We start from the raw sequence: 136,126 nt of genomic DNA on the forward strand, positions 1-136,126 counted from the left end.
TCCATTTGCTAGCAGCATCCAGTATCCACTCTTCTTCACTAATACCGATGGCTGTAACTTGCAGTCTTAATGCATTTTAGATGGTACTTACTGTTTGAGGGGCCTCCCTGCCTTCCTCCAGTCCTTTAGACAGGAAGGAAAAGGTTCATCCCTTCCATCTGGGACTCTTGGTTGGGCCTGTCACTGTCCAAGCTCTGCCCTGTGGCAGAGTACCGATCCTCTCAAAAGTTCCTAAGTCAGCCATCATGTACAGCACCGTGGGGTATACAAAAGGAAAAGACAGGGTCTACCTCCATCAATAGTCTAGCTGCAGAAGACTTAGAAATGAGATTTGAACATAAAGGTGATTTGGTTAATTGCCAAATGTATGGTACTCTAGATTCTGTGCTTTGCCATATGCTCATAGAAGGGGGAGATTATCCAGAACTTGATTATTTGACTGAGAGGATCACTTCGGGGTGGGCCTTTTAAAAAAGAAGAATTTGAATAATGAGAGAATAGGGAGCAATGTTTGGAATCTAGGAAAAGAGCAGACCCGAGGCCTACAAAGATGAAAAAACTATTTTGGGAGTTAATGAGAAAGCATGGCTTGTGTGGCCATTTTTCTTACTAGAGTTATATTGGGGAGGTAGATTTGGGAAGTAAACCAGTGGCGAGTGGTTGGTGGTTCAGGTGGTGGTATGACTGTAGAAGCATGTGGAGTGGAGCCCATAACTTGTTGCAAGTGCAGTAACTAAGTGCTTAAGTAGGGTATGGGAGGGATGGGTTGGGAAGGAAAAGACAGGAAGAGGTGTGGGAGTTGGGGAGAATTCTAGAAGAGAATGATCTGATGTGTTCAGTTCCAGAGGGAACATGAGGAGCTGTTTGGTTAAGACTTACTGAGTGTGGACACCTATTTTTGGGAAACTTTTTTTTTTTTTTTTTTTTTAAGATTTATTTATTTGACAGATCACAAGCAGGCAGAGAGGCAGGCAGAGAGAGGGGGGTAGGGAGGCAGGCTCCCTGCTGAGCAGAGAGCCCGATGTGGGGCTCGATCCCAGGACCCTGAGACCATGACCCGAGCTGAAAGCAGAGGCTTTAACCCACGAGCCACCCAGGTGCCCCAGGAAACTATTTTTTGATCAAGTGAATAAATAACAGTTGGTCTGAAGTACAGATTTTATACTGGAGGTACAGGTTTGGTGTGGAGGTAGTGTTGTTAGGAAACATCTCAAATTAGGAAACCATCCCCCATATGGAATTTGAAGGGAAAAAGATCAGGGTCTTGAACCAAGCCCCTGAGTAAGATGTTTCGTGTAAAGTAATTTCCACAATTCCGTGAAGTAAATATGTCACAGAAAGTGGGAGTGAGGGTTCAAACTAATGGCATGATGTTGGGACAGGATATTTCACCTCTTGGTACCTGTTTCCTCATCTGTAAAATGAAGATGATAAAAAATATCTACCTCATAGGTTGTGAAGGGAGTAGATATGTAATTATTTTGTAAAGTGCTTTAAATTTTTGCTTTTGTTACATGTGTTTCATGCTACACTCTACCTTAATATTTTCAGTTCAGTAGTCTGGATGGTATGTAAAATACGTGGCAATGTTATTTATAAAGTGAATGCCAAAATTTTGCATTTCATTTTTTTTTAAGATTTTATTTATTTATTTGACAGAGATCACAAGTAGGCAGAGATGCAGGCAGAGAGAGGAAAGCAGGCTCCCTGCTGAGCAGACAGCCCGATGCAGGGCTCGATCCCAGGACCCCAAAATCATGACCTGAGCCAAAGGCTGAGGCTTAACCCACTGAGCCACCCAGGCGCCCCTCAAGTTTTTTATCTAATTTCACTGCAAGCACTTCACATGCTCCAAAACAGCTTCTGTCCGTGGACACAAATAGCACCTTTTCCTTCAATATACATACTTAATGGAATTATTAATAATGCACTTAAATATGGGTAAAAGGTTGCCCCTTCTCCAAAAGAAAAACAGCATAGAAATTAAATGCAAAAAGAAGGGGTGCCTGGGTGGCTCAGTTGTTAAGCGGCTGCCTTTGGCTCAAGTCATGATCCCAGGGTCTTGTGATCAAGCCTGCATTAGGCTCCCTGTTTGGCGGAAAGCCTGCTTCTCCCTCTCCCACCCCCCTGCTTGTGTTCCCTCTCTTGCTGTGTGTATCTCTCTCAAATAAATAAATAAATGCAAAAAGAACAAAAAAGGGGTGCCTAGATGGCTTAATCAGTTGAATGTCCAGCTCTTGATTTTATTTTTTTTTAATTTTAATGTTTTTAAAGATTTTATTTATTTATTTGACAGAGAGAGATCACAAGTAGAGAGGCAGGCAGAGAGAGAGAGGGAAGCAGGCTCCCTGCTGAGCAGAGAGCCCAATGCAGGACTCTATCCCAGGACCCTGAGATCATGACCTGAGCCAAAGGCAGCGGCTTAACCCACTGAGCCACCCAGGCGCCCCAGCTCTTGATTTTAGCTCAGGTTGTGATCTTAGGGTTGTGAGATTGAGCCCAGCGTTGGGCTCCTTGCTCAGCACAGTCAGCTTAGGATTCTTTCTTTCCCTCTGCCCATCCTCCTGCTTGTGTGTGCACACAAGAGTGCACTCTCTCACTCTGTCTTTCTCAAATCTTTTAAAAACACACAGTTTGGGGCGCCTGGGTGGCTCAGTGGGTTAAAGCCTCTGCCTTCGGCTCAGGTCATGATCTCAGGGTCTTGGGATCGAGTCCCGCATCGGGCTCTCTGCTCAGCGGGGAGCCTGCTTCCCTCTCTCTCTCTGCCTGCCTCTGCCTTCTTGTGATCTCTGTCAAATAAATAAATAAAATCTTTAAAAATACAAAATAAAAAATAAAAACACACAGTTTACATGGTACAGTATATATGGGTAACCCAAAGCCTGGAAAATGGAATTTCATTAACAGAATTAAATTTTTTATTCTTAAGTTTTGCTATCTTTAAATCATGGACTAAGGTACATAATAACCATAGAAATGTTTTTGAGGGGCGCCTGGGTGGCTCAGTGGGTTAAAGCCTCTGCCTTCAGCTCTGGTCATGATCTCAGGGTCCTGGGATCGAGCCCCGCATCAGGCTCTCTGCTCAGCGGGGATCCTGCTTTCCCCTCTTCTCTCTGCCTGCCTCTCTGCCTACTTGTGATCTCTGTCTGTCAAACAAATTAAAAAAAAAAAAAAGTTTTTGAAAAGCAGAGATTCTCCTGCACACCTTCCTAATGAAGACTCAGGACAGTGACCTGCCCACAGTGACCCACCCTCAACAGAGAGGGTGTTGCTGATATGATGGCCCTTGTTTTGTTTTGTTTTTATGATGGTCCTTGTTTATCTGACTCCAGTATCCTGGACCTTTTCCCTTTGTGTAAAATGTGGAGAGGGTGACCAAAGCATGAGTCCTAGAGGGGCTTGAGAGCCAGAATAGCACTGTGTTTTAGGAACACACAGGGTTCTAGGAAATAGTACTACAACTGGAAAAGTGAAAACTAGTGGAGAGTCCTGTAGCCATACAGCACTCAAAGGAGGCCTGGGAGTGTCTGAAATTGCCATTGTGCGGCCAGTACTAAATGCAACAACAGAGACGCTTGAACTAGCTGTTCTAGGATAGTGGCTTTCAAAGTGTCCCAGGCTAGCAGCAGGAGCATCACCTGGGAGTCTGTTAGTGCAGATAGGAACTATGGTGCCTTTAGAGCATGCCAAAGGAAACATGGCACTAGGAAAGTAGGGGGTCATCTTTAAATCACGTGAATAAGGAAGATGTCTCAGGGAGTAACACTAAAGCCAAGCCTTGAAGGTGGTGAAGGAACTGAGTGGGGAAAGAAGAGCCCTAGGGAAGAAACCATAGTGTGCAGAGCCTCTGAACCTGGGAAGAGCTTGACATAGCCAAGATATGTGGCTCGAACTTAAGTAGGGGTCAGGGCACTCTGGGCCTCTAAGCCTTGATGGGGAGGGGATACAGTTTGAAGAGCAATGGGAGGCCATTTCTCACAGTGGTGAGAATTGATCTGTTTTCATTTTTACAGAGTTGTTCTGGTTGCTGGGTGGAGGACACAGGAGATGAGAGAAGGGTTGGGCCTTGGAAAAGGGCTACTCTTCTCTAAGAAAGATAATGTAGACTCAGGTATTTTCAGGTGAAGGGGAAGTGGTGCTTACATTGATGGGGCTCACTCAGGAGTTTTGGTGCCAGTCAAGATTTAGGAATTGCCAAGCAGCAGTAAGTGTTGAGTTGGTACTAGCAATTTGTACTGAGCCAAGATGGTAGGATTTCATATTTTTGCAACATTAGGTTTACTGCCCAAGAGTAGGAATGTGAAAACTAGAACAATGGTGATCCAGAATTGGAGATGGAACTGGTGTGTCTGGGGAGGGATTGACAGAATGTTTACAGCAGAAAGGGTATTTGGGGGGCAAGGAGGATGGGAGCAGAACAGACCAGCTGAAATGGAGAGAAATGCCTATGGGAACTTGGTGAAGGTGTGGAAATGGGTCAGTGGCTGAAACGTAGGATGATCAGCCTTGTCCAAAAAAAAAAAAAAAAAAAGAAAGAAAAGTCTCTAACAGGTTACTTTGGATTTTCATGGAGAATTTGAAAGAAAAATGGCTGAACTCATTTTTAAATTAAAATAGAAAAAACTTTGAGTTGTCTTTAAAGCTTCTTGTGGCCTGATGCCATAGATAGAAACACAAGTCAGAAAATGACCCACTAGGTCGTGACATGTTTGTTCATTTTTTCTCCTTGAACTGGGTACTACCTATTTTTAAAAAACTTTTCTTAAACTTTAAGTAATCTCTACCCCTATTGTGGGGCTCCAGCTCACAACCCCAAGCTCCAGAGTCACACCTTCCACTGACAGAGCCAGCCACTACTTCATTCATACTTTACCTCTTAGTTTGGCCCATATGTTAGGGGCTCTTCTCAGGTCCTAAGTGCACAGAGCGCTGCTATAGGCAGACTGAGCATAGTCTGGGTGGGCTGGGCAAAGGGAAAATAAAAATAGCTCCGTTGGCCTTGCTAAATGTAAATGAGGCCTGTGAAATTTAGGAGGTTATGGCCCTCCTGTGGCCACTCCTGGAAAGAGCAGCCAAGAAACTTGGGTTCTAGGGCAATGTGTTTTGAGTGTTTTCCAGATCAGCAGCAGCAACACGTGGGAACTTCTTAGAAATGCAGAATCTCAGGATCCATCCCACCTACTGAATCAGAAAATTTGCTGGACGCCATTCCTCATGTCTTTTAAGAAGCCCCTCAGATGATTCTGATGTTAGGTTGAAAACTGTTCTTTTTTTAAATTTTTTTAAAGATTTTGGGACGCCTGGGTGGCTCAGTTGGTTAAGCGGCTGCCTTCAGCTCAGGTCATGATCCCAGCGTCCTGGGATCGAGTCCCGCATCGGGCTCCTTGCTCAGCAGGGAACCTGCTTCTCCCTCTGCCTCTGCCTGCCTCTCGGCCTACTTGTGATCTCTCTCTCTCTCTCTGACAAATAAATAAATAAAATCTTTAAAAAAAATTTTTTTTAAGATTTTATTTATTTGGGAGAGTGTGAAAAAGCATGAGAAGGGAGGTCAGAAGGGAGAAGCAGGCTCCCTGTGGAGCTGGGAGCCCAATGCAGGACTCAATCCCAGGACTCCAGGATCATGATCTGAGCCAAAGACAGTTGCTTAACCAACTGAGCCACCCAGGCACCCTAAATGTTTTTAAGTAGGCCCAACATAGGGCTCCAACTCATGACCCTGAGATCAGGAGTCTCACATGCTCTACCAAACCTGCCAGGTGCCCCAAAATGAGCTGTTTGTAGTTTTTTTTTCCTAATCTCTACACCCAACATGGGGCTCAAAACTCTGAGCTAGCCTGAAGCCCACTCTTCTTAAACCATGCCCCTAGAGCCCCATCTTCCCAAAAATGCACTATCTTAATTTCTATTTTCAAGAATAGCAGAAATTCCTATTTGAAGTTAATCCTATCCCTCTATGTTCTGATCTCCAAAACCTGTCTCCAAGACCTTACTCCATCAACGAAACCCTCAATACCTGTCCTTAAGAATTCAACATCACCAGGGGCGCCTGGGTGGCTCAGTGGGTTAATCCTCTGCCTTCGGCTCAGGTCATGATCCCAGTGTCCTGGAATCGAGCCCCGCATCGGGCTCTCTGCTCAGCGGGGAGCTTGCTTCCTCCTCTCTCTCTACCCTCTCTGCCTACTTGTGATCTCTGTCAAATAAATAAATAAAATCCTAAAAAAAAAAAAAATTCAACATCACCAGGTGGTAGGCCTACTGACATCTGCTTTGCAGAGCCACTTTTTGGGGGAAGAGCAGCTGTTTTGCTGCTTTAACCACTGAAACTGCTCTTAAAAGGAGCCACCAGTTTTTCCTTCTCCCAGAAACTGCTCTTGTGGGTTTTCCTCCTTCCACTCTCCCTGCTGCTTCCACCCACCCACACTTTACTTCTTCCCTAGGCAAATCCATAGGGATGGTAGGTTCAACTAGAAGTGAAGTGAACGTCCACACATACTGCCAGCAGCTCCAGCAATGTGAAAAGCTGTTTGCCTAGGTCCCAAGGCTTGCTCAAAGAATGTTAACCCATGGGATTTACTTTGTACCTGTGGTCTTTTATGTTCAAAATATTCTTTCAGGGGCACCTGGGTGGCTCAGTGGGTTAAAGCCTCTGCCGTCAGCTCACGTCATAATCTCAGGGTCCTGGGACCGAGCCCTGCATCGGCCTCTCTGCTCAGCGGGGAGCCTGCTTCTTCCTCTCTCCCTCTTTGCCTCTCTGCCTCCTTGTGATCTCTTATCAAATAAAATCTTAAAAAATTCTTTCACCAGTATTTCACTCAATACCCACACTGACCTCAGAGCAGAACCAATTTTAGCTCCTCAAAGGGACTGAATCCACAGAGGTTTGTACTAATGTACTTAAGACAGCAGACAGTGTTTTTTTTTTTTTTAAACAAAGAGCCCAAACACACTAGGGGTTAAATAAGCTGCTTCTCTTTCCACTGTTTATTATTAATGTACAAAATATACAAAACCAAAAGAAAAAAAATACTCATCCCTCAAATCCATCGTGGCTCTAACCCAAGACCCTGCACAGAAGCCAACCAATCCACTGTTTTCATAGAAAACAACTGATGCCGAGACCTGGGAAGGAGAGGGCTGGGGAAAGTTGCGTCAGCTTTACGGCACCCACCCAGGAAGGCACCTGGTGGGACTCAGAGGTGGCTGACAGGGCAAGGGAGCCAGAGGCTTCACACCGACAAAGTTCCAGGTGGGGGCATTGTACGCCAACTCCTGAAGGCAGTGCATGTAGTGTGACTGTCAGGCCCAGAGTGCCCGGCAAGTTGATGAAAAGCTGGTCTCACTGAAGTGTTAGTTTCCAGAATAGCTACAGGCAAGGGTGGGCCAACACCACCAGCCTGGCCTATGCCAGCTACAACTTCCACTGGATGCAGACGTGAATTGACCATCAATGAACCTAGCAGACCCATGATGCAGACTTGGGTGTTCATAGAAGGTTGCAAAGTCTTACTTGAGAAAGGACTCAATGGAAAGCCTGTGTCAAGGTGGAAGTGGGGATGATGTATTCCAGAACTCAAATCCAGCCTGATTGAGCCCTCTCAGTGCAGTGGGGTATATAATACCCCTTTTACCATCTCCCCACCCCATGAGAAGAATGAACTTGGCTGGGATGATTTCATAAGTGCAGCTGATCCCGTGTCAGTTCTGTGTGCATGTGGAGGACCCACAATAGGAGAGTAGAGGTGTTCTCCAGGATAACCAGCTTTAGGTTCTCAGGCATAAAGGGTAATACTGGAAAGGGGATTGGGGTTATAGGGCAAATCTCCTCAAAAAGTGAAGCCAACTGGGTCTTCTCTTCAGCAGTCCAGGGTACAGAATGTATCCAGTCTCTCTCCTCCCCAGACTGGAGGAAAATATGTACATCAATGCGCACCAGTGATCAGAAAACCCCCAGAAACCCAAGCAGGTGGGAACTGAGGGGGCCGGCTCCTCATCAGCTGGGGACAGGGGAATGTGGGCCTCACAGAAGCCATAAGAGGGTGGAAGGAGCAAGGCTGCAGTCCACAGGGGTGTGTGTGGGTGGGGCAGAGGAGGTGGTCCCTAGGGCAGGGGGGGCCCATTGACACCCGGGTGGTAGAAGGCACAGTTGTTCTCATAGCGGCAGTTGCCCTTCATCATGAAATGTCGGCAAACAGGGCGGTTGGACATGTCTGTGGGAATGATGGTGGAATCGTTAGAACATGGCTAAGAGGTCAAAGCCACCCTTGCAGCCCCATCCCCACCCTGTCCATAGCATCCCGAAAACGATCTTTCAGGGAGACATGGAATCTTATGGATTTGAGGGAAGGCCAAAAGGTAACAACTACCAGACATACAGAAAATAGGGTGATTTCATGTCTGGCCTAGCATACCCAGCGTAGTGATGCTCCCCCAAAACTTGCACGGGACATCAAAAGCCACGTAGTGAGCAGGAACCATACTCACCTCCTCCATGGCTGTGGCCTCCATCGTGCCCTCGGTGGCCCCCTCCTCCATGGCCAGGGCCATCATGGCTACGGTGCTCATGAGGTGGTGGCCCTCGATGGTCATGGCCTCGGTGACCAGGGACATCATGAGGCCGGTGGCCATGGGGTCCACCATGTCCAGGACCTTCATGGGGGCGATGTCCACTTCCAGCACCCATTCCTCCACCAGGGCCTTCATGGGGGCGATGTCCACTGCCTCCACCCATGCCACTGCCAGGGCCTTCATGAGGACGATGGCCGGTGCCACTGCCCATGCCACCACCAGGACCTTCATGGGGACGATGCCCCCCACCTCCACCCATACTACCGCCAGGGCCTTCGTGGGGGCGGTGCCCACCACCCATGCCACTGCCAGGGCCTTCATGGGGACGATGTCCACTGCTGCTGCTCATGCCCCCACCAGGGCCCCCTCGTCCATTTGGGGGTCCTCCTCCAGAGCGACCTCCTCTGGCCCCCCGGAAGGGAGGAGGAGGAGGAGGGTCATTTCCTCCTCGGCCACCGCGGCCTCTATGGTATGGTCCAGGACCTGGTCCCGGGCCCCCCCCGCATTGGGCCCCCCCGCATGGGGTCACCTGGGCCATCCCAGAAGGGATCACCCCCTCGTGGAGGGGGTGGGGGACCCAAGAGACGTGGGCCCACTGGCCCACCAGGGCCTCCATGAGGACCTGTTAAGGAAAAAAAAAGACAGTATCAGCTATGTGTTACACTCAGGGAGGTCCTCTCCCACCCTAAACCGCCTCCCACCTTTGGGTCAAACCTACATTATTACCAGGCCAAAATTAAGCAAGTAAACCCATTCCAACTTCTCACTATCACCTACCTGGCATAGGTCCCCCAGGCCCAGGGGGGAAGTGCTGCATGGCCTTGGGGCCCCCAGGGCCTCCTGGTGGAAAACCATTGGCTATTGGACCAGGGCCTAATAGTCCATGTGGCACTATTAAAAAAGAAAAAAAGTAGAACAAGAGGATGCTAGAAGAGTGGCATGACTTCCTAATTAGGTGTGCCTTTCTGGCCCTCTCAGACCAACTTGGCAAAGCAATGCTCTGTCCATTCTTGCCCTCCCCACCAGCAGTAATACCCCTGCTCACCACTGGCTGTAAACCCTGCTCCCTCCTCGCCCTCAACTCTGCAGTAGGCTTCCTCCCCCAGGCTCCAGGACTGGCCCTGGTGATTACCGAGCATCTGCTTGATCTTGTCTGAATAGTCTGGTTGCTTCAGCAGTTCCTCTGAGGGATGACTATTTGGGCTACCCTGTAAGGTAAGATGAATAAAGAACAAGGTCAACAGAGTGCAAGGGTAACAACTGCAGAGAAAAGAGCCAGATGAGGAACCAAGTGAGAAGATGAGTACTGGGGTAAAAAGAGAGATTCCAGAGAAACTGGAAAAGAGGAAGGTGGGCTCATACCATGATGGAGGTGAGGATCTCTTGGACATTGATGCCTCCTCCTCCAGGACCCTGGGGGCTCTTCCCAGCACCCATGCTTCCCATGAGATTGGCCAGGACAGGGGGCAACTTGGAGCCACCTGCCCCATCAGGTGAGCCACCAGCTCCCCCAGGCTCGAGAGTCTCAATATATGAGGTCTCATCCATGGAACATTCCTGCAAGACAGGAGAATAATCAGGACTAACTATGAAAGAATGAAGACACATTCCATTTGAAATGGAAATGAATTGTCAAAAGACACATTAAAATTGATCACACCCTCCATCACCACACAGCATGTGCTCACCTCATCTAGGGGGATGAGCTTCGGGGGTACAGGTTCATAGGGCTCAGGATCAGGTTCATGAGGACTATTAGGAACACCAAAGGTGACGGGGAAAAAAAGTGACAAATTATTTATTCAACCCTTCACATTTCCTCCTAGCCCCCACCCACCTCTGAATTAGTCCAGGGAATGTTCCCCTCAGGAGTCCAAGTATTTAACAAGACCATGGTTCATGCCCACATTCTTTTGCTCACCTTTCCTTGTTCAAGAAGAGCTCCTGAAGGATTCCTTTCTCCCGCTCAGCCTGGATGTATCGCTCCTGGCTGTTGCTTCCAGGGGTGACAAGTGGTGAGGGAAGAACCAGGGGCCGCGGGCACACCCACGGCACCTTCTCCTCCATGTTGTCATGGCTCAGACGCCGGGCTGTCTCAAATGCGTGTCGGTCTGACAGTATCTCTCGCTTAGCAGCCTCACCAAAGTCCTTGATCTTATTCACATTTACTATCGGCAAGGAGGAAAAAAAAAGTAAACATAACCCAATCCTTTTTAAACTCCCTATGCCCACTTACTACACAAAAATCTTGACCGCTCACCTCGTTCAGTTTCATCCAGTTCAAAATAGAAATATTCTCTCAGTTTGCCCTCCTCAGGCCACGTCACAGTTTTCCTCTTCCTGCCTTTCCGGGTCAGCTGGCTAGGATCTCCAGGACTCTCCACTGGCTTTGCATCCAGTGCTCCTGGCTCCAAAGAGGCTGTAAGCAGGAGAGGTTTCAGACCAAGGTCCGTCCTTTTAGAAAACCCCCAGACCTGAACCAATTTCTAGACTCACCTGTATCCATGAGCTCTGGGACTTCAACAGCAGGAACTGGGGTGCCTGGGCGGTCTGTGTCCATAGCCTCACAAGGAGGTGCTGGTTCTGGGGAAGAAGGTTTGGCTGTGCTTGGTTCTGTGCTCATTTTCCCTTCAAATGGGCTTGGCTATTGTGAAAGAAAAAGAAGTTCATGAGCTGATGTGAAACAAGGTTAAGGTAAGGCAATTAGTCCAGGGTCTTAGGATCCCCCATGAGTTCCTATAAAGGAAGATTCTGTCATACTACTGACCCTGCACCACCTCCACCACAGTCCACATCTTGTTGTCCTCCCCAACCACTGCCAGGTGCTGAGCCCTTCCTTCTACTTTACTTTTGATACCCTGTCACTCACACCTACGGCCTAGGGCTCATACCTTGGCAGCTGTAGGTGACAGCACCTTCTTCTTCTTCTTAATTTTGATGCCTGGAACAGGGGCTGAATTGAGTGCATCCAGAAAGCCCAGGCCCTCCATGGCTACAAAAGGAAAAAGCATAAAATGGAATCATCAGATCTCTTTCACAATCCTATTCCTATAGACAAAGTCTGGGCAGGAAATGGGCCAATGGAGACCCTGCCACGACTGAGGACATAGTAAGTTCAAGGTAACCAGGAAGTATATGCTGGATTCATATAAGAAATTCTTGTTATTCTATTTTTTATTTTGTTTTTAAGTAATCTCTACAACCAGCGTGGGTCTTGACCTCCCAACCTGGGGATAAAGAGTTGCATGCTCCTCCACTTGCGCCAGCCAGGCGCCCTTTCTTTTAAAAATTCTAAAGGCAAGCAACCGACCCTTTGAGTATGAATTAGAGTTCAGGTAACTGAAGAAGGCAGCCCACATGGACAAGACAGAATATCCCAAAGCTGGGGGTATCCCTAATCAGTCACTGAATAGCACACCTCTAAGACTCATCTCTAAAATTACTTTTAAGTAATCCTATGAAAGGGGACCTCCAGAGGTGCAAAAATTAAGTCACCAAGAAATCCATCCCCCACCCACCCCTCAACATTCATTCTCATTAAGAGTTTGCTCCCAAAGTGCATTCTTCTTCTTTAGACTCACGCTGTGGTGGGATGATCTTCACTTTGATCTCTTTGGTGGCATTCGGTGTGGTGTTCAGTGGCTTATATTTCTTCTCTGCAGGGGGTGCAGCATCTCCTGGAGCAACTGTGGTGCTGTCAGAAGAGGAACTGTCAACAACATCTCTGACTCACTCTGACTTGCCCCTTCTTCTCCCTCATATCCACAGACCTAACCCATGCAGAAACTCAGGATGTGGTCCATACCTCTGACGCTTGAGGGGAATGGGTTTAAGGTTGTACTTGTCAGAAACCACCACTGCACTGGCGTTCTTCTTCACAGGCACCAAAGATGGAGTCTCCAGCTCTAGCCCTGTGGGAAGAAACATGCTGTTGGGGTTGAACTCCCTCCCACTCTCTTAACTCTTCCTCCCTGGTCCAACCCTAAATCTTCATCCAACCCAAGCCTCACCCACTAATGCTCCTTCTTCCATATGTGTGCCCTATCATAAATCCGCTAATCCACTACAAAGTCCTAGGTGTACATCTGCCCACAGACCTTCCCAAGACCAGCCAACAGCCCTACCAGTGGAACGGAATTTGGCGTGACTTGGTGCCGTGGTTCGGAGAGACTTGGGCTTCTCTTTCTTTTTCTCCGGGGCCTCTTCGGCCCGGGTCTCAGCCTTCACCTCAGTCAAGGGTCGCTCAGGAGGGGTGGTTCGACTCTTCCCCTCTTCTTTACGTTTCTTCTTATCTTTCTCTGTTATGAAAATACAAAGCATTAAAGGATTTTACTTGAAGAGAAACACTATTAAGAGGTGAAGCAGGCTAAAGGCACTGAAGGCCAGGTCCCAGTGGGAAAGAAAGAAATACGAGGGATAAAAGACTAAGGAGCTTACCAGCAGGCTGGGTACTACTCTGGGAGCGGATGACAGCCATCCAGTCACTGACAAGGACTGAAGCCAATTTCCGGAGCTCTGCAGGTGAGAGTATAAGGGGAAATGCCTAAGTAGCTAAAAATATTTTCTTCCAATAACAGAAAACAGGGATGTTTAAAGATATACTATGAAAATCTGTATAACAGAAAAAGTAACATAGAATTTTAACAACATGAGATAGGCTCAAAAACCAAACTCTCAAAAATGGAACAATGAGGGGCGCCTGGGTGGCTCAGTGGGTTAAAGCCTCTGCCTTCAGCTCAGGTCCTGATCCTAGGTTCTGGGATCGAGCCCTGCATCGGGCTCTCTGCTCAGCAGGGAGCCTGCTTCCCCCTCTCTGACCACTTGTGATCTCTCTGTCAAATAAATAAATAAAATCTTAAAAAAAAAAAAAATGGAACAATGAATCACATGGTAGTCTTCTATTCCAATCCAGTGGGGGGGTTGGAGGGGAAGATGACACATTAATTACATACAAGGTACATTAAAAAAAACTACATCAGTTGTTTTACATGTATCTCACGTGGCTGTTATAACTTGAAGATTTTTATTCCTCTTTCACAGACACACAGCAGCATAAACATCAGAGTCAGAAAGCTAGAAAGCACCAGAATGAAGCCAGTGCCGATGCTCTTCTGCTAACCATTTAAAAGAACAGAAACTAAAATCAAGCAACAGGCAGGGTTCAAGTATCTGAAAAGCTAAGAACAGTATTACTCTACGTTGTCCTACCTAAAGGCAAACAAAGTTTCAAGGAACAGATTTAGATCCATCTTATAAAAGATTTCCTAAGCCACCTTTTTTCCTAGAATGCTACTAGTGATTAATGGCTTTAAAAAAATGAATTAAATGTAGCAAAGGCGAAGAGCTTAAAACAGACCACTTTAGAGACGGGGAAGGTATTGTTTATTTAGAGAAAAAAGATGGACAGAAAATTTAGAGGACAAAAATGTGTTTCCAAATATACAGGAAAAAAACACAAAAACCCCTACAGCTCTTGCCTTTTGTACTTGGCAAAGAAGAGCTCTTACCTACAGCACCAGCCTCTTGCCAACATTTCCACATATAGACTTATTTGATAATGAGATTGTTGAAAACATTAAACCCTAATTTTCTTTTCTTTTTTTTTTAAAGATTTTATTTATTTGTTTGACAGACAGAGGTTACAAGTGGGCAAGAGAGGCAGGCAGGGAGAGAGCGGAGGAAGCAGGCTCTCTGCGGAGCAGAGAGCCCGGTGTGGGGCTCGATCCCAGGACCCTGGGATCATGACCTGAGCCGAAAGCAGAGGCTTTAACCCACTGAGACACCCAGGGGCCCCATAAACCCTAACTTTTCAAATATACAACTAGCAATTTCTATATTTAAGGCAACATGAACTCCAGTGCATCCCCAATACAGGGATAGCCTAAACCTTTTTGGACCAACTGATACTATGGTCTAGTGAGACTTTAAAAAGGTCCATAAGAAATGTACAAATTTCAGTATTCAAAGAAAGTAACAGAACAATTAAAGCTGTATTCAAAGGTGGCAACAAAACTGAGACAACGGGAAAACAAGGAACACTATACCTGAAAATGAAAAAATAAGAGATGAGCAATGATTTAAAAGGAAATTCTACAGTATGTGTTACATTATGAATTATTATTCAATATACTCTGTTATGTCACAAAAACAGAAGTGGTCAGTATTTAAAAAAACCTAAAACCAAGAATAAAAAAGAATGGAAAGCTAGAGAACATTTTTCACTTAAACACTGTTAAACCCCTTATCTTGGTAAACGTTCCCAGTGTTTTCTTCTATAGCTAAAGAACTTCAGATAGGCTTCCCCAGGCCTACATGCTCCTTTTTTTTTTTTTTTTAAAGATTTTATTTATTTATTTGACAGAGAGAGAGAGATCACAAGTAGGCAGAGAGGCAGGCAGAGAGAGGGAAACAGGCACCCCGCTGAGCAGAGAGCCCGATGCGGGACTCGATTCCAGGACCCCGAGATCAGGACCTGAGCCGAAGGCAGCGGCTTAACCCACTGAGCCACCCAGGCACCCTACATGCTCCTTCTATACCAAACTGCCAAAGCCTCTTTCCAAAAGGCCCTGGCACACCATTCCCTTTAGACAAAAGAATAAGCCTATATTCTGATCAGGGATTAGCTCTGCTAGAATACTGTTCACTTGTGTGATACTACTGTTTTGTGCTAGTGGTTTGTACACTGGGTATAAACCCTTTTCTTCACTAAAGAAAAGGCCGTGAAGCCTTTTCTGGAGCCAGGCCCTGTCTTTATGCCAGAACCGTATGATCCTTGCCAAGGGCTCCAATACCCTTTGTCTTAAGAAAAAGAAAGACTCTGTTGCTAACAAAGCTATGATCTACTCCAGCAGTCAGGATTCTTTCTGCCCATGTCCTAAAGGAAGGTGTTTATCGGTAGTACTATATGTCTATTACACACTGAAGGTCCCAGAATATGCTATATTTATTTAGGAAAATAAAAGGAAATGATGACAACACTCTCTAGGATGACACTATCTTCTCCAAAGAAGTTTAAGTATATACCTTTTACACCAAGAGATAGTAAGCATCAGTTTTTAAGTATGGGGGTCTCGTCTTACATTCAGTAGTAGAGAAATGGACAAATCCCATTCGGAATTCAGAACAGGAAAGGGAGAAAGGTTAGAGAGTCTCAATTTTTAAAAGAAAGAGAAAAGTATAGTGAGGTAGCAAGGAGTGACAGGACAGTTCAAGGATAGGAGTAAGACACAACAGTAACAAAGAGTGGCGCGCCTGGGTGGCTCAGTGGGTTAAGCCTCTGCCTTCAGCTCGGGTCATGATCTCAGGGTCCTGGGATGGAGCCCCGCATCGGGCTCTCTGCTCGGTGGGGAGTCTGCTTCCCCCTCTTTCTCTGCCTGCCTCTCTGCCTACTTGTGATCTCGCTCTATGTCAAATAAATAAATAAAATCTTAAAAAAGAGAAAAGAAAAGAAAAGAAAATAACAAAGAGGCAGTCATGACGAAGGGCTGGCCCCTACCTTCATCCTCACTTGACTTGCTCAGCTGTTTCACCAGTTTGGCTGTGTTGTTCTGTGAGAGATGGGGACAAAGTTAAATACAAGGAGGAAAATGAGTCCTCTTGGAGCGAAGAACTGCACAAACTCACGCACAATTTCTTTTTTGTGAGATTTTATTTTTAAACTCATCTCTACACCCAAGCAGGAGCTCAAACCCACAACCCCAACACCAACTGAGCCAGTTGGGCGCCCTACCCACAATTTCTTAACAGTCCCTAACTGTGACCACCACTACTCTTGTACTTTACCATTTATAAAACCTTTGTAGGCATACAAACCTAATTCTTAAAAAAACCAATGTAGGTAGGGGCATTCATTCCCAATGAAAGACAAGAAAACTGAGGCTCAAATACCTGAACTACCCCAACCACAAACCTATTAATGGACATAAACCAAATCTTCTGATCCTAAACTCCTATTTTTTCTACCACTCTCCTGCACAGGCCCAAGACTGCCACATCAGACTCCATGTATTTTATCTACCAGGCTAAAGCAAAAAGGAAGCACTAGTGTTGTAGAGACTTAAGGTACCTGCTTGAGATGGTCCACAGTGAGCGGGAGGTGCTGCAGGGTCAGTAGAATTTGCTGTAAGAGGGGAATGTTGTTCGTTGTCTTTGAATAGGTCAGCCAATTGTTAAGAAGTTTGTAGCCACCAACATCAATAAACCTGCAGGCAGGTAGGAGAATCTGTAATGCCCTTTCCAGGTTTTGGAGTGCCACATCCCACACTCCTACTCCCCCATCAATGACCTAGGAACCCCCTGCACCCTCTCCCACCTTCTATGTACATCTTCCCAGCCCAGACACCCAGATCCCCACTTACTTGACCAATATTTCTGGTGACTGGGTCTGCAGGAGAATGTTCAAGTAAGTGCATCGACTCACCATCTTTCGTGCTTCCTTCATCAGGCTGTAGGAGAGATATTAAGGTTAGAAATGGAGCAAGAGCCTCTTCTTTCAACAGAAGCATCTCTGATCTGTGGGAGTGCCTAAAAATCCCTATGACTGGGACTTTGCCACAGAGCAGGAAAGTCACACAAGCCTCTGAGGGATGGGATGGAAGACAACTGAAGGGACACCGAGGTCTCTGATCTGGGGAGGTGAGCATCACTGCTTTCGTAACCCACAGGACACACTTGATTCTGCTTCCCAGTTAAGAATGCTAGCACTAACAGCCATCCATTCATAGTCTGTTCAGGACTGGCTTGGTCTTTTGCCTTCCCCTGGGAAACTGGAGAATCCCTGAAGGAAAATGGCAGTCTGGGTATATGGAATGTGACCCAGAACAGAACCAAAAATTCTGTCACCTGGCTCTTCTGCTCCCTTCCTTCCAAAGCATGACTTCGAGACTGTGGACATCCAAACCCAGATTCCATTATGGTGAGGAACCAAGGGATCACCTTTTTCTATCACGTAGTCTAAAATTATTGGATACCGATCTTATTTCACGGACTCACTCTCTTCCCCTCCAAAAACGGTCATTCCTATTTACAGTCGTATTTCAACATAAAATATCCTCTACTCACAATGACTCCAAAAACAGGCAGACTCACCTGAAGATCTTGGAAATCCCATCCACACTCTTAACTTCCCCATCTCGGTTAAGGAAGCTATCCAGGCCCTTGAGCAGCTCTTTGGGATCTATGGGACCCGAACCCATGATCGAGGTTTCTAAGACAAGGACAAAATAAACCCACAGAATAAATGGGTGGCAAGGACAGTCCCACTATACCCTCTAATAAATTCCATTTGTAGAGTAGGTAAAAATTTGTGACTAATTATTCAATCTATATTCAACTACACTCACCATTTTCCAGGTAAGAGAAAATCAAAACATCATTACCACAGAGAAAAAAAGCCCTGGTAAGTTAAGCATGGAGAGGACTGAATGGGAAGACAATTAAGACTGGAGGACTGGGCAGCACACCTTTCTCCCTCCTGGTTACATCCTTCCTAGATAGCTGAACTTCACTAAATTGTACTAGGACTGAGTCAAGTTTCCGTAACAAAACACTCAACATTCCAAGGTATTCTTGCTTATTGTTAGGTCTTATTTCTTAGCTGCTGATAAATCTGGCTTGGGGTGGGGGGGAGTATAGCTTGTTAAGAACTGGTACAATTTCAGACACTTGGGCTAAATATCTTCTAAGATTAGTCAGTTCCTTTTTACCTATTAAGAATCACAATGACCTCCAGCAGTAGAGTATGCTCTGCTTGCACCAGGAGACAATCAGTTGAAGTGACGATCAGTTGATGAGTGATAAAAACTTGAAACATAATCTTTCCCTCAAGAGTGTTGTGGGTAGCTCCCAGAAATGGAGACAAATGGATATAAAGGAAATCAAGCAGGCACTCCTAAGCCTTGAACAGAACTGTCACTCATTAACCAAATACTGCACAAATTTTATTGTTTTAAAGTTAAGACTGGTTTGTGATTTCAAAAGCAAAGATGCAAATCTGATTACTCCCCTTCAAAATCACACCACCATCCAAGATCCCCAAAAGAAAGGCCTGAAATTAGAAACCAGAGAGCCAAAAAGAATGGAATAAAACTAGAAGCTGGGAAAATGCCATTAAATTTTAAATAGCTACTTTAGACCAGATTAGAAAAAGAGCTCATTAAAAGCTAAACTGCTGTTATAGGATAAAGTGTGAAGCAATTTCTAGGCCAAAACCCAAGGTAATTTAGAATCAATGCAGCTCTGTGATTTTTATGCCTCTAAACATGGGATTCTCAGAACCGAAAAAGAAAGCCACCTCGGTACTATCTGCGTTTCGAATGTAAGGTTAAGGCTGGATAGAAAGGAATCAAGAAGAAAACAATTTCTTGCCTCCTACTTATAGTACAGGTAACAGACATAATCCCAGCAGAAAGGTGGGAATATCCATGTTTTACAAACTGTGTTTTGTGCAGATTTTTGTGCAGAAAAGAGAACAAATTTCTTATAACAAAAATTTGTTCTAAAAAGAAAAACAAGCATAACAATCTCAACCTTTTAGTCCTCCCAACAAAAAGGCCAATAAATTTCTAAACAGACAGGTCCTAACAACCTAGCGAAGCAGCAGCAGAAGCAGGGAAGAGGCTGGTTCTTGAGACCATAACCTGTGGGCTGAATACAGACAGAAAGATGAGGTTAAAAAAAAAAAAAAAAAAAAAAATGCTGAGGTGAGCAAATCTGGATTAAGTGTGCTGTTGTTGCTGCTCTGGAACCTCCACAAGGACAGGTAGAACCTGAGGTCAGAAGAAAAACACTGAAGTAGAATACTGGGTAAGATTAGAAGCCCATGGGCCAAATCCACTGAAATGTGGTGATTCTTACAGACACAGACACAGGGAGAAAGGCATTCTTCCATGTAGTAAGACACCATAGAGTGGTATATGGACACTATAGCAAGAGATACATACATAGGTACAACAAAAGGATAAAACAGATTTCCCATCTATTGGAAACTGGAAAAGCAGTGAGTGAATCCAAAGTAATACATAACAGCAACCACAATATACACAATTTGACAAAAAGACTTCAATTAAATTAACATCAATTCAAACCAGCACCCCCCCACACCAGGACAAATACTGCTGACCCAACTGATTCAAACCCAATATACATCACCTTGGAGAACTACTTTTGCACATCCAAGTACAAGCTGAGCCAACAAAAGTATTACCCCTACTTCCTTCAGAAACTCAAAAGGTGTCACCTGAACTCAAATGTTCCTCTTCACATAAGAGGGTGGGAGAGAAGAAAGAATAACGATACCCAGAAAGAGACCAACAGGTACAAAGCTAAATTCTGCCCAGTGCCTTCTGCTGGGAATGGGACCCAGGGACAACTTTTTCCCCATTCACAACAAGCAAGAATAGTCATGGTAAGCTAGAAGACAAAGCAGAAATGTTAAATATTCATTTCCCCCTAGTATTTTTCTATTATTTGTATTCTGGAAATACAATTAACAGAACTAAGTTTCGTCTCACAAGTACCAATCGTGACAAAATGTAAATGGGTTTTCTCATGGCTTTCCTACAGGCAAATTAGTTTTAACTCATTTTAAACTAAGGACTATACCAAGTGTATTACAACCAAATTTCCTTACTTCAAAGTCAGTATATTTTGAAAGAAGCTACAAGGCACTCAACTGGAAAGGAATGAAGAGCCTAAATTCCTGGCACAGGCCTACAGCGGAAAACGCAGAGCTGACCAGGGAAGGAGGGACAGTAACCAAGTGTCATTTCCTAGTCCTTTCTGGAACCTGGAATGAATGCTAAAGGAAGCTTTCTGGAAACAAAAATAATCTAGGGCATATGTTTGTTTTTAATTTCCTTGAAGATAGAACATACAAAAGGGGCAGGGAGAGGGGAAGAACCCCAGCCTTATCTCCACCTTGTCCTAAGCTGTGCATTCCTTCTTATGGATTTTGCAGGCAGAGATGAGCACGACTGACTGACAACACAAGGCTCTGGGGAATTTTCTACCTTTCTTATCAGAGAGAAACGTAGAAATTCTTAAGTGACACCAACTCCTGCCTCCAAAATGACTTTTACTTGAGAGTTATTCAATTAACAGGGTGAAAAATACCTAACTTGGCTAAAGTTATCCCACAGCCATCACAAAAAAAAAAAAAAAAAAAAAAAATTGGTTCAGCACAAAATCCCTATGCAAATCAGAGCCCTTTTAAAACAATCATAACCCTCTTATAACAAGAGGAAGGAGTCTGAATTTACCTTAACTTAGAAGTCTTAGCACTTCAGGAAATGAAAATGCTTTGTATCTGAACCCTGAAATTCCCCTTTTCTTGGTGTTTTGAGGTTATGTCCTAATAGACTCAGTGGACTGAAATTAGGTCTCTCAAGTAATGCACAAGGTCTTACCTCTCCTAAGTAGTAAGCCCTATCCCTCAAACTTATATTGAAAACCTGGTACAGTGATCTCCTCAAAATCTTATTTGCTTTTCAGTGAGGATGTAAAATCACCCAACCCCAGCAAAGGCTTCCAGAATATAACTGGCCACAAACTACAAGGATCAGGTTCTCCGAGGTTCTCTGGATGGATGTGGTTTCCCTAGAAGAACTTGTTGCCCCATCTCCCATGTTAAGGAAGATCTTCTTTAAAAATCCCCTGTTCACTACAGATCAGGAACCCCAATGGGTGGAATATTCAGCTCCCAAGGAAGGTATGCTGCAGAGGCACATGGCAAACTGCTTAAAAGATAAAAAAAAAAACTTGTGGTCAATAGACATGTGGAAGAGTCCCTCCCACCCAACCCAGAAGTTCTAAGTACTAATTTGAGAATCTGTACCCAGCAGAAAATTAGCCCTGAGAGTCTAACCAAGTTACCACAGGACAGCTGTACAAAATGGCTTTCCAATTCTGCCTAGAACCTCCACGCTTCAAATCAGGAATTTAAAAAATGAGAAGTATATGGAGAATTTGACAAAGATTGGACTTTGAAAAAGTTAGAGGAAGATAGAGAAGGGACAGGACACCCAATACCACCCTCAGATAGGGCATGGCTGTGAACATGCACCCACTGCGAAAGCACTGTCAAGTTGAAAAATGAAGAAGACGTTTTTCTGCCATTAATGGTTTTTAAGGAATTTCTTTCTAAAGGGAAGAAAAAAGAAATTCAAAAAAGGTGGCTCTTTGGAAAAAAGAAATGAAGGTTGTGAAATGTAATACCAGAAAGATTTTGCTTACCAGACACCGTAGCTCGCATCCCCCTGCCTTGAGTTTACAACTGCCGCCTCCTTTCCTATTCACTTCTCATCCTAGTACCAAAGTACAGGAGCTACGCAACTGGAGAACGTGATACAGCACTGAACACAAAGAGTTTATCCCCAAACCCAGAGGTGGGAATAAGGGTGATTTAAAAGAAGTCTTGAAGTACCCACCCTCCCCCAGTCTCATTATACAAAGCGACCAAATGCAGGCCCAAGGACTGGTTCCTGAGCAGAAATGGCACAATTCAGTGTCATTAGGCCCCATTTGTCTATTCAAGTAACTTTCACAAGTCCTCCTTTCCCCACTATCTCCCACCACACAAGATCTACATACACACAGCTCTCACACACACCACCAGAAGGCTCCCAGTCTTAAAGTATTGTTGGTTTGACTGGTTTTCCACCCCTGGCAACTGAAGCGGGGTTAAACTTCCAAGCAGTTGTGATGAGTGAAGGAAGGTGAAAATAAAAGCAACAGGCTCTGATCGTTAAATATAAAAACTAGAGCTGCCCAGGAGATGGACAACTTCAAGACCTAATTCTTACAAGCTTTTTCAAGATTATAAAAGATATTGTAAAGTAAATGTCTTTTCCTGTCTAGCAGCAGCGTGCACAGGGAGTCCAGAAAGCATCTGCTCAGGGGTGGAGTTTCAAGAGGGTGGAGAGAAGAAAGCTGATTACATCACCTTTCCGTGCTGCTCCTCCCCCTTGACCAAGTTTCTAGGGCGGCCCTAAGCTCTGGGTGGCAAAAGGGGGAGAAAAAACAACAAAGAAGCAGGGACGACGCCATTTTGTAATGGAGAAGAGGAAAACTTAAAAAAGCTATCCCGGCGCTGCCGGCAGCTAGTTACACCAGAAAACACCCCTTTTCAGTAAAATACCCCAAACCAGCACCCATCCTGAGTGGTCTTTGACCTAATTTGGTTAAGAAAGTTGTGAAAATAAAACCAATTAAAATATTTACAAGAACAATTTTCTGTGGGGAAGAACTGAATTTCCAATTGAGATTCAACCTGCTACCGTCGACCACCCCCATCCTCCCTATAAAGGGAAAGGGGGGAGGACTTGGACCCCTCTCAACAAATAGGGTTGAGGTGGGAGGACAGGAGAAAAATGGGCCAAGACACAACCTGCAACGCCGCTTGGAAGACAAAAGGACAAGGAAAAGTCGCCATATTGAAGCAGGGAAGAAAAAATTCCTTTTAACGACACAAATCTTTTAGAAAGCTAGCATTCAATTGCACTAAATGGCTTTTAAAAATTATACTCCTGAATTGCACATTTCCCAACCTTTACACCCCCTATTAGACTGTATTCCCACCCACCAAAACGTTATCAAGTTAAAATGTTAATCATTTTTGCTTTTAAATAACCTATGCAACCTGCAACAATTACAAAACATTCTTTACCTCCCCATTATCTTGTATGTACTGGCACTAAGATTATATTTTGTACTGAATTAAGTGTCTTGCAATCTTTATTCCTAGATTGCCACCTATTTTAACCACACAAATATACCCCAAGCAAATTACATTAAAATTGAGAGGATTTAACAATTTAAAAAGTCACAGCCAGCTATTACTTCTCTGCCCATCTCCTTACCCTGCAATCTTTATGTACAGATTGCTTATTAATCTGGCAAATTGAAAGGCGCCCTGCTTGTCTCACACACAAAGAAGTGGGACTTCTGGGCCACAAGATCCACCATCTTTTGTATGTGAGCTCATTAACCCTTTTGAAGACTGCTAACAAGAGGAAGTTAACCATTCCTCCTTATAAAAAGCAACACTTATGGCTTTGGCAGTCTGGAAATTGGCTGGATTACCAAGGGTTAACCATCAAATTCCTCACTTGCTGGCCCTCCCTCCACCCTTTCCTTTCCTGCAGCAGGGCAGGAAGGTAGGTGGTAGGGGAGAGAGAACAAGACTGTTTAGACCAAAGGCCCTTTTTTAATGGAGATTAAGTGACCGGCTTGGTCCTTCTCCAGTTCTCTACTTTGTTCTATTGGCTCATTTCTTCCTCTCATTATTTTTGGTTTCACAACGGGAAACGTTGATTTCTTGTTGCAAGGCTGGTTTTGGAAAATTCGACACTTACTATCCAATTTTTTTGCGACGTCAGCACCTCGGGCTCAGGGGGGAGGGGGTTAAAATTTTGGAGAAAAAAAATAAAACCAACCAACCAGGACCCAAAACTCGATTATTTGGGGGGCCTCATTGGATCAAAAAGTCTCTTAAAAAAATGAAGGCCAACTCAGTATTCATTTTCCCCCCACCCAACTCCATTTAGGGAGGGGGGGTCGTAGAAAAAAAGTTCTGAGTGGATTCAAAAAAGTAAACGCTGGATGAGTGGATTTGGGTGGGTTTGGGAAGGGTGGGTGGTTGATTATTTTTGAAGTTATGTGGTGACGGTCCTTCGGCCACAGATTTCAAGTCCCATGCAGCGTGGGCTGGTGGGGTGGGCAAGATAGGTGGGAAGGGGTAGAAGACACAAGTGGTTGGGCTGGTGGCTGCTGTTTTCCCTTTCCCCCCTCTCTCAGGATCCTTTCAAGGGCTTAGGTGGTGCTGCGGCTTGTTTCTTTTTTTCCTCGTGGCCGGCCTGTCTTTCTCCGAGAAAATTCAAACCTGGGATAGAAGGAACACAAGGGAGAAAGATATAATCAATACGGGTTGCTTCAAACACCCAAGTACCGTATCTGTTGTCTCCAAACACCCCGATTTCCTATCCCGGACACAGCCGCCTTCTATAAACCACGGTCCTTATCAGAACTCAAACCTAACTCCCTCCCCAATCCAACGATCTCAACAAAACTTTACCCACCGACCGACAAAACACCCAAACTTACCTCTAAACGAACCCCAGAATGGCGGCTGCCTGCTCGGGCGGAGTCTTTTATACCCGGACACCGCCCAACGCGCCCAAACATGCTAGTGAAACGCCCTTGTCGCGAGACATTGTGCGCGAGGCGTGAACTCATTGGCCAACCCGAAAGACAACTCGCTAGCTGATTGGCTATCCTTCCTTCACCTTCGCTCAGCCCCTTCCCCGCCCGTTCCTTCTTCCGCCTCCTTCCTGGCCCCCCTCGCTTACGAGCGCGTGACTGGAGTCTAGCACCTCCCTTTCCTCTACTTCCACCACTTCCGTCTTCAAGAACACGTCTCGCCCTGGTTGGTAGAACCGGGCCGGCGCATGCGCATTGAGAAGATGTCGGTCGAAATCCCCTTCAAAATTGCTTAAAATGCAAGCTCTAAGTATAAGATCTAGAAGTTGTAGTGATTGGGTCGGGGAAAACGCAATTTTGAAGCCAAATTCGATTGTGACGCAGTTGAAATTGGCTTCTCTCCACAGTCCCCCGTTTACGCTTCCGTTCTGACGCAAGTGCGCGGCCGCCTCCCGCACTGCGGGCTCGCCCTTGGCCCTACCCTAGTCAGGTTCTTGGAGCATGCGCAGTTGCCTTTCCGGCTCTTCCTGCCTTTGGCGTACGTCAACATGGCGGCCTCCGTTTTGTGTTCGTGGCGGAGGCTCCTTCCTACCCTTTCGCCCTTCAGAGGTGCCTACGGAGTTCAGGTAGCTCCTTGGAGCACATTTTGTACAACCGCGACTTACTTATACTTTCTGTAGGTCGTCGCTCCATTGCTGGGAATTCAGGAGCGGAGACTCTCCCGAGTCCTTATTATGCCTTGGCTGTTTAGGCAGCATTGCTTTCACCACTCTTCGCCTTCCCCTCACCCTTCTCAGTACTTCCCGGGTTTTTAATCCCCAGCCAAGGGAAAAGAGTTAGATATTCTTTTCCAAGGCACCAACTAGGCTAAAGAATTAGGTGAAAGATTGGGCCTCTTGGTCGTACACAACCAGCTCTTAAGCAAACATATAATGTTTAAATCTCTCGTGCCCTGGAGTGTCTTTGAGTTGAGGGACACTAACTTCTACCTGCTGAGCTATCTCCCAGTAAAGCTAGGATACGTTCTCACGACCTGAGGACCAGTTCCTTAGCTCTCTTTCTCTAGCTAAATTAAGTTTTTGTTTTGTTTTTTTTAACCAGAGCATACAAGATATTAGTCTTCTACATTGAGGTTTCCCTCCAGCCTCATGTACTCACCACACTGGAGGTTCTTGGTAGGGCAGTGTAGGTTCTTGGTGGGGCAGGGTGGGATAGGAAAGGTTGCACAGCTGCCACTCCCTAAGAGTGGTGACAGGGGTCACCACGGAGTTAATAACAGCTCTGGTAGCTTTAAAGCTAGCGTTAGGACTCAAGTTTGTTCTGACCTGTGGAATGTTGACCTTCAACTTTTGTAAGGCTGGGAAATTCAATGATTGAGGTTGGATTTGGTTGGAGACTCACCTATAATGCATCCTCTCCCCCCTAGGGACCTTCCTTCCAAGAATCTAGACATTCTCCCTTTTCCTTTCTTTTCCCTTTCCTCAGTACATCTTTGAAAGCACGAACACATCATGTGTGTCTTCTCAAATAAGACTGCTTCCTAGTTACCTATCCTAGTTACCCTCTCACATTATCTTCAGGATCCAGTCAGAGACAGAAAATGGTTGTTGATGACTTCAGTTTTACCCCAGCAAAAATGCTATTTTCTAAATATATTTTTGCTTTATTCCATTAGTACGATGGGCATGTTTTTCTTGTCCCTAATGTGGGCAGTGAAACTATCAGTTCCTTTCCTCGAACTCATTTTCTCATTTATTGCCTTATTTATAGGTTCCTCTTCAGACTCTTTGCACCAGAGGCCCCTCTGAGGAAGATTCTTTGTCCCCAATTCCGATAACACCTTATAAGAATGAACCCTGGAAATATCTGGACTCAGAAGGTACCTCTGAATGGGAAAGGGGAGGATCATGTGGGGTCTGCAATAAATGGACAGAGACACTTCTGCTATCCCCACCAGGAATAACTTGTATGAGTTTTCATTTCAGAATACCAGAACCGCTATGGCTCTCGCCCCGTCTGGGCTGACTACCGTAGAAACCACAAAGGTGGAATACCCCCACAACGGACTAGAAAGACATGTATTGTGAGTTTCTGAAGGTGGTATGTGGATGGGATGTGGAATGAGGGTGAATGCCATAGTGACGGTGACAGTAGCACATTTTCTCACAGGACTTTGAACATTCTTCAACTACTAGTTTCTTTTCTCCACAGCGTAGAGATAAAGTTGCTGGGAATCCCTGTCCCATCTGCCGGGATCACAAGCTGCATGTCGACTTTAGGGTAAGGGCAGTCTTTTCTCTAGAATAAGGATTTGGAGCCTCTTTGTAGTGCTAAAGAGATTACCATGGGTGCCCCACTCTTCTTCATAACCTAGCACCTCTACAGTCTATTTTGCATTGATTTTCTAGTAGTATAAAAACATTCCTTTTTCCAGCTTTTTGTCCTCTACTGTGGCTTATACTAAAAATCTTCATCTCTTACCTATGAATTCACAGTCTAAATTGCAGGTCAGAAAAATGTCTTTTTTTTTTTAAGATTTTATTTATTTATTTGATAGAGAGATCACCAGTGGGCAGAGAGGCAGGCAGAGAGGGGCGGAAGCAGGCTCCCCGCCAAGCAGAGAGCCGGATGCGGGGCTCGATCCCAGGACCCTGAGATCATGACCTGAGTCGAAGGCAGAGGCTTAACCTCTGAGCCACCCAGGCACCCCAAAGTGTCTATTTCTAATGGCTAAAGGCTCATTTATATCCATTGCAATTATTAGCAAGTAGATTGGGTTAGTTGTTTTGTTGTTTTTTAGAGAGAGAGTGAGGGAGAAAGAGCACAAGCAGGAGAGGAGCAGGGGGAGTGGGAGCAGACTCCCCACCAAGCAGGGGACCCAACATGGGGCTTGATCCCAGGACCCCAGGATCATGACCCGAACTGAAGGCGGACACTTAACAGACTGAGCCACCCAGAGGCCCCTGAGGTTGTGTGGGATTTTTTTTTGTTTTTTGTTTGTTTTATAGTTTTTTTGTCATGTTGATGTTTGGTAACAAGCCCATACTTAAGGCTGGAGAGCAAATGCATGAAGCAATATACAGAGTTCAATTATTTTTCAAAAAAAATTTATTGCAAGGATAGGACTTGCTCCTTAAAAGAGTTCAAAAAGCATATAAAAATAATAATGGGGGACACCTGGGTGGCTCAGTGGGTTAAGCCTCTGCCTTCGACTCAGGTCATGATCTCAGGGTCCTGGGATGGAGCCCCGCGTGGGGCTCTCTGCTCAGCAGGGAGCCTGCTTCCCTTCCTCTCTCTCTGCCTGCCTCTCTGCCTGCTTGTGATCTCTATCCATCAAATAAATAAATTCTTAAAATAATAATAATAACGGGCAGGGGTGCCTGGGTGGCTCAGTGGGTTAAAGCCTCTGCCTTCGGCTCAGGTCATGGTCCCAGGGTCCTGGGATTGAGCCCCACATCGGGCTCTCTGCTTGGCGGGGAGCCTGCTTCCTCCTCTCTCTGCCTACTTGTGATCTCTGTCTGTCAAATAAATAAATAAAATCTTTAAAAAAAATAAATAATGGGTAAAATGCTCTTCTGAACTTTGGTAAAGGTATTGGAGCAGAAGCTGAATGATTGGTCATTAGGGGAGTTCGAAGGAATTCATATATCAGTCAGCAGATTGGAGTATCTGACTGCTCTCAGTCCCCTCCTGACACCACTGTAGATAACTTCTCAATCTCTTTTTTTTTTTTTTTTTTAAGATTTTATTTATTTATTTGACAGACAGGGATCACAAGTAGGCAGAGAGGCAGGCAGAGAGAGAAGGGGAGGCAGGCTCCCCACTGAGCAGAGAGCCCGATGCAGGACTCGATCCCAGGTCCCTGGGATCATGACTTGTGCCGAAGACAGAGGCTTTAACCCACTGAGCCACCCAGGCGCCCCGGTAATTTCTCAATTTCAACCGTGTACGATTGGTTTAAAAGTAGAACGGCAACACCTGGGTGGCTCAATTGGTTGAGTATCTGACTCTTGATTTTTTCTCAGGTCATGATCTCAGGGTTGTGAGATTGAGCCCCTCATCAGGCTCCATGCTCAGCCAGAAGTCTGCCTGAGATTCTCTCCCTCTCCCTCTGCCTCTCCACTCATTCACACACATACACTCACTCTCTGAAATAAATAAATCTTGAAAAAAACTAGAATACGACCAGTTGTATACAGTTTAGAATCAATTACATAACCAAGGAAGAAAGATTACAAATTGAATAGTGCAGATGATTCTGCTTGCTCTTCCACTCCACAAGCATATCTCCTTTTTTCCATGGGTGTTATCTTTTGTGATTAACCTGCTGGTTGGCAGTCATTCTACATAATTAGACCTATAAAATGGATGTTAATAATACATATGTTACATACAGCATGCTATCGTAAACGTTCATATTTATACATGCACATTATAACACATAACATTTTCTTTTTAAAGATTTTATTTATTTATTTGACAGAGATCGCAAGCAGGCAAAGAGGCAGGCGGAAAGAGAGGAAGGGAAGCAGGCTCCCCGCTGAGCAGAGAGCCAGATGCAGGACTCGATCCCAGGACCCTGGGATCATGACCTGAGCCAGAGGCAGAGGCTTCAACCCACTGAGCCACCCAGGCGCCCCAACACATAACATTTTTAAGTGATTTCAGGGATTGCCAACTGACTGTCCCCAATTTTTTGTGTGAGGGGCTGATTTTAGAACCTAACCCCTGTAGAAGATGGTTCTATGTGAGTCTCAGTGACAGAATGTAGCGTGTGCATGAAATGGTTGCAAGGCCAAGAAATGGGAAATGTTTGCCGGAGTCTTTAAGAATGTATTCAGCAAGGGGCGCCTGGGTGGCTCAGTGGGTTAAAGCCTCCGCCTTCGGCTAAGGTCATGATCCCAGTGTCCTGGGATTGAGCCCCGAGTGGGGCTCTCTGCTCAGCAGGGAGCCTGCTTCCCTTCCTCTCTCTCTGCCTGCCTCTCTGCCTACTTGTGATCTCTGTCTGTCAAAAAAAAAAAAAATGTATTCAGCAAATTGATGGGGCTAAAACTGGGACATGAAGGAGGGTAGCATCTAGAGAGAGATAGGAGTTAAGGGTGTCTATGCACATGTGTAGGGATTGTGCACTTCCAGTTTCTCAAAGTCTTGCTGTTCTCCCTGCTCTTTTATGTTTCCCTACCACTTTCCTCCACAGAACGTGAAGCTCTTGGAACAGTTTGTCTGCGCCCACACAGGTGTCATCTTCCATGCTCCATACACAGGTTAGCTTATCATCCTTGTCACCACCAAAATAGCTTTTTCTTAGAGCACTCCTCATTTATTCAGTCATACAACAGGTAACTTGATGGCCCTTACATAAGGCATAAAAAGCATGAATGAACTTTTTTTTTTTTTAAGATTTTATGTATTTATTTGACAGAGATCACAGGTAGGCAGTGAGAGAGGAAGCAAGCTCCCCGCTGAGCAGAGAGCCCAATGTGGGGCTCGATCCCAGGATGCTGGGATCATGACCTGAGCTGAAGGCAGAGGCTTTTACCCACTGAGCCACCCAGGCGCCCCATGAATGAACTTTCGTTGGAAATCTTGCCTTAATGGGTATATTCACATGTGGACAAAAGGTATAAACAAGTACCAATGTAAGTAAGTTATCTAAATGTAACTCTTAGAAGTGGTAATTACTTCCTTTCTATAGGATCTCTTTGCTTTTACAAAAGGTTTTCTAGCAAATGACTGTCCTATAAATTCTTTTTGCTGCCAACAATCCAATTAGATCTTCCAAGTCTGGAGTTATAATCCTAAAAATTAAAGATTACATCTATTCTGGGGCGCCTGGGTGGCTCAGTGGGTTAAGCCTCTGCCTTTGGCTCAGGTCATGATTTCAGGGTCCTGGGATTGAGCCCCACATGGGGCTCTGCTCAGCAGGTGGCCTGCCCCCTCCACTTGCCTGTCTGTCTACTTGTGATCGCTCTCTCTGTCAAATAAATAAATCTTAAAAAAAAAAAATTATGTCTATTCCTTAATGAAGGCCACAGGCCAAATCTGGCACACTGCCATATCTGTTTATTTTCATACTGTTTATAACTGCTTCCAGGCTACAGTGACAGAGTTGAGTAGCTGAGACAGAAACTGTGGGACTTGCAGATCCTAAAATTTATGTGGCCTGACACAGAAAAAATTTTTAACCATGCTCTAAAGCAAGATAAATTTGCAAAGAATAATCTGAATCCTCCATTTTAGGAATGGCAACATGATCAGTGGAGTTTGGTCTGTCAGGGAGTTTTGCTTCTTATTTATTTATTTATTTATTTATAGTTTTTATTTATTTATTTATTTGTTTAGTCAGGGAGTTTTAAAGACGAGCTTTATGGCCAGGATGCTTGGATGGCTCAGGTCATGATCTCAGGGTCCTGGCCCCATGTCAGGCTTCCTGCTCAATGGGGAGGCAGCTCCCCCTGCTTGTACACTTTGTCTCTGACAAATAAAATAAAAACAAAAACAACTTTGCAGTGAAGCTATAAAAAGCTGAAGGAACTATGTTGCTACTCTCTCAGATCACCTTCTCTAGATCAGGAGCCCCTTCTTCCTTTACTGAATCTTTCTCAATGGATTGTCCAACCCAAACCTTTAATTAACCAAACTTGCCCTTTGAATTATTTTTTGCTCTTGGAGGTTTTATAGTTAAATAGCTTTTCTATAGTGGCTAGACCCCACTAAAGTGTTACTCTCAGCTCTCAGAGAGGGAGGATTCTTCCCATTGCCTAGGTGGGGAAACTGAGGCCAATCAGAGGGGTCAGGGAAGTAGGGTTATTAGGTAGAGCAAGTTATCCAAACCCAGCTCTTTATAACCATATAGAAGCAGTTGTATTCTCTATTTACTCTGCTTTCTAGAATGAGCACTGTTTTCCTTTTCTTCGTTCAGGGGTCTGTATGAAGCAACACAAGAAGTTGACCCAGGCCATCCAGAAAGCCAGAGATCATGGTGAGCATGAGAAGGGGCCCACTGCATTTTTCTTAGCCATAAAGAAGGTGATTTAGGGCTGGAGGGTGGATATAAATACTCCTACCTGTCGGAGGAGGTGGCACCCAACATGTTCTTCCCAAGAATCTCTTTTCAGCACTCCATTGTCCCTTTTTCTCTCTCCTGAGTCTCTTACGTTGTCATTGCCCCGTTGTCTTAATCCTCTTTCCTTTTTCTTCCCTTAAATTCCTCCCTCCCATTATATGTCATTTTACATGTTGTTTTAACCCCAACTACCCTTCCTTATTTCTCTTCCTTTTTTTCTTTAATCCCCTAGGTCTCCTCAGTTGCCACATTCCTCAGGTTGAACCTCGGGACCTTGACTTCAGTACCTCTCATGGAGCTGTGAGTGCTACTCTGCCAGCGCCCTCCCTGGTTTCAGGTGATCCCTGGTATCCATGGTACAGCTGGAAACAGCCACCAGAGAGAGAGTTGTCCCGCCTTCGACGGCTCTATCAGGGCCATCTCCAAGAAGAGAGTGGTCCCCCACCTGAATCAATGCCTGAGGTGCCCCTCACAACCCCAGCTGAAGCCTCCTCCACTGAGCAGAAGAGCCCCCAGAGTGCTCTGTAGGAGCTGTAGACTGGGAAGGAGTTAAGAGATAGTGCCTAGGAATTACATGATGGGATTTCACTCTGGGGAATTTTGTCTCTATGGCCAATGGCAGGCTCAGGGCCAGAGAGAAGAAATGATTGCTGTTGAATGGAATAAATGCTTCCAGGCTTAGGGGAGGGCAGGACAGATGTGTATGGGAAACCCCATACTCTATATATTGTAAGTAATAGGCTAAACGTTGTTACTTGCTTCAGATTTCTGTTAACGTGGCTTTTTCACAATAAAGCTGTATCTCCTGTTTCTTGGCTGAGTTTCAGATTAATGCCATTTGTGCTGGGGGTGGGGGGTGGGTTGCCGGTGAATGGGTGCTGGCTGTGGGGAGAGGAGGGATCAGGCTTGAGCCAGACCAGCCAGTGATTCTTGGGACCAGAAATCACCATAAGTGAACAGTTGGGCTATTATGTCATGGTCGCCTTTCTGGCCTCCTGTGTCCTACGCAGTGGCAGTGTTCCCACGATACCTAGCAGTTTTCTCGGTGTTTGTTGGGGCATGGGGGGTGGGGCTGTTGAAGGGGTTGGAGAATGGGACACTAGGCTAGGAAAAATGCATCGCTGTGACAGCCGTGGGGATGGGGAGTAGCGTTAAGGGACTGGCCCGCTGGGAGTTGCTGGAAGGCTTGGGGCGGTATATGAAAGGGGATGGGCGGAGGATGGGGCGGGTCCTGAGCCCCTCCATAGCTGCTGGGAATTAAAGGCTTCCAGAAGTGCTTCCTCTCCCCCACCTCCTCCCTTCAGGGAGGGGCGGAAGTGACGTGGTATGGGGCGGGGTCTGGCCACGCACAATGGGCCATGGAGTTCTCGTTCGATGTGGATGCGCTGCTCCCGGAGCGGATCACGGTGCTGGACCAGCACCTGCGACCCCCAGCCCGCCGACCCGGAACCACAACGCCGGCCCGGTGACATCTCAAACCCGCCCCAAAGCCCTTCTCTCCTTGTTCTTCTGAAAAACCTGGTCCAGGCACCACGCCCCCTTCTCGCTGACTAGTGACCTCTCCTTTTGTTGCCCTGGCTCGCCCATATGGTGACTTTTGACCTTAGACTTAGTGGAATTGATGGGCACTTGCATCTGTGACCTTTCACTCCTTGGCCTGATTTGTTCTAACCAAAGGATGTGGTTGACCCGCCCTTCCTGCTTCCCAGCAGTAACCTCAGGGAGGAGGGAGTGTACTGTATTGAAAAGAGGTGTGGCAAAAGTTTGGGTTCCAGAAAGGTGGGGTAGAAAATCAGATTGGAGGTCTCCAAGGTAAAGTCAGAGAGTCTTAAGTGCTGAACCTGGGTTGAGGTTATGGCCAAGGTTCCCAGGATCCTCTAATTCAGTGAGTATCTGACTCTTGTTTCCCTGTTTGTTTTGTTTTTTTTCTGTAGTGTTGATCTGCAACAGCAAATTATGACCATTGTAGATGAACTGGGCAAGGCTTCTGCCAAGGTACTGGGGAGTCTTTAGATGGAGAAAAGGGGAGGGCCTTTCTGGGGCCTGTAGATAAGGAAAGCACAGGTCCTTTGAAATGGACTTACAGAAAGTCTGTCTTTATCTTCCTGGCAGGCCCAGCATCTTCCTGCTCCCATCACCAGTGCATCAAGGATGCAGAGTAACCGTCATGTTATGTATGTGCTCAAAGACACTTCAGCGCGACCGTGAGTGCCAAATGCTCTTCCATCCCATACTTGATTCCTTCCTCCCCCAATCCCTCTTCCTCTTGACTCTCCCTTACAAATAGCTGCTACTAGCTTGTTTCATTATTTTCCCCATCCTACAGGGCTGGAAAAGGAGCCATTATCGGCTTCCTTAAAGTTGGATACAAGAAACTCTTTGTACTGGTGAGTATTACTACAAGCTGAGAGTTCACATCCCTTGGCTTCTGAGAATAAAAGGTCTGGACGTTGGGAGGCAGCAACGATGTCTGGGTCCTAAAAGGTACTTGTTTTTCTTTCCCTCTTAGGATGATCGTGAGGCTCACAATGAGGTAGAACCGCTTTGCATTCTGGACTTTTACATCCATGAGTCTCTTCAACGCCATGGCCATGGGCGAGAACTCTTCCACTATATGTTGCAGGTGTCACTTATTTCACCAGTCTATCCAAGACAGAGATCAAAGTCTCCTTTGCACTAACCCCTTCCAGAGGCCCTGCCTTGTACCCTCCTGCCTGCCATGTTCCCGTATCCTCCTATTCCCTTCCCAGGCTCCTGGGTTCCTATTGGCATGCTCTCCTCCAACCTTCTCCTACCCTAAGTCTCCTGTTCCCTGCAGAAGGAGCGAGTTGAACCACACCAACTGGCCATTGACCGACCCTCACAGAAGCTGCTTAAGTTCCTGAATAAACATTACAACCTGGAGACCACAGTCCCACAGGTTAGAGGTTTCAGAGGGTAGATCCTGACTGAGCATTTGCATTGAATCTGTTTATTTGGGGCAAAGAAGTGGAATCTTCCAAGTGTTTCTTATTCCCCATTGTATAGGATTCATTTTATACAGCTACGCTCTTCCTTCCCCTCACCTTTTTTTTGAGGGGGTAACATCTCTCATTGTGCAGCTCTTTGCTGTCATCTATTTTCATTTTTCACTGTTCTGTGTACCCAATAGTATGTTTGTGCTCCAGATGTAGCCAGCTCATTTGCACCTCAGTGTTTATTAAGGCTCAGAAAAATATATTTTCCTTATCCTTTGGGAGTTTTGGTCTAATGTGGAGAATGTGGTTTGTGTATAAGTAAATACAGAATAATGTTACTAATGCTGTCCATTCATTTAGCAAATATTTATTGAGCACTTGACACTGTTCTAGACACTAGGAATACTTACTCAACAAAACAGATAAAAGTCTCTGCCCTTGTAGAGCTTATATTCTAGTTGGTTAGACAAATATAGCTATGAGTGTGTAGCATGGTTGATGATAAGTGTTCTGGAAAGATGAGAGCCACTAAGAAGGCTTGCGAGTACCACTGTGGGGATGGGTGTGCATGGGGTAGCAAGTTTAAGTGGGATAGTCAGGGAAGACCTCACTGAGAAAGTGCCATTTGAGCAATAATTTAAAGGAAGCAATAATACGAGCCAGGTAATGGAGAGTATAGAGAGGGCATCCCAGGCAAAGGGAATGTCTAGTACAAACTCCATGAGTTAGGAATGTGCCTGAGCAAGTGAATTGGCTGGCGTGGCTAGAGCAGCAGGAGTGAAGGGGAGTGTATAGATTAGAGCAGGCAGCAGTGGGGGAGGAATATTATTTCCAACCTTATAGGTTATTGTAAAGGCTTTAGTTTATGCTCTAAGTGGAAAGAGGAGAGTCATGGTAGGAGTTTGAGCAGGGGTATGATAATCTGATTTACTTTTAACCAGACTACTTTGGCTGTTAAGAATAGCAGTAGGCAAGGGGCGCCTGGGTGGCTCAGTGGGTTAAAGCCTCTGCCTTCGGCTCAGGTCGTGATCTCTCAGGGTCCTGGGATCGAGCCCCGCATCAGGCTCTCTGCTTAGCAGGGAGCCTGTTTCCTCCTCTCTCTCTCTCTGCCTGCCTCTCTGCCTACTTGTGATGTCTGTCAAATAAATGAATAAATCTTTAAAAAAAAAAAAAGAATAGCAGTAGGCGGGTGCCTGGGTGGCTCAGATGGTTGAACGTGTGCCTTTGGCTCAGGTCATGTTCCTGGGGTCCTGGGATCAAGTCCCATATTGGGCTCCCTGCTCCTTGGGCAGCCTGCTTCTCCTTCTGCCTCTACCTCTCATGAATAAAGAAATAAAATTAAAAAAAAAAATAGCAGTAGTGGAGGGACGATTGGGTGGCTCACTCGGTTAAGTATCTGCCTTCAGCTCAGGTCGTGATCCTGGGATCCTGGGATTGAGTCCTGCATCAGGCTCCTTGCATGGCACGGAGCCTGTTTGTCCCTCTGCCTGCCCCCCCACTCTCTGACAAATAAATAAAATCTTTAAAAAAAAAAAAAAAAGAATAGCAGTAGGGGAGCAAAGATAGAAGCAAGTAGACCAGTTAGGAAACAAGAATCCTGGGGTGCCTGGGTGGCTTAGTCATTGGGCATCTATCTTTGGCTCAGGTCATGATCCCAGGATCCTGGGATTGAGCCCCACATCTGGCTCCCTGCTCAATGGGGAGCCTGCTTCTCCCTCTCCCTATATATCCACCCCCTTATGTTCTCGCTACCTCTCTCAAATAAATAAAATCTTCTTTTTAAAAAATTTTATTTATCAATTTGATAGAGAGAGGGACAGCGAGAGAGGGAACACAGCAGGGGGAGTGGGAGTTTAGTTACCTGGGGCCACTGGTGATCCTAATCAGCCTTTTCCGTGCAGTGGTGGGTGGAAGACTGAATGGAGTGGGCTTTAGGAGATTGAGAAGCTAGGAAGTGAAGACAAGAATAGGCCACTCTTGGGACGCCTGGGTGGCTCAGTTGGTTAAGCTGCTGCCTTCAGCTCAGGTCATGATCCCCAGGGTCCTGGGATGGAGTCCCGCATCAGGCTCCTTGCTCAGCAGGGAGCCTGCTTCTCTCTCTGCCTGCTGCTCTACCTGCTTTTGTGTTCTCCCTCCCTCTCTCTCTCTCTCTGACAAATAAATAAATAAAATCTTTAAAAAAAAAAAAAAAGAATAGGCCACTCTTAAATGCTGCTTTAAGTGGGGGCATCTGGGTGGCTCAACTGGTTAAGTGTCTGACTCTTGATTTCGGCTCAGGTCATGATCCCCAGGGTCCTGGGATTGAGCCCTGCTGTTTGTCTGGCTCCAGGCTCAACAGGATTGAGGATTTCTCTCCCTTTTCCCCACCCTCCTCCCACTTGGCCTGCAAGCTCTTTATCTCTCAAATAAGTAAATTTTTTTTAAAAAAGTATTTATTTATTTGAGAGAGAGAGAGAGAAAGCACATGCAAGCACACGAGCAGGGTAACGGGCAAGGGGAGAAGCCAACTGCCTGCTGAGTGGGGAGCCCGATGCAGGACTCAATCCCAGAACTCTGGGATCATGACCTGAGCCGAAGGCAGGTGTTTAACTGGCTGAGCTACCCAGGCATCCCTCAAATAAGTAAATCTTTAAAAAAAAAAAAAAAAAATGCTGCTTTAAGGGGAACAAAGAAAGAGCAAGAGCTAGAGGGGAAAGTGGATTAAGAGAGGGTTGATTGGGGCACCTGGGTGGCTCAGTGGTTTAAGCCTCTGCCTTCGGCTCAGGTCATGATCTCAGGGTCCTGGGATCAAGCCCTGCATCAGGCTCTCTGATCGGGGAGCCTGCTTCCCCCTCTTTCTCTGCAGACTTGTGCTCTCCGTCAAATAAATAAGTAAAATCTTAAAAAAAAAAAAAAGTTGACTTTTCAGTTGGAAGAACCAACAACATAAGAACGACTCAGTAGAGAGAAAATGTGATGATGTCAGAGAACATGGAGAGAATTGCTGAAACAATGTCATGGGCAGGAGGGGTTGAGATTGGGTTGACAAGTTAGCCTTGGATTTGGAGCATGGACACTTACTCCACTGTAATATGATTTGATTGTGCTTACAGAGGCATAAAGACATGGTGGTGAATGCTACCTTGGGGTGGGGATTGGGTAAAGGAAGGCTTGACACAAATTTAATCTTGAAAGGTGAATGTCATGGGGACAGTGGACAAGTAGGCAGGCTAAAGTGCATTTCATATATAGGAACCAGCATGAGCAGAAGCGGATAGGTATTCAATTATGTATGGCAGGCAGTTTGGTGTGGCAGTAATGCTGGGCATGTGCTTGTTTCTGGAGGAGGGTGGGTGGGTAGACAGGGTCAAGGCAGGAAACAGGCAGGGTCTGTTTATATTTAGAATGTCTTCCCCTTGTACAGGGGAGGGCAGTGGAGAGCAGTGAAAGGAGCACAGTATCAGGCATACCCAAGTAACTATGAGACCAAAACATTATAGAGTATAAATAATCATGTAAACAATGATTCATGAGCTCTGTGCTATCTACATGGATCGTCTCAGTGGACCCTTGTACATCTCTTTGAGATGGGTACTTCTGTTGGCTGCATTTGAGATTTATACAGTTTAGTGCCTTGACCAAGTTCCCATAGCTAATAAGTAGCAGAGCAAGAATTTGAACCCATTGCCACTCTTTATTTTTTTTTAATGTTAAGCACTTTGGTTTTTTTGTTTTTTGTTTTACTGTTTTTTAAATTTAAATTCAATTAATTAACCCATTGTCCATTCTTTTTTTTTCTTTTAAGGTTTTATTTATTTCACAGACAGAGATCACAAGTAGGCAGAGAGGCAGGCAGAGAGAGAGGGGGAAGCAGGCTCCCCGCCGAGCAGAGGTCCCAGGACCCTGGGACCATGCTTTGAGCCGAAGGCAGAGGCTTTAACCCACTGAGCCACCCAGGTGCCCCCCCATTGCCCATTCTTGATGGGCAGTGTATTCCTGGCTGAAGTGCTACAGCTAGAATTAGGAGTCTGGGGCTTGAGGCCCAGCTCTGTCACTTGTTAGCTACTTGGCTTGAGCAGGCCATGTCTCCAAGTCTTTACTCTTTAACATAGTGACTCCAAGGATTGTTGTGAAGGCCAAATTGAATATGATACTATAATGAAATGACTCTAAGATAGTCAATTACTAGTTATCAAAGTGGCACCCTGTCCTCCAACATGTCTTCCCTTGACAATTCCATTCATTTGAATGCTACTTAAAGCTTAGTTTTTCTCAGTATTTGTATACTTAAGCCATTTGGCCTGGTGTGTGTATGTACGTGTATATGTTTAAGCCTCTGTTTTGAAAGTTTTGGATGCCTCTTCTTCCCTGGTGTTTTGTGCAGTGTGTCTCCATTACCCTGGGTCCTGGGAGAACTAAAAAGTAGGGTACAGGTTTTTGGGTTTTGAGATAAAATGCACTCTTAACTATGGAAAATACACAGTTCAGTGGTTTTTAGTATATTCACAGTGTTGCCTGATTATTCCTGGTCTCTAATTCTAAAACCTTTCCATCACACAAAGAGAAAACCAGAATCATTAAGCAGTCACTTCCTGTATACACCTTTTCCCAGCCTTTGTCAGCCAGTAATCTGCTCTGTCAATTTGCTTATTCTGCACATTTTATATAAATAGAATCATACGATATGTGGCCTTTGTGTTTGCCTTTCACTTACCATAATGTTTTCAGAGGGTTCATTCATGTTGCAACCTGTATCAGTACCACGTGCCTTTTTATGGGTGAATAATATTCATCATATGCAAATACCACATTTTGTTTATCCATTTATCAGCTGATTCAGAATTGGTTGTTTCCATGTTTTGGCTCTTATAAGTAATACTGCTATGAACATTTGTGTGCAAGATTTTGTTTGCACATATCTTTTTAGTTTTCTTTTCTTTTTTTTTTTTAAGATTTTATTTATTTATTTGGCAGAAAGAGAGAGATCACAAGTAGGCAGAGAGGCAGGCAGAGAGAGAGGGAGAAGCGGCTTCCCACTGAGCAGAGAGCCCGATGTGGGGCTTGATCCCAGGACCCTGAGATCACGACCTGAGCAGAACGCAGAGGCTTAACCCACTGAGCCACCCAGGCGTCCCTAGTTTTCTTGGGTATATACCTAAGAGTGGAATTGCTGGTTCATGTGGTAATCTTTAACTTTTTGAGGAACTGACGGAGTGTTTTTCCACAATGACCAACATTTTTTTTAATTTTTTTTTTAAAGATTTTATTTATTTGATAGATGGAGATCACAAGTAGGCAGAGAAGCAGGCAGAGAGTGAGGAGAAAGCAGGCTCCCCGCTGAGCAGAGAGCCCGATGCGGGGCTCGATCCCAGGACCCTGGGATCATGACCTGAGCCGAAGGCAGAAGCTTTAACCCACTGAGCCACCCAGGCGCCCCTATGACCAACATTTTACATCCTCTACCAGCAATGTATGAGTATTCCACACTTGATCTTAGCAAAAAGGCCCAGAAGCGATTGTACGAGTATTCCAATTTCTCGACATCCTCACCAACATTTGTCATTTTCTTTTTTTTTTTTTTTAAGATTTTAATTCATTGATTAGACAGAAAGCACAAGCAGGCAGAGGGAGAGGGAGAAGCAGGCTCCATCCCAGTACCTGGGATCACAATCTGAGCTGAAGTTACAGGCTTAATCGTCTGAGCCACCCAGGTGCTCCACCTTTTTTTTTTTTTTGATTAGCTATGTTAGTGGGTATATCACTGGGATCTCTTTGTAGTTTCAATTTGCATCTCCTTGTTGACTAATGATGTTCAGCATCTTTTCAAGTGCTGATTAGCCATTTGCATATCTTCCTAAGAGAAATGTTTATTCAAGTACTATGCCCACTTTTTTTTTTTTTTAAAGTAAATTCCACACCCAGCCTGGAGCCCAACATGGGGCTTGAACTCATGACCCTGATGAGATCAGGACCTGAAATGAGAGCAAGAGCCAGATACTTAACCAACTGAGCTACCCAGGCACCCTCCTTATGCTTATTTTTAAAGTGTGTTCTCTATTCTTGACTTGTAATTTGTTCTTTATATATTCTAGATATAATGCCCTTATCAGGTGTATGATTTGCAATTATTTTTTCCTATTCTGTGGGTTTTTTTCATTTTTCTAAATAATTTTGTGTATTTCTTTTTTTTTTAAAAGCTTTTACTTATTTATTTGAAAGAGAGAAAGACAGCAAGAGAGGGAACACAAGGAGGGGGAGTGGGAGAGGGAGGAGCAGGCTTCCTGCTGAGCTGGGAGCCCCAGGCAGGACTCAGTCCCAGAACCCTGGAATCTTGACCTGAGCTGAAGGCGGGGGGCCAATGACTGAGCCACCTAGGGGCCCCAGTTTTTTCATTTTCTTTTCAAAAGATTTTATTTATTATTTGACAGAGACACAGCGAGATAGGGAACACAAACAGGGGGAGTGGGAGAGGGAGAAGCAGGCCTCCCGTGGAACAGAGAGCCTGATGTGGGGGTTGATCCCAGGACTCTGGGATCATGACCTGAGCCGAAGGCAGACGCTTAATGACTGAGCCACTCAGGCGCCCCGTTTTTTCATTTTCTTGATTGTGTCTTTGGAAGTACAAAAGTTTTGCTTTCGGTGAAGTCCAGTTTGTTTTTTTTCTTTTGTTACTTGTGCTTTGGTGTCACATTTAAGAAACAATTGCCTAATCCAGGTCATGAAGATTTCCCTGTTTCTTTCTTTCTTTCTTTCTTTTTTTTTTAGAGAGAGTGCACAAGCATGGTGGGTGCGCAGAGGGAGAGAATCTTAAGCAGACTCCTTAGCTGAGCACGGAGCCTGAGTTCATGACCTGAGCTGAAACCAAGAGTTAGATGCTCAGCCAACTGAGCCACTGAGACAATCCCCTTCCATGTTTCCTTCTTAGAGTTTCATAGTTTTAGCTCTTGACACTTAGATCTTTGGGGTGCCTGGCTGGCTTAGTCGGAAGAGCCTGTGACTCTTGATCCTCTAAGTTGTGAGTTTGAGCCCCACATTGAATGCAGAGATTACTTAAATAAACAAAAAAAATTTTAAACCCAAAACATTTAGGGTCTTTGACCCGGTTGAAATTGTTTTTTTCTGATGTGAGTTAGAGGTCCATGTTCATTATCTTACATGTGAATATTCAGTTGTCCAAGCACCATTTGTTAAAGGAAGCTGTTTTTCCCCCATCGAATCATATTGGCACATCCCTTGAAAATTGACTGTAGACACATGGGGTTTTTGCTGGACTCTATTCATGCTGTTGGTCTGTATGTCTCTCTTTTGGCCTCTTCAATACCATTTCGATAACCATACCTTGTAGTAAGTTTTGAGATCAGGAAGTATGAATCCCCCAAGATTGTTTTGGCTATTTGAGGTCCTTTGTAATTCTGTATCAACTTTTGGGATCAGTTTATCCGGGTCTGAGCTTTTAACTGAGTCTGTTAATAAGGACAGGAAGGCTGGCTTTTGTTCTTCCCACTGTGGTTTTTCTGGGACAAGGTTCTGTCCCTATGTAGTTGTGAATGGCTGAATGAACAACTATATTTTACTTGTTTCATCTTATAGGTCAACAACTTTGTGATCTTCGAAGGCTTCTTTGCCCATCAACATCGTAAGTTATGTCACCTTGTATATGTTGGCCAAGTAGTTGGGGTAAGGGGAAGGAAAGAGGTGGATTCTTGATCCCACTGGCCCCCTTACTAAGGGGCACCACCGCTTCCTTCCTCACAGGGCCCCCTGCTCCCTCCCTGAGGGCATCTCGACACTCTCGCGCTGCTGCGATTGATTCTACACCCGCTGGTAAAGCTGCAGTGAATGGGTGGAACTGTAGGCCATGGTGGCTAGCTCCTCTAGAAGCCACAGGGAGCACAGTGCGATTATGGGCAATTTGGGAAAATTCTAAAGCAGCCCAAGTCCCAGCAGTTGTTACCCATCTGCTTTTGCCCTCATGAGCTTAGTACTTCTGAGGCTTGTCAGAACTTTTAACTGAGTGAGCTCATCGGGAGCCTGTTTGATGACTGATATTTATGGCATCTCTTGCTGCTTCAGGTCCATCAAAGTAGGCCAGGGTCACATTCCTTTGCAGACCCCTCAGGTTTCTGTCATTTGAGGGATAGACAAGTGCGGCCACCCCTTCCATTTCCAGTTACAGAATAGTGAGATGAATGGTCCAAAGTTTAAATAATAGTTTTAGAAAATAACGCTCAGAATTTATGATATTTCCAACAAAATAATGAAATTGATCGGGAGAAACCAAATCTAGGAGGTATTGAAATGCTCCCCAGGCTCCCCATTCCATCCTCATACACACACACTCCCTGCCAATCTGAGCCCCACTCCTCCTTCCTCACTGCCTCCCAAGGGTAGAGATGCACAGCTTGCACAGACATGTTCCCTTGCTGAGCTAGCCTTGTGGCTAGCTCTTATCTCCTCCATGGCCAGGAAAGGGAGTAACCACCACTCAAAGAACAATCTGTTACCATTTAATAGCTTTGATCAGTGTCAGGGAGGCAATTCATATCCATGACTCACTTTGCTTGCCAAGGCTTCCCCCATCCAGCTCCTGCTGACTACAGGCTATGAGAGGGAGTGAGAGCCAACAAGGACAGTGAGGACCCAAGTCCACAGGGGGAGGGACCATGGATAAAGCCTAAGTGGATTTGCTGAGCAGTCTCTCATTTGCCACACACAATAGAGAACCTCTTGAGAGGGAAAGGGAGGGAGCAAATAGAAAAGTGAGGGGACGGGAAGCAGAGCTTTGCATAATATGTTAGCCTCCCATTTACTGTGCTAACTCCAAATGTCTTTGTTTTCTCCTCAAACTTTTTTTTTCCTAATAAAGCTTAAATCTTGTCCTGGAAGGAGAGGTTCTGCCCTACCCCAGCCTCCCCTGATCTCTCCAAAGCAATTCCTAATTAACCAAGGACTTTGTCCATCTCATCTAGAGGGACCTGGGGTCCTCGTTGGCCCGGCTGGGACCATTCCACTGCCCCAGAATCCCAGGGGGGCGTGACAGCACCCACTGACAGTAAGAGCTTGCCTCCCTTAGCCAACTTTCTCCTGCATCTCCCAAGTCCCAGAGTCTCCCCCTGGAACTTTCCCCCCAATTCTGCATTTGGCCTACTCCTTCTGGCTCCCCTCAAAAGTGCTCCAGCATTTCCCCTGAATTCCCTCTTGGTGTGAAGGCATTGCAACAGGGCTTCTGCAGTGGAGCTGAACTGAATTCTCTCCTTCCCCAGGAGGAAATGTGGTGTCAGGGAGCAGAGTTTCGGGGTCAAGGGGGTAGTGGCTGGGAGGAGGGGTGCACAGTATGTCTTCTAATGCTTACCTTGTCTGTGTGCTCTCCACTGCCAGCTCCAGCAAGAAAGCTGCCACCCAAGAGAGCAGAGGGAGACATTAAGCCATATTCCTCTAGTGACCGAGAATGTAAGACTGGGGTAGGGTGGCTGGGCTTGGGGGCTTTAACCCAGAAGGATTAGTTCTCTCTAAAGGCTCTGATTTCTCTTTTTTCTATCCAAATCTTTACTGTCATCACTCTCTTCTCCTTTTTCTTCTTTCTCCATCTTGCTCTGTATTTTCCCTCTTGCCAGTTCTGAAGGTAGCTGTGGAGCCTCCTTGGCCCCTAAACAGGGCCCCTCGCCGTGCCACGCCTCCAGCCCACCCACCCCCCCGCTCCAGCAGCCTGGGAAACTCACCAGAACGGGGTCCCCTCCGCCCCTTTGTGCCAGAGCAGGAGTTGCTGCGTTCCCTGCGCCTCTGCCCCCCACACCCTACCGCCCGCCTTCTGCTTGCTACCGACCCTGGGGGCAGCCCAGCCCAACGTCGGCGCACCAGGTAATAGGAGTTGGAGGGTTAGGGAGCCTCAGAACTGTCAAAGAGGGTGTTAGCAATGGCAAAGGGGAGTTTGAATCTGCCAGAGATGTGAAGCAATAGGACAGGTGGATTGGAGAGTCCTGAAACCTTTTGAGAAGAATGTATTGGACCAGATTTATGGGAGCAGTCTGGAAGTAAGTTACATGAAGGAGTAGAATAGTACTTTATATGGACTCTAGGGACTCTAGTTTTTATTTTGTTTTGTTTTAAGGTTTTATTTATTTACTTGACAGAGATCACAAGTAGGCAGAGAGGCAGGCAGAGGGGGAGGGGGAGGCAGGGTCCCTGCTGAGCAGAGAGCCAGACTTGGGGCTCAATCCCAAGACCCTGAGATCATGACCTGAACAGGGCAGAGGCTTAACCCACTGAGCCACCCAGGCTAGTTTAAAAACTAGGGACTCTAGTTTTTTTTTTTTTTTTTTTCAAAGATTTTATTTATTTATTTGACAGACAGAGATCACAAGTAGGCAGAGAGGCAGGCAGAGAGAGAGGAAGGGAAGCAGGCTCCCTGCTGAGCAGAGAGCCCGATGCGGGACTCGATCTCAGGACCCTGGGATCATGACCTGAGCTGAAGGCAGCGGCTTAACCCACTGAGCCACCCAGGCGCCCAGGACTCTAGTTTTTAAAGTGAGAGATGGGAGGAAGGATAGTAAGAACATATCCATTGGGTGGGGGTGGGGGGGACTGAGTCTCTCAGATTGGGGAAATCTTGGTTTCATGCTTACTGGGAAGATGCAATGTTTCTGACAGTTTGGGGAGCCACTGGCCTCATGTTACTGCTTTGTATAGCAGGAACCCATGCCAGCAAATGGAGAGGGTATCTCCTTGATTTCTCTCCCTAGCTTTCTCTTCACTTCTGATTTCTCTGTTTTTCTCTCTCCCCCATTTTCCCTTTCCCTTTCTCCTGTCCATAACACCCTTCCACAGTTCCCTTCCCCGCTCTGATGAGAGTCGATACTGACAGATAGTTACCCCCTTCCCTCCCTGGGAGACCTGGAGTAGGCAGAGCCCCCTTTCCCTGAGAACCCCACATCCACTCTTCCATTGTAGTCCCCAGGTTCCAGTGGAAACTGACAGAGCTTGTAGGATTCCCTCTTCCTCTTTCTTGGGCAAAGATGTTGTTAGGGTCCCAGATGGGCTAATACTTTGTAGCTTTTCTTATGTAGAAAGCACGCCTTCTTTCCTAAGTGGGCTCTGAACACTCCCACAGATAACCTGATTCACCGCCAGATCCTGTGGTTGGGTGGCTCATACTCATTACCCAGAGAAGCACATTCTTGCTTGCTGTTAGACTATGGAACACCTTGGAAGGTCTAAGGGTCTCCTCTGCCAGGGAAACATTTTAAGGAGTCTTGTCCATGGAATAAATCCCACAGTCCTTCTACAGCATTACTGGTGACTCTAATACTGTTTTGTGCTGCCTACCACACTTAACTTCTCAGCCTGCTGAAGCCAACCGATGAGCTCTGCTTCAGAGCAGTTCAGTGATAAAGGACAGGGTCTTAAGACGACCAGGTCCCCAAAGGGATCCACTCAACATTGCCAAACTCTTAATCTCCCCACATTTTGTATATGTGTCCAGGAACCCCCAAACCGATGTCTGCTTTGAGGCTCTAAAGACTTCCTACACTTCTAAAGATACTACCACTTTCCCTAGATCCAGATTCTGTGAGGGAATTATTTCTTGGCAGTAGATCCCATTTAGTATCCTGGAGTCACTCTTAGCCATGTTTCAGAACAAGCCTTGAGTCTCAAGTATCTGTTAGCTTCTGGGATCCCCTCTTGCATACACCCTGCCCCAGTAGCTAGATGATGATATATTCCAGTCTTGTGAGATTTTCTTGAGGTGGTATGGGAACTCTCCCCCTGGCCTGCCTTCTTTTCCTCCATAACAAGAACCTTCCCTGCTCCATACCCAGGGTATGGAACGTCTTCACCCTCCCTACTCTCTGAATGTGTGGTAGATCAGATACTCCTACTGTGTTCCCACATCCCAGTACTTGGGAGCAGGATCTCCCTCTCTCCCAACTCCTTTTCCTTCTCCTTTTCAGTGTTGTCTGAATAAAGTGTGCATTCTTTTGTGTTTTTTAAATGGACATTTTCAATGAAAAAAAAAAATCAAAAAAAACCCCCAAACTTCAGGTCTCAGTCTCATTTGTGTGTCACCTGATTTTTTTCCTGGGATCCCTGGCCCTCTGATTCTCCTTACCTTTGTGATCTGCTGGATCTTATGCAGATTCTGTCTCCTGTAATGTAGTTGCTGGATCCCTCTGTATAGGCTGCTAGATGTACTCCCCCATTGCCTCCAGAAATCTCCAGCTTTCCGCAGTGATGTCTACCCTTTAGCCTAGACCACCCATTGCTGAAATGTCAATATTAACCAACATCTCTGGGATCCACTCATTGCCTCCTGACTATTCCCTGGATTCCGCTTCCCATTCTGATTTCCTGCCCCCACCACCACCCTTGGACCTCTCTCAAGACAATTCCTTTTCCCCCTGAATTCAGCCTTGTCAATCCCTATTTCCCTCTGGTCTGACGTATCCTGTAATTTAAAGTAACCATGTTTTCTAAACCAAACACCAGGGCACCTGGTCCAACAAACTTTTTTGCCTGAGTCTGGTTTTCTGGCATAATTTCGATAACATTTACCCTTACTTTTAACACATTAGAACTAATATCAACAAACCAGGACTACTCCAGAGAAATCTTGGGGTATGAAATGGGCTCCCTCCCCTTTTCTGAGGCACAGCTTAGTTTAAAACCCCATAGGAAAGGTGGTTACCCTTCTCTTTCTCCTGTATTATTCCTTTCATTCCTCTCCTCTGATTCCTTCATCCCCACTCATCTTTCTTCCTATAGCCTCTTCCCCATCATCTCCCATTTCTTCTACAGGGGGGCTCCCCCAGGGCTGGTAGCCCAAAGCTGCTGCTACAGCCGCCATGGGGGGCTGAATTCCTCATCCCCCAATACAGGTAAGTATTCATCCCTCCTTGCCCTCAAATCAGGCTATATTGACTATCTACTCCAGTCTTCCCATACACATGCCTGGTGTTTTCATAGGCAACCAAGAATCAAAGCAGGGGGAACAGGACACAGAGAATAGGTGAGGTCTGAACCCCTCCCCTACCAGCCTCCCACCACCTCTGACTCCTTTTCCTAACATCACTCTCAGCTCCTTTCTCCTCTGAACACCAGCTCCTCTCACAGATTGTTCTACCTAACATCCTAATCTGAAACGCTCTTTTCCCATAGGTTCAACTGGTGCTTACCTTTGGTACTCTCTGAGGGGTTTCAAATTTGGACGTAGCCCTAATGGTTTCAGCCTCATACTCCCATCATATGCCCTATTCTACATCAGGGCTAGACCTTGAAGAGTCTGATCTTAATTGCCACTTTAGTATCCCTATAACCCATTCTCCATCTCCCTCCCACCTACCAGGTCTGCCAGCGAGGAGCAGGTCTTGTCACAGGCTGGGTCTGGGGAAGAACACATGCACACAGTTTCTCCACAGGCCCAGGCCCTACCAGCCCAGGCCTGGACAATGGGTGGGAACATATTCAACGCCAGGTTCATTCGAAACTTGCAGGATCTTCGCAGCACCAGGCCTTGGTGACCGCAACCCCCTCTTACACCTTCAAAGTCAGTATTCTCACTATGGGAGGTAGCCAAAGCCCGCCCTCATAATGGATGTATTCATTCGTTCATTCATTCACTCAGCAGGCTTTATCAATGCCAAGTCATTTGTATTTTATTTTTAACCAGAGTAATAAAAGTATTTATTTTTATCGCGAGAGCTGCTGGAAGTTGTCATTATTTTCAATCCCACCCCTCGCTCTTCGTGTACCTGGTTCAGGCCCATTATTCCCCCAGCTTTTTGCTCAAGCGCTACAGGTAAAACATCCCTGTTTGCCGGGACCTAATTTACTGCGCAAGCGCGCTTAGACGGCCTCGCGAGCCGGCAAGCGCAAGCGCACTCACTGCAGACGAATGCCTCATCGCCTCCTTGGAACCCGCTGCAGTGCGCAAGCGCGCAACATCTCCGTTTCCCTCTCTCCAGCCCCTTCACACACACCATCCCCCCCCTTTCCCCTTCAAGAAGCCGGCTCCGGGGCGCGCTCACCCCTGTGAGGAGGCCAGAGGCCGGACACTGGAGGCGCTGTCTCCGCTCCCGTTAGATCATGTACCAGCCCAGCCGGGGGGCGGCCCGGCATCTCGGCCCCTGCCTCCGCACTTACCAGGCTCGCCCCCAGGTGAGAGCAGAGGGGAAACAGGAGGGGAGGAGAGGGGGCGGGGAGAGACCCTCTCAGAGTCGGCGTGTGGGGCGGAGCGCGCGCCCTGTCCGCGCAGGCGCAATGCCGTCCTACCGTCCTCCTCACCTGTGCAGGGCGGCGCGTGGAGGGGCGAGGGGTCGCGGGGACCCGGAGGAGCGTACAGCCGGGCGTGGCGTGCACGCGATGTTGGTTCTCCCGGGTCTCGGGTGTGCAGGCGGCATTGAAGCAGGGACGGCGGGGCGCGGCCGCATTTCTCCGGCGTTTCCGCGGTTACCTGTGCATGGAGGTGATTTGAAGGACAAGGGGCGGAGAGGTTCGCAGCCTGGCCGCGGAGCCGCCCCGGAATTCCCAGATCCCTAACAGACAGACCTGCGGGCCGCCCTGTGCAGCCCGCGTATCTTACACCGGGATAGCGGTCAGGGCGGAAAGGCCGGCCTGGGTGGATCCGGTTCTAGCCCCTGCGCCCGGCAGAGCAAAATGGCCACGCCCCCAGCGGAGACGGCGCCTTGGGGCCGGTGGTACCCCCCGCACCGCCCGCGAGCCTTCCCGGAAGTGAGACAGCCCCGCAGGGGTTCCTTGAGAGCGAAGGACTCGGGCGAGGCCTTACTTTGGGTGACCTCCCGCCCGTCGCACTTTCAACTTCGGTAAACCAGGCGACTTGAAGCCCAGCCTTTAACGGTCTCCTCGGCTTGTTTGTGTCATTAGCGGAGCCCGAAAAGATAGTAACTCACATTTACATACTACTTTATAGATGACGAAGTTATATTTACATTTATTATGTCCGATAGCCCTCATAACAGTTAAGTGTGCTTCATCGTCCTTGTGTATAAAAAGACATTTATAAGAAATAGGCATAGGGAATGAGAGTGCCCAAGGTAATCAGAGCTCAGAGAAATGTCCCCTGCTTACAGCTGGATGTTTTTTTCTATCACACACTTCATGGTGGAGTTGTGTTACCGGCCACGTCATTTCATCCACATTTACACTAAAATCTGTTGCTCCATTCCTTTGTTCATTTTTCAAAATATTAGGATTTTTTCTGTAAGAGATGTGTAACTGCCCCCAAACAGTGTTGTGATCTTAAACTAATGTTTTGGGGAAGTATTTGTACCTGTGTCACAGGAAACTTTCTGTTTTCAGTAGAGATAAAGTTGAATTCATCCCATTTTTCTCCTGTCAGGAGGAGCAGGTGGGATTGGAAGCATATTAATGAACAGAGTTTAGATGAGGGGGCATCAGTTAGCTAGATTCTTATCTTTTTCCTTTTATTATTCCTCCTTAGGACCAGCTTTCTCCACGGACTCTACCTTTCCCGCCCCTGTGGCCCCCCTCCACAACAGCCACTTCTCCATCTTCTCTTCTCTGGTCTCCCCCCCCCCCACACCCTCCGATCTGGCTGCTTCCCCGGGCTCTCCCGCCACATCTCCCTCAGATCCAGGCCCTCAGCTCACCATGGGTGGTTCTCCCTCCTAGAAAGGGAGAGGAGGCACCAGGACCTGAGATGCATAGTGGCTGCCTGGATGGGCTTAGGAGCCTATTTGAGGGACCTCCCTGCCCCTGTCCTGGGGCTTTGATACCTTTCCAAGCCCCAGGAACCTCTCACCCTTCCCCTGCCACTCCATCAGGAGATCCAAGTATGGAGGAGCACCTGGCTGTCATGTATGAGAGACTGAGACAAGAGGTAAGTCAGCTTGAAAGTGGCCTCCATCTGCAGTGAGAAGGGATGTAGATAGACCTGGAAATAGAGGGCTAGTCGACTGGATTTCTTGGAATTATGAGACAGGCATATAAACATTTCCCAAGAAAAATATATTTTTCAGTTTGGATTTAAGGGAAGTTAAATATGGGATGAGATGACTTTTTACTCAGAGGGGAGTAAAGAAGCATCAAAGAGAAAACTGAGAAGTAGGATCATCTTTTCTTTCCTACTGGGCTGATGCCTTCTTCTTCCACCCAGCTTCCCAATCTCTTCCTTCACTCCCACGACTATACTCTCTACTCATCGGATGTGGAATTCATCAATGAGATCCTGAACATCCGTACCAAGTGAGAATCCAGGCACGGGTAGGGCCTTGGGGAGGAAAAGCACCATGTGCTTTCTACTTGATTTTTCATTTACCAGAGAATGTCCTGCCACCTCTCACAACTGTTTCCCGTTCCCCAGACAGAGGCCAGTTTGGTTTTCTGATTATGCCATCATGAGCGATCTTTCCCATCCCTTCTTCCCAGGGGCCGGACATGGTACATTCTGTCACTGACCCTCTGCCGCTTCCTGGCCTGGAACTATTTTGCACAGCTTCGGTTGGAGGTTCTACAGCTGACCCGCCACCCAGAGAATTGGACCCTGCAAGCCCGCTGGCGGCTTGTGGGGCTGCCCATCCACATGCTCTTTCTGCGTTTCTACAAGCGAGACAAGGAAGAGCTTTATCGGTAAGATAAGTGAGAAAAGATCTAATCGGTTTCTTAATCCTGCCTTTAGGACTCTGATCTAGTCTTCCAGACCATCCTTGATATACTGTGACTTGACTGCAGCCTCCTTGAGAGCAGGGATTTTGTTTTCTCTACCAGGAATCAGGGACATTGAGTGTGTTAAGAAACCTCTAGACTCTGTTTTTTGGTGTACATTATGTGGCACATCATAGTCATTCAAGTATTTATTGAACAAATGAAAATTCCTAATAAGTTGAGCTTCATAATCTTAGGTAGAGTATTTAGTAAATTTCTGGCATAGAACAGAATCCCAGGAAATTGTTAGGTTTGGCCCAAACCAGTGATTCTCAAAAATCATCTAAGGATCTTTAAAGTTTAAATACCGGTGCCAGACATTCAGATTTAAGTGGGACAGGGTACAACCTGAGCATCAGTTATTTTTGAGTTCTCCTCATCTACATCTACAGTGTAGCAAAATTTAGGAACTACTGGTTTAAACAAATGCTTGAATTAAACTTTGGGACTAGTCACCTCCCTCGGTAAGCCTCTCTTTTCCCCTTCACCAGGACCTATGATGCCTATTCCACCTTCTACCTGAATTCCAGTGGCCTCATTTGTCGCCATCGCCTAGACAAAGTAAGTCCTTAGGCTGGATGGGGATGGGTGAAGGTGTAGAACATCCCACCAACTGGCCTTAACCTCTGTCCCTGCAGCTGATGCCTTCACACTCAGCCCCAACGCCTGTGAAAAAGCTGCTAGTGGGAGCCCTGGTGACTCTGGGACTGTCAGAGCCAGAACCCAACTTACACCTGTGTTCTAAGACCTGATCCAGGAACTGGGGTAAAGGCAGCACTGAAGACTTTGCTATATACGCACAAGAGGAAGTGGTGGAGGGGGCCTAGAATCTCAGGAGCCAGCTTCCTCCCCTCTTTACTCTCCTTTTTTGCCATCTCATGCTGTGTAAAGCTGCTATGTAATTTAACTTGTAAATAATAAAGTCTAAGTGAATATATGAGAATTTCCATGTTACTTTCTCTGCATCTCAAAAGTTCCCATAAGCTTGGGACACCTGGCTGGCTCAGTCGGTAGAGCATAGGACTCTTGATCCTTGGGGTTGTGAGTTCAAGCCCCATGCTGAGCATGGAGGCTACTTAAAATAATAATTCTTTCTCTTTCAAGTCTTTTTTTAAAAATAAAATATAAATCAATTAAAATTTAAAGTTCCTACAAGCTTTATTCCAAAAATGTATATTAAATAATGTTACAGAAGGAAAAAGAGGGGTGTTGGGTTCTGTTTGTGTCCCCTCCTCTTTACCCTAGCTCTTCTCGTGTCTTGCCTATTTTTTTTGGCATTTTCTTAGAATGGGGATCTTCTAGTTCCTTGGCCTTATAATAGTGAGGAGCCACCTCCAGAAGCCAACTGCTCTCAATTTCCAATACCTACAAGAGGAGAGAAAAAGTCAGTAGGGTTCCCCTTTTTCCAACCTACACTCTAGTGTATGTGTAATCAAAAAAGTTTCTTTCTTCCACCTTTGACTACAGGGCTAGGGGCAAGGTGCCAGGCTCTAATACTATATACCCCAAGGGCAGACATAACCTTTACATGTCATTCAGGATCCCCAGTAAACTATCCCTAAAAAACCTAGTCATAAAGACTGTAAAGTACACTCAGGACAGAGACCACATCTGCTTTGTTCACCATTCTTACCCCAGCATCTGAAACACCAAGATACTAGGCATTCAAATATGCACTGAATGAGTATGCAGTTCTTAGATCTTAGTAGATGCTGACATAGCTGTTGAGAGAAGGCCTTTCTATTTTATCCTGCCTTAAAGCAAAGTGTTTTCCTATTTCTCTGCTGGTCTCAGCAACCTGAACCTGGGTTTTTAGCTTGTTAGGATCCTACCTCCCCCCACATCTGCACCATCCTGGGCAAGGGAAGGTCCCCTCACCTGTCTCATGAACTCCTTGGTGGTCAAGACAAGTTCATGGTAGAGCAGCCAACGTGGCTGTTCATCAAACAGGGAGGAGTTGGGGTGAATGAACACTGTCTGCTGCTGTTTGACTGTGCGATAGCCACTACGAGTCAACCGGGCCGTGTGGTAAAAGTAACCAGCTGTGATGGCCTGAGGGGAAGACAGGAAAGAAAGTCAACCAGAAAGCCACACATCCAGGGAACCTAAGCACTCACAACCTTTTTAGTTCAGGCTTCTGGAGAACTCAAAAGGTAAGGAATGTGTGAAGAATCCCCTGGGAATGACCCTTCAGAGGTCTGGGGAAGAAAGCACAGAAAAGCACGCCTTCCCCAGGGGAAGAGGGCACATCCTCAGGCTGGAGGGACTGCTACAGGCCCCCAGAGCAGCTCACTCTGTAGATGGAGAGAGTGTGGGGAACAGGGAGACTGAAAAAAAGCTGACCTTGCGTACACGGATATAGTCCCCCTGGCAAGAGCTGAGACCAACTTCCACGCGTTCCAAGAGCCCCTCCAGCTGTTCCCTCACATCCCGGGCTCGGCGCATTGATCTGAACTGCACAAAGTTCTCATAGCACCACTGGGAAGAGTAACCACTCTCAGCCCACTGTGAAGATGGTTAAAAAAAAGTGGGACTTAAGTATATAGCAGAACCAGAGTCCCCCGTGTCTCCCTCAATCCCATCAGCCAAGCCCAGTGACCTGCGTATAAACATTCAGCAGAACCAGGTGGTCTCCACCAGGGAGGAAAAAGTTGACACGGGCATTGTCGGCATGCACAACCTTGTCTTTGGGTCGGTAGAAGATGGAGTTGTTGACAGACAGCATGGCAGCCACCGTCAGGATCTCTTCTGAACAGCTGTACCTGGGCAGGAACGACAAAGCATGAGGGTTCAAAGGAAGGCACACAGGAACAGATACACGCACAGTAAGGGGAGAAGTGATCACTGTGTGCGGATGTGTCCTCACATGGAGACTGCCATTAACGGCTACAATTCAGGGCGGACAGATTTTGGTGGTGGTGGGCTGTAGGTGAAACAATCGCGGGGAGGCTATCCATGGCGAGGGCAGGAAAGCGCTGAGGACTTCTGAGGGTAGGAAGGACTTCTGCAGGAGGAAGGGGTGTATTATGTGCATCAGGAAAGACAGCACTTCAAGTTCACGTAATGACCTCTGACCTCTACTATGGCAGAGGAATGGCATTTAAAGGTGGTCCCTCCACAACTACATCTAAGTGTTACAGTCCAAAACCTCAGGAATGAGAAAGTCCCCAAACCAGTCCACACACAGCACTCCTCACAGGTGCTAAGTCTTCCACATCCATTCATGCCCCTCAATTTTCTGTTTGTCAATCTTAGTCATTTGATTAGTATCTTACTGCCCCTTGTGAGCCTCAAAAGGGGCAGTAAGAGTTCTCTAATAACTTATTAAAGAATAATACAGCAAGGAGAAAAAGAGGAAAAAGACCAAGGTAACAAAGAAGGCCCCAAGAGAGAAGGAAGCAAAGCCAGTTTGTGTGCTGGGGGCCTGGCCAGAGTGGCAGGGGTGGGAGTGGGGTGTGGCACTTACTTCTCAGAGGCCAGGATCATTTTAGATAGCATGGGGTCCACCGGTAGCTCTGCCATCTTCCGACCAGACTAAGGAGAGGAAAAAGAGTTGAGGCCAGTCCTCCCTCAGGGGTCCCTCCACCACTCAAGAAGTCACCCCAACCCCCTCATCCTGCTCCTGCCCATGCTGCCCTCCCACCTTACCGTGGTGAGCTCCCCGAGGTGGTTGAGGGCTCCCAGAGCATACAGCTGCTCCAAAGCCAGCAGGAGGGTCTCATATGGTGGAGGGTCCAGGAAATCAAAGTGCATTAGGTCATGGATCCCTGAAGAAAGATGTGAGGGTGTAGAACAGCTTCTCTGCAGGGATCAGTGACTCCAGCCCCTCCTCCCTCCTCTCTCAGGAGGACTGGGGGACCCCAAATAACCTAAGCTCTTGAGCAGCAACACGACATTGCCCAGGCTGGTCCTCTGGATCTCCGGCACTGTGGTTTCCTCCAGCTCATGCTGATAGGCCCAGGCAGTATACAGGCGGAAGCACTTCCCAGCAGCCACCCGACCTGCCCGACCAGCCCGTTGATTGGCTGAGGCCTACAAAGAAAGGAGAGGCAGGCATGGCTGACAACTGGAGAGGGAAAAGAGAAGAAGCAATACTTATGCAAGAAATCTGAGAGGATGTAGGCTGCTTTTTCCCTGTCCTCTAAGAAGCTCCCACAGGCTTCAGAATTGAACCCTTCCCATGGAGACATTGTTGGAGGCCAAGCAGGCTGACCTTGCTGCAGGGTGTGACAGTGAGGGATTCCATGCCTGTGCGAGGGTTGTAGCTCTTCTGCTTACAGAACCCTGGATCCAGCACGTAAATGATGCCTTCAATGGTGAGTGATGTCTCAGCGATGTTTGTTGCCACAACCACCTGAGTGACAGGATGTATAGTCACCTGGAGACCCCACCCACCAAATTACCTAGAAAAAGTATTCCTGGAAGATTCCAGTAGAGAAGCAGGTGCAGATAAGGGACAGGAGCTGAAGGGATTAGGGTCTAAAGTCAGGAGAGGGGGACAAGCCAGGCAGGAGCAAGCGAGAGTAGGGATGAACAGGGACATAATGTGGAAAGGACGTGGGAGCAGGGTTAGAACTGTTTTCAGAGATGGGAGAGGGGGTCCAGGTCCCTGGCTCCCATCTTTCCCACCAGCACTTTCACATTCATCCTCATCCAGGACTTCCTGCAACAGGCTTCTCATGTGTCTCCCTGCCTCTACTCCTGGCCCTGCTTACCACTCATCATTCTGGCATCTGGATGGCCCTTCAAAAACATCAACCTGTCACATCATTAACCCCAGCTGTCAATGGCTTCCCGTCCTACTTGAGAACCATATTCAAACCCCTTGAAGCCCTGACTCCTCTAGCCCTGGCTACCTTTCTGACCTCCCCTCCGAGTACTATGGGCTCCCTCGCCTCTACTCCTCCTCCACTCCTGCTGCTCCTTGGCTGGTTTGAGCACACTCCTCCCTCGGGTCCTTCCCACGAGTTGTTCCCTCCACTGGACACACTTTACCTCCAGGTATCAGCAAGACTCCCTCCCTCACTGGGTTCCCTTTCACCTTACTGGAGAAGGAGAGATCTTCCTTACACCCTGAGGAAAACACCTTCTGCCATTCCTCACTCCCACTCCTCTGGAGTCAGTCTCCATCTCCCCATTTTGCATGGTATCTCTCCATAGCACTGGTCACGAATCAGCATTGTGTATTTACATATCCACTGTCTCCTAACTTACGTTAGACTATAATCTCTGAGAGCCTAGGGACATTGTTCTGTTCTTCATTGTATCTTCATTCCCTAGAACAGTACCTGGTATGTGGGAGGAGCGCATTAAATATTTGTTGAATGGAAGTTACATCTTTGCTCAAAACCCTTTGATTGCCATCCAATCGTCTAAAGTTCAAATGCTTCCAACTGCTCTCAAAGGCCCTCCCTAATCTCAGTCCAGAGTTGTTTTCACCATGTGAACCTTCCCCTTAATCTTCTAGATTACACTCTGACCTCAAACATACCTTAGGCTTTGCTTTGGAATTCCCTACCTTTTTTCTTAAAGATACAGATAAAATCCCACCTTTCAGCACACCAAGGACTTCCCCTCTCCTCTGCACCTCCAGAGTACTGACTTATCAGGTCACGTTATTTGGGTGTGTCTCAGTTCATGCTGAATTCATCCTCTCTCCAGCTCTGGAAGCGGGGGACCACTACTGAGCCTTGTGGCTGCAGCAGGCCCAGGAAAGATCCTGCACAGGGCAGGCACATACTCTCTTTTTCACTACTAGCTGTGTGAACTATAGGGGTGAAAAATGTGGGTTTCTCCAACTGACCTTTCGTGCCCCAGGGGGTGTGGGCTGGAAGATACGAGCCTGTATGTCAGAAGGCAGGTTGGCATAAATGGGTAACACCAAGAGCTCCCGGATTTTGGAGCCCAGGCGGCGGCAGCGATCCTGGAGCATCTCACAGGCAGCCTCAATCTCCTCCTGGATTTGGGATGGAGACAGCAGTACAGGTCCCAAAGTGACACAAGGCCGATCTGGCAGCTCTGTCCTCCCCTGGGATACATCACCACCACCACCCCCAACCCCACCGTCTCACACCTGTCCTGTCAGGAACACCAGGATATCCCCAGGGGGCTGGGTCACATGGATCTGCAGCACAGACACTACACAAGCTTCCAGGTAGTCAGCCTCTGGAGCCTAGGCAGAAGCAGGAGAGGGGTCACAGGAAGGCCATCTCTTTGGGAAACCTCTTCTCTCAACTCAATAACCAGTTTATCCTAGTGCCCTTTTGGACTCTCCATTTTCCCCTTCCCTCCCTGGGACAACCTTCTCCAAAGGCCCACGGTTTGCTGCCTAGCACTTAAACCCACCCTCCCTGAGGGGAGCACCTTGGTATAGAAGATGTCAACTGGAAACCTGCGTCCAGGGATTCGGAAGACAGGGGCATCATCAAAGAAGGTGGAAAAACGGGCAGTGTCCAGCGTGGCTGAAGCCACCAAGACCTTCAGCTCAGGCCGGAAGCGAGCAACATCTTTGATTAACCCAAAGAGAATGTCTGTGTGTAGGGTCCGTTCATGAGCCTCATCTACCATCACCACACTAGGGAAAGAATAGGGGAGCAGTGAGCCTGGAAAGCTGGCCAGGAGAAGACAAGAGGGTCCCCTGGATGAGGGCACAGAGGGAAGCAAAGAGCCCAAAGGTGAATGTGGGAATGTGGGAGGACAGATCCAAAGAGAAGCCAATCACCCCAGCTAAGGAAGACCAACAGAAAGTTAAAGAAGGCCAAGACCCCACAGTCTGCAGCTTATCCCAGCCTGGGAAGACAACAACAGCCAAGATTTGGAGGCTGGAAGCCAAGGCCAAGACAAGTCAGACATCCTTTCTGGGTTAGAGTCATGGGTCTGTTAGAGTCAGCAAAAGTAAGAGTATCTGTTTTAAAGCGGAAAAAAGTGAGAGCTCTTTTATTCAAAAGAGGCCCTGCTGGGAAGGTCCCCTGGGCCACCATAATTCGAACGCCCTGTGAGCTGTTGGCATCTCTGTTGGCCCTGCTGCCTCCTTCTGGGGAGAGGGCCCGGGTCAGCCTTTCTACCCCAACCTGAGAGAGCTCTCCAGAATTTTTGGTCTTCTCCTTAATTATCCAGGTGCTGCATCTTCTTTATCCTCATTCAAATCTCTGGATTTCCAAGTGACAGGCAAGCCTGCATCAGCTGACTCCTGACTATGCTGGTGAAGTCCCTATCTGTTCCACAAAGCAGGCTGGCTTGATGGGAAAACCCTATACCCAAACACTCTTGCACTGGCTAGCCTTCCTCGGATTCTGAAATATTTGCAAGGGATGTGAAGACTCAAATCGTATTTGTCCTATTGCTCCATTTGTGATCTCCTAAGACCAGAACTTCACAGCCTCCTGAGAGTTGAGAAAGCACATAGTGCTTGGCTGGCCTGACCCCACCACCAGCCATGCACCATCCCTTCTCCTCTTAAACACATGTTCGTTCATCCAAGCCCTGCCTGGCCAACACCAGCACTGAGAACTCACTATTCACAGACCAAGCCACTCCAAGACCTGGGCCAGAGGCCCAAGAGTGAGGGCCCAGCACACCGACAGCCCCTCCAATCTCCACCACTCTGACTTCTTAGTATTGCCCTGAAATCTGTCTCCCTGTAACCTCTCCCATGGTTGTTAGTTGCACTCTCTAGCATCATGTGAAACAAGTCTGACTTCTTTGTCCATGTAACAGCCCTTCCTTTAGAGACAACCAGGATGTCTCCCTGAGTTTCTCCACTCTAAGCTGAACATTCTAAGAATCTTCAAAGAGTCTTCATATGGCTTTTTAAGTCTCCACAGCACCACTCTACCATCCTGGTGTTTTCTAAATTCTGGAAGCAACAGGCAGAGGACTTCTCTGCCTCTCTTCTATCCCATCTCCATGATACCTGCAGGTCAGTCCTAGGACTATCCACACCATAAAAGATTCAAGAACTGGTGGGCCAGTCAGAAGACAAAGGCCAAACTAGCTGGATGAGAAGAAAGAAGAGAAAGGCCAGAGAATGAAGGAGCAGCACCTGTAGGAAGGTGTTGAAGGGGAGGAAGGCAGTAGACTGGGTGGAAGAGAGGGCAGTGGCTCTCTTGTGGGAGACAGGGACCCTTTGTGTACCTGTAACTTGCAAGGTCAGGTTCAGAGAGGAACTCCCTGAGGAGCATCCCATCTGTCATGTAGCGGAGGACAGTTCGCTCTGATGTGCAGTCCTCAAAGCGGATGCTGTAGCCAACCTGTCAAAAGGGCCATTAAGATTGGACTGACACTACCTGAAGGGAGTGCAGGTCTAGGGGAGGAGGGATCAGTGCCTGGACCTGTGGTGTGAAGCCCTGCACAGTGTGGGCTACGTCCCAGACCCTAGAAGCTCCCCTCCCCTTTCAGTCCCCGCAGATCTCACCTCATTCCCAAGCTTCACACCCATCTCCCGGGCCACCCGGGCAGCCACACTCATGGCTGCCACTCTCCGGGGCTGGGTGCAGGCAATCTTCATTCCCTTCCTTGTATAACCCTGAATGACAAGAGAAGAGATTTTTCCTTGGCTAAATATGCTTCCGGGGTTGGGGGAATGGGAAGGTGCACCTGGGTGACTCAGTCAGTTAAGCGTCTGCCTTTGGCTCAGGTCATGAACCCGGAGTCCTGGGATGAGCCCCACATGGGGCTCCCCTTGCTTCTCTCTCTCCCTCTGTTCCCCCCACCCCTGCTCATGCTCTCTCAAATAAATAAAACCTTTAATAAATAAATATGCTCCTGGGGCCCAGGATAATTTAGAGAAAGAAGGTATAAATGTACAACAGGGCAGGAGGAAAGGAGGGAACAGACAGAAAGTGAAAACCAGACGACCAGGGCAAACATATAGGAGGGCAGACCTTAGGGCCCTCAAGGGCGTCCTCACCCAGCCCCGAGAGTTCCAGCCTTTTGAGTGATCACAATCAGGCTCAGCTACACTTGAACTGGAAAAAGACCAGCTGGGGCAGACCCAGAAACAAAGGGGAACAAAAGAAGGTGAAAAAGCAGGAAACCAAGTCCTCTGACTCCTTGTTCTTGGCCCTTGCGGAGAAGTGATGGCTGAGCTGGTTGGTGTGGTGGTGTGGTGTGGTGTGGTGTGGTGTGGGAAGGTCCCCAGGCCACCATCTACCCCGTCTACAGGTCTTTCCAACAGGAACGTTGGAACTAGGCACAGACACGGTGACAGAAGTGAGAAAACAAACATGAAAAGGGTTTGTCCTTATTCTTAAGAAACTCACAATTTAGCAGAAAAGACTAAAGACGGAGAAGGTAGTAAGTACCCACTCAAAATAACATGTAAAAGGAGGACTGACAGGACTGTGCTTGTCAAGGGTCAAGGCTTAGCAACTTGGAGGGCATGGATGACTGTACCTCCTCAAAGAGATACTGTGGAATCTGGGTGGTCTTCCCGGAGCCCGTCTCACCCTCGATGATGAGGACCTGATGATTAGCAATAGCAGCCAGGAGCTCCTCGCGGAAAGGGAACACTGGCAGGCTGCGGCGGACAGCCTGGATGGATTCCTTCTGCTGGGCCTGGGTTGGGGGCGGTGGGCCCGATGGCTCCTGAGGAGAAAGAGGGGTGTGAGCTTCAGGGCCGGCTTCCCAACCTCCTTAGAATGTCCCAGAGTTCTCCTGCTCACCTCGTCGCCCTGGAGCTGAGTGGCCCGGACAAACTCGATGGTCTCCTCTTCCTCCAGCACCAGCTGATACTTGGGCTCCTGGGAGGCAGCATCTCGGGCCCCAAACTTCAGGGATGCTGCCCCCAGCCGGGCCTCCTCCCAGCGTCGCTGCTCCTCTCCAGGGGCGCCTGATTCCTCCTCCACTAGATCCACAGCTCGTGCTGGCTGTGGAAAGAAGGACATGTGAAGACAGAGGATGCCTTCTTCCCAAGCCTCACCTTCCCAGTCACTACCCCCACATGCAAGCAAAGGGAAGACAAGGAAGGGGCCAGCCAAGGCACTGACCAATGCTCTGAAGACTTCCCTCCCCTTGGCTTGGGGAGCAGGGCTGAAGTGGACTCTGCTTTGCCTCACCTGGCCTCGGGTCTCCTCTGGCATGTGGTAACGATTGGTGGCCTCCAGCTTCTCCTGCTCCCCAGCCGCCCGGTACTCCCGGGCCAGATCCCGAACTCGCCGCTTGTATTTGAGCTCCCGCTGTTCATGTCGGCTCAGCTCCACATCCCCAAAAAGGAACTCCTCATCAGCCAGCTCAGCCTCCAGGTCCTCAAGCTTCTCTCGCTCCCGCTTAGCCAAGTACTCTCGGCGGGATTTCTTCCGCAGCTCAGGGACCTGGGTTAGGACAGGGCAGCCAAATCTTCACCTCGAAACCCCTTTCCTTACCTATCCATAAGAGTGACAAGTTCCCTGATAGGTCAGCAGTGTCCTTTGGTAATTTCCAACCTGACTAATGGTGTGCCCCAAGCTGAGCCTGTCTGAAAGCCATACACTGACACCACACACTATCTTCTAGCAGCACGATCCAGCTGGAAGGTCCTTCTGGACAGCCTCACCATCTTTGTCAACATAGATACACTAGAGCAATTATCTGAATATTTTAGATTGTATTTTTACTATTTTATTCGACTTGAAAGAAGGAAAACAAAAGGGCTTAATACCAGCATTTAGAAGCACAGGTCTCAAACTGAAAACAAGTGAGACTATTAGAAACCACTGGGTGTGCCAACAGGTCATCTTCAGTCTCAGTTAGATGTTCTCTGGTCTGAAACCAAATGACTACAGTTTGGAAAAAGGGGGAAAATACACTATATACAAAAATCTGGAAGTATAGCATCAGAGCGTGTTTCTGTAAGGCAGGATGTAATCAGAAATGCTTAGCCTCTGGGACTAACTTCTCCCTGCCTCATACAATGTATCATCTGGCTTCTACATGTTTCCTTTGACAGGAGCTTTTCAGGACACATTATGGATGGCAGTAAAAGACTGGCCACAACCTTAAGGCCTTTCTCAGCTCTCACCATGAGCCCTCCCACTGTGGCAACACTGTCTTCCCTGTGATCAAAACAACCTCCTCTACTGTAGTGGCAAAATTTCACCAGGCCCTCTCCTTTGGCGCCTCAATTCTGTTTAATTGCTTGGCTTCTGTTTATTCTATGAAGACTTTTTTTTTCTTTTTTTTTTTAAGATTTTATTTATATATTTAACAGAGAGAGATAACAAGTAGGCAGAGAGGCAGGCAGAGACAGAGAGAGGGGGAAGCAGACTCCCCGCCAAGCAGAGAGCCTGATTTGGGGCTCAATCCCAGGACCCTGGGATCATGACCTGAGCCGAAGGCAGAGGCTTTAACCCAGTGAGCCACCCAGGCGCCCCTGAAGACTTTTTTTTTTAAAGGATTTTATTTGACAGAGAGACACAGCAAAAGAGAGAACACAAGCAGGGGGAGTGGGAGAGGGAGAAGCAGGCCTCCCGCTAAGTGGGGAGGCCGATGTGGGACCCGATCCCAGGACCCCAGGACCCCAGGATCATGACCTGAGCCAAAGGCAGACACTTAACGACTGAGCCACCCAGGCGCCCCTGTTCTACGAAGACTTAAAAGGAGTTTAAGTTCATGATCTAATCTAAGTACCACAATCAAATACTTTTTCAACTTGATGGAGGAAGGAGATGGATGTTCTTTTAAAATACAGGCAAAAAAACCCCACCAAAACCAAAAACGGGCAATTTGAGGGACACCTGGCTGACTCAAAACAGCATACAACTCCTGATCTCAGGGTCTTGAGTTTGAGCACCGCATTGGGTATAGAGATTACTAAAAAATAAAACAACAACAACAACAACAAAACCCAACTCAGGCAATTCGAGTACAAAAAGAAAAATGATATGCAACTATAAAATACTGAGAAATAAAAATGCATGAGTCCAATGTGACAAACAAACACACACACACACACAAAATGGGAAAAAAAGGTTTTGCTACCAGTGAGGTGACTGTTACATCAAACTCCTTTCTCTCAAAATTAGTAAATAACATTTGCCCTGCCTTCTTTTTTTAAAGATTTTTAAAAATTATTACTTATTGGGGCGCCTGGGTGGCTCAGTGGGTTAAAGCCTCTGCCTTCGGCTCAGGTCATGATCCCAGAGTCCTGGGATCGAGCCCCGCATCGGGCTCTCTGCTCGGCGGGGAGCCTGCTTCCTCCTCTCTCTCTCTGCCTGCCTCTCTGCCTACTTGTGATTTCTGTCTGTCAAATAAATAAATAAAATCTTTAAAAAAAAAAAAATTATTACTTATTATTTTTAGAGAGAAAGACAGCATGAGTGGGCAGGGACAGAGGGAGAGAGAGAATACCAAGCAGACTCTGCGCTGAGCTTAGAGCCCAACACAGGATTCAATCTGCCAACCCGGAGATCATGACATGAGCTGAAATCAAGTCAGATGCTTAACTGACTAAGCCACCCAGGTGCCCCATTTGTGCTGCCTTTTAAGAAGGAATTATAGCTTATTCCTAGTTATTGTTTTTTTAAGACTTGTTTATTGGGGTGCCTGGGGGCTCAGATGGTTAAGCATCTGCCTTCTGCTCAGGTCATCATCTCAGGTCCTGGGATCGAGCCCCACATCTGGCTCCCTGCTCTGTGGGAAGTCTGCTTCTCCCTCTCCCTGCCTCTCCCTCTGGTTGTGTTCTCTCGCTCTCTCAAATGAATAAATAAAATCTTGAAAAAAAAAATATTTATTTGAGAGAGAGAGCAACACAAGCAGGGGGAGGGAAGAAGACAAGGGAGAAGAAGAGAAGCGGACTTCTCCCTGAGGGCAGAGCCCCATGTGGAGCTGAATCTCACCACCCTGAGATCATGACCTGAGCCAAAGGCAGAGGCTTAACCCACTGAGCCACCCAGGTGCCCTGGGAAAAGCTCTTCTTTACATAAAAAGATCAGCCAATAAATGTAGAAGGAGTGTCAGACTCCAAAAATCATCTTTTTGCAATCTCAAAAAGTGAAACAGCAGACTTTGGAAAGGATTAGTAGTGGTTATACTAAAACCATTAGATGAAAGGCTGTTGGCAGGAACACTACCTGCACCAACAGGTACACAGTCAGTGTGTTCCCCCGATGCGGTATAATGTGAAGGGCACATCGCCACCCAAGAAGTGCTCCTGTCACAACTTTTTAATCTGAGTTGAAGCAAGATTTAGACCCAACTTCCACTTTAAAGAAAGCACAGGGCATAGAAGAACTCAACACAAGATAAGAGTCAGAAAAATCCAGAATGTGGGGCACGGTACAAGACGATAGAGAGAGAGAGAATAGGAAACAAATAAACATAAGAAACTGAACCACCAGATACAATGCATGAAACTTGACTTCCAGTTTGGAAAGAGCAGTTACTAAAAACATTTTGGGGAAATTTTATTGTGGACAGGTTCCTCACTGGTACATGAGAATGACTGTCCATCTTTTGGGGCATGACAATGGCACTGTGGTCTTAGAGGACAATGTCTTCATTCTTAGGAGATACATGCTGATGGGATAAAATGCCATGATGTCTAAACTCTTTTAAAAAGCTCAGAAAGAAAAAAAAAGTTTAGAAAGAAAAAGAAAGCCCACACTTATAGAGCTATTGCAAATACTATACATAATATTAGCCATTTCTAAATCTGAATAGTTGATATGGGTGTTTATTATACTCGTCTCTTAACTTCCCTGTTTGTTTGGAAGTTTTCATGATTGAAAAGGAAAGAATAAATTCTGGCAAATAAAAACATTACACCCATACTGACAGATAGCTCAGAAGTCTCTGACCACAGCCATTTTGTGGGGTGGGTCATGAGATGGCTCAGTCAGGAGAGACCTGACTTCCACTAGGCCATTTTTAGGACACCAGGAGTCTCAAAATTCTTTTGAGAATCCGAAGTATAACCTTACGTGGAAAGACCAGGCCTTTGGAAAACTGTCTACCCTACCAGAACTCACACCATGACAAGTTCAGTTTAGGAATTACAAGGGCTATATCCCCATTCAGAGAGAAGAAACTCAGGAAACCAGAGGAAGATTATAAGACCATGTTTGGGATGGAGGGATTAGGTGGTAGGAAGGTTTTTGGAATTGGGTGTGGCCAAGCTGACTGGACAGCACACACCTCAGCAGTGGGACAGCTGCCCTGCCCCTGTCCTCCAGCCATCCTCTTAGATGTTCCAGCTGACTTCTGATTACATCGCCTTAAGTCTCAGGGAAAGCCCACATCTCCCTCATGAACATAGTGTGATTCAGATCCTAGGGAGTAAGAAGGTTTGTGGGCAGCTTCTTTTCCTCTACAACTTAAGTTTGTCCTTGGCAGGCTCATGTCAACACAGACCTGACAAGCCATCAGCATCCCAACTATACTTCCTTTGTGTCCTTTTTCCCTCACCCCAGGCCTTCTGATAGTTGGTTTCCTGGGCACTAGGACTCACCATGGCTTTCCGGTCTTCCTCAGCCATCTTGAGGCGCTTCTGAGCCTCTTCATATGCCTAGGAGAAGAAACCAAGGGTGGAGGGCTGTGAGGTCAAAATCTCTCACAGCCATTCCTCCTCTAGAATCACAAGGCTCATTCGGATATACCACTGTATAAAGAAATGGCCCTTTTCAGTGAGGAATCTCTAGGGCTACAGGTTCGGCAAAAGGTTGCCATAGCCAGAGGACCCAGAAGGGTCCTCATACTATAGAGATGGACACCACCAGAGGCCATCCTGGTCTTCCCAGAGATCACTATCTCTCCAATCACACCAAACCTCAGATTTGACCAAGGGGGTCTTCCCAGGGATTCATACAACATGCTGCTCCTATGCACCTTCTTGTCTGACCGCTCCAGGACATTGCGAGTTCGATCCTTGTCCCGCTGCCGAACCCGCTCGGCGAAGGCATCACGTTCCTCCAGGTCCTGAAGGCGCTCTCGCTCAGTCCGCTCCCACTCATCCTCCGACTCTGGCTTCTCAGTCTGCTGTTTACTCCCCCTGCAGTCCAGCCCAAAGGATTACATAAGGCCTCCTAGGAAGCTTATCAAGCCCCCTCATCCTCTGTTCCATCCTTTCTCATCCTGCTTCTGACTTACCCTGCCTTTCGCTTCCCTTTCTCAGAAATCTTTTCCTCATCTTCTTCTTCCTCCTCATGACATTTCTTCCTGAGGTGTTTTCGTTTTTTACGCTTCTTCTGGAGACTGCTCCCGGCTCTACCTACAGTCTCCTCACTGCTCTCCTCACTGTCTTCCAGCAATTTATAGGATCGGTTCTTCTCCAGCAGGGCTCGGGCCTCTCGCTCAGCCACCCGAGCAGGCTTCTCTACCACTGCCTTCCGTGGTACCTATCAGAAGGGAAGACAATGGGATATGAGCAACTCCTGATCTCTGCCAACCCACTCTGCCCCATTCCGAATTTAAGGAATGACCTGATCTTGGGGCGCTTGGGTGGCTCAGTAGGTTAAGCCTCTGCCTTCGGCTCAGGTCATGGTTCTAGGGTCCTGGGATCAAGCCCCGCATCGGGCTTTCTGCTCAGCAGAGAGCCTGCTTCCCCTCCTTTCTCTCTGCCTGCCTCACTGCCTACTTGTGATCTCTCGCTGTCAGTTAATAAATTTAAAATATAATCTTTAAAAAAAAAAAGGAATGACCTGATCTTAAACCAGCCTTCACTGTCTCTTTTCCCCATGGCTTCACACCATGTTCATCAACCTGAATTGGGCCTCTCAGCTTTGAACCTCCTTGCAGTCATTCACTTAGCAAACATTTACTGAATGACACCTTTAAAGCCAGTAATGCCTGATCAAGTCCTTCTCCTGCTGCACTGCTCTGACACTGACTCTCCTGCCCACTTTCACTCATAAGAACCCACCAAATAACTCAGGATAATCTCCCTATCTCAAGATCCTTAACTTAATCACATCTGCAATTTTTTTTTTTTTTTTTTTTTTTTTGGTCACGTAAAAAAACTGTCTGATGCATCAGGTACCTACCTCCTAGGGACCAAGGACACAGAAATAAACAAAAGACAACAATCCCTGCCTTCATGGAGTTTATTTTACATTCTCAAAACCAATTCTCAATTGTTCAGCCTCTGTGCTTCCCCATAACTAAGCTATCCCTATGCAAGAACTGATATGCTATAAGGATTGGTTTGCAGAAGCCTGGCACTGTACCAGATTCCAGGATACATGCTAAACAGATTTACATAAAGTCTTATCCTCATACCACTTAGGTTCTAAACTCATCTCCCACCAGGCACCATTTGTGACATATGTGACAATTAAAGCAGGCTATATGCCATTCTGTGAACATGCTGGACACTTTCACTCTTCCATATGCTTAAATAAGCACCTGTTCTGTAAGGTGCTGTCAGGTGGGAGAAATACAAAGACAAGAAATACAGAGTCCTGTCCTCCAGGAGCTCATCTTTACAGCTTTATTCCTAACCCCTTCTCTACCAGACAGATTTTGGGGAATCTTTGGGCTTCCTTCCCCTGAGCGCTACCCCTACCTTCTCTGCCCTTCCACAGCACTTCTCACACATCTTTTCTACTGCCTCATTATTCAAAGCGTAGCCTGTAGACCATCGGAATCACCTGGAAACTAGTTAGAAATGCAAAAGCTAAGATCCCATCCCAAAACTACCTAATCGGAATCTACATTTTAATAAGGGTCCTGGATGAGTCGCATGCATATTAAAGTTCGAGAAACACTGCTCTATAACACTTAACCCTCCTTGAACTTCTCCCCAGAACTGGACGTCCAGCACCTAGCACAGTACCCAGGCGACAGTGGACAAAAGTTAGGTGCTTGGGTACTGAGATTACTTAATTCTCGGAAGGACAGTTAGCCCAACCTCACCTGGACAAATAACCTGAGGCCCCTGCCCTGCTCCACCTCCTCCCCCGCCGCTCCCACTCTTGGCCCCGCCCCACCCCGCCCCTCTCGACACCTTGTTCCAGAGCCTCAGGGCGAAGTCCCGGGCTGGTCCGCTGAGGTCCAGGGTATCGGTGTCTCGCAGACGCTGCACAAACTCCTCGGCCGAGGCGCAGCGCTGCGCGGTACCAATTAGGAACTGCGCTACATGCCGCTCGCTCAGCCCCAGCACCGAGTGCAGCTCGTCCTGCACCCAGCGTTCCAGCCCAGCCGGCGTCGCCATGGTGACCCACGCTGCCGGGTTCCTGGCCCTGAACTGTTTCCAGTAGTCACGCTGGCGGCTGGGGCCGTCGGAGGCCTGGAAGCCTGGAGCCCTGGGATGGAGTCTGAGTTCCGCGAAGGACCTGCCTTAGAACCTTGGGGTTCGGTTTCCAACAGCCCGAAAACGTCTTCCAGAACCGCGAAGACCGGAAACGGCCTGCCATTTCCGTCTTAAGCACTATGGTGGCCGAGCGAGTTCAAACTTCACGGAACCTCACGTGAAGCTCGGGGCAAAACGTTTCATTTCCGCTTCCACTAAGTCTCTCTGTCGCCCTCTGATGGCTAGTCTGGATCCCTCGCTTATTCATTCATTCAACAAATGCTGTGTGCTAAGTACAATTTTAGTCGCTGGGGATATGGCAAAGAACTAATCAGACAAAAACCCCTTACTGAAGCGGGTGGGGAGACAAGATACATAATAAATAAAACCTGTAAGTCCTATGGAGCCAAATATAATGCAAGGTTTGTGTGTGTTGTGGGAGATAATATCTCAAGTTGGAAGGTTAGGTCCGTGCTGATGAAGGATTGGCCCATGCTGTTTGGGAGTACCGGCACCTGCGGCAGGAATGAATACAAGTTAGACGTAACCAAGGACCTCCAAGCAGGAAGAAACAGGATCTGGGGGGAAAAAACAAAAGTGCCCTCTTTTCTTGGTGCTCTCAGAAAGTTATCTTTTAAAAAAGATTGTATTCATTTATTAGAGAGAGTGAGCACCAGTGGGGTACAGGGCAGAGGGAGAAGCAGACTCCCCACCGAGCAGGGAGCAGGGAGCCGGATGACCTGAGCCGACTGAAGCACCCAGGCGCCCCAGAAAGTTATTTTTAAAAACCTCCAAACTGGGGCGTCTGGGCGGCTCAGTCGTTAAGCGTCTGCCTTCTGCTTGGGTCATGATCTCGGGGTCCTGGGATTGAGCCCCGCTTCAGGCTCCCTGCTCAGCGGGAAGCCTGCCTCTCCCACTCCCCCTACTTGTGTTCCCTCTCTCGCTGTGTCTCTGTCAAATAAATAAATAAAATCTGTAAAGAAGAATAAGAAAAACCCCTCCAAACTAAGGAATATGTAAACTATGTTCTGTGTTTTTGCTAACAGCTTGATTAATTCACTGGTGATGCTTATTTAAAAATAAGCAGAGCTTATTACCTTACTCTCTGCTTATCTGATGTTGGTTTGACCCTGCTTCATACTTCTATGAGTAATTGGACTTACCAGACACTTACTGTTGGGAAATAAATATTGCTATTCCAACAACCATAGCATTGACTCCTTAGCATTTACTTCTTAGATGCATTGTTTTCTGTTTCTGAGATGGACTGTGGGCAGCCCTGGCATCTCAGAGCTTTCTGCCTCTCTGGTTTCCTGGGTGGTAACTGATTAGGATCTTTACCTAATTAGCTACTAATGTAAGCATTGTTTCCTTCCATACTAATACCCTCTCTAAACTGGCTCATTGTTTAACACCTTCATTGTTCCTTTGCTAGTAAATTAAAGACTTCGGTATATGTTTAAGATCAATTTGTCTTACTTATTTTATATTTAGTAAAAGGGAGTCTCTTCTGACTAAGCTGAGAAAGTTCCTGTAGTGGTAGGATTATAACTACTCAAACATGTCTTTACTACCCTAGCAAACTGGGAAAAAACAAAACAAACAAACAAACAAAACAAACCCTGATAAGTGAACTATAGATCTGCCACATTTGTAGAAGAAAGAAATTCTTTGAAATGGGAAAATCTCCCAGTGAACTATAGTTGGGCAACAAAGCCGTAAATTATCAATGGTTCTTAATTAAACCTTGAGAAATATAAAACCCATGGTCTCTCAGAGACTGTTTTTCAGGAAACTGCCCTTCTCTACATACACTATATTTTGCAGCAGTTTTAGACTTATTATTTATGGTCCTGAGTCTTGGAGTAAATTCCCCTAGATTAGCGATTCTTATACACTAGTTAGTGTAAGCTGGCTGCTTCTAGCAGGCTTCTAAATAGTAGAATCCTTCAATTCAGCGTGTCCTCTGCTTCTAGTATTTTAGCTTTTTTCATCTATTCATATATTTGTTCAGTCATTCATTCTGGTAATAACTCTGCAAGTGCACTAGGAGTAATTTTGCAAGGCATGGGGATGCCTCATTAAACCCCGCTGAAATAGTCTGCTCTTGTGGCACTTCCAGCTTAGTGGGTTCCTCCTACCCTTCCTCAAACCAGTCCTTTTCCTGCCAGTCCTTTGAGAAACAGGTATGGGGCTCTCCCGAGCCCTTTCTTTATGTCAATGCTGAGTAGCTGTTTCATCCCCATTTTTCCCTCCCGCAGCCATGGCCACTACCTCTTCATGGCCAGTGGGAAGACGGGAGAGGAACAGACAGCCTCCCCCACCCACACTTTTTTTCTAAAGAAAGAAAAGCAGCAGGAGAGTTGGAGAGAACTCCATTTTATTAAGGAAAACTTAAAAAACAAACAAACAAAACAGGCAGTTGATAAGGAAGGAGAAATGGGGAAGAGGTGCCTTATTAGTCATCCCTCACCCTTGCAATTCAATTCAGTTGTGGACCACTGGAAGGAACAGAATTAAATAATTAGATGGGGGGTACAGGGCTAAGATCCCCAGCCTTCCTTCTTGGGGAAAACTGAGGTACAGTAATACTGAGCAAAAGTGGAGGAAGCCACACCCCCAATGAGGCAAGCGCCAGGGACAAGGGAGAGGGTTCCACATGGACTCAATAAGTAGGTGTGGTTGTAAACCTGGGACTTTGACAGGTGGGGCAGGCAGCTAATGGGGTTTGTAAACCAGGCTGGTGGTCAAGAGAGGAGGCAGGAGGTATAAACAAAGGGGCAGTGGCCTACAGAATAGGAAGGAGAGGGGCTTGTAAATGGAGTGGAGGCAGGCTGCCCAGGATGAGTGCTTAAATCCTATGAGCCCCCAGGGTATGGTTGGGAGTCAAGGAAGCTGAAGGGAGAGGATAACCCACCCATGGAGGTGGAGGAGGTACTCCACCTCCAGCCCCAGTGAGTGCTATGATCCTCCTCAGGACTTGATGCTCACGTTTGAATCATCTAGGATGCCATCAGCACATCTGACACACTCAAACCAGGGACCTTTGGTGAGGGTGGAAACTGGGAGACTAGCTCTGCCCCCAAAAACAGGATGAGGAAAGCAAGTTGGAAGATGTCAGTTGCCCTTCCCTGCCAAGCTCATTTTCAGGGTCTCTCTATTCTCAGTCTTCTGGGCTCCAGGATCTTCAGTTCCTTCCAGTTGAAAGAAGGTCACCTCCGACAGGACTCATCTGTGGGAGAGGAAGCAATAATGGTAGGGAACGAGTGAGGGCCTCCTACCTTCCCCACTTACCCTCCACACTGAACGTAAGGCTTACAATATCCTCCACGCCAAGTGCTTGCTACTACAGTAACAGCGGCCATCACTCATGTGGCTTGCATTCTGTGTCAGGCATTCTTACAACTCTTTTAATCACACAATAACCCCAGATAGAGCGAAGTAATTTGATGTCCAGCCAGAGTTCCAAGATGCTTCATAAAAATTAAAGAACCCTCTCTGGAAACCCCAGGAGGTGGTTATTATCAAACGCATTTCAGAATTAATAAACGGAGGCCAGAGGTCAGGTGATTTCCTGGAGGTTACATACACCACAGGTAAGAGACAAGATGGAATTCAAATGCAGGCCTGTTTGATCCACACCCTGTGTTTTTAACCACACTACTGCGCTCAGAAAGATTCTTAGTTTTGAAATCTGGAGAGCCCCTGTGCATCTCACTTCCCGAGACCTCGATTTCCCCATTTGTAAAGGAGTGGGTGGGGCTAGAGGTCCCGTCAAGCCTCTTCGAAGCGCCAACATTAATTCCTCCCTTTCCCTCCCGGACCGCAGTGCCCATTCTGAGCACCAGGGGGTGCCCTCGGACAGGCGGAGCCTCAGCTCACCCACGATCAGGGCCTTGGTGCGCAGCCCGCCCTGGAGCTCCCGCTGGAGCAGCAGCAGCTCCTCCTCATCCTCCTCGTCGTCGGGTTGTGCCGCTGGGGGGCTGGAAGCACTGGGAGTCTCAGGCTCCGGGCCCAGCTCCTCCAGCACCGAACTCTCGGAGGGGTATTGGTACGTGGTCTCCAATGCTGTCTCGCTGAAGGAGATCTTGAGCTGAGAGTGGGAGAGAACGGGGTGCGGTTGGGGGGAGGCCCAGAGTTTAGTACAGAGAGGCGCCCAGGGGAGCAAATGCAGGGGAGGGGGCTGGATTTGGGCACCCTATTGACTTTGCCCGAGGTTCCAGGGGTCCAGTTTTCCTTTTGATACAGGCTCTCTAATCCCATAATTTCCTTCTTCTATCTTATTTCCAAAACATCAGACTTTGGCTTGAGCTTGGGCAGAGGTGGCAGAAGTGATTAATACTGGACTTGGGTCCCAACTCTTTAGACTGCGGGTGGTGGAAGGATAAAAAGAATTGAAAATATATGGAGATAACTCCTGTAATCAGAACTGACTCTTTGGGCATCGTGAGGGGAACCAGGAAGGCTTCCTGGAGGAGGAGGAAAGTTTGACCTGGCAGGAAGTAGCTGGCTGGAGGCAGTCCCAGGCAAAAGCCAAGCCAAGCCATTAGTTTCCACACCCTCAGCCCCTTGAAGTTCCTGAGGAAACTCCGGACTCTGATACTGGGGCCCTCCTGCTCCCCTCACTCTTTTCCTATAGCTGGAGTGGACCAACAACAAAGTGGGGCTGGGGCCTGGGAGGGAAGAAGAGATCTACCAAAAGGCCCAGAGGAAACCAGACTCTCCCCTAACACACAGGGGAGATGGGCCCTTGAGTCCCTGAAAGGTACAGCTAGGCGAGGTGACAAGGGCAGAGAGGAAAGTCCATGCAAACACAGATTGCAGTGGAGAATGCACCAGGAAAGGCAAGCAGAGACAGAGGCAAAAGGCCAGAGGGGACCTGGAGAGGGCAGAAAATCCATAAACACACTGTCCCAAGAGCAGGCGAGGCCCAGCTGTTCTCAGTGCCTTTCTACCCTTCCCCTTTGCCCTTTTAAGAAGCTCAGGGGGCAGGAGCAGAGTGGGATTACCTCTGAGAGCCAAGGCGATTAAGGAGACAAACAGGAGGATTCCCTGTGAACTACTTGGAAAGGTCCAGATGATCTACTCAGGCCTTCCCAGGCACCTGTTTGGGAAACTCAGGCCTTGGGCCCTGCATCCTTGTCTCCACATGGGCTGGGATGTGAGAAGAGAGCAACTGGGGTGGGGGGGTGGGGGCTGGACAGGTGGATGCTAAAGCTGTAAGGAATGTGAAACCTGGGTCCCCAAGGGAAGCTGGAACTCAGAGACTCCTTGGCTCCAAACCATGCACTGGCTCATCTCACTGGGAGGAAAAGCTAGAGCCTAAGGCCCACAGGGTATTTCCACTGTGACACATCCCACCTCACCTCTCAGGCATCTGCTCCCACTCTGGCCACCCTCGTCAAGCCCACCAAGGACACTCCCGTCCTGGGGCCTTTGCATTGGCTATTCCTTCTACCAGGAACGCTCTTTCCCCAAATATCCCCGTGGCTCCCTGTCTCCCAATCACCCTATTTGAAGTTCATATTCACTCCCCCAACTTTCTGGCCCTCAAGGTTCCACTTACCCTGTTCTAACCACCCACCGCCCTTAATCATTTACCTACCACCTTCTAATGTACCAGAGAATTTACTTATTTGTGATCTTTTGTCTGCTGTCCCTAAGAGCATGAAAGTTGCTACAGGGAGTAAGGAAGGGTTAGTCCAGACCTCAGAGAGTGGTCCCCACAGAGAATCAACACTGGGGAACAATGTGGGAGGCACACAGTCTGTGGAACTGCTGGTAGAAATGAGTGACAGCAGCCAGACCCCTTACATTCCAGCTGTTCAAAAGGGACCACTTCTGGTTCTGTTACTGACAGATTTATTCAGACTTCTGGGGACCCATTTGTTTTCTTTTCACATCCCCTTTTGGGATAACAAGCTCCACAATTTATTATCCACTCTGAAAAAGGATTCATTTTATTTGCTATCAGTCATGTTTGTCTTTCTTCCCCAACCCTGCTTCTCTTCTGAGCCCCCTCCACCCCTCACCCCCGACCCCAACTTCTGACTGGGCTTCTCAGGAATGCACAGCCTGCATGGGAGTTGGGGGTGGGGGTGGGAGGAGACAGAGGGGTGTGACTCACTTGCTCCTCTCCCATCAGCTATATAAAGTCACAAGGGGACCAGAGAGGGGAGGAGCCCATCTCTGGGCCTTTAGGGAAGGGCACCAGCCACAGGGCAGGGCTGGGATTTCTCTCCCGTGGCAAGGATATGTTTGATGGCATTAGCTTGCAAACAGAAGTTATGGGGGGGGCAGTCCTCTGGTCTCCCAGCAAGTGGGTTGGGTCAGAGCTGGGACAAGGCATGCTAGTCCCTGCTGAGCAGGGTGCAGAGAGAGGGAAGGAGGCCTGAGACAGGGTGGAGGGGGAGGTGTCTGGGTCTAGAAAACTCTGTGCTGCTTCTCCCCACCCCCACTCCCAGAGCAGCCAGGGCTTCCTTATTCTCTCACCACATCCTGAGCGGTTCTGGCAGGCCCAGGGCCCAGCGGTTCCCCACTCAGCCATACCAGCCTTCCGGCCCCCACCCCAGGCTTCCTGTTTGGGTGATCTGCTTCCGGCTCCCCTACTCCCTGACCTAGGTAGGGTCACTACCAAAGGTCCTGCCCTGCACTCATATGGGCCCCAGCTTTGGGCCCCAAACTTCATGCCTCCCTCTGCTCTTCCTCCCCAAAGGCACAGGCCAACCTCAGTAGGAAGTGACTTGTCTGAACACCTCATGCTGGCAGTTCCTGACCTACCTCCTCTCATCGGCCCAGCCCAAAGGGGAAGGGGCTGGTAGCAGTCAGAGTGCTCAGGACAGACTCAGGTACCACGGCTCAGGGGTAGGAGCCTGAGCTCCACATGAAGATGAATTGGGGGAATCAAGTGACCTGAAAGCTCAATCTAGGTCTCTGGTCCCTGTGGTTTCCCACTGACAGGGGACACACAAGAAAACCAAATCTGAGGATGTCAGGCGAGATGAGGACTGGAGACTAGGAAGGGCTTCCCTGTCCCTGAAGGGACCTCTCTCTCCTTAGAGATTTGCAAGCTGGAAACTGGTTGGTGTGTAAGGAAGGGGTTGGGCTGAAGCCAGGGCAAGAAGCCTAGCTGCTCCCACTTCCTGCACCTTGTCCTTTTTCCAGTTTTAACCTCTGACCTCTGCTGGCCTCAGCCCCCACCCCTGTCCCCAACTCCCATTGTATTCCTTGCTCTAAGCACAGTGCCTCCAAATTCACTTCTCTCTTTTGCTACCCCAAAGGGAGGGAGAGACCAGGGCAGCAGGAAGAGAGGGGAAAACAGGGAAAACCAACTGCTGAGCCAGTCCTAGGGAGGGAGGGGAAGCCCAGGGAGGAAGGAAGAAGGGGAGTGAGGAGTTGGGGGGGGTGGATTTTGGAAGAAGAGAAGGCTTTTCTTGTCCCAAGAGAGAAGGGAGCACTGTCTAAAGCAGTGGCCCAGCTGGGGGTGTGCAACCCTGAGGTCACCCACTTCAAATGGCCTCTGTGTGCGCCTCTCCCATGGAGCAGACTCGGGGTTCAAAAGTCTTCTCTCCAGCCCTATTCCATTCCTCCACCCCCATCCTAGGATGTCCCCTTGTTCAGCTCTCCCCTCTCTGCCTTGGGACTGAGACCCTTCTCCACTCACTTCTCCCTGCCATTTCTCCCTACCCCAAAGCCACCCCTTGTGCCTCTGCCGGGTTCCTGCCCAACATTCACTCCACTGGAAGGCTGTATGTGCTTTCAACTGAAAACCCTGCTCTCACAGATTCTAGGCTGTAGCCTTGGTTCAGGTCTCCCACCAGAAGGACTAGATTCGGTCACAGACTCAGAGGAAAGGAAGGGAAGAAATGGAACTGTGGGGGGAGGAGGGGGAGCTGAGGAGGTGGGGAGGAAGGACCTAGAGCCAGAAGGAATGACGAGTGAGCAGCCTGGGCACACCCTGTGAGACACACCCAGGGACAGCACTTGATTTGGGGCTGGATCCTTGGGCTTGGAAATGAATGGAAAATGAGCTCTACAAGAAAGAAGGGTGTGTGTAGAGGAGGAAGGGTGGTGGCAGGAATTCACAAGAAAGAATATAGGAGGACAAGAATACGGGGTATAAAAAAGAAAGGCCAGAGAGAACTAAGGAGCGGGCTTCTGAGAAGTCTGACTTGGCTGCTCCCTACCTGTTTGTGATGCCTTTCAGGGGACCCCTTGACAAGGCAGCTGCGGCTGAGGCGGAGGTAGCCCCCCAGAACCAAGATCTCCTCAGCAGTCGGGTACCGCTTCTTCCCAGCTCCAGGGACTGCCGCATCAGCTGTGGCTGGGGTGGCAGGAGTGGTGGGGGCTGCAGGGGGTACGGACCGCCGGGGGTTGACTGTGAAGGTGTGTCCACTGCGGCGAGGGGCCCCCACCCCTGGCCCTGCCTTCACCCCATAGAACAGACGGTTCATGAGGGGATCCCCAGGGGGCTGGGGGGCAGGTGGGGCTGGGGGTGGGGGAGACAGAGGGGCTGCTGGTGGGGGCCGGAGAGCCACTGCTTCCTCTTCCTGCCTTCTAGAGTCTCCAGTCCCAGCGTCCTCTGGTGGGAAGGGGGAGGGCACAGAGCTGTAGTTCTGCAGGGTTCTCAGAGGCCTGCCCTGAGCCCCCGCCTTCTCCTTCTCAGCCTCCCCTTCTCCAGCCTCAGTACCAAGAGGCCCCAAATACTTCTCAGCAGACTCGGGGGGGACTGGTTTCTGAGTCTGAGCCTCTGTGTCCCTGGGTGTCCATTCTCGAGCCTTGCCAGAGTTCAGGGTCCATTTCCATCCTTCTGTCAGCCTCAGGCCCCTCTCACCATCCTCCAAAGGGGTGGGCCTTTGCTCTCCTGCCTCCACTTCTCTGGAGCTGCTGTCTGGAGCCTCCCTTGTCAGGGTCTCTGACAGCTCTGTAATCTCTTCTGAGGCCAGCCTTGGAACTGGTCTCTCTTCTTTTCTCCCGCATTCCTCCAAACAGTTTTTCCTTTCTTCTTCTGAGCTCAGCCTCCACTCTGATGCCTCCAGTTGTACCAAACTCTGTTCCTGAGACTCTCCAGAGTCAGGCCTCCATTTATGCGACTCCGTCAGCCCCAACTTCTGGTTGTCAGACTCTGCAGGGCTCAGTCTACTTTCCACCACCTCTTTTCTCCTGGGGCTTTGTTCTCCAGGCTCTGCCAGACTCAGACTCCACTCTGGAGTTTCTCCGGGGCTCAGCCTCCATTTCCGGGCCTCTGACAGTCTGCAGCTCCTGTCTCCAGCCTCTCCAGGGCTCTGCCTCCAGTCCCAAGCCTCTAAAGGCCTGGGGCTCAACTCTCGGGCTCCCCCTATCCCCAGCCTCCTCTCTCTGGCCTCCCTGGGACTGAGCCGCTCTTCTTTTGACTCTCTTCCCTTGGGGCTCTGATCCCGCATCTCCCCAGGGCTCGGTCTCCGATCTCGGGCCTCCAAAGGCCCAGGCCTTCTCTCTGCAAGTAACTCTTCATTCCGCTGCTGTTGCTGCTGCTGCTGGCGCTCCTGCCGAATGAATCGGTTCTGGTGCACTGGCCCAATGGCCTCCAGGAGGACAGCCGACTCATCTGAGTCTGGAGGTCCAGCCTCTGTAGTCCCAGGTGCAGGGCTAGGTTCTCCAGGAGACAGACCAAGCTTGGCTCGGCGACGCTCCAGGAGTCCCCGCTTCCAGGCTGGCATCTGGGACAGACGCTCCCGCTCTGCCTTCTCCCGGCCACGAAGGGCTGCCTCCTCCTGCCGTCGGCGGGCTAGCAGCTGTAGCTTCCAGTCTGGGATGGTGGCCATGGTCGCGCTGAGGTGAGGGTAGGGAGTGCTGGGGCCAGAGAACAGGAAAGAGAGGCTCCAGAGGCCCAGAGGTGAAACTGGGGGTGGGGGGAGAGGAAGTAGAGGGGGTAGAGGTGGGACACAGAGATAGGCACAGGAGCTGAGGGTAAAGATAGAGGGAAAGAGTGAGAAGATGGAGGGCAAAGAAAGGACAAAACAAAAGTGAAAAAGCTGTGGGCCAAGTGGGGGTGGGGTCGTGGCCCTGAGAGGAAGAATAGAGATTCAGGGCAAAGCGGCGGGATTCAGATTTGGCAGCGCAGGGTTAATGGTATCAGAGACAGTCCCGAGGATGTGAGAGAAGAGAAGAGCGGAAAAAGTCGGAATGAGAGGAGAGAGAGGGAGACGGGGAGGTGGTGGTGGTGGGGGGTGTTAGGGTTCAGGCGAGGCTTCCCCACCGTTACCCCGAGGCGGTTAGAGTGGGAAGGGAGATCAGGGAATCCCGCCCGAGAGGGGGTGGTGGGACTTGAGGGGGTGTCGGGGCGGTGAGGAGGGGCGGGGAGTGGAGAGGTCTAGGGGAGCAGGGGAATCAGGGGGCAGAGGGTAAATGGAGCTCCGCGGGAGCCGCCGGGCGCGTCTCAGCGGTCTCAGAGGTCCCGGCTCCCCTCCCAGCTCGGCTCCGGCCACGCCTCTCCGGCCCCCCAGCCGCCACCCTGCACTCCGCCCCCAGGCAGCTCGGGGGAAATACCCTCCCTTGGGGACTTTCTGAACCCGGGTGTCTGGGCTGCCAGCACGTTCCCAGAACCCTGGCGTCCACCCCACCCGGTCCCGTCACCACCACCTGCTTCTCCCACCCGCGGAGCCCGAGACCGTGGCGTGCCGAGTACCCTCTCCACGGGTCCGCTCATCCGATCCTGCCAGTCCTATGCCCGAGTCTCTGCTCTCAGGGAGCCCTGACATAGCCGGCCATTCCCACCCAGCTCGGACCGCTCGGACAGGCAATCTCGGCACAAAGAGGAGACAGCCCAAGGTCCGGGCCGGGGACGGGAGACAGGAGACACCCCCTCCCCAAGTCTGAAGCCCCTTAGTCAACTCACAAGCCGCCGGGGCTCCCAGGGGAGGGGGTGCGGAGGAGCCTGGCGTCCGGAGGGAGGAGAGAGGAAGAGGAGGAGAGTGGGACCGAGAGAGATCCGGAGACAGGAGGGAGGGGAGGAGGAAAGAAGAGGAGGAGGGAAAGAGGGGAGTCGAGGAGGAGGGACCGAGACAGAGACCTGGGGGCCGGGCGGGGGGCGGCAACCGCTTTGTCTGAGGACAATGCGGAGAGGGAAGGGGGCGCGGGCGGGGCCCGAGGGGCGGGGCCTCGCTCCAGAGACCTCGCGTGGGACTAGGCTCGCGGACTCTTTTCCCGCCGCAATCCCTGACCCTGAATTTCTGTCCCCATGGACCACGCCCCGCTCCCTCTCGGTAGCCCCGGAGAACCCAGGTGTCCAGACCCTCGCCCCGAGCTCGCCGACCCAAGGCAGCCGCCCGTGACTCAGGCCCCTCGAGGGACTTGGAGAGGAAGCAGCAGCTGCTACAGTCGGGCCCGCCCTTCCCATCTCCTGCTGCTCCTCCCCACGCTTTTGCCTCCCCTGGCCGGCCTTTGTTACTGCGGGGTCCAGGGCCGCCACCAGGCTGTGGTGGGCCCGTGGGGAGCGGGACGGCAGTAGAGGTACTCAGAAGCCAACAGCTATGGGAACTGGATCCCACACCAGAGCTGCTGTCCCACTCTTTGGCTTCAACCTGTCTCCCTTGGGTTCCCTGCTCTGCAGCGAGGGAAACTGGGGGATTTGGAAGAAGGGGGACTGGGCCTCTCTGGGGAAGTGGGGTTGGGCCTAACGGCAGCGGTCGCCAGAGGGCGCGGTGGCTGCCCAGACTCCAGTTTGATGTGCCCGGCTCCGCTTGCCCTCCTTCCCAAAGTCAGCCCTCTAGCTAGAGAAACACCGATAGACTGCATACCATATGTAGAAAAAAACAGGTTGAATTTTATTTTTCTGCTGCGCGTGTTCCTCGGGAGAGCAGAGAGCTCTTAGTCACCCAAAATGAAAAGCAGGAGGATCCTTTCAACTAGGTTAGAGGACAGAGCCTAGGGCCAGGGCCTAAGGGACCGGCAAGGCTAGTCAGGGGGCTGGCACTTGGAGCCTGGAAGGGCAGGCATTATCAAACCTGCAGACCCTGGTCCCACTCCTAGAAGGGGAAGCCAGAGGAGAAGGGGATCCCTGAGGTGCAGAAGGGAGTAACAGTGGGAGGGAAGTGGTCAGGCCCTCCCTTCTTCCTTATGAGGAGGTTCTTAAGGTGTGTGTGTTGCGGGGGGGGGGGGTGTCAAGCCCTAAAGTGTGAGGAGACAGGTAAGTTCCCCATCCCCTCTTCCAGGCTGGTGAGAAGTAGATCTTGGAGTCCAGTGGTTGAAACTCAGAATTTAGGTTATGGAGCTGGGCCCAAGGAGTGGAAGCTCAAACAGGGGAAGGGACAGCCCCTTCAGTCCATGAATTTGGGTTTCTGGTCTGAAGCAGCCAGGGCCTGGATGTTAAAGGAGAGAAAGTGCCAGGCTTGGAACCAGGTTAGCTCCTCACTCGGCCTCACCTTCCTGGGGCCGGGAGAGCAGGTGGAGTTTTCTTTGTAACTGGGCCCGGAGGTAGCGGAGGTCTTGCTGGTCAAGTCCATGAGCCAGGCCCAGATAGAGGGTAAGGAGGAGGGCAAGGAGGAGGCGGTCAGTGCCCAGGGTGGGTACCACCCACAGCACCGTCAGCAGTTCCACACACACTGGGTGGCGCAAATGGGAGAAGAGTCTTAGAGCCCGGGGAGACTTCAGGGCCAGAGGCTCACCAAGCCCCAGCACATGGTAGTACACCTAGGAGGGAGAACAGCTTAGAAATGGGATCAAGCCCCTTTTGCAACTTAGCGACCTCTTTCCTCCCCTTCCAGGAAACTTCCCCTTCTGTAACTCAGGCCCAAGGACCACCCTCCTGAGACCAGGACCCCTGATCCTCATCTCTGGTTCATGAACCTTCCCCAGTCCCAGTAGGCCCAATGGTTTCAGCCTTTGACCGAACGCTGAGGGGAGACTGTCTTATAAGAAAGGTAAGTAGGTAAGGGAGTTGAAAGAAGAGGAAGGTGGAAGAGCATAGGAGAAGGAGGAGGGAAATCCTTGGAAGGGAAAAGGCATTCTGGAAGGAATCCTAGGTCTCAGGTAGGAATCTGGGAGCCTCACCTGTTTGAGGCCCATGAGCTCGGCGTAGTCAAAGACGAGAAGGATGCTGAAGATGAGGAGCCAGGATATGACGTGGAGCACAAAGCAGAGTAGGGGCACCCAGGTGGCCCATGGTTCAGCCCGAGCCTCCCACAACACAGGGCCTCTGGGTACAGGTTCCCAGTACCGCATCACCAACTGGGGAAGGATGTGGGGCTGGGTATCTCAGCAGCCTACCCTTGAAAGACCTAGACCCAGAGGCTGCCCCCCACCCCAGGCTGGCCTGCAGCTCTCCCCACCTCTACCATGAACATCACAAACAGTCAGAACATAGGGGGTCCTAGGTGGGGTCCCAAGGATGTAAGGATGACCTATATCTACCCTGAGGGCTTGCAGACCGGATGGGGGTAACCAGATAGGTACATAAAGTACCAAGCACTCACTGAGAAGACAAGTGAATGCTAACTGGGAAGTCTTCTCTTGAGACCTAGGGAAGAGGTTTCGAAGAAAGGGTAGCACTGAAAGAGATGTTACCAAGGGGAATCTCAAGCAGAACAACATGAACAAGGTTGCAAAGGTGAGAATGCACATATCTGCTTGGGGAATGAGTAATGGTACACCATTCTTGATAAGGAGAATATGTACTGTGGAGGAATGAAAGCTGAGATTAGAGTCCTCAACACCCTCAGTTCTCTTCCTAAACCCACATTTTCAGAAGGCCCTTTGCCGCTCCAGTCTAGGACACCCTTCTCACAGACAGTTTCTCCTGGGACTCAGTGGCCAAGGCTTCATACCTGCAAGGCCAGGGCAGTGCATGCGACATACAGTGACCTCTGAAGGACCCCGAAATATCGAGACATCCACGCCTTCACTGTCTCAGTTGCCATGAGGCTGTGCTGCCCCACAAAAAGTAGGAGGAGACCCAGATCCCAAGCCAGGGGGACAAGGATACTGCGGTCCCGCACGGCAGCCAGCCATCCCTGGCGGGCATCTAGGGGAAGTTGAAGAAAGGGACAAAAGATCAAGAGGGTTATGGGAAACATCCCCTATCCTACTCTCTTTTTGGGGCCCCAGGCCATTTCCCCTTAATGCTTCAAGAGTCTTAATGCTTCCTCTCCAGGCTTTGCCCACCTTTTCCATTCCCTGCTTCTTCCCTTTTCTCCAGGCCTCCTTTAGGGTGGGGAGGAATATGGCTGGAGAGGCGACTGATCCTCTTGTTTCCGTGGTCTAAATGCTCCCTCTTTCGAACACTCTTCCCTCCATATTCCTCTCTTTAAAAGCACTTTCTTTCCTCTGCTTATCGCCCTTTTCCTCCCCACCCAGTTCTCACTCTCTCGCCTCTCCAAACCGCTAATCCCTGAGTTCCTAATTTAGCCCTCTGGTCTGCCCTGAAGCTTCTCCAGCTTTTGCGGTTCTAGTTCCCTCTCCCGGACTTCCCCTGTCATTTGTCTCCAAGCCCCGCCCTCCCTCCCTCTCGTCCGGCTCCACCTCCATCCCCAGAGCTCATCCTTGATCCCTCCCGCTCACCCGGACCACCAGGCTCCGGGATCCCTCCAAGAAGTGGCCGAAGAGAGGTAAAGCGCACGAACTCCACTCCGGTGCCAAAGGCCAGGATGAAAGAGGCGAGGGCAGCAGGGATCAGGAGCAGAGCTGGGGCCATGGCGACACACGGAGGGGTGGGGAAGGGGGCGGGCTTGGGATTCCCGCGGCCGCAGGCTCCGCCCCTCTCCCCGCCCCTCGGGTCCCGCCCAGAAAGGCGGGGCTCCTTCGCTCAAATGCCGGGGCTCGGGTCAGTGGCGCGCCCCTTTTTCTGCCCGCTGGGCGGGTCGCGGGGGCTTTTACCCAGACCGCAGTCTCTGCGTCACAGAAGGGAAAGTTAGAATTCCGAGTGACAAATGGAAAGGGCAGCGGCTCTATAGCCCTTCGTGTGGGTTGAATCGTAGCTCGGCTAGTTGTCTCAGCTGAAATGAAGACAGTTCCTCTCTTTCAGGGTTCTTGTAGAAACCGAGAATTATGACCCCCTTTTTCTGTAACCTTAGCCAGAAAACCTAGCCGGAGTCAGAGGTTACAAAGCCTCAGTTAACACTTCAATCATAAACGGCGACAGAACGGAAGACTGTTGACCCAGACTGAGAACCTAAAGCTCTGAATCACCTATTACATCTTGTTAAAGAGTTAGTGACTATTATACCATAATGTTTATTCTGTAACTTGTTCACTCCACTTGCCAAGGACAGAAAACTTCTCTGTAACACTTACAGATTATTTCTAATAATGCCAAAGGCTGTTATTTGCAATCATGAGAGTAACAATGTTAAAATATTTGTGATAGAAAATTGTATTTGTTGTGAACTTTGTAGGTTAATTTTACCCAAGCCTGTGATAATTAACTATCTATGACTTCACTCTGCAAGCTTATTAGTCTGACCCCACTTACTAGTGAGAAATCGCTAAGATCTTTTGTCTGAACATATTTTTCCTTCAGACCTGTTTGTAATACCTACAGACTAATACTTCTGAAAAGCAAAGTAAAAGAAAGGTTTTCCTCCATCAGAATTTTTTTTTAAAGGTTTTATTTATTTATTTGACAGATCACAAGTAGGCAGAGAGGCAGGCAGAGAGAGAGAGAGAGAAGGAAGCAGGCTCCCTGCTGAGCAGAGAGCCCAATGCTGGGCTTGATCCCAGGATCCAGAGATCATGACCTGAGCTCAAGGCAGAGGCTTTAACCCACTGAGCCACCCAGGTGCCCCTCCTCCATCAGAATTAAAGATCATGTTGTTAAGGACCTAGTCACAGTGGCTATGACCATAGCAGGGAACTTAGACATCATTAAGTGAAATCCTTTGGCTTACAGACAGAAGAAATACAAAGAAAATTTACCAAGATGAGATGCTTTTGGCTCATGAATGAGACAATTGCCAGGCAGCATCCCATAGCCTTTACATTCCTCCACTCCAAGACTCAGTACTCCTACCCTCCTCTCTTAATCAATGCTGTTGTAAACTGTTACCAGACATCTTATGATTCCTCTCCAGATGCACCCTCCACCCTGCTTTCTGCTTCAAGAGGTTGTCCTGAATGGACTGTATCAATGAAAATCACAGCTTTTATTGAGGAAGCCCTCTCTGCAAAACTGCTCCCTCCTCTCAACCTCTAGGACTTAGAGGTGGTCACAAGAGCTATAGGTACTGGAGTACTGCAACATTATGATTTCTCTACACTCTTCCAATTTCTTTGTAAATTTCACTTATTAAACTCTCTCCAAATTACCCTAATTTGACACTGTCGTCATTTCTTGCTGGGACCCTGAGTGATAGAGATACTTCTTATTTGTGCTATAAGCTATAGTATTTATTGGAAGTGTAAGAAAAGGTCTCTAGTCTCCAGAAATTTAAACTGGGGCACTTCAATGTCACTAAGAGTGCACATGAGTGCTAAATAGGGATATAGAGGCAGCTGGTACTGTAAGGAATCCCCTGGACCTCCAGGCCATAGACAGTTTCACACAGTACAGGCTCTGAGTTGCGCAATGGGACTAATATTTATTTGGGTCCTACCATGTGCCACACCTACAATGGCTGTGCTTAACATATATCGAGACATGTTCATGTTTAGAAGTCAGCAGTGTTAAAAGTCAGTAAAGCTCGTGCTCATTCTACTACACCAAAGTTTTACAAACTTAAGTATAATTCACTTGCAGAAAAGTCACAAACTAATCACCCATCTTTTTAAAATTAAAGTGAAATTCACATAACAAAATTAACTATTTCAAATTTTTAAAAAAGATTTTATTTATTTGACAGAGAGTGACAACGAGATTGGGGACACAAGCAGGGGAAGTGGGAGAGGGAGAAGCAGGCCTCCTTCTGGGCAGGGAGCCAGATGCGGGTTTCATCCCAGGACCCTGGAATCATGCCCTGAGCCGAAGGCAGATGCTTAATGACTGAGCCACCCAGGCCCCCAAATTAACTATTTTAAAGAGAAAAATCTAGTGACATTTAATACCTTCATAATCTGTGTAATCACCGTCTCTATCAAGTTCCAAAGTAAAACCCCAGCATTCCAAAATAAAACCCTGCACACATTTTCCCCTTCTCCCAGCTCCTGACAACCACCACTCTACTGTCTCTATGCATTTACCTATTCTAGGTATTTCATGTAAGTAGAATCATCCAAGGTGACTTTTCATGTCTGGCTCCTTTCACTTAGCATAATGCTTTGAGGTTCATCCTCAAAACACTGTAGCATGAATCAGTACTTCACCACCTTTTATGGATGAATAATAGTCCATCGTGTGGATATGCCACATGTATTTATTCAACTGCTGATGAACATTTTTTTTCACCTTTTGGCTCTTGTTTTTTTGTTTTTTCCTTTTGGCTCTTGTTAAGTGCTGATATGAACACTGTGTACAAGTATTTGTTTGAACACAAGTTTTAATTCTTTTGCATATATACCTACTAATGGAGTTACTGGGTCATTTGGGAATTCTATGTCTAATTTTTTGGGAAACTGTCAGACTACTTACCACAGCAGCTGAACCATTTATATTCCTAGCAGCAATGTATAATAAAGGTTCCAATTTCTCCCCACCATTGTAATCAACCAACTTTTAAAATTTAAATTTAAGGGGCACCTGGTTGGCTCAGTTGGTGGAGCGTGAGACTCTTGATCTCAGGGTTGTGAGTTCGAGCCCCATTCTGGGTACAGAACTTACTTTAAAAATAAAATAAGTAAAATTTAAATTTCAGGTATGTTAAAAAAAACTGCACTACACCATAAGGCACAGAGTGAATATTTATTTATCAGAAGTTAAACCTAAGCTTTAATTTTATAAATACTGGAAAAGCAGGCCAGAAAAATGTAGCGATTTGCTCAAAGTCAAAGCTAAAGAATGCTTCTAACAAGATCGAGTGAGAAGAAAGGAAAATATTTTAGAGCATTCCGTAATTCCAACCTTAAATCACCCACTCCAAGCATCCCTTTAAGTTCTTGACACTAAAATTCTTTCCACTATCTTTCAGAAGATGAGTAAGAATCCCAGTAAAAGAGGAAGAGAAATGGTTTGTTTCCAAACAGGAGGCAGGACACTGTGTGTTCCTCATAGCACTAAGTACATCAGTCCTGCTAACGGTAGCCACTTAAGAGATGAGTATGGGATTACCCAACTCTTAAGTGGTTATTTAAGAAATCTGTGGCTCTAAATCTCCCTATCTTTTCGTTTACCAGTAAACCTTTTCAGCCCCACCCATGTTCCAAGACAAATCAGGTCAGTATATCCAAAACCTTTCTAAAACCCTAGGTTCTTTCTTCCAAATCTTTTCTAACACTTTATTTACTGGTCTAGGAGGGAAAAGAGTACTGTGGTGACGTTTTCAGGATGATGACATTTCCAAAGTGGAGAGGATGAAGGCCTCTGGCTTGGCTTCCTGCTTCAGCACTCCTGTCAGCAGGAACTCAGGTGAGAGGATGGGCAGCCCAACCCGAAATGGAATAGAGCATCGAGGGAAGTCCTGGGAGCATGTAATCACAACTCTCTGAGGCTGGGGAAAGACAGAGCAAAGACAAAGTCAGAAGTGAAAAAGAATCCTAGAAGTAGGTTCAGAATCTACTAATCAGTTTTAGCATCACTGAAATAGACCTCTGATATGAAGCATACTTGCTAGAAGTACTCTTGCCAGAAAAGCTGAACCTGAATTTATTCAAGCTTTTAAATTTAACTATAGTTTACAGGAAATGTAAAAGAACAACATAAATTACACAACAAAGGAGCAAACAGAAAAACCCAGACTCAGACATTCTAAAGAACTGACCTGGTTTCTGTAGGAAGTCAATGGAATAAAAAAAAAGGCTAGGTGGGTTGGGGAAGATCCTTTCTAGAGTAAAAGAGAATCAAGAGATATGCAACTGTGGCAATACATGGGTCTTGTTTGAATACTGATATGAATTTTAAAGAGATATTTTTGGCCAACTGGTGAGATCTGGCTAATGGAATATAAGAAAATGACCAAGAAACTATTGTTAATTTTGTTATGGATCAATAATGGCATTGTGATTATGTTAAAAAAAGAAAAAAAAGAAAAGAAAAGAAAAGAAAAAAGAAAGTGCATAGTATCTCAGAGAAGTATACTTTAAGTATAGAGAGGGAAATAATATGAAGTTTGCAGTTTCTTTAAAATAATTTAGCAGGGGTGCCTGGGTGGCTCAGTGGGTTAAAGCCTCTGCCTTCGGCTCAGGTCATGATCTCAGGGTCCTGGGATCGAGCCCTACATCGGGCTCTCTGCTCCGCGGGGAGCCTGCTTCCCCCTCTCTCTGCCTTGCCTTTCTGCCTACTTGTGATCTCTGTCAAATAAATAAATCTTTAAAAAAAATAATTTAGCAAAGAACAAAATGATAAATGGAGAAAATGTAGCAAAGTCTAAACTACCTTGTTAAATCTGAGTGCTTGATATATGGGAGGTTCACTGATAATAGAAGTTTTCTCTCCCTTTGCGTATATTTGAAAAATTTTAAAATATAAAATAAAAATAAATCCACTCGAGGGGAGCCTGGGTGGCTCACTGGGTTGAGCCTCTGCCTTTGGCCCAGGTCATGATCTCAGGGTCCTGGGATCAAACCCCGAATCGGGCTCTCTGCTCAGCAGGGAGCCTGCTTACCCCTCTCTCTCTCTGCCTGCCTCTCTGCTTGTGATCTCTCTCTCTCTCTCTCTATCATATAAATAAATAAAATCTTAAAAAAAAATAAAACAAATAAAAAATAATAAATCCACTCGGAATCAGCAGACTTCTTCATTCCTATCCCTTTACATACTACAGAGCTTCCCCTCACCCTCTCACTTCTTGTGTTCTCGTCCATGTTTGGTTCTCCAACCTTTTCCCATTCTAGCCACCTCTTTACTTGCTTTATTTTTTATTTTTTAAAAATATTTTATTTATTTGACAGAGATCACAAGTAGGCAGAGAGGCAGGCAGAGGTAGGGGGGGAAGTAGGCCCCCTGCCAAACAGAGAACCCAATGCAGGGCTTGATCCCAGGACCCAAGCCGAAGGTAGAGGCCCAACCCACTGAGCCACCCAGGCACCCCCCAGCCACCTCTTTAACTGCCACCTCACCAGATCCAGAACACAGCACTCATACCTTATAGGACCGGGGCATGCTGGGTAGTACAGTGCCTCCACAGCAGCTGATGATCTCTCCCATCTGAGGTGGGGGGGGCTGGACTCCTGGGGTCACGTGGATCTCATAGCCCTAAGAGGAAAAATGGTGGACGTCATAAATGTATGCCCTGAGAGGCCATGAATAGCTGGGGAGCCTCTGGAGGGAAGGCTGAAGCACAGGGCAGAAGACAGCCTCTCACCTCCAGCAACCTTCGCTCTCGAGCCCGGCTCAGGGCATCTCGAAGGCTGAAGCCGAAGTTCTTCTCCTGCTCAGGATCAGTCACCACATATTCATCCGGGGGCAAGAAGCAACCAGCTTTTCGGGACTAAGGACAGTAGCAGTGAGCACACAGGCTCAGCCCAGCCCACCACCCAGCTCTTCTGCCATCAGTTATCTCTGATGGTATGTCCTCTCTTAGACTCTCACCTGGTGCAGCCAGTCCAAGGAGAGGATGGGGATCCCCCGCCCCAGGGCACAGAGGAACTTGACTGTGCGTCGGACTCGATCAGTCACTAGGTGGGAAGCCTCTGCCACTGAGCTGGCCAGACTCCCCCCCAGGGCCAGCACTGCCCGCTCTCCACGGGCATCCACCACTCCTGTGAAAAGTACCTGTGGAGGGGGTTAACCTGAGCTGGTCACAGCAACCCGTACCATCCGCGCCTGTCTCCAAATCCCTAGGTCTCCTCCCATCCTCCCTTGTCTGTCTCCCACCAAGCCCCGTGCCCTTTTTCTCCTACTTTGGGAGCTGTGGACTCTTGGTTAGGTTTGGTGCGTCGAAGGCTGCGGCTTGGGAGTCCCTTGGGCTCCTCCTCTGCTTGGTCTCTCTTTCTCTTGCCTGGTCCTGGAGCCACTACATCCTGAGATTGAGAAAGATCTTGCTGGGAGTTTCTGAGTCTCTAAGCCCTTTCCTAGCTTCACAGGCCCAGCCTTCTCCTCACCTCCTCCTTCCTTGGCCTCTCCATTGGATCTTCTTCCTCTTCCTTGAGGAACACTGTCTTCTGGGTGACTTCCCCTCTTTGGAGCCGTTTTTGAAGTGGGGGTGAATCTACAGTAGCCAAAGGCCTCTTGCAGCTCTGAGAGGCCTTAGGCAGGGGCTCTGGGGTGAACTCTGATCTGCCTGCTCCCTCTACGTTTTGGATCTGGGTAGCATGAGTGGGGGCCTCAGGAAGCTGGGCAAAGGCAGGCTTGGGTGTGGTCCTGAGGGATTCAACTACTCTCACTGCCCCTTGTCTCTGGTTCCTTGAGGACCGAGATTTAGGTTCAGGGAGTGCAGAATAGGGCTCACAGACAATGGGAGCTGTGAGGGACCCATGTTTCCTAGTGGCCCTCAGCTTCCTGCTGCAATTGGCTTGAGAGATGGGCTCAGGGGGAAGACGCTGGTCTGTGGGGACAGGAGACTGGAATTCAGGGGTGGTAAGAACTGGCCCAGCACTTATTCCAGAAGACCTGAGTGTCTTACCCTGACAACCCTGAGCCTTAGGGGTGACCAGCTCATCTGCTGGGGTGAGAGATTCAAGGTCAGGGGCTCTGAGCTCAGTTGGTTGGGGGATCTTGACAAAGGACCTATGTGTCTTGCCCCGAGTGGCCCGAGATGTGGGCTCAGGAGTGACAGGCTGATCTGTGGAGAAGGAAGGCTGGAGTTCAGGGGCTGTGGGGGCAATTGGCTCAGAGGTCTTGATAGAGGACCTTTGTGTCCTGCCCCGAGTGGCCGGAGAGATGAGTTTGGGGGTGACAGGCTGGTCTGTGGGGGTGGAAGCCTGGAGCTCAGGGACTGTGGAGACAATTGATTTAGGGGTCTTGCTAGAAGACCTAGGTGTCCTGCCCCGAGATGTACGTTTGGGGGTGACAGGCTGGCCTCCAGGGGTGGTAGGCTGGGGCTTAGGGGTTGTGGGGACAATTGGCTCAGGGGTCTTGATAGAAGACCTGGGTGTCCTGCCCTGAGATGTGGGTTTGGGGATGACAGGCTGGTCTGTGGGGATGGAAGGCTGGATTTCAGGAGCTATTGGGATAACTGGCTCAGGGGTCTTGCCAGAAGACCTATGTGTCCTGCTATGAGGGGCCCCAGATGTGGGCTCAGTGATGACAGGCTGGTCTTTGGAGGTGGAAGGCTGGAGTTCAGGGGCTGTGGGGACAGTTGGTTCAGGAGTCTTGACAGAGGATCTACGTGTCCTGCCCCAAGTGACCCTAGATGTGGGCTCAGGGGTGACAGGCTGGTCTGTGGCGATGGAAGGCTGGACTTCAGGAGCTGTTGGGACATGTGGCTCAGGGGTCTTACCAGAAGACCTATGTGTCCTGCTGTGAGTGGCCCCAGATATGGGCTCAGTGATGACAGACTGGTCTTTGGAGGTGGAAGGCTGGAGTTCAGGGACTGTGGGGACAGTTGGTTCAGGAGTCTTCATAGAGGACCTACGTGTACGGCCCCAAGTGACCCTAGATGTGCGCTCAGGGGTGACAGGCTGGTCTTTGGAAGTAGAAGGCTGGACCTCAGGGGCTGTGGGGATAACTGTTTTGGGAGTCTTGACAGAAGACCTATGTGCCCTGCCCTGAGTGGCTGTGGAGACAACTGGTTCAGGGGTCTTTACAGATTTACGGGTCCTGCTCTGAGATATGAGCTCAGTAGCGGCAGGTTGCTCCTTGGAGGTGGAAGGCTGGACTGCAGGGACTATAGGAACAACCAGTTCAGGGGTCTTGACAGAAAACCTATGTGTTCTACCCCGAGTGACCTGCAATGTTGACTCAGGGATGACAGGCTGGTCTTTGGAGGTGGAAGTCTGGAGCTCAGGGGCTGTGGGGACAACTGGTTCAGGGGTCATGACAGAGGACCTACGTGTCCTGCCCCGAGTGACCTGAGATGTGAGCTCAGGACTGAGGGGCTGGTCTGTGGGGATGGTAGATTGAGGTTCAAGGGCTAAAGAAGAAACTGCAGAGGGTGTCTTCCTGGAGGACCCTCGGAGCCTGACTTTGGATTTTGAGTGGAGAGGCTCCATGTCTGAGGACAAGGTAGTCTCTGGAACTTCCTGATTCCCATTTTGTCTGGTCCTGGGAATGGGCTCTAAAGAAGATGGAGAGGGAGAAAGGAAGGGCTGGGGCACAGGATGTTTTTGACTCTGAGAGAGGAGGGAGTTGTGGTGGAGGGTTGAGGCTTCAGGCATTGCAGGAGGCAGACAAGCATCTGCAGATTCCTGATCACCCTGAGGAGAAACAGAAGCAAGTGAGGGAAGAAGAGGCAGAGAGAAGAGAGACAGTACTTGGATATGTTCTTAATACTTGTTTATGGTTAGAGTGTGTTCCTGGCATTTCACTTATCTATGACCTCCCTTCCACGAGACTGGGAACTTCCTAGGGAGGGAGCAGTCCTCATTCTCACAGACCTCTCCTCATGCCAGCAGTGTTCTCCACAGATAGATGATGATAATAAAAGGATGGTTGGAAAAAGGGAAAAGACATGAAAAAATGGATGTTCTGAGTCAGATAGAGGGAGATAGAACTTGGGAAACAGATATGGAAAATGACAGGTTGAAAGGAAAGGCACAGAAGCCAACTAAGGAGTGGTGACATCCGAAGAAAATCGGGAAGATGGAGGAGTAGACTAAAGCAAGGTCAGGTGAAGGGGCAGTGAAGAGGTAGAAAAAGCAGCTCTCACCGCAGAGGCCTTCTCAGCAGGTGGCATCTTGCAAGTCCAGGGGCCTAGAGAGAAAGTAAAAGCAAGTGGAGCTGAGGTCTAAGAGTTGAGACACTTAGGGGTTGATTAGCACAAGGGCTGTGTACCATCTTGGGTTTCCCTCTGCCTTCACTTACCTCTCTGCTGCCTCCTGGGGCTCATCAGGGTTCCACCTGACTGGTTCCCAGAAGCTCCTGGGGTTGAAGTGAGTCCCTGATGGTCTCCTGTCCCTGCTCTAGGCTCTGGTGTTAGATGGGAGGCCTGCCCTTCCTGGTCCTGGCTCCCTTTCTCTGTTTCCCCTCTCTGTGGGCTGCTCTCCAGTTTTTCTTCTGGTACCTCAATGCCTAATCCACTTGGCTCATCTTCTCTCTCTAGTACTAGTTTCTCTGCTTCTCTCTCAAATACTTCTCTTGCAAGAGTCTGCTTTCCTATCTCTTCCTCTTGTACTTCCCTGGGTATCTCAATTTCTATGTTTAAAGTCTCCATATTCCTTTCAATACTTGCGCTTTTTACCTTTTGGTCAGACTCTTGTCCCTGATTATCTCTAGCTAACATCTGTTTCCCTCTGATTAATTCTTCTTCTATAACATCTTCTCTCTCTTCTGCTGGCAGGTTCTTGGTTTCCCTGTTCAACAGTCCTCTCTCAGGGGTCATCCCCTCTGTACCCCTTGGTGTACCCATGCCTTTCTCCACAGTCTGCATCCCTCTGCCTTGAGTCCCCAGTGCCTCTTCATGAACTGGGATCTCTGGATGTTGGGCTTGTGGTGTTGTCCTAGGTGTAGAGGGGCAAGATCCATGGGCATCAAGATGGGCAGCAATGGGCTGGGGCTCAGAGGCCTCAGACTCTCTCGGACAGAATGGCTGTGTTGCCAAGACTTCCCATGGCTCATCCAGGGCACCTGGAGGTAAAGAGTCAAAAGAGGAGAGAAATGCAGATTGAAAATTTAATAGGTTGAGAAAAGATTAAGAGAAATTAATTATAACAGGGGTGCCTGGGTGGCTCAGTCAGTTAAGCATCTGCCTCCAGCTCAGATCATGATCTCAGGGTCCTGAAACTGAGCCCCACATCAGGGTCCCTGCTCAGTGGGGAGCTTGCTTCTCCCTCTCCCTCTGCCCCCTCACCCATTCATGTGGGTGCGCGCGCGCGCACTCTCTCTCTCTCAAATAAATAAATAAAATCTTTCAAAGAAAAAATTCATGAATAATAAACCTAAGTGGATTATTAAAGGAAGGCTTGGAATAAAGAGGACAATCACTACATTTAATATTTGTCTAAGTTAAGACCCCACATGCACATAGAAGTTCTCATAGCAGCCTCTTTAAAAATGATGGAGATGGAGAAACATTAGCAGAAGAGTCAAAGATTATGAAAGAAACATGAGGGAAAAGCAATGATGCCAAGTTAGGGGCATGAAGGCTAGAATTTCTTATACCTGGGGCCTGGAAACTGCAACAGGAAGGGCCAGGCTCTTGGGGTAGAGTAACCAGGAAGGCCTGGGTAGCTTCATCCTCCATGCTCTGGACTGTTGGACAAGAAAAGCTGGCTCAAGCATAGCTCCTCCAGAGAACTCTAGGCTCCCATTCCTGGCCTCCTGGCCTCCTGGCCCACCCACACCAGTATTCACAACCTTCAAGGACCACCAGTCTGGGCTCCCAGTTCCCACTTGTGCCAACATCCATATGACATGGATGTCCTCACCTTCTGGGCTCTGATTCTCTCTCTCCACAAAGCACTGGGTAGCCTGTAGGTCCAGGTCTTCAGAATCTGAGAGGGGAAAATATAAGATAGATAATAGAAAGTCCTATCTGGGTATACCTGGGTGACTCAGTCAGTTAACTGTCTGCCTTCAGCTCAGGTCATGATCCCAGGGTTCTGGGATCAAGCCCCCTGTTGGGCTCCTTGCTCAGTGGGGAGCCTGCTTCTCCCTCTGCCTGCTGCTCTCTCTCTAACAAATAAATAAAACCTTAAAAAAAAAAAAGTCTTATCTGACACTTCCATATTCTTTCTCTCCCATTTTCTCCGTAGCCCCAAGCCCTCTGTAATGGACCAAATGTTTGTATTCCCACCCAAATTCATATGTTGAAACCTAATTTCCAATGTGACTTTATTAGGAGGTAAGTTCTTTGGGAGATGATTAGGTCATGAGGGTAGAACCCACATGAATGGGACTAGTACCCTTATAAAAGAGACCCCAGAATTCCCTTTGTGCCCGTTCTGCCATGTGACGACACAGTGAGAAGACAGCTGCCTATGAAGAGGAAGCAGTCTTCAGGAGAACATGACTATACTGGCACTCCGATCTGCGACTTCCCAGCCTTCACAACTATGAGAAAAAATTTCTGTTGTTTATAAACCAGCCAGCCTATGGCATTCTGTTATAGCAGCTCAAATAGACTAGGAAACCCTATAAGCATTCTTTTATTTATTTATTTACTATTGTTATTTTTGCATTCTTTCTTTTAGGAGTCAAGGGAGGAAGTCCAGCACTTACCACCATGGTTGTCCCCAGAGTCCTTGGTCCTGTCCACACGTAATTCTCTCTCCCTTTCTGTGGGGGTCTGGGCTCCCTCTCTCTGCGGCTGGATGGGTTCCCCTGAAGTGCCTGTGTCCACCACAAGATCTGTAAGGTTCTCCCTCGAGACAGGGAGAAGATCCTGCTCTACCTGTGACACAAGGGATTCACCCTGGGCCCTTGCCTCAAGAGCTCTCTCCTGCTCAAGAACAGCTGCAGCCCATTCCGTCCCAGCGTCCCCTTCTGCTGGAAGCTGGCACTTTCCTCTATCTGCCACCACTGAGGCTGCTAAGGATGTGCCCTCTTCTGCATCTGTCTCACAGTCCCCAGGGGGAGGAGGCTGGGTTTCCTCTAGATGCATCACAGGCAGCTTTGCTTGGCCCCCTTCCACTTCCACATTTGTTTGATTTGTCCATACCATAGGCACCTGATGCTTCTCTACAAGTGTAATGGCTGGTCCTGATAGGGCTTTCTCCTCCACTTGTGTGTTGATGTCCACTGTGGCAGAGGCTTGGCTTCTCTGCAGATGGACCCCAAGTGAGCTGTTATCTTCGTCTACCCCTAGATCACAGTCTCGGAGAGGAGACTGCCTTTTTTCTGAATATGCCTTGTCTATATGACACTTGGGAACAGTTCCTTTCTTTTCGATTGGGAGCCCCTCCTCCTCAGAGTCTGTGTCACTGTCTCTCCCAGCAGAGGTTTGGTTTTGCTCCAGAAGAGCCACAGGTTGGGCCCTGCTCTCTTCCACATCAGTATCTCTGTTCCATGTATCGGCTTGGCTCTCTTTCAGACGTGCCAAAGTGAGTGCTGCTAAGACTTCTTCCTCATCATCTGTATTGCTGTCAATCACCACGGAGGCTTGGTTTCTCTCCGGAGGGACTGCCAGTTGGAACTCACTTTCTTCCACATCTGTATCACTACTGGCTGGGCTCTCCTGCAGATGTACCAAAGCAGGTGCCTGAGGACTCTTTGTACTAATTTCGTGGAGGATTTGCCTCTTCTTCGTAGGAACTACAGCTGGGGTTGCAGGGATCCCTTCTTCTTCCACATCAGTATCACTGTCTGTGAAGCCAGAAGGCTGGGCCCTTTCCCAGTGGACCTCAGCAGGCCTGCTCTCATCCATATCTGTGTCACTGTCCTCCTCAGCAGTTTGGTTTCTTGCCAGAGTGGCCCCAAGTGGGACCACCCCATTCCTTGCATCCCTCTCAACTTCTGTGCCATTGTTCCTCTCCTTCACTGAACACTGATCCTTTTCAAGCTGGATTTCAGTTGCCACAGCTGTAGGCTGTTCTGTCTCTGCAGTGGAGCCTCTTCTGGCAGCTAAGGAGGCCTCTCCTGCTGCTGGATGCTGACTTTCTTCCTCATCTGTGTCACTGTCCAGGTTGAAGGCAAATGGTGGCCCAGGGCCATCTGGGGCAGAAGGCCCCTCTTCATCACTGCAAAGGGAAGAGAAGGGAAAGAGTCTATAGCATCTGTTTCCCAAGAAGGAATACTCCGCTCAGCTATGAGCTCCATAAGGGCAGACACAAGGCAGTAGCTGTTTTCTGGTTTTTGTGGGTGTTTTTTTCCTCTCTCCAGCAATTAGTTCTCTACTTGGCACAATCAGAGGTGCTCAATCAAAGTTCAGCTGAGTGAAAGAGTATGTGCAATTCCCCACTTTCATGATAAGCATCTCTTGCAGATGGATCCTACAGTCCCTGGTTCCTCCTCCTTTTGAAGACTCAAGTATCTGGCCCTTTGGCACTCACCTCTCTGGAACTACTGCTGCCAAAGGGGAGGTCCTTGGTCCTTTCATCACACACCTTTCAGAAGGAGAATCTGTCAAGAGTAGAAAGGAGTAAGTTGACTGTTTTATACTCACGATCTCCATCTTCTCACCCACCCTCCCAATACACAGACATACCTACTTCCTCCTCTGAGTCCTCAGCCAACAGGAGCCTCTGGGGTTGAGTTCCTCCCTGTACCCTGGGTGTCTCTTCTACAGTTAGAGGGCCCCGGGAAACAAAGGGCAGGGGGACATTCAGGCGATGGTACTGGCAGGGCAAGTCAGCAAAGAGAATCAACTCCTGGTCCCTCAGGCGGTGACTCACCCCTGGGCTTAGGACCTTAGGAGGCCTTAGGACTTGAGTACCATTGAGGCTGCCACAATCTTGGAGGACAGGTGCTTTGTCCCAGGCCAAAATTTCAATCACTGCATGTTGTTTGGAGATGGATGAAAAGGGCAGGGTCACAGAGCAATCAGGCATTCGGCCCACCATATTCTTCCCGAGATACAGGGGGAAATCTAAGAATTAAAGAGGCAGATAAGTTAAAGCTTGAGTCTTGGCCTGCTATCAGGAAAATATTCCTATTAAGTACTCCACTACTAACTCAAGATCCCCACACACATAAGAAAAACAAAAGACAGTCAACCCTGTCAGGAATCCCTCACTTTTTTTTTTTTTTTTTAAAGATTTTATTTATTCATTTGACAGAGACACAGAGAGATCACAAGTACGGAGAGAGGCAGACAGAGAGAGAGGGGGAAGCAGGATCCCCACCGAGCGGAGAGCCTGATACAGGGCTCCATCCTAGGACCCTGAGATCATGACCTGAGCCAAAGGCAGACACTTAACCCACTGAGCTACCCAGGGGCTCCAGGACCCCCTCACTCTTGAGAGCTTTTCCTTATATCTTCACTTAATAAACTTGTTGCTTTACTTACACACACACACACACACACACACACACACACACACACGACTGCAGAAGACCTAAGTATTGAAGAATATAAGCAATGTGTTATTCATTGTCAATACCCTATCCATCCATATTGGATTTTTTTCTGTTGTGGTAAAATATATGAAAAATTTACTATTTAACCATTTTTTTTTTTTTTAAAGATTTTATTTATTTATTTGCCAGAGAGAGAGAGAGAGAGAGAGAGCGTGCGAGAGTGAGCACAAGCAGATAGAGTGGCAGGCAGAGGCAGAGGGAGAAGCAGGCTCCCTGCTGAGCAAGGAGCCCGATGTGGGACTCGATCCCAGGACGCTGGGATCATGACCTGAGCCGAAGGCAGCGGCTTAACCCACTGAGCCACCCAGGCGTCCCTATTTAACCATTTTTAAGTGTACAGTTCAGTGGCATTAAGTACATTCACATTGTTGTGCAACTATCACCACCATCCATTTCCAGACCATGCTGGATTTTCATATGAATCTCTTCATCTTCTCCTACCAAAGTAAAACTGAGCCCACTGAGCCCAGGGTACTTGCCTGAAACAATCAACTCAATCAGGCCCCTCCTCTGCATTCCCAGTGAAACATTTTTTCAGATCTCCTTGAAACATGTATAAGCTTCTTACAACCCTCCAACTACCTCCCCACAAAAATAACAGGCCTATACCAGTACTTTAGCATCCAATAACCTCTGACCTTTTTCTGGTCCATGGGCACTACTGAAGATATGCAATCGCCCTACGGGCTCCAAGCTACACCCTAAGGATTCACTGGGTCTCTCTGTCTCCTCCTCTTCTTCAACCTCCCAGTTAATAGCCTGGGTGTCCTCCATGACCTGGGAAGGAAACGCATTATCATCATCTCTATCACAGGTCCACACACACAGCCTTAAAGAGGAGGCTGATAACTGGGGTAAATCTGGAGAGCTGTGATGGTTGACATTTCTCCTTCTGACAATCATCCTGTTATTACCTTTCTGAAACATTTCAAAAATATTTGTGATTATAACAAACATAAATATTACGGGAGAGGGAATAAATATTAGAAGGTCCCAAGTACACAAACTATACAAATGCATGTGCTTACGTATAGAGACAAACATTTTGAGAAACAATGCTTAGCCTTGTGGTATACAATACACTGACAGTTTTCACTCTTTTTTTCCCCCATCCACTATTGTTTAAATGCTGATCTGCAACCCACTAAATTGATTTCACTATCCACTACTGGGTTGGAACCCACAGTTTGAAAAAAACATTTTAAAGGGAGCTAAACTTTGCCAAGCATCAGCTGTGTGTTGGGCACTGTGTTATGTGTCAGGCATAATAGACATACGAGGCATGCATTTGGGAAACCAAAGCTAAAAATATTAAATGACTTGCTCAGGATAACACAGCAGGTAGGTGGAAAGGACAGGAATAAATGTGCTTCTGCAAAACCCAGGCTTTTTATATTTTACCAGAACGTCACAGTGTGATCAAACTAAGCTGCAAAGAATCCTAACAGCTGACATACATAGAGGTTTGCTATGTGTGAAGCACTGCTCTAGTTACTTTACAATGAGAGACTCCCTTAATCCTCACAAGAACCTTGTAAACTACTATTATTATATTCCATTTATCAGGCTAAGCAACTGAAACACAGGTGGGTTAAGGAACTTGCCCAAGATCACCAAGATACTGTCTGTTTAATATTTGGTGGCTTTCCATGCCCACGGGATAAAATAAAATCTCAACTCCTTAGCAAGACCCTCCATTATCTGAACCTCAGGTCCTGCTCCCCTCTACCAAAGCCTATGTTTCAGCCGCATGGACCTTCTTCCCAATTTCTGAACACCCTGTTCCTGTTGTTCCCCACACCTGCATGCCTTAGCCAGTTCCTTGGCCCTTCATTCCTAGTTTTCTGGTCCAACTTTTACCCATAGTTTATGATTCAGTTCAAAGGTCACTTTCCTGGAATTGCCCTTGCCTTCTAGTGTTCTTCGTGTACCCACATGGTCCCCATTGGTCATTGAACTTGTACTTCCCCTAATCCTTCTCACTATATTGTAACCATTCTATTTCTGCCTTCACAGACCCTCTGGAGAACCGGACCAGCAGAACTGTGTCTTTTCCCCTAGGCCCCATCATATTCATTCGACAGTACCTACTGTGCACCGGGTACTGTTCAAAGAGACAGTACCTATTGTGCACCTGGTACTGTTCAAAGAGCTCGGGATACATTCTTCACAAACCAAACGTCAAATTAACCCTGCCCTCCTGATGAAAGGACAAATGAAAGGTGATGAAAAGTCAACACAGTATGGGTGGAAATCACTCCGAAAGATGCCACCGCAGAGGTTAACTGTTGACTGGGAAATTAGGCCGCGTCCATGGGGATAGTGCTAACTCTGGCCTAAAGAATGGAGAACTCAGCGGGAGCCCAGGGCCCTTGGCGCCAATCCAGTGGGCCACCATCTTTGAACTCCACCCCAGGGGGCTCCCTCCAGGTTCCAGGTCCCACGTTTCCCCGTCTTCATACCTAAACTCGGGGAGGGACGTCAAGGAAGGATGAGTATTATAATCCCGAGAAACAACCTTCCAAGTGTCCTCCGCCCAGTCGCGCCCAAGGCACGCCCCTCCCGCCCTCCGAGAGAACCAAGATGGCTTCCGAGGAGCGGTGGGCGAGGCCCCCCAGAACTCACCTACTTTGAGTCTCCGCGCGCGCGCCACCAGTAACGGCCGCGACCCGGTGGCGCTGGAGCGCGGGCCGCGAGGGCGCCGATAAGCTGATTGGCTCCTGCTGCTGCCTGTCACAGTCCCGCTGCGCGACGATTGACGAAGCTCCCAGCCCAGAGGCCCAGCCAGAGCCTCGCCCCCGCCCCCGTAACAGCTCAAAGGGGCGGCTTTTCCTGGGCTCTTGAAATTGATTGAGGGAGGCGGCAATCGGAGGCTGCGGTGCGCGCACGGAATGGTGCACCTCGATTGGGCAGCTCCAAGGCACAACCCACTGCTGCTTCACCCTCCGCTGCCCACTTCCCGCGCAGATTTCCAAACCGCGACCACAGAGTCTGGGCGCCGCTGGCGGATAGAGGGGCTTACTAGTGCCGTCGCCGGATGCGTCTACTACGGCGGTAGAACCCTTCCTCGGTCCTCCCAGACATGGAGTCCGCTGACTCATGAGAAACGAAAATGAGGCGCGGGTTGCAGTCGTGGCCAGAGGCTGCAGTTTGGAGAACTGCCCGTAGGCGTGGCGTTTGATGCCTCTCCATCGCAGTGGAACTTCAGTTCCTTTTGATTTGGCTTTTTCTTTTCTTTTTTTTAGTGGAAGTTCTGTCCTTTCCTCCCGGAGACTACATACCTGATGGACATTTGGAGGTCATTTTCCTAAGGATCCGTAGGCGAAGAGGGAGAATTGTTTTGTTAACTATTTTAAAGGTTGAGGTCTTTCAAAAGGTGGAGGAAGGTTGATAAAAATCATATTTCATTGTACTAAGACGAGAAGAGAATAGTAACAATTGGATTATGTATGTACTTTAGGAAGTCCTTTTGCATTCATTATCTCACTTTCTTCCGATCACAACAAATAGGGAGAAGTAGATTTTACAGAGGGAATTGAAGTCTGCTTAGTTACAGGACCTGCCGAGGTTCCTACAGCCAATGTAAGGGAGAAACAACTGAAACAAGTCCTGTAATTCTAAATTCTGAACTCCCCCCGCCCCAATAAAGTAATTGCTTTCATTGTGATCATGCCCTGAAACGTAAAATACTCTCTTTTTAAGTGGGTAGCGAAGGTCTTACACAAGTTGAGGTCTATTTTTTGTTTAGGTAAGGAGAAATCTGTTGAATGCACTGTGAATTAACAATAACCTTGATACACGTCCTATTAGAGTGCTTACCACACTCCATTGTTTATACATTTTCCAACAAATTGCAAAATCCTGAAGACGGTGAACCAATTTTTACTCATTTTGTATCCTTAGCTTCTGGATTGGCGGACACTTAGTATCTATCAAAGGAATTAACCCCTAAGAAGCACGCCACTCTGACTTGAGCCCATCCTATTTTCTCCCATCCGCCCCCCTCTTTTGTTTCAATCTTGAGGCTTTTGAAAGATTGCAAGGGCCAGCCACGTAGTCAAAGAATTCAGCAAACTGAAAAACACTTTCACCAAAATGTCTAGAGGCAGGCTGGAAGGCGTTGAAATTCAGGCTCCTCATCCCATAGTTCTCTGACAAAAGCAGTGTCTTCAATGCTGCTCTAAAGTCCAGAAGCCCTTACATGGACAGAAACTAATGACTTCACAGATTTCAGATATCAGTTTTTCTAAACCATTCAACTTACTCTGTGAACACACCCTCAGACAATTACATCTCTAATTTGAAAAAACATTGCTACAATTCTGTTTCTAAAGGTTATCACTAGAAAACTTCCAAGAAAACAGCAGGAGGGCAATCCCCCCTTTCTTCCTGTCTGGGGGAGCAGCATCTTACTAGCGTTCATGTCCTGGGTCACCAAAGGACCAGCTATTAGGTAGCAGAGCAAGGTGCCGCATTTCTCCCCAGTTTTCGCTGAGCGAAGCAGCCCGTTTCCCAAGAGCTACCGCAGTAGGGAGCCTTCAGGGCGTGCCCACTCCACCTTCCAACGCCTGGCACCCTAGGGATCCCAATTCCTGTATTCCCGAAAACTACGCCCTTTTAGTACAAAAAACTCAGGCATAGGTGAAAGAAAACTTGCGCAAGGTCATTTTTGATAAACAAACAAAAAACCTTAAAAAAAACCCCAAAGCAAAAATCCACTATCCACCCATCCATCCCTTCATTTTGCAGCGCGGACAACAATGGAGGACTACAACTCCCAGTGAGGCTTGCGTTCGTCCATCCGAGCAGAGACCAATGGATGTCTTATACGTGACTGGCATCGACTAATCAGGTCCAGCCTCGATAAGGCTTTGTCTCCCGACGGTGGCGCGGGGCCTGTTCTCCCGCCTCCCAGCCTAGGCGCACGCGCGCCCCGCCCTGCCCGCCTTCCCTCTTTCGCCCTCCCCTCTCTTTTCTCTCTCTCAGAACCTTCCTGCGGCTGCGTTCGGATCTCGCTGCTCCATCCTCCAGGACACGTCCCATCCTTCCAGCCTGAGACTAGCAATATAGAAAAAAAAATTCCATATTATTTCTTGCCCCGTACACACCTTGAGGCGAGCAAAAAAATTAAAATAAATTTTAACAATGAGGGAAATCGTGCACATCCAGGCCGGTCAGTGTGGCAACCAGATCGGTGCCAAGGTAAGGATTTTGAACCTCTTCTTTTAACTATATTTCTTTAGAGAAGAAAAAAAAATCCAGATTAACGATGGCTGTGATATATATTTGCATACCACCCATCGTCAAGCTTTGCCCCTCAAAAGTTTTCCATATATAATAGACGTTTGTAGCTAGAATTTGTTTGCGAAAAATGGGGAATTAGTCTTGGCTGGTTCATTTTGGTGGAAGCTGTTAAGGACCCTTCGGTTTGGCGGTGGGAAGACCGTGGTTCTGTAAGATTTTATTTGAAAGCGTTCTAACGGTCCGAGGACGGGGAGGGAGGGAGATGCGGAAACGTCCGAGACAAAGCGAGGCGAGGTTTCCCCATGTGCATCCACTCTTGGCTGGGCTTCGCCGGAGGGGGAAGGGGCGAGGCTGGGCGGCGGCTGAGGGGAGCCTGGATCCCACGGTGGGGTGGGGGACGCGGTGCGCCAGGGTGGGCTGCACTGCTCGGTACCCTTCCCAAAAGATAGGCATCTCGCGCGCCCGCGATTCCCGAGGGGCGGTCCCATAATTCTTTGTGGATGGAAGACTAATAGCTGCTGGATTAATTTTTATTTCCTTGCATCTCCCGTAAAGAGACCCTCTTAGGGCGTGAACCAATATAAAGAAAGAGGGTAGGAGAGTCCTTTTCTTTAAAGGGTCCCTCAGGACTAAACGGTGGAAGAAAGGAAGAAAATCCTTATTTAAAGCAAGGAGTAAAAAGCTAGCAAAGAAAGAAAATTCCGGGGCCAAGGCAGGGGGTGGAGGATGTTTTCTTTAGTGGGTTTTTTGTTTTTTTTGGTTTTTTTGGTTTTTTTTTCGCGCGGTTACAGTGTAGCGGGGGAAGGGCAGGGAGGAAGTGCTGCTGCTACGTTGTAGCAGAAGGGCGGAGCCCCGGGCGCCCCTGGCGCGCTGGGACAATGCGGCCCTGCCGGCCGGCTGGGGGCGCCCTAGCCCAAGCCGAGCCCCGCCTCTCGTGGGCGGTATTCACACCACGCCCACGCGCGACACCTCCCTTTGTCACTGGCGCGGCGGGCGCGGGCGCTGCAGTCACGTGGAGGGCGGGGTGGGGGGGGTGGTCGATTGCGGCAGCATTTGGTCTCCAACACCGGCCCATTGTGCGCGGTAGGAAGTTGTGCTTGTCCAGTCTGGTTGGCCGTTTCCATCTCCCTCTCCTCACACTCCAAACCTACAATTTCCTGCGATCGCCAGGCCTCCTCAGTTGCACCTCGTCTCACATTCCAGGCAATGAAAGCTGCAGCTTTCCTGGAGTTGGGGATGTCTAGTAGAAGGATATGGCGGGCAGGGGGAGGGAATGCCACAGGCCCTAGAACCAGGTTTACCACGGGCGTGTCCGGGATTAAAATGTATGTAGGTCGGGTGGGCATAATTGGCTGGAAGTCGCATTGCTTTCCCTCCGCAGTTCTGGGAGGTTATCAGTGATGAACACGGCATCGACCCCACTGGAACCTACCATGGTGACAGCGACCTGCAGCTGGATCGCATCTCCGTGTACTACAATGAAGCTACAGGTGAGGTTGGGAGTCCAGGGAATCTTGGGTCCCATCTCCTCTTCCGCTTCTCTGGGGTCTCTTCCAGCCCTGGAGAACCTCTTAATATTTTTGGATGGATCTCTTTTTTTTAAAAGGAGGCCTTGGTTTGATTGCCCACCATGGGGCAAAAGATTGGCTCCTCTGCCCCCTGGTGGCCGCACTTGGAATCACAAGTTAGGGTCCCTGGCGGTCTCCCTGCTCCAGGTGATCTCCTTTGCCAATTTTGACTCTTTTTTTTCCATATAGGTGGCAAATATGTTCCTCGTGCTATCTTGGTGGATCTAGAACCCGGAACCATGGACTCTGTTCGCTCAGGTCCTTTTGGGCAGATATTCAGACCAGACAACTTTGTTTTTGGTGAGTTATACACATATTAATAGGTAATGCTGTTCAGCGTATTTGAGTAAAGGAGACAGCAAGGGCTAGTAGATTATTGGTATACTGGAGTGCTTAACCAGGGCCGTGTTCTGAAATCTCTAATACAGGCGTTGGTAGTGACTCCCTGGTTGGTAAATAATGGGGGAGGGATGTATTACAGGTGAGTGAGAAAGAAGGCACATTTGTGTACACAAGTCCAAAAGTTAAAAAGTGGAAATTTGGTCCTTTATCTTTCTTTGCTAATCAAGCTTGCCTCTCCACCCCATTCCAGGTCAGTCTGGGGCAGGCAACAACTGGGCCAAAGGCCACTACACAGAGGGGGCTGAGCTGGTTGACTCAGTCCTGGATGTGGTGAGGAAGGAGGCAGAGAGCTGTGACTGCCTACAGGGCTTCCAGCTGACCCACTCACTGGGTGGGGGCACAGGCTCTGGAATGGGCACCTTGCTCATCAGCAAGATCCGAGAAGAGTATCCTGACCGCATCATGAACACCTTCAGTGTGGTACCCTCACCCAAAGTGTCTGACACTGTGGTCGAGCCCTACAATGCCACCCTCTCCGTCCATCAGTTGGTAGAGAACACAGATGAGACCTACTGCATTGACAACGAGGCCCTTTATGACATCTGCTTCCGCACTCTCAAGCTGACCACACCAACCTACGGAGACCTGAACCACCTCGTCTCAGCCACCATGAGTGGTGTCACCACCTGCCTCCGCTTCCCTGGTCAGCTCAATGCTGACCTCCGGAAGCTAGCCGTCAACATGGTGCCCTTCCCACGGCTCCACTTCTTCATGCCTGGCTTTGCACCTCTGACCAGCCGTGGAAGCCAGCAGTATCGGGCCCTCACTGTGCCTGAACTCACCCAGCAGGTCTTTGATGCCAAGAACATGATGGCTGCCTGTGACCCCCGCCATGGCCGTTACCTCACTGTGGCTGCTGTCTTCCGTGGGCGGATGTCCATGAAGGAGGTAGATGAGCAGATGCTCAACGTGCAGAACAAGAATAGCAGCTACTTCGTGGAGTGGATCCCCAACAATGTCAAGACAGCAGTCTGCGATATCCCACCTCGTGGCCTCAAGATGGCAGTCACCTTCATTGGAAATAGTACAGCCATCCAGGAGCTCTTCAAGCGCATCTCAGAGCAGTTCACAGCCATGTTCCGGCGCAAGGCCTTCCTCCACTGGTACACAGGTGAGGGCATGGACGAGATGGAATTCACTGAAGCTGAGAGCAACATGAATGACCTTGTCTCCGAGTACCAGCAGTACCAGGATGCCACCGCAGAAGAAGAGGAGGATTTCGGTGAGGAGGCTGAAGAGGAGGCCTAAGAGCACCATCACCTCAGGCTTCTCCATTCCCTCAGCCTTCTTCCTCAGCTGCCCCTGTCCTCTCCCTCAGAATTACATTTTCTGCCTCTGTCTCTTTTTTTTTTCCTTTTTTGGAGGGGGGTAGTCCTAGAACACAGTGCCTGGCACATAATAGGCGCTCAATAAATACTTGTTGTTTGTTGAATGTCTCCTCTCTTCCACTCTGGGAAACCTAGATTTCTGCCATTCTCCGTAACCCTGTATTTCCTTTCGGTGTCCCCTTCTCCCATCTGTCCAGTTGGTATTTCCCTTTGTTTTATAAGATAATTCTCCAAGAAGCTGGGTCTCATCAGATCCCATCTAAAACCAAGTGCTTAAAACCCAGTAGATGGCCACCATCCTAAGCCCATGTGGTAGCCCCGGGGAAAGGAAACAAAGCTACCTCATAGCAGTAGAGGTACCTATAAGGAAGGGGTAGGGTTTTCTATTCTAGAGCAGTTTTGGAGAGGGATATCCAGGCTCTTGAGTCCTAATTTCCAGGAATTTCCCTGCTCCTCTCAGCTTCAGGAGAGGTGTTTGACAGTATTATCTCTTTTTCCGTCTTCCAAGCTGTGTCCTGAGCTGTTTCTTTTGCAGGGGTCTGCCCCACCCTGTTAAAGCAGGATCCTTCCCTTTTCCTACATAACCACCTTCATATGTTGGATTCCTTCCTTTTCCCCTGGTTGGAGAAGGGGGCCAAGAAGGGGAAGAGGGACTAGCCTCTAGAAAGACCCTCCCCATCCCCACCCTTTCTTAGCAAACACCCAGCTCTGCTGTATATATACAGAAAGGTTTGTACTGCCACCTAAATCTTTTGAATCATTATTCCAGAGAGGGGACAAGGAGACCCTCCCATCTTTGGCAACATCTCATTTTTTCCTTTTGCTATTCCCTCCCCTGCCCTTGGCTTCATCCTGTCCTACACTTCAAATTTCTATTTGTGTTGAACTTGCTTTTTTTCATATTGAAAAGATAACATTGCCCCAAGAGCCAAAAATAAATGACAACTGAAAAAATTAAGTTGCGAGATGTGTGCTCATTTAGGGAAAGAGTACCAGTGGATACAGGAGGCTCAAGTTCAGCACCACATACACTTTGCTCTCCATGAACTGATGAGAATATTCTTATACTTAATGGACCCTCTTTTTTTTTTTTTTTTTTTTTAAATTTTTTTTTTTTTTTTTTACAAGAAAAAAAAAAAAAAAAAAAAAAAGGGCAGGCAGAGAGAGGGGGAAGCAACTCCTTGCTGAACAGAGAGCCTGATGCAGGCTCGATCCAGGACCCTGAGATCAGGGCCTGAGCTGAAGGCAGAGGCTTAACCAACTGAGCCACCCAGGTGCTCCAGCCTCTTCTCTTAATCCTAGTACCCAAACTACCCCAGCACCTCACTACCAGCCTCAATAACTGGGATAGCCATAGGCTCAGATACACAGGATCAATGAGAATTGAGATGAACGTTAAGTAGGGCTTAAGTGCTTCCCAGCCCATCAACAACCTCCTGGAACTTAGAAATGCAGATCTTTAGGCCCACCCAACCAGAAACCAGTTAACTAGCCATCTATTTTTAACTACTCCAGGAGAATATTGGCAAATGCAGAGTTGAGAGCCACTGCCCCATATAAAATGTGTAGCTCATCCAGGGCATACAGGGTTCGTTTGGGCTATGGTATCTTGATGTTTTCTCTTACCCTTTGGGATTTTCTCAGTTAACATTAGGGAAAGTTAACCAGTGGAGAGTATCACTTAATGGTCCCATTCTAAAGTAACACCGTTAAACCTAATACAACATGCTTCTAAGTACACAAAATCTCAGAGTGACCCTGGAAATTTAAGTCCATAATTTCCTTATTTTCAGTAGTTTTTGGGACTACGTCAATTCTCACTACTTCCATTTCAGCATGATTTTCTGCCTATAACCAACTTTGCAGGAAAAAAGTGGTACAATTTTAACAGTGTACAAGGTAACTTCTCCCATTCTTTTTTTTTTTTTTTTAAGGTTTTATTTGACAGAGATCACAGGCAGGCAGAGAGAGGAGGAAGCAGGCACCCCACAGAGCAGAGAGCCCAATGCGGGCTTAATCCCAGCACCCCAGGACCTGAGCCTAAGGTAGAGGCTTTAACCCACTGAGCCACGCAGGCGCCCCCAACTTCTTCCATTCTAAAAAATATATTGAATGAAGGGAGTAAGCTACATTCCAGCATTAATTTTGAATGAGTTCTGCTTTATTAAGTTAATTGTTAATCAGTGTTAGTGCTTTTTAACAGCAATTGATTTGACAAAGTTAACCTCAGGCCATCCCTCAGTTTTGGTCAGGAAAATTCTAGACAATAGGTGCACGTGGTCTAGGAAGTTAAGTTGGGGGTGAGTAAGATAATCAGAAGGCTGGCATGGAACCCCTAGGGGACTGGTAGTCTCGGCAGTGTGGGGCTGGGAAGAGCAACCTTTCCCCTCCAAGGCAAGGCACAGGCTATTTGGCAAGGAGATGGGGGGAGTACCCCACTGTCAAGGGCATGCTCAGGGAAGCCAGTTGTGCATGCAGTATGGGTACTATTCTGGCAACCATGAGGCTAGGTACTGGAGCGAAGGTTGGCTCAGGCTGTTCGCAAAGGCTTGTGGTTAACCTGGTAAAAAGACAACAATGATGAAACTTGGGAATCGTAACCTGTTCTCCCAGCTCCCCATCTGGATGAGGGCTGCAGGGAGGATATGCATTTCAAAAGTCTTCTAAGAAGTTTTTTCTGCCACCCTACCTTACCCTCTGTCAAGTGGTCATCAGGACCTGTCCACAGCAAAAAAATCACTGAAAAGGAGTGGACGGGGCTAGAACCCTGCTTGCACAGACTCTCCTTAGCTCATCTTTCAGGGCTTTCAATGCCGGCTTCAAGAAGAATCCAAGGAATCTAACTTGAAGGTCACTGTTACGGTCTACTGCTTTCACTTACATATGTAATTTTTTTTTAAGGTACTTTGAGAGAGAATATGCACAAGCAGGGGGAGGGAGAGGGACAAGCAGACTCAGCACTAAGCACAGAGCCCAACACAGGACCCCAAGATCATGACCTGAGCTGCAACCAAGAGCTGGATGCTTAACTGATTGAGCCACTCAGATGCCCCTATATAATTTTTTCTTAAGGACTCTCATATATAGTATGTGCCAGGCACTGTGCTAAACACTACAAATACCCATTTAATTCCCTTAATAATTCAATAGAGTAGATACTATTATTAACCTGATTTTAAGGTGAGGAAAAGGTACATAGAAGTAGCTAACTTGTCTAAGGTCACAGCTAGCATGACCAGAGCCAGGATTCACTATGGTTCCATATCCTGCTCTCTGACCTCTGTCATAATCTGTAGGTAAATAAACAGGCACCAAGAAAAGCAGTAACGGCTACAACCAGTTCCTTGTACTAGTGGGGCGACCACAAGGCTCTAGAAGACAGTCAGCCTGGGTTTGAAATCTAGCTTTACCAGCCGTATGATGGGGCACAGTTCCTTAACATATTGAAAGTTGTTTCTTTACTTTGTAAAATACTATATACCCAAAGGACAGTTTCGTTAAAAAACAAACAAGCAAAAACAAAAACCAACCATTTGTGTAGAAGCTTAGCACTCTGGGGACACCTGGAGGGCTCAGTGGGTTAAGCCTCTGCCTTCAGCTCAGGTCATGATCCCAGGGTCCTGGGACTGAGCCCCACATCAGGCTCTCTGCTCAGTGGGGAATCTGTCTTGCCCTCTCCCCTTCCCCCCACTCAAACTTTCTCCTTCCTCTGAAATAAATAAATTCCTTCTAAAAAAGCAGTAGCAGCAGCAGCTTAGCACCACATCTAGCATATAGAAAACAAAGATGTCAATGACTCTGGAGCCTCCTGGGTGCGGGCCTAGTACTAGGCCTACCGCATCACATGCCTGGGGATCCCAGAAATTTACAGGAAATCCACGGTGCTCACCCTAGAGACCCTCACCTGGGAGATGCTGACGCCTGTGAGTCTCTCCACGCTCTCCGGCAGGCGGGTCAGGATGTCCAGTACTTCCCCGGTCACTTTGGCCGCCCCCATGGTCCCACCTCCACTGGACACCAGTGTGATCTTATTGGCTGAGGTCAGGGGACCACTGATCTCCTCTGCTACCTGGTAGGTGAGAGATGCACACTCAGCACCTGTGGTCTGATCACACCCCTCCTCAAACACCTTACCCTGGGCTTCAAGATCATTGACATTTTTCAGTTTGTAAGGATCATCCCTCCTCACTTCAGTCACTGGCTTATAATTCCCACCCTTAATTTACAGTTCCCTAGTCTGGCTCTCCCCAAGCCCCTCCTTTCTCCCCCCACCCTATACTCCCTGGTTCTGTTCCTCTCCTGGTGCCCACACCACCTGCAGACCTGGGGCAGCTTCTCCAGCAGCATGTCCAGCTGAGCGGCCTCATGGTACAGCTGGAACGCTTCTGCCTTCTTGGCCATCTGCTCGGCCTCGGCCCGAGCTCGAGCCCCTATGGCAAAGGCCTCGGCCTCCCCACGCATCTGAAAACAGTATAGGAAACTGTGGGACTGACGGCTGTTGTTAAGGACAAGAAACCCCAGCTCAAACAACAACCCCCATTTGCTCCACAAGCCGCCAAGAGCCACCTCTTAACTCACCCTCACAGACTCAGCTTCTGCCTCAGCTTGCATGATCAGCTGGGACCTGGGCACAGAAAGGGAAGTGGAGGGAGGGGCTGAGGAAGGGCCAAAAGGCAGGCCCTGCTCGAGAGACACAGGCGTCTGTAACTCGAGTTCCATAGGAGTTCAGGTAGTGAAGGCCTCAGCTCTTCATATGGGGGCACCCAGGTCATAAAGGACTAGGATGGGGCCTGGGAGGGGCATTTACTTCTCTGCCTCAGCTAGGCGCTCCAGCTTGTAGCGCTCGGCTTCAGCGGGCTTCCGAACTCGGGCCTCCAGCTCCTTCTCTCGGCGGGCGATCTCCTGTTCCTGCACTGCCACCTGCTGGGCCCGCTCCACCACCTGCACCTGGACCCGCTGCTCCTCGATCTGCTGCTTGGTTTTGGCCACCTGAATAGGAGCGATGCTCGACATCAGGGCTGAAGAGCAAGCTCCCAGGAACCACAGAGAGAAGGCAGGGCCAGGGCTCCTGGGTGAGATTATTCATACAGTTAAGTACATAAAACTAGTCCCCGGTGGGCTTAGCCAGCCTAGGGGAGTCCATCTCCCATATGGCTTGGGGGATGGCCTGATCCTCCTCTGAGGCAGAGGATAGGGTAATTTCCAAGCAGCCTTGGCATCAAGAGCTAGACAGGGTGGGGATCCAACCCTGTTCTTCCTCAGGCCAGGCTAAGGGTCCCTCTGTTGAGCTCCCATATTAGTCTATTTTTCCAGTGTCCCTCTGTAGAGTATGAGCACCTGGAGGGCTCTGATGCGTGGTGGCCATCTTCCACCTACAGCCTCACTCAGAGCCATCCACTTCTCTCCATCTGAGCTGCTGTAACCTTCCTGCAAGCCACCATCAATTCCAGCCCCCCCTGCAATTGCTTCCTACTGGCTCTGGCGGTGATGCTGGAGTGTGTATGTATCTCTTTCATTTTTATTTTTTGTATATGGTACACATTCAAAAGAAAAAAAAAAAAAAGAACAGTGAGAAGCAAGGTTTCTGTCCACTTATTTCCTTAAACCACCTTGTTCCTTTCCCCAGACATAGTAACTGTGACTAGCTTTTTCTGTACTCTTCTTCCAGGAACATTCTAAACATTTACAAGAACATGTACATATAGAATTCCTCTTATTTACACATATCTCATTTTCTTATCCATATAGAGTAGATATCTGAAGGCTCTTGCCAAGATTTTGGTGAGAGAGGTACCAGAGAGGAACATGCTTCTCTATGGCCCCAATGCTCTGGTTCAACCATGGACCATCATCCCTGAGGGTCTTATCAACAGCAGAGATGATATCCCTGCCTTTACTGCATCCATGTGTTCACTCCAGAGGAAAGGTGCTTCTGGACATGGCACCCTGTGCTGTCACTGACCCTAAAATTTCAGACCGGTTCCAAATTGACCAGTTGCTCTCTCCTTCAATGTGCAGGATCTCTCTCTCTCTCTCTCGGTGTTGGAGTCCCTCCTGCCCCCTTTTTAAGCCCCACCTTTTGATGAAATAACCCCAAGTAGCTTCCTTGGAAGAAGTACATGGGCAGTAAGTTTTCTGAGATCTTGCTTTTCTGAGATTTTTTTTTTCTACCTTTTTGTTTGAATGACAGTTTGATTGAGTACAGGTTACTACGTTAGAATTCATTTTTTTTTTAAAGATTTTATTTATTTATTTGACAGAGAGAGACACAGTGAGAGAGAGAGCACAAGCAAGGGTAGTGGGAGAGGGAGAAGCAGGCTACCCGCTGAGCAGAGAGCCTGACATGGGACTCGATCCCAGGACCCTGGGATCATGACCTGAGCCAAAGGCAGACACTTAATGACTGAGCCACCCAGGTGCCTCTAGAATTCATTTTCTATCTGTATTTTGAAGGCATTGCTCCAATGGTCTCCTGGCTTCTTGAAAAATCTGAAGTTATTTTGATGCCTGACCCTTTGTGATCTTTCTCTCTGGAAGCTTTTAGATCCCTTCTTTGTTCTCTATGTTCTGAAATTACACAGGGTAATTGTTTCTTATTCATTGTATTGCACATTTGGTGGACTGTTTCAATCTAGAAAGTCATATCTTTCAGAACAGATAGACATTTTAAGTATTTTTTCCACTGGTGATTTTTCTCCCATTTTCTTTGTTCTGTTGATTTATTTGATTAATAAATCTGTAGATTAGGATTAATAAATTTATTACAATTAGAATTTATTACAATTAGATTAATAAATCCAGACTCACTAGAATTTGTGATTTTTTTCCCCCTCATTTCTGCCATCTTACTGACTTTAAGAGCTCTCGTTTTGTTTTCTGTTTTATGTCCTGATTTTCTAGATGTGAATTCTTCTCTTACCTCAGAGAATATTAAAAAAATTTTTTTAAGCTTTCTCCTTCTTCCATAGTATGTATCCTTCAAGTTGCTTTACTGTTTGTGGTTTTAGTCTCAGACTTGAACACTGCAGGATTTCCTCATATATCAGGGAATCCCAGGCTGGCTGCTCACAGTGAAGGAGGTCTAAAACAGTGAAAGGAAACTGTGGGCATGTGGGTGAGGCTTGTTGGCTCTGAGCTTCACTATGGTGATTTGGGCAAGTCACCTACTGAGGAACCTATGATTCAGGATCCTTAAAGTCTTTCCCTTTGCACTGGTCATGTTCCTCAGCACAGTCTTCTAATGACTTCTTTGGAAGATGCATCCAGGGGACAAATGGATAAGGAGGTTAGGGGAGGCTGTCAGCATTTAGGATTCAATGGTCATATCGTGCTCGCCACTGATAAAGTACCATTGGCTTAGTCGATTACGATGGCTTTCTGGCTTCCAAAACGATGTTTTCTGTTCCTATCAATCCTGTTCTCTCCATCTGTTTTCACCTTCTCCTTCTTCTTTTTAAAAATCACTCTATGTGGTTTTAGTGAGGTTTTAGAGGGAGTGCAATTAACTGTATTTATTCAATCCATCATCTCTGAAAAAGCTTCCAACTTATCTTCCTGCTTCTTGTCTTCTGAGAATCAATCCTCCACACAGCAGACACACTGATTCTTGTAAAAATGTGAATTAGGGGATGCCTGGGTGGCTCAGTCGGTTAAGCCACTGCCTTTGGCTCAGGTCACGATCCCAGGGTCCTGGGATCCAGTCCCACATCTGGCTCCTTGCTTGACGGGGAGGCTGCTCCTCTCTCTGTCTCTGCCTGCCACTCTGCCTGCTTGTGCTCTCTCTTCCTCTCTCTCTCTGACAAATAAATAAATAAATAAATAAATAAAATAAAATAAAATAAAAAATGTGAATTAGACCATGACACCTCCCTGCTTAAAGTTCTCCAGTAGGATTCCACTGGGCGTGGAATTCTCTTTTAAGTCTCCAACATGGCCACCTGAACCCTATGGGACCTGGCCCTGCCTGCCTTGCCATCTCACTCACAGCATACCAGCATATCAGAACCCTCCTCTCTGTTCTTGGGACACACCAAGCTCTTTCCTACCTCCGGGCCTTTGCATGTGATGGTCCTCTGTCTAACCACATATGGCTATTTATACTTAAAATTAATTAAAATTAAGGGCACCTGGGCGGCTCAGTGGGTTGGGCCTCTGCCTTCAGCTGCTGTCATGATTTCAGGGTGCTGGGATTGAGCCCCGCATGGGCATCGGTCTCTCTGCGCGGCAGGGAGCCTGCTTCCCCCACCCCCCGCCTGCTTCTCTGCCTACTTGTGACATCTCTCTTGGGTCAAATAAATAAAATCTTAAAAAAATTAATTAAAATTAAATAAAATTTAAAATTTTTTTAAAAAATATTTTTTATTTGTTTATTTTGAGAGACAGAGAGACAGAGTGAGAGAGAGCATGAGAGGGGAGGTCAGAGGGAGAAGCAGACTCCCCATGGAGCTAGGAGCCCAATGTGGGACTCGATCCCAGGGCTCTGGGATCATGACCTGAGTCGAAGGCAGTTGCTTAACCAACTGAGCCACCTAGGCGCCCTAAAATTTAAAATTTAAATAAATAAATAAAATTTAAAATTCTGTTCCTTACTCACATTTCACTAGCTACAGCTCCACAAGCCGCATTTCAAGCACTCAGTATCACAGCATTTACAATTACAGATTTACAGCATTTCCATCAACACAGAAACAGCACTGGCTGATAATGCTCTTGGCCCACAACTCCTTACATTGTTGGCTCTTTCTCATCTTCAGGTTTATCTCATAAATCACTTCCTCACTGAAGCTTTCTTGGATTACCCCGAACCTCTGCACTGTTTTTTTCATCCCTCTGTACATTTCCTTCATAGCACTTAAACAAGATAATTAGAACCTATGAAAGTTATTTACTTACTAGCTGTTTCCTGTTTTATAATCTAAGCTCCACAAGAGCAGGAATCTTTTCTGTCTCATTCATACTTACACCCTCACTTCCAAAACAATGTCTGGCATATCTTAGGCACTTGACAGATACTTGTTGAATGAATTCCTATTTCCCCAAGTACCTAGCACAAAGCCTGGCACAAAAGAAAAGAGCTGATAAAAGTTGGAACAGAGCCAAAACCTGCCCAATCCTTTGATTTGCAGATAAGAAAACCTGTATTTAGATTAAGGACCATTGCATAGTGGAAATGGTTTCCACTATGTTAATGCTTCTCAAATGCCAATGTGTACATGAATCCCCTAGGGATTTTGTTAAAACACAGATTCTAGGGGCACCTGGCTGACTCAGTCAGTAGAGCATGCAACTCTTGATCTCAGGGTTATGCATTCAAGCCCCAGGTCAGGTGTGGAGCCTAACTTTAAAAAAAAAAACCCAATTCAGATTCTGATTCAGTCAGCAGGACTGGAGCTGGAGATTCTATATCTAATAAGGCCCACAGCAATGCCGCTGCTACTGGTAGGCAGACCACACTGAAGCAAAGTTCAGGAATTTAATATCATAAACTAAAGACGTTTTGTATTTCAGTATCCTTTAAGCCTATACCCACTCGTGGCAAAAACAAATTTCATAACATTGCTATCCTTTGGGTAAAGGTCTCAAAGAACAGTTGAATCTCATTATTCATGGTAGATCTGGTCTATAAAGTACCCATGAATACTGAATTAGCAAATACTTACTTTCTTGTTAGGGGAAACATACCGTTAGGTTCCTGTGATCCCCCGTTCACGACAGATCACTATATATGCTTGCTATATATGTGTTTCTGTTTAAAGATACCTTATATAATATACATATTCATTAACAATGAAGTTATTGCTGACAGCACTATAATTCATGCCTGAAAGAAGCTTATCCAACACATGTAATTTCTCTGTAAGGCATATCACAGTCTCCTTGCACTTAGGAACACTTAGCACTTTAGCAGCATGCTTGGGGGCCATTTTAAAGAGCAAAACCACCAACAAAGACTACAAGAATGCAAAAACTGTAGCAGTAAATATACTATGAAAATGACACTGTTTACATTATGAGAGCTGAAACAAGTAGGCAAAACATCTTGTTCAGCCTCAACTGCACCATCAGGCAACTCAAATTCTTCATTGCTCTGTGCATGTCTGCAAATGATCACAAAGATGCCACGAGGACTGCTTCTGGGATTTACCAGTAAAATTTACCAGTAAATTTTAGTGAGTAGGCCCATTCTCAAATACAGAATCTGCAAGCAAAGAGGACTGACCATGCCTCCGTGCAGTCTCAAGGGCTGCCCCTATCTCACTTTGCAGGATGCAAAGCCAAGTCCATGTTTTCCTTCCTTATGCCCTTCTCGGATCACCGGGGCTGTTGTGAGCCCATAGAAAATCAGAAAAACGGGCCCCCTCCCCTGGGTGGATGTGGCAACAACTCACCTGTGTGGGAATGCGCAGCACGGTGAGTGTGGAGAATGGGCTGGATGTTAGCTTGCTTCACCCACCCATCCAGGTGCCCTTCCCCAGGGGACAATCTGCCCAAACATATGATCACATCCTACTGACCATATCCCTTCTTGGCCTTTACTTTGCTTTTCAACTGAAATGCCTGGGTCTTTCAAATCATCATATGGAGGAGTTGGGTCAGAAATGTAGAGCCAGAATAAAGGGATCAGAGTTAGAATATGAGAAAGTGTGACAGCCTAAGATGGAGGGCTTCAGAGGAATGAACTGCCCAGTGTGAGAGCTCTGACCTGAAGCTGATAGGCGAGGTCAGCCTGTGCGCGGCGGGTGTTGACCTCGATGTCATATGCGGCCTTCTTTAGCTCATAGTCTCTCTGCGCCTTGGCCATCTCGATCTCACTCAGGTACTGGGCAGACACCTTCTCCTGCTTAGCTTTGGCTTCCTGTCCACACAGAGATCAGGGAGGAAGTTAGAGTAGGGAGAGGAAGGCCCCAGGGGGGACAGCCTGCTCCTCACCAGGCTCCCGTGCATGTGCCTCATCTATTTCCTCTGCCAACCCAGCTCTACGAGCCCTCACTCAGTTGTGCTCCTTCCATCCCGTCTCCCACTGCATACTCAAGAAGCCCATGGGGACCAAGTGATCCCCCAAGTAGAATCTATCTCACCCGGATCCCAGCGTCCCTTTTGGCTTCTGCCTCCCCAATCCGAGCATCTTTTTGGACTTGAGCTGTTCTAGCCTTCCCTAAGGAGTGTAAATAGTCCTGTGAGAGAAAAGCAGCAATCAGAATCCTCGGGAGGATTTAAGAGATGGGAGCAGGGAACTGGAGAGAAACAGCCACCCAAATTTGTTTACCTGATCATCATGAATGTCCTTCAGGGTGTAGCTAACCACACTGATGCCCATGTTGACCAGGTCTGAGGAGGCCACTTTGAAAACTTGCTCTGAAAATTTCTGTCTGTCCTTATAGATCTCCTAGGATAACAAAATGGTGGGAAGGAGGAACTTAAGCTCTCAGTCCTCCGGATACTATCTCCCACAGACTAGCTGGGTCCTTGTGCCACTCACTCTGGTATCTCTTCCAGATCTTTCCCTGCCCTCAAGCCCACCTCCACAGTCATGTGAGCCATGATAGCCCTCTGGTGGCCCTCCAAAGTCTCCAGTGCAATGTGGGCAATCTCAGCCTCTGTCTTCCCCAGGAACATCTGGCAGGCAGCTGCCAACATCTCCTTGTTCTGCCCCTGGATTTTCACCTGTAATCAGAGTAGGGATAGCGAAAGTGTGGTGAAGGTCTCATATAGCCAGGTAGGAAGCAGGAAGAGAATGGAAGAGTCAAGTGCCTTGGGAGTCCCTGGAGAAGGTGAGACTTAGCAGAGACATTTCTCTGCAGTCAGAGGTTGGGAAGGCCATGATGAGAAGATTCTCAATGTCTGAGCACAAAGAAGGTGATGAAGGAATGGACTCCGGGTGGGTAAAGGCTCTGAAAGCCTCACCTGGGCAATGCCAGTGACTGAGATGGGGACCCCATGGCGAGTGTAAACCTTTTCACTCTTGACATTGAGGGTCAGTGTGTTGAGAGAGATCCTATGGGAAAAAGAAGGAGTGGACAGTGAGAAAAAAAGAAACGAGAAAACTGGGGTTTCCCTTCCCTGGTTCTTTTTCTACCTACCTCTGGATTTGCTGGATGCAGGGCAGGACAAAGACACGTCCTCCAGCCACCATGACTGGGGGGCTTCGGCAGAAACCTGCAAGGTGCGAGGGCAGTAAACTGTAGCACCAGGGGTAGGGCTAGAATATGGAAGACTGAAAAACTGGAGTGAGGGGCGGGAATAAGCCCCACAGGGAAATCTGGGAGCCGGGGCGGAGGCAGTTTGGGCCTTGGAAGGGCAGCACTGGTAATCACAAGTGGGTGGCTTGCAGCCGGCGCTGGGGGTGGGGGGGACAGAGGCCCGCGTCTGAGGACCTGGTAGGGAGAAGGGTAGAGACCAGACCCGCAAGGGTTTGGGGGCCACTGGCTGAGAAGAGAACATTACTTACCGGAGACCACCATGGCCTCATTTGGGCCACAAGTGAAAAACATGGCTCAGGCTGGAGCTGGAGGAAAAGAAAAGGAAGCCTTTGCGGGCGGGGGTCTACAGGAGTGAATATTCTCCCTTTCCCGTCAGTCTCCAGCCAGTCTCCAGTCAGTCTCCACTCCAGCCAGCAGGGCCCAGTCCCTTCCGCACCTTTCCGCTAAGGCATTTGCCTGTTCAATCCCACAGATCCCAGAGACTCCCTCCCCTTCGCCGGTTTACAGCCACTCCCTTCCCCCTGCCCCGTCCAGCCTACGGTAAGGGCAGTTTCTGGCTCCGGTGATAAAGCTCTCTCGCGCCTTGAGGCCCCCAAGCCTTGCGCCACCCTCCCTGCTCCTCCGTGGTCCGACTCCATCTCGCCTCCCCACCCACCTTTCCGCACGCTGGTGGTGGCCGGGCCGCGGCGCGCAGCGGATTCAGGAGCCGAGCAGCGGTCCCGGGGAACTGTCTTCCAGCCAGCGGCGCCCGCGTTCGCGCCCCTCACTCGGCCGCACCCGGTAGCTGCGGCAGACGCGACCCCGCCCCCCTGCGGCCGGCACCCTCCGCCCCGCGCGCTCCGCCCGCCCCTTTCCCGGCACGCCGCGCTCGCGCTGGCAGCCCGCCTGCCGCCGTCCTTCCCCGGCCTGGAGCTCCGCCCCGGGAAGCGGGACGTGACCTCCGTGGGCCTGCAACCCGGGCTGGGGAGATTGCTTCATCTCTGATTTGCCCCGCGGTAACTGGGAAAACCGCACACGGGGCAACGAAAGACTGCATCCGGTCACCCGGGGCGGAGCGCCTGCGGAGGACGTGGCCCCAGCTCCTCCAGCCCGTCCTTGGTGCCGGAAGGCGGGGAGGGCTGGGGAATCGCCGCTAACAAAGATTCGTACACTCAGATGACTACTGACAGTAAATCGACTTTATTTGTGTTCACAGAACATACCGGGCGACCCACAGCCGCCTGCTGACAGCCCACCGATCTTCGACACCTTAGCCACCCCTTGGGGGCAACTTCGAGAAGATCGAAGGCAAAGGAACTTAACCCCGGTGGTCCGTCAAAGCCTCACACAGTAGATCCAGGGAGTTGAAATCCTGGAAGACGGAATACCAGCCCCTAAACCTACGACCCGCCACCATCGTTGACTCTTAGTCCGGGCGCTCTCTCAGATCCAGGACCTCTACCTTGGTTCTCGAGGAGAACCAAAGCGCCCAGCCTCCACCTTTGCCAAAACTCAACAAATTACCAAGAGTTCTGCGTTTTCAGCAGGGAGGCACATCTCACACCCCTGCATAAGTTAAAATAAATATTACATACACCCCTCCATCACCTAGGGGGACATACATAAATACAGATAAATATTAATTAGAATCACTGAGAAATAAATAAATGACGCTCTTCCCCACGCGGCCTAGCCCCGGAGTGTCGGTGCTCTTTTCATCCCGGGTTGGGGCTGGCGTCTCCTCTGCAGTGTTTTGATTTTAAGTTGCCTCGGAAGTCCCAGTTTGGGATACGCTCTCGCGCACCAGGTACACCTGGTGTTTCTTTGTTTTTTCGGATTCTTTTGGGTGGGGGGATGTGGGGAGAGGTCCCGTTTAGAAGGCGGCCGGGTGTTGCTGTAGAAAAGTGCTGAGGTCCAGAGCGTAGTCCGAGGGCTCAGAGGTCAGATTAAGGGGCTCGAGGACCAGGGGCGCCGGGGTGGGCGCGGGGGATGCGCCGTTGGGGGCGTCCTCCGGGGCCAGCGGTGCCGGCACACTCTCTTCAGCCATCAGGATCTGGCAGAAGATGACGGCGAGCAGGAGAAAAAGGAGCCTTTTGGCAGGGTTTGGATCCTCGACTGGCAGCTGGCGCCGGACCTGAAGAGACAAAACAAAGGCGACAGATTAGCTGAGGACCCCGGCGTCCGGCCGTTCCCCCTGCCCCTCCGGCAGCCCACTTCCACGACACTCACCACTCGTGGGTAGAGGACCCTACGGCTGCGCTTCCGATGCCCGCGGGAGGCGATGATGCGCGCGGCAGGGGCCACCGCAGGCTCCGGGAGAGGGTCGAAGGTGAAGATCTCAGGACCAGAGCCCCGCCGGGGTCCGGGGCTGGTGGAGACGGGGGTCGGGGCCCGCAGGACTGTCATAGTGGGGAGGGAGCTACGAGAGTGACACATGACGCACGGAGCGGAGCGGAAGGCCGAATGCAGACCTACAGCGGTGCGGAGCAGATTTTGTGAGCTCCGGAATTGGGCGGGGCCTTCTCAACTCCACCCGCTGCTGGGAGTGGTGGCCCGAGCGAGCTGGAAATTCCGACGTTAAACAAAGAGAGGGGGCGGTGACTTGGCCTGTGCAAACTAGGCGCCCAAGTGTGCGTTGTGAGCGTGTGAGTTGTGAGTGGGGTGGGTGAGATCCTGGGCTGCAAGCCCATGTCAGGGCATGTGGGGGCTGGAGAGCGGCAAGCAGATAGCTTAGGAGGTGGTTAGGCCACTGGCCCCATCTCTGGGGAGGTAGGAGGACTGACATAAAGAAATCTGGCCATGCTGGGAGCAGCGACCCAGCAAAGCCAATTAATTACAGCTACACACGCACATTCATACACTTGTAGATACACACAGAACAACGCACACACACACACACACACACACACACACACACACCCAAGAGGAAAGTCATCACAGAAATAGCCAAAAAGACAGAGAAATGAACATGCTAGTACACACAAGACATGATGCTGCTTGCCCCCACACACACCACATTGTAGGGGCAGAAAAATCGTCCTTTCTTTCCTTCTAGCTTCGCTGGTTGGTCTAACAATTAAATTGATGTAAGTTAACAGGAGAAAAACAGATTTAATTACATACTTCAGGAGCCGAGGAAGCCTTGAAATTCAAAGGCAATTGAGGTTCATAAGCCCTCTGGAGCTAAAGAATGGAAGAGGAGCCTGGGGCTTCAAAAGGGAGGAGGCCAATTCAGGGGAAGATCAGAAGAGGGGATGTTTGGGAATCAGATGTTTGCCCTGCCAAAGCAGGTAGGACCGTCAGATAGTTATCTTCTGGTAATAGCTGTCTTTGCAGTTCAGTCCCCTATCTAAACTCTTTTAGGCAGTTAAGGAAGAGAGGCAAAATGCTGTTCCTGAGTCTGCTGGGTTTTGATTGCCTCCAGCTCAAAATAACTCACATGCCCAAGTGGAACCTTTTGGGGTGGCCTATCCTCTCCCCTTTACCATGCACATACTGGAGCAAAGGTGCAGAGACTTCGCAGGGGCAACACAAGAAAGCTGCCTGCGCAGATGTGTGCAGAAATGCTCACGTAAGGCTGCTGCCACAAAACAAAGGCAAGAGGTTAGCAGTTACCCAGATTACCCAGTTACCCAGATTTGTCCCTTTCATAACTGCCTTAGAGACAGCTGCTCCGTGGACTCACAGTTTAACATCCTTTGAGCATTTACCATTAAAGGTCCTGTTGAAAGTACTGAGGTTGGTTTCAGTGTATGGGCTGCTGAGTGAAGCCAGCCAGACTCAGCCGGCACCTCGAACTCTCTTGAGGGTCTTAAAGAAACTGAACACCAACTATAAAGGGAGACGCAAAAGAATTAGTGTTCCCATCTATCTAATCAATAAGGCGAGGCTTCATGGAAGAGTGGCATTGGAGATGACTTTGAACAGTGGGTGGGATACCACAGAAAAAGAGATACCACAGAGTTAGATGTGACTGTGAGGAAGAGAATGGAATCAGCAAAGATCTTGAGCTGGAAAAGTACAGGATGTGTTTGGGGAATCACAAGAAAAACAATCTTACAGTAAGTTTCCTGTAAAGGAGTAGTGGGAAGTAATGATTCTGGAAAGGAGGTGGGCAGAGTGGGGAGAGCTTAGCTGGAGGTCCAGGCCAGGAGATTGAGATTAACTCAAGATTCTGGATTCTGTTGGGTCATGGAAGGATAAAAGGATAAAAGGAGGGTAGTTGGGAACTAAGTAGGATGACAAGTGTGCCCTGGATGGGGAGACACTGAGCCAGGGGATAGGAGGTTATTGGAAAGGTTCAGGTGGAAGGTAACAAGGGCCTGAGATGAGCGATGGAAGAGGGAACCAAGAGGAGAGATGGCAGTAAGAGACATTCCTCGCATAAGACCATAGCTGTTTATTAATGAGATGGGAATCATTAGAACCTGGGAGCGTGAAGAGTGGGGTGTTAACAATAAGGGCATGAAGGCATCAAGGCTGACTCTAGGGATTTGAAAGGCATCTGGCTCAGGTCTTTACTCCGGATAATGTTATGCCTGCTGCTCGCAGAGTGCACGTATGATCCCTTCCGTTGCAGGCTGTGTCACATGTCTCTCTGTGCCCTGCATGAAACCCAGCCCAGAGCCTTACCCGTAGTAGTTGCTCAATAGTCTTGTAAATGAAAGCTGAAAATGCAGAACTCTACATGCACATATGGTATTCACAGCCTGGCTGGGTCACCCAAAGCTTTGAGACATGGAGACACTCTTTCAAACCCGACATACAAATTTATAGCATCTTAAGAACAGCTGGGACTATCCTTATGCACACACCAAAAGAGGAACACCTAGTGGCATGTCTCAAGCAAGGACGTGTGGGATGCAGTTAGGGATATCCCCACCTTTGGGCTCCAATAGATACATTATTTCTGCATACACAACTGCTTCCTGGGCCTCTGTGTCACTTTATTTTATACCCATTACTGCTGTCTAAACTCATGTGTTACATACTTCTCTCTGACCAGCATAAAACACACCTCCTCTAGAGACACACACCTTTCCAGCACTCGCCTTTCACACCTGCCATCCTCATTGTTTTTACACCCAGGCAGGGAGCCTGCAAACCTAGCTACACCCTTATTTCAAGGCAACCGCACACTACACATGAATCCATGACTACTTGCCTGAGTGGCTGGGCCTACCTACATGCTCACACAGATATGAATTGGGGGTGGGGGAGATAGTGATGATGGAAGAAAATGGCTTAGTGGGAGGCGGTGGGGGGCACCCAAGGTCAGGAATGCACTACTTGTTTATGATGGAAAATTTCTCTAGGGCATTTGGCAGGGGAGGGGAAATGAAGAGGGATGTCAGGATCCTGTTTCACCACTACCTCCCCCATCTGGAATCTGGGCCTCCAGCTGGACCTAGTTATCTTTACCGTCCTCCTGGCTCAGAGAGACCTTTCTTTGTGGCAAGACCAGAATGGGACAGTGAAGAACCAGGAAACTAAGACTACTCGCCATTCCTTCTCCATCAATCTCATCTCTGTTCTTGCTACCGTCAGAGACCTATGGCTCTGCCTCACCCCCTCCCTACCATACAGGAAGTTAGAGAAAGGTTGGGAGTGAATCATTAAGCCAAGGAAAGGGGGTGGTGAGTGCTGGGGGATGAGTTAAGGCCAGGAAAGGCCGGGGGCGAGAAGGGCAGCTGGACCAGTTCTCACTGCCCTAATCCTAGGGAAACAGGCTCTTGGCCCCTTTCCATTTCACTGCTCTCACTGCTCCTCATTTCCTTCCCATCTCCCCCAAGATTGCTATGATCCTTCCTTTCTCTCATTTGACCTGTGATCTTGACCTCCCACCAACCTCTTTCTTAGCCCCTTGTTCATTTTCTTACGACACTTGCTATGTGGAGAATCATTTTATGTATTTGTTTACTTTTTGTTGTTGTTTATCGTGTCCCACTGGAATATAATCTCCATAAATATACAGGACCACATCTGCTCTTTTTCTCATGATATCTCAGTGGTATCTCCAGTACTTGGCCTTTCACCTAGCAGGGGGTTAATAAATATTCTTAAATCCATCTCCTCTGAGCAGCTATCCCTCACCCTCAGAGGTGTCTGTTTGTTCAGCTGTGTCCTTTCAGAGGCTCCCCCCTCCCCACCATGCTTCCTCTCCAAAGAAGAGGTGGGGGATTCTCAACTGGGGCTCAGGAGGATCTGCTATTAAATTGGGATTAACTGTGCAGGTGATGGATGGCAAGGCACTGGCCCTCACTCTGTGTAAATCCCTGGCATAAGAGCGAGTTGTGCCTGCTGGCCCACCTGGAGTACTGCTACGTTGCTGACCAAAGTCTAGAATGGCGGACAACGATAATGGGAAGGAGATGCATATTTGGAAATAGGAGTGTTTGAAAAAGGGAAACAGGTAGAGGGCTGGAGTCATGGGACTCAGGGAAATAGAAACTGAAATTCAGTGGCATCTGGTCATTTGGTAGATACTCAGTAACTTTGTTGACTCGAGATGGATTTGTGATAGAAAGAAGACACTGATATTATAGGAAACTGGGTTTAAATTCCAGCTCTGCTACCTATTAAGTAAGTACATGATACTGGGCCAGCTACTTAGCTCCTCTGAAAATGTCTCCTCAATTGAAAAGTGGGCATATTGGTTTTAAGGTTACTGTGAGGATTGAGGATACAAGGGTACTGCTCCTAGGCACATAGCAGGTGCTTCTTCTGGGACAGCCATGATGATGATGATACAAAGAGGGGCTGCTTCGGAGGAGCAGTGGGCAACAGTGAGCTAGACCAGGAGTAGGAAACGAGGATGACAAAATAGTGTCCAAGTGCTAAGCTCATCAGGAGATAGAATTTCTGTTTTCATCCCTCGCCCCCCCCCCTTCCTTTCCTCTCCATCTCAGGGCAGGTTTTGTGGCTTTTTCTTTTCTCCAAAGAAGCAAAGACTTCTGCATTCCTAGTTCTTGTTCAGCCAATGTGACTGATTTTAAATACCTTCCCCTGGCCCCACGCACACACATTCTAGTTGGAACAATTCTTGCCAGAGGCACGGTGGTAGGGTGGCGTGGGGAGTTCTTGGCAGCAAGTTAATAAATGACCGTCAGAGACACCGATTCAGGCCTTACCAGGGTCAAGATCAGTCCCAGGTGGTTTTCCCTGATGCAAAAGGCAGGCAAGAATGCCTGGAGAACCAGGGCAAGGTCACACGAGAACATGGTATCGCCTGCCTTGGGACGCAGGTTGGCCCCTCCTGGCGCAGCTCAACTCAACCTAAATTCCCTGGAGGCTGCTGAGAGTGGGGAGCTGAGAAGGGACCCAATGTTCCTGATGCTCTGCCAGCGCTGGCCTTCCAGGACCCAGTGTTGTAGCTCCTCCCTTTGGCCTCAGTTTCCTGCTGGGTAATAACTTCATGAGAACAGGACTTTATCCATCTTGTTCACTGCTCTGTATTCAGTGCCTAAAGCTGTGCTTCTCTATCAATACCATCTTCCTGAAAAGGCTGGAAATGTAGGGCCCTTTAATCCATTAATGTCCCAGAGCTCTTCATAAGGGAAGAGGCTTGCCTCTCTGTGTAGATAACTCCCATATCAGCACTGGAGAATGTGAAGGCGATTTAACTCAAAGCACAATATGGGTGGTGGGGGAGGGGAAAGTGCAACAAAAGAAGTACTTCCCCCTTTGTCCTGCCTTTTCAGACACCCTGTATTTACTGGATGAGTTGATCCGTAAAGCCAAGTGCTTAGATTAAAGGCTCTCTGATGTCTCTCCCTCCTCTGCAACCCCATGATTCAACAGCGTCTCCCCTGGGTTCTCAAAAGTTAAACTACGTCTCCCTCCTACTTCCAACGCAGCTGCCGTAGGCCCTTAGTCTTTGAAGGTTGGGAGAGGCTTCTGGGGGTGGGATGAGTGCTCCCGGTTGGCAGGTCTCCAGCTCCCGCCTGGCGGTCTCGCGTGTTAGGCCGGGGCTTGATCGGCTGCCAGGGGGTGAGCCCTGAAGCGGTTTTCTGGGAAGGGTAGGTGCCTGTGTGACTCAGAACCAAGTTAGGGAAAAAACATACTCACTCAATCTCTGGCACCCTCCTGCCTGGCCTGGCTTTGACCATGAGCTCATGAAAGAGGAAGCTGGGCCAGGCAGACTGTAGCCCTGCCTTCCCTCATGTTTTCTCTCCATGGCCTCATGGATTCCCTGGAGTGTCTCGGCCTCATGTCACCGTCATCCTGGCTCTGGGGTGGCCCTGACCCTACCCATCTATGACAGTCTCCCTTCCCAGACGATTGGTCAGTTTTTTCCCCCAGGTTGGAAATCCCACCCAGCACGGAAGGGTATTGCTCACAAGAGGCTGGGTCTTTACTAGCCTCATACCAGAGACTGGGCCTCTGGGTCTTTACCACGAAACTTGACCGTTTGGGTGTGCTCCTGTAACCGCTGTATCCCTGAAACAGACCGAGCAGTGCTCCCCCTGGGAGCCTGAACTAAGGGGTTGCTTGGGAGCTAGGGGTCCCCAGTTCAGAAAAGAAACAGGGGCTCCCAAAGTACAGGGAGGCTGAACCACCCTCAGGCCCGCTTTATGCTGAGACTTACCTAATACTTTTGGCATGCAGAGTAGTCCATGACCAGAAAGGCATATTTTATTTTAGTGGAAATTATGACAAGGATGGGCCACGAAGAACCTTCTTAACTCCTCTCCCCACAGTCCATCTTCTTTGTCTTCCCCACAGCTTTCTTGTTAAAAGATGGACTTGGCCAAGTCAGTGCCTGCCTAGCGACTTCTGTGCCCTCAAGCTCTCTAGTGGGGCCGCTCTGGCTTCTCAACCTGAATCCAGACAACTGCGTCCAGGCTTTCTCTCTCAACTCCCCCAGTGCTATCCCGGTGCCCTGAGATACAGCACTACGTCAGATTTTTGTGCCTTTTCTCACATGTGCCAAACTCATACCCACTGGACCGTTCACACATATGGTTTCTTTTCTTTCCTCTCCATTTTCCTGAGAATAGCCTGCCCTGACTCCCGCATGCAGTTTTAGTTCATCTACTTTGTACATGAACCTCTTGAGGCATCAAACACAGTGATAGTCATTTGTCCATTGATTTTTTATTTTTAATGTATTTATTTGAGAGAGAGAGAAAGAGAGAGCACTATTGGGAGAGGCAGAGGGGACATCTCAAGCAGACTCCCTGCTGAACATGGAGGCTGCTGTGGGGATCGATCTCACAACCCTGAGAGTCAGACACTTAACTGACTGAGCCACCCAGGCGCCCCTGTCTATTGATCTGATTGTCTGGACATGCTAGTACCCTTTCTGGTCACCACCACCAGACATTGTGATGAAGCCATTCTGATGCCAGGAACCTTTTAACAAGGCAAAAAAAAAAAAAATGACAGTAAATAAAGATATATATATATATATATATATTAAATGGTCAGCATTTAAAGAAAATCAGAAAGAGATGTATGAAGCAGATATTCTCAGCCCATTCCTGTAGGTTGTGTTCATCCTGTTTCTGACTCCTACTCCTTCACATGGAATTTGCTGGTGCTTGGTGATACTGCATTTTTGTTGAAAGCCGGGCATACTGACATACAGCTTACAGATAGTGCAATGCATCCTCTTTAGGGGTATAGTTTGATGAGTTTTGACAAACTCGTACATTGTGCAAATGACACTATAGTCATGATACAGAGTATTTCCATTGCCCCAGAAAAATCCTCGTGCCCCTTTGTAGTCCATACCTGCTCTCTACTCCCAGCCCCCAGCAACCACTGCTCTGATTTCCATCTCTGTAGTTTTGCCTATTCTAAAATGTCATATAAATAAAATGTCATATAAATAAAACTATACTAGGCACTCTTTTGTGTCTGGATTCTTTTGCTCAGTGTAACATCTCTGTGATTCACCCATGTTCTTGTGTGAATCAGTAGATCTTTCCTTTTGATTTCTGAATAGTATTCCATTGTATAAACATACTACATTTGTCTGCTCTTTTGCTGTTGGTGGACATTTGTGTTTTTTTTTCCTTCTTTTTGGCTATGATGAATAAAGCTACTGTGAATGTTTTATATAACTTTTTGTGGACATGTATTCCTATTTTTCTTGAGTAAATGTCTAGGAGTAGTATAATTAGGTATAGATTTAATTTTATAAGAAATTAAAAAAAGAAATTGCCATGTTGTTTCCAGAGCCATTTACCATTTTATTCCTTGACAGAACAGTTCAAGGAAGCTACCTCAAAACATCTCTGTTGCTGGGGCGGCTGGCTGGCTGAGCTGGTCGAGCATGGAGCTTTTGATCTCAGGGTGGTGAGTTCAAGACCTAATTTGGGCTAAGTATAGCTTACTTAAAAAACAAAACAAAACAAACAAAAAAGTCCCTGTCTACCAAATCTGCCAAGTGAAAAATGCTTTCTTCATCACAGAACAGGTTCTCAGGTTACCTCAGGTGACAGGGATGGGCTGGAATGCAACTGTCTGCATGGTTAGCCACCCATTGCCTAGAACACTGGCATGTCCTCAGGATGCCGCAGCAGTTTCCCTTGGAACTGTAGCAGCTCCAGGAACATACCCCACCTGCCCCCGAGACCACCCCGTGGCTCAGTATCTCTGTCGGCCTCACTCCCTACTCAGTTTCTGCGGCTTGGTTCCGTACAGGTCCCATGCATCACGTACAGTAACACGAGCCCACACTGCCTTATAGGTGCTGTTCTTTCCAATGGCTATACAGAAATCAATTCATTAAGACTTCACAAATCCCTACTATCATCATTATTATTATTTTTAAGATTTATTTATTTATTTGGGGGTGTACGGGCAGAGGAAGAGAGAGAATTCCCAGCAGACTCCCTGCTGAGTGACACAGGGTTCAGTCTCACAGCCCTGAATAGTTGGACATGTAACTGACTGAGCCACCCAGGCACCCCCTATTATTTTTATTTATACCCTCACTTTACAAATGAGGAAAATGAGAGGTTCAGTGAGGCAGCTCACTTTCTCAAGGCTGTATAACTATAAAGTAGTAAGAGTTAGATTGGAATTCTGGTCGACCTCTTCAGAAGCCCAGCAGCACGGCACATTGGCCAGAGAGTGGAGCTAGTTCAGCTGGGTTCATTTCCATGTTCAAATTCATCTAGTGTTCACGGTAAGCCTCTGAAAGGAGGGCTATTATAACATCTGTTTTACAAGTGAAGGGATGGCACAGAGATGATACATAGCAGGACAGGGGCACAGCTGGGATCTCCATCCAGGAAGTTTGGCTCCTAGAGAGAGCAACCAACTTCTGTGTTTTCCTGTCTCTCAACAATCCTCATTATTGTTATTATTTGGCTTGCTGCCCTGGCTCTTGGTGTCTTTGGGGTTTTACACTGCTCTGACATTTGTGTCCTTGCTTGTGGCTCACTTTCAAACTCTGAATAGGTTGTGCACTCAGCCTCCAGGATAGAATAACCTTGGTGGGCAGCCCTGTTGGCCATATCACCGGCCTCTTAGCAGCCCTGGAGAACTGCCTCTAGCTCAGGCAAAGATTCTAATCCAGCAGGTGAAGTCAGGAAGGTAAGTTATCTGCAGGGAGACCCAGGCCTAAGAAATCTCCTCCAGCAACTTATCTCAAGAGGATAAGGACTTGAGATCATCTCAAAGGATTGTTTCCTTAAACAATTTTTGAACTCTTTTGGATGAGAGACCATCATTGAACCCACTGTCAGAGCTTAGTACTGTACCTGACACATATTAGGTACTCCATAGACTTTGACTGAATGGTGAATGAGTGAATGAATGAATGAAGAGACCCACCCAGATTCTCTTAGTTTAGCTCTGTGCTATTCCATAGGTAGCATGTGACTCTTTAAATTTTAATTAAAGAAAATCTAAAATTCAGTTTTTCATTTGCATCACCACATTTCAAGTACACAGTAACCACACGTGGCTAGTGGTTATCATATGGGAAGAGTATATATAGCACATTTCCATCATCGTAGAAAGTTCTATTGGACAATACTGGGTTAGATAATGAGGTGAGAGAAAGAAAGATAGTGCATAGGGGAAATATTTATCACAGCTGATGGCTTTACCTTGCTTTCAACACTTTTAAAACAGCCTAGATCAGTCCTTTCTTGTTAGATTATGTTGCATACTGCCCATTCAGAGGTCTAGGAGTCACTTCAGAAATCTGTTATTGAGAAATGTATCTCTGATCAAATCCATGACCCAAACTTCTGAGAAAAAGAAGACAGGAGATGGAAGGAGGAACAAAAATTACAACGTTCTTTCTGTCATAGGCCACAGGAAATTAACGCATCCAGGGCGCTCTGTGCCCATTACTTTATATGATCCTCCCAGCAGCCTCGTAGGACTCTGAGGGGAGTGAAGGTAAGTGGCTGAAAGTCATGTACTTGTGAAATGGTAAAAGTTAGTCCCCACACTCAAAACATCAGTAGGCTGATTGATGTTAGTTGACTAACATCAGGTTAGTTAGGTTGACTAACATCAGTCATTAGGTTGATTGAGTGCTAGTTAGGATTAGATTCAACTGATAGCTGTAGAAGGCAGAAAAATGGATAAAATATGACTCAAGAAGCTTGTAACTCAGTGAAGGGAAAACAAGAGAAACACAAAATAACTATATAACCATACGTATATCCATATATTTATGTATTTTATATGTATACATGTATACACCAACATGCATATATTATATACATTATATATGCGTAGATATATATATGCACACACACAATAGCATAATAACTAACATTTGTTTGGTATATTAGAGCTTATAGGCACTTTTCCTCAGCAAATCACTCTGATGAATGTCAAATGAATGGAATGTTGATACAGAAAGCAAGTGTTCTAGGAATTCAGAGCAGGGTGAGATCACTGCACGATGGGGTGAGGAGGGAAAGTTTTGGTTGAGGCACAGACCTAGCAAGAATGCTGGGCAGTCCCACAAACCCGAATACAACTTCTGGCTTCCATACTACAAACTTGTCAGATTCTCCATTGCTTCTAGTTTTTAATGAGATGATCATAAATTGTCTTTACTTTCCAGAGGATAAAATATTGACTGAGTGCTTAGTGGTTTGTATTTTCTCTCTGATCCCCCATCCAAATGATCAACATATTAAGAACGACAACAACAAACCTCCCACACATTTCATGTGATTCTAGATATACAGAATAATGTCAACACTCTAGATATAAAAAGATTTGAATTGCTTTTACTTAATAACCCTGTGATGAGTCTCCTGTGGTATAGCTCTAACACCTACTCACCACTCAGGGTTATGTAATGTCAGTTCTGCCCATAATTCTTGTAGTGCAGAATGAATAAAACTCCAGCCCAGCATTCTGACTGGCTTGTCTCGACTCTCCTTACATAATCATGGTTACCTCCCTGTTGGTAGTGATTTAGAAATGTCTTTCTAAAGTTCTGTGCACATTGGCTCAGCTTCCTTTAATTTTTTCTAAAGCTTCTGTCTTTCTTCCTTTGCATTTCTTTGGTTTTGAGCCACAGAAACTCATTATGGCTAGCTTAGACTGAAAAGTTGAGTATTGGGAGGGTATCGGATAGCTCACAGAATCAAGGGAAGGCTAGAGAACCAGGCTTAGGGAACACAACAATGAATGCAGCTCCAGGGTATTCAGTCTTGCCCTTGCCATCTGCTGGATGAATGAGTGACAATCCTATTTTTCCTTCTCACCCATTCATGTTCATCATCCCAAGCTCCAGCAGAGAGAGTCTGGTTAGCCTAGTTTAGGCAGGAGCTAGACAGAGAAAAGACACTTTATCTGACAGTCATTACAACTGACCACAAAGAGGTAATTCCCCAATCAATCTAGTGACTGTTGTGAGAGGAAGAGAAAGTGTGTGCTAGATGATCAAACCCCAGAGCAAATCCACCACACCCCATATTCTCTTTCTAACCTCCATTTCCTACCTTTTCTAATTATCTGTAATAGGAGTGACCAATATATCTTCCAAGGTTATAGAAAAGATATTTTTAAAAAATCCATTGGTATTGGAATTTTTCCTAAAATGTGTTAATGTTAGAGAAATTTGGCTTTGCCGCTCAGCAGTTGGTTGAGGATTAAAGAAGGTAATATATGTGGGGGCTCCTGGGTGGCTCAGGTGGTTAAGCTCAGGTCATGATCCCAAGGTCCTGGGATGGAGCCCTGTGTCGGGCTCCTTTGCCTAGCAGGAGCCTGCTTCCCTCCCCCCGTCTCCCTCTGCCAGCTGCTCCCCCTGTTTGTACTCTCTCTCTCTCTCTGTATCAAATAAATAAATAAAATCTTAAAAAAAAAAAAAAGAAGGTAGTGTATGCAAAATACCTATTACAGTGCCTAGCATGTAGCAAGTTCCACTAAATGTCATTGCCATCCCAGTCCTTCCCCAGTGGTTTGCAGAAGCCAGCTCATACCAGCTCACAAGAGCCAATCATTTTATTTTCGGGATTTTTGTAAGCCAATTGACATAACATTGGTAGCTTGAAGTTGACCTTGATGGGAATATTTACGTCATGGAAGTTGGAAATATTGCAAATGAGGGTCTGTCCCCAAGGTAGTTATTAATCATTTACCCATACACCATTGCCTCCACTTCTTTCTTCACAAAATGTGAGTAGAACCATGAAGAATTGAGTGTTAGTTAGGATTAGATTCAGCTGTGAGTAAAAACACTAACAACAGTGGTTTACTACATGTAAGTTCATTCTCTAGATTTGGGAAGGTAGTCTGGACTTGGCTAGGAGCTCTAGTTTGTTGCTTCTCTATCCTTAAAACATGGCTTTTACTTCATGTTCTAAGATGGTGGCTGTAGGGGCCAAGGTCTGGCCGCCCCAAGATAGGCCAGTCTGGCATGAACATTATTTTGAATAAAAAGCAATCAAAAGGTAGCCGCTGATTAGGAGAAGCTCTTCACCTCTCCCTCATGGCCTGATTGTACCAGAGAGAGCTCTTTTGTACCAAAGAGAGCTATTTACAGAGATTCCACTTTAACTAGGAAACTTATCTGCAAAATAGGGAGACCTTTGTTTTGTTTTGTTTTCTTTTCTTTTTCTTTTTCTTTCTTTAGACCTTTGTTTTCTAAATATCTCCTTTCACCTTACCACTAATGGTCTTTCACTCTTTTTCACTCCTTTGTATCTTCTCCCAAGCTCATGTAAGTGTCATGTTGCCTCATTGTCTTTGGAATTTCATACGCTACCAAGTTTGTTTTCTCCTGTTAATCTTTCTCATGTCAATTTGATTCTTAGTCCAGCTAGAAGGACCTTGCAGGACAGAGAAAATTCTTCCTCCCCAACACTGCTCAAGCTCCACATTGCAGCCAGTAGGGAAGAGAAAGGCAAAGAAACACTCTCCTTTCTGTTAAGATCTTTGACAGAAGTAATGCACAACATTTCTGCTTATATGAAATAGGCTGAGGTGAATGAAGTCACTTAACCATATCTAGCTGCAAGGGAGGCCTGCGCATGTTTATTTACTCCAGGCAGCCATGTGCCCAGCTGGAAACTGGGGCAAAGGATCGAGAAGCTATGGGAAGGCAGTTGGCTATCCCTCCTATTACCAGCTAGAACCCTGGGCTTGACCTTTACTGACCACTAGCTTATACTCACCAACCTTTGTCCCACATTTTTCCTTGAGCTCTTCTTTCTAGCTTATCTCTCTTTCTTTTTAAAAAAGATTTATTTATTTTGAGAGAGAGAGAAAGCAGAGGGAGGGTCAGAGGGAGAGAGAAAAACCCAAGGAGCAAGAAGCCCGATGTGGGGCTCGATCTCATGACCCGGAGATCATGACCCAAGCTGAAACTACGAGTGTGATGCTCAACCAACTGCACCACTGACGTGCCCCTCCAGCTTAGCTCGTAACTCAGGCAAATGGAAAGCAAAACCAGCCCTCAAGCAGGAGCAACTGCCCTGACAGGACCTCTCGCTGGCCCAGACCCCCCAGACCAGTTTAAGCTTAACCCCCAACTCACTTCTGCACAGATGGATGATAGAATGACCTACAATTACCCTTACCTAATTATAATACTAAAACCTCCACCCAAGGAGGAGGCTCAGTCTCATTTACATAACATACAATGTGTGTACAGACATGTTTCCTTAAGACTCATGCACGGCCTTAGGCCTGCCTCTACATTTGATGACAAAGGCTTCATTATCTAAATATTCATCCTAACCCTAAATAAAAGGAACTCATCGCCCTTGCTCAGGAAGTCAGATCTTTGGAAGGTATTCCCCATGATCTCCTTATTTGCTGCAAATAAAGTTTTCTTTGTGGGATAACCCAGTGCAGCTTCTGATTTACCAGGGAGCGAACTCAACGTTGGTTCTGGTTATACTCTTGCTAGCTGGTGGGACTTAGGAAAGTAAAGATGAGAGGGGAAAGTCCTGCTGGTGTGACAGGAATGTGTGTGGTTTGTGGAACTCTGAAGGGGCTGGCTGGAATAGAAAATTAGAAATACTGAAAATGAGATTAAATAAACAAGATGGAAGCCAGATCTCAGTGAGGGTCCAGGAAAGCAGACAAAATGATGTTTATCTGGTATCATTAGAAACAGGAGGCATTGAACTTTTGAGTAGGGGTGCTGTACAATCAGAGGCATTTAAAAAATTTTAATCTGGCACTGACATGGTAGACATGTTGAGGAAGGGTGGAAAAACAGGAAGCATTAGGCTGGGCGGAGGGGAGACTGATTTCACAATCCAGCTGTGAGGTAGGAGTACATCTGAGAGGCATTTACTAGACAATATGTTCAAATTGATGTCTGGCCTGATAGGGAGTTTCAGACTGGGGTGGCCAACACACAGAATTTACAGGGTAAACAGAGCAAACCTACCTTGGTAGGTGTTTTTGATTGGGTCACTTAGAAGCAGAACCTGGCATGGGACTTTTGTTCAAGGGATTGATTGAGGGAGGAGGAGGAGAGTGAGGGAAATGGGATGGCAAAGGGGAAGAAGCTGAGCACATGTGTGGGCTGAGCCCACAGGGAGGCTCTTGGCACAGATGGCACAAGAGTGGGCTCCAGCTGGAGGCAAGGGGGCTGGTGTTTTGAGGCCCTACATCAGGTAGTCATTGACACAGGTCTGCCCAAAATACACGTAAGGGGGGAAGGTTTGGGTCCCATTTGGTCCAAGGAAATTCAACAGAAAAGGGGGCAGCTATGTGTGGTTTTTAGACCACATGCTTGTGAGTGATGAGTGGACCAGCTGCTAAAAAGGATCTGAGAGGGGCCCAGACAGCATCCATTTCAGTGTGTCAATTTTGGGGTGTTGGATTTGAGGTGGCGAAGAAATAAGGTATTGCTATATGACTAGTGGGAAATGGGAGTTACAAAATAGGAGTTCATGTAGAAGGATAGGGCTAGCTAAGCAGAGTCTGGAGTGAGGGACTTCAGCAGACAGATAGTTCCAGCAAGAAAGAATGAGCTCTTCGAGTGCCCTGGATAGAGAGAGGGGAGTAAGACTTTGGAAAGTAAGTTGGTTATACCCTAGAAGGAAGGTAGGTGGGAGAAGAGGAATCCATGAATATAACAAGGTAGAGATCAGTAGAAAGGTATTTTGGTGTGGTAGTTGAACTTACATGTGCTGGAAGTCAACGGAAGACGACGTTGAAGAAGGATGAGTATGGAAAAAAATTAGAGGTGTTTTGTTTTTATTTTT

General features: G+C 47.9%; 11 protein-coding genes across 27 annotated transcripts; 4 read left to right on the forward strand and 7 right to left on the reverse strand.

Moving 5' to 3' along the window:
* Nucleotides 1-6,958: 6,958 nt before the first annotated feature.
* On the reverse strand, nt 6,959-24,683 carry LOC111152262 (protein phosphatase 1 regulatory subunit 10). The gene is given in 21 exon segments (XM_022510713.1): nt 6,959-8,207; nt 8,482-9,064; nt 9,066-9,187; nt 9,343-9,456; nt 9,698-9,773; nt 9,928-10,122; nt 10,254-10,317; nt 10,487-10,733; nt 10,826-10,984; nt 11,062-11,209; nt 11,457-11,557; nt 12,147-12,259; nt 12,371-12,476; nt 12,690-12,863; nt 13,003-13,080; nt 16,061-16,112; nt 16,631-16,766; nt 16,923-17,009; nt 17,653-17,770; nt 23,916-24,442; nt 24,664-24,683. Coding segments are annotated over 19 exon segments (2,772 nt in total). The 5' UTR covers nt 17,760-17,770; nt 23,916-24,442; nt 24,664-24,683; the 3' UTR covers nt 6,959-8,097.
* Nucleotides 24,684-25,249: 566 nt separating this feature from the next.
* Nucleotides 25,250-32,640, forward strand: LOC111152372 (mitochondrial ribosomal protein S18B). Its single transcript, XM_022510895.1, has 7 exons — nt 25,250-25,385; nt 26,530-26,638; nt 26,745-26,842; nt 26,971-27,039; nt 29,957-30,023; nt 31,682-31,741; nt 32,058-32,640. The coding sequence occupies exons 1-7, from the start codon at nt 25,308-25,310 to the stop codon at nt 32,351-32,353; spliced, it is 777 nt and encodes a 258-aa protein (XP_022366603.1). The 5' UTR covers nt 25,250-25,307; the 3' UTR covers nt 32,354-32,640.
* A 507-nt stretch (nt 32,641-33,147) lies between these two features.
* On the forward strand, nt 33,148-48,398 carry LOC111152370 (alpha tubulin acetyltransferase 1). Of its 7 annotated transcripts, none has more exons than XM_022510889.1 (11): nt 33,148-33,290; nt 33,760-33,820; nt 33,938-34,029; nt 34,152-34,212; nt 34,335-34,448; nt 34,644-34,745; nt 42,352-42,397; nt 42,517-42,585; nt 44,140-44,211; nt 44,376-44,619; nt 45,586-48,398. In XM_022510889.1, the coding sequence occupies exons 1-11, from the start codon at nt 33,184-33,186 to the stop codon at nt 45,617-45,619; spliced, it is 1,002 nt and encodes a 333-aa protein (XP_022366597.1). In that variant the 5' UTR covers nt 33,148-33,183; the 3' UTR covers nt 45,620-48,398. The 7 variants fall into 7 exon arrangements, 6 of the variants coding, with proteins under 6 accessions (XP_022366597.1, XP_022366598.1, XP_022366595.1 ...); XM_022510887.1 differs by lacking the exon at nt 33,148-33,290 and adding an exon at nt 33,315-33,637 and having other exon boundaries at nt 48,101-48,398; XM_022510885.1 differs by lacking the exon at nt 33,148-33,290 and adding an exon at nt 33,315-33,637 and having other exon boundaries at nt 47,554-48,168.
* A 20-nt stretch (nt 48,399-48,418) lies between these two features.
* LOC111152371 (chromosome unknown C6orf136 homolog) lies at nt 48,419-52,375 on the forward strand. 3 transcript variants are annotated; one of them, XM_022510892.1, is made up of 6 exons: nt 48,421-48,912; nt 50,216-50,614; nt 50,891-50,979; nt 51,163-51,363; nt 51,930-51,999; nt 52,077-52,375. In XM_022510892.1, the coding sequence occupies exons 1-6, from the start codon at nt 48,841-48,843 to the stop codon at nt 52,188-52,190; spliced, it is 945 nt and encodes a 314-aa protein (XP_022366600.1). In that variant the 5' UTR covers nt 48,421-48,840; the 3' UTR covers nt 52,191-52,375. The 3 variants fall into 3 exon arrangements, with proteins under 3 accessions (XP_022366602.1, XP_022366600.1, XP_022366601.1); XM_022510893.1 differs by having other exon boundaries at nt 48,856-49,219; XM_022510894.1 differs by lacking the exon at nt 50,216-50,614 and having other exon boundaries at nt 48,419-48,912.
* Nucleotides 52,376-52,539: 164 nt separating this feature from the next.
* On the reverse strand, nt 52,540-68,801 carry LOC111152307 (DEAH-box helicase 16). Its single transcript, XM_022510785.1, has 20 exons — nt 68,354-68,801; nt 66,499-66,746; nt 66,238-66,400; nt 65,861-65,917; nt 61,494-61,748; nt 61,101-61,304; nt 60,832-61,023; nt 59,852-59,962; nt 59,572-59,687; nt 57,802-58,012; nt 57,512-57,610; nt 57,242-57,394; nt 55,652-55,792; nt 55,308-55,470; nt 55,087-55,205; nt 54,905-54,972; nt 54,038-54,200; nt 53,782-53,943; nt 53,317-53,490; nt 52,540-52,803 (listed from the first exon to the last, which is right to left on the reverse strand). Exons 1-20 carry the CDS (start codon nt 68,558-68,560, stop codon nt 52,675-52,677), a joined length of 3,135 nt encoding a protein of 1,044 aa, XP_022366493.1. The 5' UTR covers nt 68,561-68,801; the 3' UTR covers nt 52,540-52,674.
* A 2,200-nt stretch (nt 68,802-71,001) lies between these two features.
* Nucleotides 71,002-79,506, reverse strand: LOC111152187 (protein phosphatase 1 regulatory subunit 18). Its single transcript, XM_022510570.1, has 3 exons — nt 76,825-79,506; nt 72,521-72,731; nt 71,002-71,870 (listed from the first exon to the last, which is right to left on the reverse strand). The coding sequence occupies exons 1-3, from the start codon at nt 78,439-78,441 to the stop codon at nt 71,851-71,853; spliced, it is 1,848 nt and encodes a 615-aa protein (XP_022366278.1). The 5' UTR covers nt 78,442-79,506; the 3' UTR covers nt 71,002-71,850.
* A 913-nt stretch (nt 79,507-80,419) lies between these two features.
* LOC111152188 (nurim) lies at nt 80,420-83,327 on the reverse strand. Of its 3 annotated transcripts, none has more exons than XM_022510572.1 (4): nt 83,174-83,327; nt 82,441-82,637; nt 81,668-81,844; nt 80,420-81,307 (listed from the first exon to the last, which is right to left on the reverse strand). In XM_022510572.1, the coding sequence occupies exons 1-4, from the start codon at nt 83,304-83,306 to the stop codon at nt 81,026-81,028; spliced, it is 789 nt and encodes a 262-aa protein (XP_022366280.1). In that variant the 5' UTR covers nt 83,307-83,327; the 3' UTR covers nt 80,420-81,025. The 3 variants fall into 3 exon arrangements, with proteins under 3 accessions (XP_022366280.1, XP_022366281.1, XP_022366282.1); XM_022510573.1 differs by having other exon boundaries at nt 81,668-81,862; XM_022510574.1 differs by lacking the exon at nt 81,668-81,844.
* Nucleotides 83,328-86,323: 2,996 nt separating this feature from the next.
* On the reverse strand, nt 86,324-100,417 carry LOC111152272 (mediator of DNA damage checkpoint 1). The gene is made up of 15 exons (XM_022510733.1): nt 100,377-100,417; nt 98,390-98,528; nt 96,880-97,260; nt 96,725-96,794; nt 94,956-96,412; nt 94,163-94,228; nt 93,897-93,986; nt 92,601-93,362; nt 92,446-92,489; nt 89,741-91,993; nt 89,540-89,659; nt 89,229-89,411; nt 89,002-89,127; nt 88,782-88,892; nt 86,324-87,189 (listed from the first exon to the last, which is right to left on the reverse strand). The coding sequence occupies exons 2-15, from the start codon at nt 98,523-98,525 to the stop codon at nt 87,022-87,024; spliced, it is 5,967 nt and encodes a 1,988-aa protein (XP_022366441.1). The 5' UTR covers nt 98,526-98,528; nt 100,377-100,417; the 3' UTR covers nt 86,324-87,021.
* Nucleotides 100,418-102,721: 2,304 nt separating this feature from the next.
* Nucleotides 102,722-106,397, forward strand: LOC111152509 (tubulin beta class I). 6 transcript variants are annotated; one of them, XM_022510992.1, is made up of 5 exons: nt 102,737-102,953; nt 104,377-104,485; nt 104,753-104,863; nt 105,156-105,247; nt 105,854-106,397. In XM_022510992.1, the coding sequence occupies exons 1-5, from the start codon at nt 102,897-102,899 to the stop codon at nt 106,211-106,213; spliced, it is 729 nt and encodes a 242-aa protein (XP_022366700.1). In that variant the 5' UTR covers nt 102,737-102,896; the 3' UTR covers nt 106,214-106,397. The 6 variants fall into 6 exon arrangements, with proteins under 6 accessions (XP_022366696.1, XP_022366700.1, XP_022366695.1 ...); XM_022510988.1 differs by having other exon boundaries at nt 102,722-102,953; nt 105,156-106,397; XM_022510987.1 differs by having other exon boundaries at nt 102,740-102,953; nt 104,377-104,566; nt 104,750-104,863; nt 105,156-106,397.
* Nucleotides 106,398-108,380: 1,983 nt separating this feature from the next.
* Nucleotides 108,381-119,260, reverse strand: LOC111152510 (flotillin 1). 2 transcript variants are annotated; one of them, XM_022510994.1, is made up of 13 exons: nt 119,149-119,260; nt 118,742-118,798; nt 118,374-118,449; nt 118,198-118,288; nt 117,814-117,957; nt 117,560-117,679; nt 117,372-117,467; nt 116,996-117,148; nt 111,101-111,282; nt 110,872-110,917; nt 110,617-110,754; nt 110,198-110,362; nt 108,381-108,853 (listed from the first exon to the last, which is right to left on the reverse strand). In XM_022510994.1, exons 2-13 carry the CDS (start codon nt 118,782-118,784, stop codon nt 108,824-108,826), a joined length of 1,284 nt encoding a protein of 427 aa, XP_022366702.1. In that variant the 5' UTR covers nt 118,785-118,798; nt 119,149-119,260; the 3' UTR covers nt 108,381-108,823. The 2 variants fall into 2 exon arrangements, with proteins under 2 accessions (XP_022366702.1, XP_022366701.1); XM_022510993.1 differs by lacking the exon at nt 108,381-108,853 and having other exon boundaries at nt 110,037-110,362.
* A 393-nt stretch (nt 119,261-119,653) lies between these two features.
* On the reverse strand, nt 119,654-120,989 carry LOC111152317 (immediate early response 3). The gene is made up of 2 exons (XM_022510806.1): nt 120,702-120,989; nt 119,654-120,606 (listed from the first exon to the last, which is right to left on the reverse strand). Exons 1-2 carry the CDS (start codon nt 120,906-120,908, stop codon nt 120,346-120,348), a joined length of 468 nt encoding a protein of 155 aa, XP_022366514.1. The 5' UTR covers nt 120,909-120,989; the 3' UTR covers nt 119,654-120,345.
* Nucleotides 120,990-136,126: the final 15,137 nt, after the last annotated feature.

The sequence above is a fragment of the Enhydra lutris genome, unplaced genomic scaffold (assembly GCF_002288905.1).
Source record: "Enhydra lutris kenyoni isolate GAN:26980312 unplaced genomic scaffold, ASM228890v2 scaffoldscaffold28, whole genome shotgun sequence".
NCBI lineage: Eukaryota > Metazoa > Chordata > Mammalia > Carnivora > Mustelidae > Enhydra > Enhydra lutris.

What these genes read in the sequence shown, in the direction of transcription:
- LOC111152372 (XM_022510895.1), top strand. Translation starts at nt 25,308, where the DNA reads ATGGCGGCCTCCGTTTTGTGTTCGTGGCGGAGGCTCCTTCCTACCCTT. An exon ending in GAGGTGCCTACGGAGTTCAG is followed by an intron (nt 25,386 to 26,529) that starts GTAGCTCCTTGG and finishes CCTTATTTATAG; the next exon opens with GTTCCTCTTCAGACTCTTTG. An exon ending in GAAATATCTGGACTCAGAAG is followed by an intron (nt 26,639 to 26,744) that starts GTACCTCTGAAT and finishes TTTTCATTTCAG; the next exon opens with AATACCAGAACCGCTATGGC.
- LOC111152370 (XM_022510885.1), top strand. Translation starts at nt 33,447, where the DNA reads ATGGGCACTTGCATCTGTGACCTTTCACTCCTTGGCCTGATTTGTTCT. An exon ending in AAAGACACTTCAGCGCGACC is followed by an intron (nt 34,030 to 34,151) that starts GTGAGTGCCAAA and finishes CCCATCCTACAG; the next exon opens with GGCTGGAAAAGGAGCCATTA. An exon ending in CTTCTTTGCCCATCAACATC is followed by an intron (nt 42,398 to 42,516) that starts GTAAGTTATGTC and finishes CCTTCCTCACAG; the next exon opens with GGCCCCCTGCTCCCTCCCTG.
- LOC111152371 (XM_022510892.1), top strand. Translation starts at nt 48,841, where the DNA reads ATGTACCAGCCCAGCCGGGGGGCGGCCCGGCATCTCGGCCCCTGCCTC. An exon ending in ATGAGAGACTGAGACAAGAG is followed by an intron (nt 50,615 to 50,890) that starts GTAAGTCAGCTT and finishes TCTTCCACCCAG; the next exon opens with CTTCCCAATCTCTTCCTTCA. An exon ending in GTCGCCATCGCCTAGACAAA is followed by an intron (nt 52,000 to 52,076) that starts GTAAGTCCTTAG and finishes CTGTCCCTGCAG; the next exon opens with CTGATGCCTTCACACTCAGC.
- LOC111152307 (XM_022510785.1), bottom strand. Translation starts at nt 68,560, where the DNA reads ATGGCGACGCCGGCTGGGCTGGAACGCTGGGTGCAGGACGAGCTGCAC. An exon ending in AGGAAGACCGGAAAGCCATG is followed by an intron (nt 61,749 to 65,860) that starts GTGAGTCCTAGT and finishes GTCCTAACCCAG; the next exon opens with GTCCCTGAGCTGCGGAAGAA. An exon ending in GTGTGAAGCTTGGGAATGAG is followed by an intron (nt 59,688 to 59,851) that starts GTGAGATCTGCG and finishes CCCTTTTGACAG; the next exon opens with GTTGGCTACAGCATCCGCTT.
- LOC111152187 (XM_022510570.1), bottom strand. Translation starts at nt 78,441, where the DNA reads ATGGCCACCATCCCAGACTGGAAGCTACAGCTGCTAGCCCGCCGACGG. An exon ending in CTGAAAGGCATCACAAACAG is followed by an intron (nt 72,732 to 76,824) that starts GTAGGGAGCAGC and finishes TCCCACTCTCAG; the next exon opens with CTCAAGATCTCCTTCAGCGA. An exon ending in CACCAAGGCCCTGATCGTGG is followed by an intron (nt 71,871 to 72,520) that starts GTGAGCTGAGGC and finishes CCTCTCCCACAG; the next exon opens with ATGAGTCCTGTCGGAGGTGA.
- LOC111152188 (XM_022510573.1), bottom strand. Translation starts at nt 83,306, where the DNA reads ATGGCCCCAGCTCTGCTCCTGATCCCTGCTGCCCTCGCCTCTTTCATC. An exon ending in GCACTGCCCTGGCCTTGCAG is followed by an intron (nt 81,863 to 82,440) that starts GTATGAAGCCTT and finishes TGAGATACCCAG; the next exon opens with CCCCACATCCTTCCCCAGTT. An exon ending in AGCTCATGGGCCTCAAACAG is followed by an intron (nt 81,308 to 81,667) that starts GTGAGGCTCCCA and finishes TCTCCCTCCTAG; the next exon opens with GTGTACTACCATGTGCTGGG.
- LOC111152272 (XM_022510733.1), bottom strand. Translation starts at nt 98,525, where the DNA reads ATGGAGGACACCCAGGCTATTAACTGGGAGGTTGAAGAAGAGGAGGAG. An exon ending in TTGCAGTTTCCAGGCCCCAG is followed by an intron (nt 93,363 to 93,896) that starts GTATAAGAAATT and finishes CTTTACCTCCAG; the next exon opens with GTGCCCTGGATGAGCCATGG. An exon ending in CCCCAGGAGGCAGCAGAGAG is followed by an intron (nt 92,490 to 92,600) that starts GTAAGTGAAGGC and finishes CTTTCTCTCTAG; the next exon opens with GCCCCTGGACTTGCAAGATG.
- LOC111152509 (XM_022510987.1), top strand. Translation starts at nt 102,897, where the DNA reads ATGAGGGAAATCGTGCACATCCAGGCCGGTCAGTGTGGCAACCAGATC. An exon ending in GCAACCAGATCGGTGCCAAG is followed by an intron (nt 102,954 to 104,376) that starts GTAAGGATTTTG and finishes TTCCCTCCGCAG; the next exon opens with TTCTGGGAGGTTATCAGTGA. An exon ending in ACCAGACAACTTTGTTTTTG is followed by an intron (nt 104,864 to 105,155) that starts GTGAGTTATACA and finishes ACCCCATTCCAG; the next exon opens with GTCAGTCTGGGGCAGGCAAC.
- LOC111152510 (XM_022510993.1), bottom strand. Translation starts at nt 118,784, where the DNA reads ATGTTTTTCACTTGTGGCCCAAATGAGGCCATGGTGGTCTCCG. An exon ending in CAGTCACTGGCATTGCCCAG is followed by an intron (nt 117,958 to 118,197) that starts GTGAGGCTTTCA and finishes CTCTGATTACAG; the next exon opens with GTGAAAATCCAGGGGCAGAA. An exon ending in TGGCTCACATGACTGTGGAG is followed by an intron (nt 117,680 to 117,813) that starts GTGGGCTTGAGG and finishes TTGTTATCCTAG; the next exon opens with GAGATCTATAAGGACAGACA.
- LOC111152317 (XM_022510806.1), bottom strand. Translation starts at nt 120,908, where the DNA reads ATGTGTCACTCTCGTAGCTCCCTCCCCACTATGACAGTCCTGCGGGCC. An exon ending in GGGTCCTCTACCCACGAGTG is followed by an intron (nt 120,607 to 120,701) that starts GTGAGTGTCGTG and finishes TTGTCTCTTCAG; the next exon opens with GTCCGGCGCCAGCTGCCAGT.